Source organism: Sceloporus occidentalis, unplaced genomic scaffold (genome assembly GCF_023333645.1).
Source record: "Sceloporus occidentalis isolate IW3139 unplaced genomic scaffold, rSceOcc1.0.p SCAF_26, whole genome shotgun sequence".
Classification (NCBI taxonomy): Eukaryota; Metazoa; Chordata; class Lepidosauria; order Squamata; family Phrynosomatidae; genus Sceloporus; species Sceloporus occidentalis.
Window position 1 is genome coordinate 3692802 of NW_028317006.1, and position 144179 is coordinate 3836980.

The 144179-nt window shown below is 39.5% G+C and overlaps 4 protein-coding genes across 5 annotated transcripts; 3 read left to right on the forward strand and 1 right to left on the reverse strand.

Annotated features, from left to right (window-relative positions):
- The first annotated feature begins 33138 nt into the window (after positions 1 to 33138).
- Positions 33139 to 65121, forward strand: LOC149300024 (ATP-dependent chromatin remodeler CHD2-like). The gene is made up of 15 exons (XM_089485508.1): positions 33139 to 33317; positions 38844 to 38870; positions 45122 to 45253; positions 55675 to 55894; positions 57340 to 57426; positions 57506 to 57508; positions 58582 to 58640; positions 59569 to 59682; positions 61553 to 61711; positions 62022 to 62155; positions 62906 to 63131; positions 63211 to 63311; positions 63466 to 63510; positions 64335 to 64513; positions 64993 to 65121. Exons 1-15 carry the CDS (start codon positions 33139 to 33141, stop codon positions 65119 to 65121), a joined length of 1794 nt encoding a protein of 597 aa, XP_089341634.1.
- On the forward strand, positions 55685 to 84224 carry LOC149300025 (ATP-dependent chromatin remodeler CHD2-like). 2 transcript variants are annotated; one of them, XM_089485765.1, is made up of 39 exons: positions 55685 to 55894; positions 57340 to 57426; positions 57506 to 57508; positions 58582 to 58640; positions 59569 to 59682; positions 61553 to 61711; positions 62022 to 62155; positions 62906 to 63131; positions 63211 to 63311; positions 63466 to 63510; positions 64335 to 64513; positions 64993 to 65117; positions 65707 to 65923; positions 66033 to 66122; positions 68070 to 68260; positions 69262 to 69450; positions 69541 to 69703; positions 70004 to 70156; positions 72130 to 72201; positions 72336 to 72485; positions 73086 to 73234; positions 73328 to 73424; positions 73577 to 73669; positions 74241 to 74408; positions 74744 to 74919; positions 75276 to 75317; positions 75728 to 75867; positions 76337 to 76467; positions 76659 to 76666; positions 78617 to 78767; positions 79335 to 79451; positions 79682 to 79807; positions 79962 to 80090; positions 80625 to 80759; positions 81634 to 81812; positions 82278 to 82377; positions 82921 to 83125; positions 83342 to 83627; positions 83912 to 84224. In XM_089485765.1, the coding sequence occupies exons 31-39, from the start codon at positions 79401 to 79403 to the stop codon at positions 84222 to 84224; spliced, it is 1524 nt and encodes a 507-aa protein (XP_089341891.1). In that variant the 5' UTR covers positions 55685 to 55894; positions 57340 to 57426; positions 57506 to 57508; positions 58582 to 58640; positions 59569 to 59682; positions 61553 to 61711; positions 62022 to 62155; positions 62906 to 63131; positions 63211 to 63311; positions 63466 to 63510; positions 64335 to 64513; positions 64993 to 65117; positions 65707 to 65923; positions 66033 to 66122; positions 68070 to 68260; positions 69262 to 69450; positions 69541 to 69703; positions 70004 to 70156; positions 72130 to 72201; positions 72336 to 72485; positions 73086 to 73234; positions 73328 to 73424; positions 73577 to 73669; positions 74241 to 74408; positions 74744 to 74919; positions 75276 to 75317; positions 75728 to 75867; positions 76337 to 76467; positions 76659 to 76666; positions 78617 to 78767; positions 79335 to 79400. The 2 variants fall into 2 exon arrangements, with proteins under 2 accessions (XP_089341891.1, XP_089341892.1); XM_089485766.1 differs by lacking the exon at positions 57506 to 57508.
- On the forward strand, positions 65192 to 79401 carry LOC149300026 (ATP-dependent chromatin remodeler CHD2-like). Its single transcript, XM_089485509.1, has 19 exons — positions 65192 to 65262; positions 65707 to 65923; positions 66033 to 66122; positions 68070 to 68260; positions 69262 to 69450; positions 69541 to 69703; positions 70004 to 70156; positions 72130 to 72201; positions 72336 to 72485; positions 73086 to 73234; positions 73328 to 73424; positions 73577 to 73669; positions 74241 to 74408; positions 74744 to 74919; positions 75276 to 75317; positions 75728 to 75867; positions 76337 to 76463; positions 78617 to 78767; positions 79348 to 79401. Exons 1-19 carry the CDS (start codon positions 65192 to 65194, stop codon positions 79399 to 79401), a joined length of 2493 nt encoding a protein of 830 aa, XP_089341635.1.
- A 15531-nt stretch (positions 84225 to 99755) lies between the features above and the next one.
- Positions 99756 to 113825, reverse strand: LOC149300027 (repulsive guidance molecule A-like). The gene is made up of 3 exons (XM_089485688.1): positions 113744 to 113825; positions 102656 to 103170; positions 99756 to 100454 (listed from the first exon to the last, which is right to left on the reverse strand). The coding sequence occupies exons 1-3, from the start codon at positions 113823 to 113825 to the stop codon at positions 99756 to 99758; spliced, it is 1296 nt and encodes a 431-aa protein (XP_089341814.1).
- Positions 113826 to 144179: the final 30354 nt, after the last annotated feature.

Sequence of the window (144179 nt, forward strand, 5' to 3'; positions counted from 1 at the left end):
AAATATATAATATACTCTACCCTGACAAATGCCTGCCCATAATCACATACATACACAGAAGCATTCACACTTACCCCTACACATAAACATCATGGCTTACACCTGCCATTGCATCCACACATTTGCTTGCCGTTAGAATTCTTGCTCTTTCTAACATTTCTCATAATTTCTCCCCATCTCATTATTTATTTTCTCATTATTGCTACCCTTTCTGCTCATCACTCCCCTTTCTCACTACCCCCTTTATCCCTTCTTTGTTTTTCCCCTTCTCAACCTTTTTCTAATTTTCTCATTATATCTCCCACATTATAATGTTATGAAGGGCCAACCCCACTAAGATGTGCTTGGCTGGTCAAATATGAGGTATTGGTGAATCAGTAAAATTTATTGAGGGCTGGTGCAAGGATTTTTGCCACCTTAGGCAAAACCACATTTTGCTGACCCCTTGGCTCTGCCCCTTGTATCCTGCCTTTGGGGGCAGAGTTATGTGAGTCATCTTTTTTCCTTTTTCTCTCTCTCTCCTTTCTCTTTACTCCCTTTTCTCTTTATTTTTACTCCTCTTTCTATTTACCTTTTTTGTCCTCTATTTCTCTTTCTCCCTTTTTATTTATCGCTCTTGCTCTTTATCTTTCTTTCTTTCTCGGTGTCTCTCTCTTTACTCCTTTCTCATGTATCTGTCCCCTTTTCTTTAACCCCCTTTCTCATTCACTTTCCTTTTACTTTATCTCATTTCTCCCATTTCTCTTTATCTCGCCTCATATTTTACTTTCTCGCTCCTGTTGTTCTCTACCTCTCCCCTTTCTCATTATATTTCCACTTTCTTCTCATCTCTTCCTTTTCTCTGCTTATCTGCTTCCTCTCTTCTTTTTCTATCTCTCTTCTTTCTCTCTATCTCTCCCATTGCATTGTATTTCTCCCATTTGTCCCCACCTCTCCTTATCTTTATCTCTCCCCCTTATTCATTACATCTGCCCTTTCTTGTTATCTCTGCATTTTTCCCCTATGCTTTTCATTATCTCCCCCCTTTCTCTTTTTCTTATCTCTTTTTCTTTCTCTATTTCTCCCCTTATTTCTCCTCCTTATTATCTCCCCCATATATCTTTCTCTTTATCTCCCTTTCTCACTATCTTTCCAATTTTTCACTCTCTATATCTCCCTTTTCTCCACATTATTTACCTTACTGATAGTCTGTGGTGGGAGAGAAAGGCTTCTCTCTGAGTGCATGGCGTGCACGGCTTCACTCCTGAGCACAGGGATATGACATTATATTCTGGCGCTCAGCACCAATCGCCAGCATCAATCAACAGGTATTTCTTACATTTTCTTTAACTTTACATTTATTTTTGGATGTTCTTTAGAATTGCAGTTTTACCACATTGATTTTGGGTAAATAGCTGATAAATTGAACTCACTGCAATCCCAAAAAGGTTACTTAATACACGATGAAATCCTTAATCATTTTTGGTTCAGCTTTGACCTCCCTTGATTGTGTTTTCTTTGTAATTTTTAGCAGTTGGATAGAGGTCATCCCTGGAAATAAAGCCCTGCAGGAAATACGGAAATATTGTCGCTAAGGGAAGAGTTTAGCAATAAGAAGTTTTCTATTGGCAAGCGATGGCAATAGGCAGTGCTTTAAAACAGTGAAAGACTTGTTTATTGTGTTCTTGAAAATAGTGTTTTATTGTATTGTGAAATGCCTCTTTCCTGCACAAAAAGTAGTATGTATACGGAAACCGTATAGAGAGTGAGTGCTTCTGTGTGTTATCCACAGAAAAGATTAACAAAAGAACCATTAGTGAGGGTTACTGCTCTTTTCATTAGATCAACCTTCATGCAATCAGAAGCACTTATCACATTAATTTGGTCGCAAGTAGTCTCATGTATACATCTGTGTCAGAAATCCATTTATTATAAGTTGCCGTGGGAAAAAGACTATATCTGGAGTGCTTCCTGCATATTATCGCTATTTCTTAAGGTGCATTTGCTTTACCAAGAATGGTAGATAAATGGAACAGCCACCCATCAAAAGTGGTAGAGACTTCTGTGACAGAATATAAACATGCATGGTACAGGCACAAAGCTATCCTTAATCTAAGACAAGTCCAAGGACTGATTAAAGTCTGAGACTTTACATCTTGAAAATGGGCAGACTAGATGGGCCGAATAGTTTCTGTTTGATTTTGTGGGAGTCTCCAGGTGAGTTGATAATTTCTGCTCTCTAACTTCCCTATGTATTTTGAAGGACCGACGCACAAGCTTCACTTGCATGAAGGGCAGAGCTGGCCCTGCATAATAAATAATGGAGGAGAATGCTCAGCTTCGCCCTTCCTGCAGGCAGACTCTTTAGAATGTATAGCGATGTAAGGAACTTGAAATGTTTAAATGGACAGTTTACTGTCCCATACGGCCACACAAATTAAGAATGCATATTAAAGTACTTTGTTAGAGCCATTTTAAAGTCACACCATAGATTTTTGTTTCAACTTATTTTTCAAGTGGATTTGTGTTCAAGTAAGCCTCTTCTGAAATACAAAGATAATTTTGGTGTTAGAACTGTGAACACCAGAGTATATGTTATTATTCTTACAAATCTCTTACAATAAATGGGTTTAATTGCTTCAAACCATAAAGTGTTACTAAACTCTAATTTCAAACCGCATTTAAAAAAAAATACACTTAATTACCACCACAACTCAAACAAATAACAAAGCTTAAATCCCAAACCAGTGCAGTCTTAATTTTAATTGAGCCGCAATAACGTTGTCCATATTTTATACTCCCAAGTGATCTATCACACACGTAACCAATCTGTCCTGTATTTAAATTGCTGTATGAGTGCCTTAGTAGCACGTTGCATGGTTGAGACTAGAACAAAATATAATCAACGCTTCCTTTTTAGAATGTATGAAACATTAAATATTAAAAACACAATTATAAAAAATGACTCAGACACTATATTGTTGTAGCAGTATATAGCAACACAAAAATCAATAAAAATTAAACATGAGGTTCTGCCAGGATACAATATTAATTGCAAGCGCTAGCATGGTAATTAACCCCTTAAGAAACAGGCTGTGTTTTACCTTTTGTACCATTGGGACCGACGCTGTTTTAACACTTTTGCGGTGTTCATGTTTAGATGTAATTTTCTCCTCACTCATTTAGTGAACCCACACAAATTATATGTTGTTTTTTTCAGGACAAGAAGGGCTTTCTTCAGATACCATTGTTTTAATCATATTATCTAATTTCCCATAAAAAAAATAATAAAATATGATGAAAAATGTAAAAAAAAAACCCACATTTTCTGACTTTTACCCCAAAAATCTTTTACTCATCCAAAAAAGCTAATGAAAAAACCTACTAAATATATTCTACTATTTGTCCTGAGTTTAGAAATACCCAATGTTTTTATGTTTTTTTTTTGCTTTTTTCTGCACGTTATGGAGCATTAAGTACAAGTAGCGTTTTGCTATTTCAAAACCATTTTTTCCAAATCTGGTAATTCTTCCCCCCCCCATGTGCCATTTCGGGTATCTTTGAAGCCGGCCAATGCAATTTACCCCATCAAATCATATATTTTTGAAAACTAGACACCCCAAGGTATTTCAAATGCTAGAATTTTAACTCTTTCCATGCACTAATTCTACCACCAGTCTTTGTCAAACTTTGTGGTAGTAATTTATTTTGTGTTTTTTATCGCTAAAATTGCTCTTCAGGTATGGATTCACAGCTCCTGGTATACAACACTTTCAAACAACACCCCAATGTGTGTTCAGCAACATGCATGGGTTTGTCGGGTTGTTTGGGAGGTAAAACACCACATTTTTTAACTTGGAACTTTTACATCTGGTCATTCTGCCCCCATGTCCTAATAGGACCATCTTTGAAGCCGGCTAATTCAATTTACCCCATCAAACCATATATTTTTGAAAACTAGACACCTCAAGGTATTTCAAATGCTAGTATTTTAACCCTTTCCATGCATGAGATTCTACCACCAGCCTTTGCCACACTTTGGGGTAGTATTTTTTTTTTACACAAATTGTACTTTGGGTATACATTTATAGCTCCAGGTATACGTCACTATCAAACAACACCCTAATATGTGTTCAACAACATCTCTCGAGTACAGTGATACCACCCATGCATGGGTTTGACTGCTGTTTGGGGTTAAAAGGCCACATTTGGGAAGTGCGCTTTTTTCCCCCTATTTTGGTCAGTCTGTGCCTATGCCCTATCTTTGAGCCTATGCCCTATCTTTGAGCCTGGCCACTACAATTTACCCCATCAAACCATTAATTTTTTAAATTAGACACCCCTTGGGTATTTGAAATGCTTTTATTTAAATTTTTCCATGTCAGCGCTAATTTTAGCACTTGCTTATAATAATAAACTTTCTTTTTTTATTTTTTTTATTTATTTTACTCTTTTTGGACTTTTTTTTTACATTTTGCTGGAACTGGATAGTTCCTCTGATGCATAATAATTTTTAAATGTTACCATGTTTTTTTTAAGCTTTTTCTTTTCCTTTTAATTTTTTTTTTTTTTTTAAATATTTTACTAATCACATAGTGATTAGAAAGCTGGGCTCCATTGACTTGTATGGTTGAATGCAGTACCTGTATTCAACCTGCAAGTGGAGCCAGAGTTCTGTAGAGGGTCTGGAGACCGTCTAGCGAACTTTTTCAACTTTATTATTTTTTTTCGCGGGCCGCCGCCATCTTGCGGATGGTGAAGACTGCGTGCAGCTGCGACCGCTCTCCGGAGCGGTCACAGCCCGCCCTGGGGTAAGTATTTGGTGTCGCTGGATGCCTCCTGATCGAGGCATTCCAGCGTGTCACTATCCGGAAGTGAGCTGGTAAGCGAAAAGGTTCCTAATAGCAAAAAACTCCAATACACACAGGACAAAAATCCAGGTGAGGTACAATAGGGCACGAGCGGAGGCAGAGTCAAAAAACAAGCAGGGGGTCAAAGGCAGGCAGCAAATAGATAAAGGTCGGTAAGCGAGAATAGGGTCTGGTACACAAAGGGTCAAAACACAGCGAACGCTTCGGTATAGGAATCCAACTTCAACTGATACTTCAGCAAAGGATACTGGGACTAAAGCGTCTAAATACGTTCAAATTTTGGCGCCAAAATGACGTCAGTATTTGAAACGTGTTGCTATGGCAACGGTGGAGCGTGTCCTGCGTCTCACTGGATTCTGCCGGCAGCTAGAGAGAGACGCGTCTCCCTGGCAACGGAGCGAGCGCCCCCTCCCTCCTGTTAACCTCCGGCTGCAGCTGCGTGGGAGTGTAGCTGGAGAGGCCCTGCTTGCTGCTGTGTCAGTAAGCCGGGAAGGAGCAGAGATGTCAGCGTGGGAACGATGGCTGGGGTAAGTACTTGCTTTATGACACAGCGACACCATTGAAGTTTAGGCCCATCATGCCGATCTCGATGTTGCTGAATGCCTCGACACCGAGGCATTACAGCAACACCATTTAAGCTTAGAAAGTGATCGTTGATCACTTTCTAAGCTTGTTTAAGTCTCATGACGTGTCAGGCACGTCATAGGTCGTTAAGTGACCGTTTTGCATGACGTGCCTGACCCGGCAATTGACGTTAAGGGGTTAAATACACAGAAACAGAATTATCCTTTCTTCTGTAAGTCTTAAGTGAAAAATAAAGGTTTTTCAGTTACTAGATATAAAGATATGGCCTATTTATTATTTAAAATAGTAAGTATTTAATGTTTCAAATACTACTTTGAGGAAAAAAAATTGTTCTTGAAAACAAAGCATTACATTTTAAAACGCTTAATAAAGACACCTTAATAATTAACTAAATGGATTACAATAAAATAAAACATAGATAGAGCTAATAAACAGTAAAGAACTACCCATAAAAAGTAATTTTTTAATATTATGTAAAATTAAAAATATATAATAAAACAACAAAAGTAAAAGACATGAAAACATACAGTGGCGTATTGTGGCACTGGCTGACTAGGCCTAAAGTTGCAGCCGCTCTGCCACATAACATGGAGCCAAAGATCCCATTGGCTCCCTGCAGCACCACTGCTCAATGAACCAATTAAAGGGGGATCACTGATCTCACACACCGGCTCATTAACACTATGAAGAATTGTACTGGCACGGCCTCCATAGTTTTTCCATCCAGGGCTGCACTTTCTTAAAGCACTGGGATATTGAGTTATATACCAGCGCTCAGAAGAATGATGGGGGCATGAAGTGGCCAGCTGGTGGCACTGCCCTGGCTTTGCCCCAGGGTATCGATTAAAAATTAATATGCCACTAGAAATGTCAGTCTCCATCCAATCTAATACAATTATTCAATTATTTTACCTACAGCTAGCATAGATGTGAAAAAAATGGCAAAAATCTTAACTGATTTTAAAACCACCCTTTATTCCTATATCATTTTAATTTATTGTGTTTTCGAATTTGTTTAGGTTTTTATTATATTTTTTAACCCCCGTACATAACCCTAACCCTATCTAATTTCACCACCCAATATACATAATACAGTTACAAATATTAGACAAATTAACCCCGTAATGTCAGGTTAAAATAAAAATTGTCTTTGTCATCTGCCTCTAACCGTACAAGTGATTGGCTGTAGCAGTGATCATATGTGCGGAAGTGAAGGGAATCTGCTGTAGGCTGACCACCTTGGTCATGTAGTGGTCAGATACAGTGTTGACATTTTTTTACCCATGACGTACCAGGTACGTCATTGGTCCTCTAGGAACATATTTTCATAAGTTACCTTGTACATCAATGGCTGCAAAGAGGTTAATATTGCTGCTGTTATCATAATGCTTTATATAACTCCATTATATTACCATACAGCATAACTATTTGATCTTACATAAACAAAAGGTCATGTGGGTCTTGTTCAAAAGTGCTTACAATCTAGAAGCAAGTCTTCAAATGGGCATAATGAGTACCTCTGAGATCCACTGCCCGGCAAATACAAAAAGAGTTCCCTGCCTAGAGCAGTGACATATTCTGACCTAGGTTGACCACAATTTTTTCTGGGCCGGTCAGCAATATGTAAAAGTTATATGTGTCTTGGAAAACATGGCTGATATGGTCACCCTACGCCTAGGGCATCAGGTTCTGGGATGGCAGTCCTCCTGCTGCCAAATGGGGGCAGATTGCCCTCTTATGTGATTAGACTCCTGGTATCCCGCTGCTCAGTGAGCCGGTAACACCCATTTACACTATGCCGACTCAGTACAACCACCATGTGGACTGCACGAGAAGACGCTGTGCACCTTTAAAATGTAGAGCACTTGGATATGACATCAAATCTCAGAGCTCCGTATCTTAAAGGCACAGTGCCTTTTAATGTTGTGTAGACGAGGAGAGGGAGTCTGGAGGTGCTGCCTTTTGTCAGGCCTAGGGCAGCATGTTCCTTACATTTTGATTCTAGGCTGTATAGTCCTCCAAATTAAAATTGTTATATAAGAGAAAATAACTGGTAATTGATCAACGAGAAAAATCCCATCACCATACCTGGGAACTCTCTGGGTTTGACCCGGAGATTGCTAGGTGAAGCACCGCTTCTCCGGGTCAAGAGTGGGGTATTGACACGCCCCGCTCCTCGCCCATTTTCCCTTTAAAGGGGTGTTTCCCGCGGCCGTCAGCGGGAATGCCTCCAACATCAGCGGGACCCATCACAGGTTAGTATACAAGCATGTGTTCTAAACACAGAGACATATCAATCATCTCCCCACTTACAAACAGAGACAGAATCACAGCACCATATAAAAGAGAAAAGAATCTCATACAGGGGATGCAGTTTCTATGCTCTTGTTTTGACCCAATTTTGTTGACTGTACTTCCAAGCTCTTATTATAATCAGACAAAAAAATCTTTAGCAAATGATGTGGGGGTTTTTTCTTCAATGGCCTTAGATATAAAACAACACTTACACAGATTGGAAAGCATGAAAAGACAGGTCTGATTGTAAACAATTTAGTTAAATTATATCCTATGGGCTTGTTTTCTGGATCACTACTGCCATCTTGTGTTCAAAAACAATTTTGACATAAGTTACTTTGATATAATTCAAGTGAGGCTACATGTTGATAAATATAGAAAATAATTAAATGTAAATTGATTTGTTTCACTGCTGGCTCTTGACCAATACAGAATAATGTGTGTCTTTGTTTTGGTTCTGTTTGCAACTTGTTAAGCGTTTGATCCATATTTAGTTCCATATGTTATATGCAGCTAAAAATGAAGAATAGAAAATAAACACCCAGCTACATTTGGTCCTGTAGGTTTAACTATTGTCTAGACTTCCTGTCTTGTTGTTAAATGCATATGTATAAAAGCAGTTGTAGTACCTTGGAGGAAAGAAGAGAGAATTAAGTTATGATAGAAACATTTAAATACTTAAAGGGATATTTTAAGGGAAAAGTTTATTTCAGATGAGAAATGTTAGAACAAGAGGTCACAATCTAAAACTAGAGCGTCTTATTGTTTTATTTTACTGAGAGAAGGGTAGATAAATGGAGCAGCCTCCCTGCAGTTGTATAGGCTTAAATAGTGGATAGGCATAAAGCTATCCTGAATCTAAGACTGCTATCATCAGGAAAATGGGAAGACTAAGCAAAAGAAGGGTGTGCCAGGATCAGAGCTGGGTTTGGTATAAATGGGACCCGACAGTCCTTTTAAAGTGAGTGAGGTGGATGTTTGTAGAATTGTAAACCATTCTTAGAAATTAGCCGTATTTAAAACATATTTCCAGGAGCATTTAGGAAATAGACAGGGAGAGCTTTACGTAGCTTTAGTGTGTGAATATGAAACCATTGATATGTACACTATATGCCCAAGTATGTGGACACCTGACCATCACACTTAAATAAGCTTGATGGTCATTTCAAAACATGGGCATAATATGGACCCCCCCCCCCCTTGTGGCTATAACAGCCTCTACTCTTCTGGGAGGGCTTTCCACAATATTTTGGAGTGTGTCTGTGGGAATCTGAGCCCATTTAGCCAAACTTGGCATTTCTAAGGTCAGGCTCTGATGTTGGACAGGAGGGCCTGACTTGCAATTGTTATAACAATTCATCCCAGAGATGTTCAATTGTGTTGGGGTCGTGGCTCTGTGCAGGCAATTCGAGTCCCTCCACAACAAACTTGTCAAACCATGTCTTTATGGACCTTGCTTTGTGCACAGGGGTACAGTCATGCCTTCCCCAAACTGGTGCCACAAAGCTAGAAGCATATAAATGTATACAATGTCTTTGTATGCTGTTTGCATTAACATTACCCTTCACTGGGTAAACCTTAAAAACCATCCCAAGACTATTATCCCGAACATTACAGTCAGCACAATGCTTTCTGTTACGTAGCGCCCTCCTGGTATCCGCAAAACCCGAATTCGTCCATCAGACTTCCAGTTAGTACGGCTTGATTGATCACTCCAGAGAACACATTCCCACTGCTCCAGAGCCCAGTGGGGGTTCTTCACACCACTCCAGCTGATGGTTTGCATTGTGATCTTCAGCTTGTAGCTGCTTAGCCAAGGAAACCCATTTCATGAAGCTCCTGACACACGGTCCTTTTGCAGATGTTACTTCCAAAAGCAGTCTTGACTCTGTAGTAATACTACAGAGGTACAGGTGATTTTTAAGTGCTATGTACTTCAGCACTTGGCAGCTCAACTCTTGAGACTGTGCGCAGTCTACTGATTGTGGTCTACTGAGTTGTTAATCCTAGATGCTTTCACTTCACAATAAAGTGGACCTGGATAGATCTAGTGGGGTCAAAATTTAAACTTAAAGTCACTGAACTTTTCGGTATAACCCATTCTACTGCCAATGGTTGTCTATGGAGATGCTGCCTATGTGCCTGATTTGTTGGGTGAGGCTAAAACAACAAAGCTCAACAATTAGGGGTGTCCACACACTTTTGGTCATATAGTGTACTTTAAAGAATTGACACTGGGAGTTTGGACAGTAAATAATCTGCAATCAGATTTATAAGATATATACTGTATAGCCAATATTATGTGTGTTGTCAGATTATAATAGTATGGTATCTGATCACAGCAGTTCCTGCTTAAAAATCAGAGACTGAAACAAGATTCCAGGTTTCTAGCTAGTATTCATGTGATATAAAAAAACCAAAAACTTATTTATGAATCAGCAAGGAAGTGCAGTCTTGGACTAGCACGTGATGTAGCTTTATACGAGAAGGCAGTAGGTCATGCCAGAAAAATTACACTGAAGAAACTATGGAGAGGACGACAAGGAGACAGGATAAAAACAGTGAAAATAGAGAGGCAGCAGCAAAACGATCAGTCAGACTGAGAGCGAAAAGTAAAATAGATATCTGTTTAATGTTAGGCAGTGAAACATAACGCGACTCATTTTATTTAAACATCCTAGACATTTTCACAACCCTTTTTCATTGTATATTTCATACAACCTTCTGAGCCTTCTATGACCAAATAACTTACATTTTATGTTTTTTCTCTATTGTTTCTGATAATTTCTGTTGTTAGAGTATAGCAAGGTGGTCCTTACATTTTTTTTCTAATATTCAGCCATTTTACATACACACTCCTTTACGCACTCTTTTTCTTCCTTGGTCCTCGCAATAATTTTTTCAATTGTTTCAACCTATTTGTCCCTGTACACAACGATGCACATAGATACAAATGCTAATTCTTTGAAATTCACACACATTGTAACAGTATGGGAAAATGAAACGTGTTAAATATTTATTTTATATACTACTAATAAACAGAAGTGGTTGCCTTCACACAGCCCCTTTTGGGAAAGACCTGATAAAACAGTTGGAGTGCCTATTCATTATGAAGAGCCAATCCCAATGTGCTTCTGTTGCAGGAAAAACTTGGTTGAGCCTATATAGTGTCTCCTTAAACACTGAATTATGCATTATACAGCAGCAGTGCAGCTCTGTCAATGGAAAGACTTGCCAGTTTGATGCCTTCATAATAAACAGTGAAGTAAATTACAACCACTGCTCTCCTATATAGCCCAGAATGTGGTCGATATACCCCAGTATGTGGGCATGTGCGGTGTGCCGACCATAGGAGAGCCTATCTCTTCCCCTATTCCTGCGTGCACATTTCCCAATTGAGGCACAGTGAATATGAAGATTCTGTCAGTAAGCCAGTCCGTTCAAGGCCTGTGCAGCTCAGAGAAGAAGCATCTGTAGAAGATTTATGCAGCAGTCTGTCATGATATGAATAGCAAAACCGTACAAGCAGGTTCCCAGTGCCTGCACCAAAATAACGAGTGCACCAATATTTGGGACTGGAAAAAACAGTCTGGAAGGGACTGGACTAACTGGCAGGGGGACATATTCTGGGTACTGCTTCATACGACTATGTGGGAATTACAGTGTGAGATGTTCTTGTTTTACTAATTGTTCTTACTGCTTTAAAATATACAGTATTTAAATATAATTCATCAAGGAGTTCATAGCCCAATAAACCTATACTGCGTCAGTGGATTTAGGATACTAATCTCGCAAAGAACCGCAGTTTCAGGGTCTTTCTGTCTGCACCAGCATAGAGGTAACTTGTGACAAGACCAGTTTGTTGGCAGGACCATGACCAGAAGGGGATACAAATGGAGGCACTGCTGAGATGAATTAAGAAAAGTGCTAAATTTATAACTATAATTTCTTATCCTTCACTGAGTAATGGCTGTTTGTAAGTTATCAGAAAAAGACAGGTTAAACTTAATGAAAGCTGCTCTTAGATAAATATTTGCAACTAAGCATTTGCAGGTCATAGACACCAGAAGAGACCCTGCTATGCAAGTATACATTAAGGGAAAGGCCCTTTACATTTACTCTTATCTGAAGCTTCAATGGTTTGTCTATTAGTGTATGCTAGTACTGAAGGCTTCACTGAAGGTGTGGGTGTGATGATGGTGTGATAGAGTGTTGGCATTAGGATGAGTGTGTTTGTGTAAGTGTGTGTTAGCATGACTGCATATGTTGTATATGTTACTGCGGGGGTTCAAGGGGCTGGGCAGGGGGTGCCAGAAGGTGCCAGTCCTCCCCTGAAGTGTTCTTAAGATTATTAATTGTTCTTATTGATCTAAAATATGTTTAAAAATAATATGTTGTCTTAGCTAAGTGGAGACACAGCACTGAACCCGTTAGATACTTTCCCAATCTCTCAAAGAACCATGTGGGGCTATATTACATGACTGTTTTTTTAACTGAAAAAGAGCTGTGTTGGCAAGGATAGCATACAATTGGCATTGATGGGTGCCTACAGGGTTCGCTCCGGAATCCTGCTGCTTAAAAAGTGCATTGGGAGTATATGAATGTATGCCTCTTATGCCTATGCACAAATGCATAACATCATGGCCTTATGTGCAGCAGACCAGGTGAAGCTGACTCATCTGTCAAGGACAGGCAGCTGCCAACCACAAACAAGCAACATTCCCAGGTGAAAGTTAATTTAAAGAAAGTATGGTACATTAAACAGATACTGCATTTTCACAATTCTAATAGCAGGTCTCATTATATAGTCCACTGTTCACTGCGAGTGACATCATTACATGATTAGAAACCACCACACCCTATCTAATATTTCCTGTTTCTCAGTGAGCTAGTAGGTCTGAAACTATTCATTATTTAGTCTCAGCAATGAGGTTGTTACTACTAAGCCAGTATCACAACCTCATGCTGACGAGTCCCATTAAGGACAAAACAACTGTTCGTGAGTGGTGATCTTGCTATTGTACCTCTTCCCGAGTTTTGTCTAAAGGCTGTCTTGTACAGCGGGCAATTACTTTCAAGGGATCCATGTATAAAGTGGATATAGAGGCAAAAGGTGATAATTGTTAACCTTATTTGCATGTGCCTACCCAGAATCCCCTGTGGTTGTGGCAGCACCATGAGATTTCTAAGGAAAGCAAGCCTTCTGGCTTGTCTGGTGTCTGTAGATGAGTGTTTAATAATACTTCTACTACCCCTATAAGGCCAAAAACAGCAATGTTTTTTAAGTGAAAAAGCATTGCTTACATTCTATATTTTAACCACTAGAGGCCAACACATCCTCAGAACAAGAGAACATTGTGAACAGCATGAATGTCAGCACTGCAAAGATCTGGCTATTTACTGATTCATATCGCACCATCAAATTAAGCATCACGTAACATTTTGGACTTACAGAAACAAAAAATTAGGAGGGTCCTCCTCAAATGAGTTCAAATGGAGGTCCAAGTACTTTACACACTGACATCAGGAGTGAGGCTAGGAAAGATAGAGCACTGGTAGGGAGAAGGTGCGTTAATCTGTCAGTTCCCTAAGGAAATGGGTTTTATGGATTTTTCGAAGAACTGGAGACAAGGGGATAAGACTGGGTAGGTATCCATCTCCAAATGATATGGGAGTTCAGAATTCTTGTATACATGCAAAACAGGTAAAATCAAGTCAGGCAGAGATCATCACATTAGTGGAGGGAGTGAGCTGGGGTGTATTTGGAAATAAGTGAGGAAATGAAAGTAGGGGGACGACTATGAAGAGCTGTATAGGTCAGAGTCAAGATTTTAAGTTGAATCCTGAAACCTACAGGCAACCAGTCAAGAGATTTTACACGGTTATGAGGCTTTAGCAGGGTGGTGGGTACAGGTGTTATGCCTGGCAGCAGGGGCATATCTAGTGTATTTGGCACCCTGTGCGGTTCCTGTATTTGGCACACAAACTTACACATACATATTCATGCTCACACACATACATGCTCACGCACAAATACTTTGTTCACCCTTACCACTCCCTCCCTTACCCTCTCTAAAGCGCCTACCCTCCTGCACCCTCCTTACCTCACTAGGGGCAGCATTCTCTCTGGCATTTGCACACTGTGCGAGCAGCCTCATGTTCAACCACAGGGTCATGTACCCTCACCTTGCATTGCCCTGCTGTGTTGCTGCCTCCCTGGGCCGGTCCAAAATTGTTCACAAAGGGCGAGACTGAGTCAGACTGGCCGTTTGTGAAAGATTTTGGACTGGTTCATAGGGGTAGTTTTGGCACCCAGGCCTCACTTCCAGTACACCACTCCCTGGCAGTGGCATCCATGATGAATAATAAGGGAGCAAGATGGGTGTAAGAGAGACCAGCCAAGAATAAGTGGCATTAATCAACAGAAGATGAGTGCATGAACAAGAGCTTTAGTTGCATCTTGTGTTTGTCAGAGACAAATGCAGGCAAGTTTATCATGGAAGGGAGAATACAAAGTTCAGTTTTAGAGAGATTGAGTTTTAACAATTATGCACACTTCCATTTAGGTAAGGCAATTAGTGACAGAGAGCCTGCTAAATATTACTGTTTGTGGGTCTCTATCAACAATACTTTACATTATCATTTAAATACCCAGGCAACAATGTCTTCAGAAAAAGGAATTGAAGAAGAAGCCTTGGCTGTAACACAGAAGGTACCTTATTTTTTTTTATACATAGCTTTGATCTAACATATATATATATTATACCTACTCTCTGCAGATTTGCTGTAAATTCATTGCAGTACTGAAATGAAAAAAAAAAGTTCAGTGTATTACTCCTTTGTTAGTTTATGCATGATTTTTCACACTTTCGATTCAGATTATTAAAGGGCCAGAGAGTGCTTGTAACTGCTGCAAATTGCTTAATTGAAAATTTACCACACCCGCTACCCCAAAGCTCCGCCCAATCTGCCCAACCCACAAAATGAGTATAATTTGGTTTCGCCTAGTTATTACAGTACAGATTATAGCACCAAATTTCCAAACTGACTTGCCATTACACCCATAGGACTTGCCAAGAACTTAACATTTTTGTTTTAGGGGAGTTGGTAGCAAGGTTTCCAGGTTTACCCTGCAGGCACCTGTCCGTGCTCAGCACGCCAATGTGCCATCATATACATACACACACATATCTAGACACTATATAATACGTATATTAACAAATGCCAGAACATAAAAAAAATACATTCTAATAAGCCAGAAATAAGCCAGAAAACAAACATATATGTTGTCCTTTTATAATATATATAATACAATACATTGCCCTTACACACATATGCACTGCCCGTGTACACACGCCTGCACTCGCACACACATATACACTTCCCTTACTCACACCTACCTACACATATACACTGCCCTTACACATGCCTGCATATATATATATATATATATATATATATATATATATATATATATATATATATATATAACACTTTCAAAAAGATGGTCAGCACTCCAGGTCTTTAAATTGACAATTTCATTTAATTCAAAGTCAAGTCGACGTTTCAGTCATTACTGACTTTCATCAGGACAACAGGACAGGACAGTCAGTAATGACTGAAACGTCGACTTGACTTTGAATAAAATGACCTGGAGTGCTGACCATCTTTTTGAAAGTGTTTTGTATGGAAACTGCTGGTTACTAGCACCGGGCTTGGAATATTTGGAATGGTGTGCAATGGACTCTGTGAGTAAATATATATATATATATATATATATATATATATATATATATAACTATCCATGTGCACGCATATACACTGCCCTTATTATTAATATTTATTGTTTTATATAGTGCCATCAAATTCCGTAGTGCTGTACAATGGCCCTTACAAACATATACACTGCTTGTATAAACATACAGGCACATCCATGCACATATACATTGCCCTTAAACACGTCCGCCCACACACATATACACTGCACTTACACACCTGCCTATACACACACACATACACTGCCTTTACACGCACATACACTGCTCTTTTCCCAATGCTCCCCTGCTCCCTTTCTATTTCATTTCTTCCTCTGCTCCCCTTTTCACCATCTATTTTGATTCTCTCTCTGCCCCATACTTACCATCTCATTACTTTCTCACTCTGCTCTTTCTTCTCCCCATCTCTTTCATTTCTCCTTCTGCCCCTTTCTTCTCCCACTCTCTCTCATTTCTCCCTATCCCTTCTCCTCATCTTTAATTTCTCACTCTGCACCCCCCTTCTCCCAATCTTTTTCATTTCTCCCTCTGTCCCCCTCTTCTCCTCATCTTTCATTTCTCCATTTCGCCTCCTTTTTCGCCATCTCATTTATTTCTCTCTCTATTCCGTCCCTTCTCCCCGTCACCTTCATTTCTCTCTTTGCACCCTCCCTTCTCCTCAACTCTTTCATTCCTCTCTCTACATCCCCTTCTCCCCATTTCTCTCACTGCACCACGCTTCTCCCCATTTCTCTCACTGCACCACACTTCTCCCCATCCCTTTTATTTATCTCTCCATCTCCCCCTTCTCCCCATCCCTTTCTGTCTCTCTCTGCTTTCATCTTTTTCTCTGGTGGAAGAGCAAGGTCTGTTTCTGCTGACCTCTGCTTCAGACACCCACGCTGTGCTCGCAGCTTCCCTGCTGAGCGCTGGCATATGATGTCAGACCTTACTCTCCCTTAATTTAGGGCCAGTTAGTAGGAAACGCATGTCAGACTGGCTAATAATTACTAATCCCATTTTATTATGCAGGGCCTTCACTCAGCATTTTACCGATTCTGTATAAGGCAGACCAATAACTTTGATATTGGCATGGAGGTTCTGCCTAGGGCTTGGTTGCAGAGGGAGGTGTTGAATCCCGCAGTGACAGAGAAAGAAATCCAACTCCAAATTTTAACCCCTTAAGGACAGAACTGTTTTTATTTTTTGTAACCTTTGTAATCAGCTGTTCTCAAACTTTTTGGTGGTCATTTTTTGCATCTTTTTCACACGCATTGCACTTTTGGTATGGATTTACAACTCCTAGTATATGTCAAGCACCCCAAACAACGCATTTGTTAGTCTAGATGCTGAGGGCACCTTTAACGTGTGGCATGACCCCGTCTATTAAGGATCTGAAATCTTTATGCCAATCTGGTCACGAGGGTAGGGTCAATAGTTTGGATCTATATGAAACGGGATAAATCACAGGAGCCCAGAAGTTCCCAAGTATAGTCCTGGGAAGTGAAGATTTCTGCATTTTCAGATGACTCACTCCTTTTTGTGTGTAGCCTGGCAGTCCCCCTTCCTCTGATCTTTAGTCTGATTCAGTGGTGGTGTCACATTCTTTAAAATTTCAAATTTGTGGGCTTATTCTTGCATAGTATTAATGTGGATGGGTGCGTCCCTCACTTCTGTGTTACACCTCCCATATGCAGAACTTCCCAAGGAAATTATTGACAACCTATTGCGACAGTAAAAGCATGGAAGCAATTGAGATGCAATTTGGGCCTCAATTGGCAATGGACAGTCTTCCATTCATGGATAGGGCACACTCAATTAAGGCCTTGTATCCCCTACCTAGAAGTCAGGTAGATATTGATTTGTTACCCAATGAGATTGCTTTGTGGCCTAGATATATAAAAGGCATTGAATACTGAGACAGTGTTAAAGATAAATACCACGTATGTGGCCTCTTACCAATGGCGACATATAGGCATATGCACTTAAAGTTGGGCCACTATGCTTACTTTTCACCTCTCTGACAATTTTGGAGTGTTAAAAACTCAGCAGCCTGCCCAAAATGCGATGAGCCCAATGCAAACCTTTTCCATTGTATGTGGTCTTGTCCTGCGTTTGGGAGATTCTGGGGATGTGTACAGCAATTGGGAAGGACACCAAAGTGCCCAATGGACACTCTTCTGTGTGAGGCGGCCGTCCTGGGGGTGTTGACACGGGTGTTTTATTTAAATGGAAAAAGTTGGCAAATATTATATTGGCTGTGACACGGAAAAAGTGGATATGCGCCAAACCATTCAGTTATTGGATTGGTTTGAGGCTGCTAGCGCAAAGGAAAAGAAAACGTATTTCAAATCTGGCAACCATATATTGATACGTCCCTCCCAATTAGAATATTATGACTATCCTTGTTAACCCCTGATATTGACAAATGATGGTGACATTGCACTGTAGAGATATTTAGGTTACAGATGGGCATAAAAAGGGTGGTAAGTGTCACACCGGGGGGGGGGTGTTGAAATCTGATATTCCTATATCCGTGTGTGCCTTTGTCTTAAATTTTTGTATAATCAAGCTTTATACCAATAGATGATCAGGAAGGAAAACAAGGAGTTAAGACAACACATCTTAAACAGGCAAAACATTTTATTGATAGAAGGAAGCTTGTTGAATGTATCTTTTGCTGTGTATTAGACTGTCCATAACCTTTTTCCTTCCTTACAACTTTTCATCATTGGATAAATGCACACCTGTATTTTTGCTGATATTCTGTGTATTCCATGTTGTCCCTAAATAAAAAACCTGATTTAACACTTATGGGTAGGTAAGTGTCCGAGTGGGTAAGTGGGTATATTTGTGTCTGGGTGTGTAAGTGTCCCCCTATATGCCACTCTGTCCCATGATATGCCGTTTAACCCCCTATATGCCAGACTGGCATATAGGGGTATAAGGCATTTCTGGAGGCAGAGTGGCATATAGGAGGGTAAAAGGCATATCAGGGAGGCAGAGTGGCATATAGGGGGTATAAGACATTTCTGAGGGCAGAGTGGCAAGCCAAGCCTGGGGGCAGATGTGCATAACTGGGGGCAGGTTGGTAAATAAAAGGAAATAAAATAAAAAAAAATAGTTTACATGAATTAACATTTACTGGTAAAACTTTTTTCCTATAGGGTCGTCTTATATTCAGGCTTTTTCTTTTTTCCTAAATTAATATTCAGATTTTGGGGGGTTGTCTTATAATCGAGCAAATATGGTAAATCAGTTTGGAGACTTCAGAAAAAGTCTGATTTCCTCTCATAATAGAATATTGCTTTTGGTTTACTGATGATAGCTTGATTAGGGTGTTTAGACGTGCCTAGATAAAAGGGCCATCTGATCACCAGAGAGAAACAGTTTTACAATGTTGTATCCGAAGTCAAAAAGGATAATACATTTAATTACTGTTTGACTTTTAATGGTTTGTGCTGTTTACCAATTTGTCAAGTCTGTCCCTAATGTTTTTCCTGGAGAGAGAAGTGGCTTATTTGCTGCCCTTCTCGACCAAAAGTCTTCGCCTCACCGTGCGTGCAGATGCACTCACACCTGCCTGGTGCCATTCCTGAGCAAGCAGCTGTATTATCTTTAGGAGACGGTCCTGGCCCTTGCTGGACTTTCTTGGGCGCCCTGACGCATTCTTTACTACAACAACAACTCAACCTCTCTCCTTGAAGTTCTTGATGATCCGATAAATGTTAGATTTAGGTGCAATCTTACTAGCAGCAATATCCTTGCCTGAGAAGTCCTTTTTGTGCAAAGCATCGGTGACAGCACGTGTTTCCTTGCAGGTAACCATGGTTAACAGAGGAAGAACAATAATGTCAAACACCACCCTCCTTTTAAAGCTTCCAGTCTGTTATTCTAACTAAATCAGCATAATAGAGTGATCTCCAGCCTTGTCCATGTCAACACTCTCATCCGTGTTAACGAGAGAATCACTGACATGATGGTGCAGGGCTACAATGCAGTGGAAATGTTTTTTGGTATTAAGTTTATTTTCATGGCAAAGAGGGACTTTGCAATTCATTTGATCACTCTTCATAACATTCTACAGTATTTGCAAATTGCCATGATCTAAACTGAGGCAGCAGACTTTGTAAATTGAACACTGTAAATATTAATATTTGCGTCATTCTCAAAACTTTTGCCCGTGACTGTAGTACACGCATAGATTAGATTCCCTTCAAGCTTCCGCCCCTTTTTAACACACGCCCTGCAGTATTTTTCCACCAATGAGCAGCTTTTGCAACGTGGCAGGAATAAGCAATGGTGTCCTGGTGCATCATGGGAATTGGGCTTTGCACGTAAGCAGCCTGTAGTTGCTTAGTTACCACTTCTGGAATGCAGTCTGGAAGCTCTTTTGAATTGCATAGGAAACCCTGTAGAGACTTAACCCTGTGTTAGCCTGAGATGCATACAATTATTATTATTATTATCCTTTATTTATATAGCGCCAACAGTTTACGCAGCGCTTAATACAATACATAAATTCAAGGGATATGACAAGACAAGAATTGACAGACTAAGACAAACCGATACATTTGGTGGAGAGAGCCCTGCTCGCAAGCTTACAATCTAGAGGGAAATGGGGTGACAAACATAAGGCATAGAGAAAGGGTGAGAGGTATTGTGGGGGTTGTATCGATGACAAGGAAGTTCTAGCAGCTAAGATGGTATGCTTCTCTGAAGAAGTGGGTTTTTAGATGTTTCTTGAATGTTGGGAGGGAGGGAGAATGCTGAAGGTTCCTTGGGAGAAGATTCCAGAGATATGGGGCAGCTCGAGTGAATTATATCAACAACATTTTAATTAGAAATTTAATACATTTTATGTGAGGTGGCAAAAAGATCACACGCCACCTTTTATGGGGCAAGTTATGGCCCCAGGAGATGCAGGAGGATAACAATATACGAAACACTATCAGTCAATTGTGATATCGTTTTTTTATTACTTGCTGTTTAACAAAACTTTCATTATGTTCTACAAAGCATGATGACAATTTATTAATAAGCTAATATATGATTGTAAGCACTGTTTACTGTGGGTGTTAGGGATTGTTTAAAGGCTTTTCATTTGTAATAGGGAAGACTTTGTTAGTATCCACCTAAAATAAGGAATACACTGCAGCAGCTTTCTTACCCATGACATTTTCACTCAAAACAACAGAATAAGCTGTAAATTTTAAATGTTATAACCGCACACCATTATTGTAGAGTCAGCTACAGACAGTTGCTGCTACCCTCCTCTTAGTCCTGTGCAAGGCAAGCCTCAGACAGCAGAGCAGGACTTTCAGGATACCTAAATATCTCTAAGCTTGGGTGACAATTTTTAACCTACTAATGTCCAATATTTTGTTGTGGAAAACCCTACAGACATCCCATTATTACAAGATGGGAAATAACCACTTGCTAGCCTTGACAATAAACAATGTGGCAAATCCCATTATATGCACTGAAGGAATGTAATTATTGTGTTACAGATTTTTGTATATAATGGGAACCTACTGAATGACATATAGAGAAGTAATGGAGGCTGGCGCAGCATTCATTTTTTTGTAAGTGGATGGTCCAAAGGTCACATTGGAGGAAAAATTTGGCTACTGGAGGAAGAAAGGCTATGACCACATTTTCACAAAATTTGGAGATGACAGACCTGAGAGCGGTCATAATTGCATCCACTCGTGGCAAATGCTTAATTTCCACACCACACCTCTCTCTCCTCTGCGAGCCCTCTAGCTCGGTCTCGGTGCCGGCTTGTAATGCTGAGTGCCGCAAGATGACGTAATTTCCGGCGCTCAGCATTACAAGCCGGCACCAAGACCGAGCAGGGAGACTCGCCGCAGGACTGCTGAAAGGTAAGTACAAAGGGGGGGATAGGGTAGATAATAGGGAGGGAGAGTAAGGGTAGATAATAGGGGGGAGAGGAAGGGTAGATAATGGGGGGGTCGGCAGAGGAAGGGTAGATAATGGGGGGGCGGCATTTTAAACTTCGCCCCAGGCAGCATTATGTCTTGGGCCGGCCCTGTACGTAGGCTATACGACGTATAAGCCCTTTGAGGTCATGGATATTTTGAATAATACAAAAGAATAAGATTTTAATTTGAAGTAAACAAAATTAAAGGTCACATTTAAAAGCAGGGGATAGTTATTTGTAATCTTTTTTTTTTTTATGACAATAAAATTTTTAAATGTATATATTAGATATATACAGCTAGTTATGCTCTGGCATTATTTCTACACTGGAAAAAGTAGACAATCTTGTTCCTGTATGCAGTGTTCCCTCTAAGCTGTGCGCTTGTGCGCGCGCACATAGCTTTTTTAGAGAGCGCACACGTGCAAAAATTGTGCGCACAACAGTTTTTCCCAATAAAAAAAATAAATTAAAAAAAATATATATATGCGCGGATATTGTGCGCACAAAATTTTGGCTCTGAGAAAATGTTTGCACAAGAGAAATTTTCTGCGCACGCTACCTATGAAAAATTAGATGGAACATTGCCTGTTCTGCAGAATCCCCCATCCCCATATGCATTTACACCTTTGGACAAACACATCTCCTGCACGAAATATAGAAAACATTGTTCCTTACATGTGACTTACTTATTGTGAGTCAGCTCCAGCAATCGCGCTACAAACACTTTGAGCAGAGGTTTATGCTCATTGAGTTCAATGGGAGCACTTTCCTACCACTGATTGGTTGCTTCAAGCATCCAATCAATGTCAAGAACCACTGGGCACAGAAGAGGGGGCTGCTGCAGCTTCTACCTGGGGTGTTTTTTTATTTTTGTGGAATGCATATTAAGGACATTACAGAGTACTTTAATATGCATTCTTCTTTAGTGGGGCTGTCAGGGACAGTAAACTGATCGGATTGATATGCAAAAGACTACCCAAGGATTATTGGGAAGGTTATAACATTTATAATCTCTGAGTCATGTGTGTACCTTAATGTGCTTACACAGAAGTACTTACGAAAGTCAGACAAATGAATGAGAAGTAGTAGAGCGCGAAGTTAAACTTCATAGTGCTTCATTAGACAGCTAATCAAGGATAAACATAGAAACATAAAATTTTACGACAGATAGGGACCAATCGGCCCATCTAGTCTTACCATTTTTTCTGCTATAAAGACTCAATCCTTGATCAGTCTTCGGTATCGTCTTAGACTCAGGACAGCTCATATGCCTACCACTTTTTCAGTAAAGTAAAACATCCTTACATTACATTTAAGCCTCTGGCCTCCTAGTTTTAGATTATAACCTCGCGTTCTAACATTTATCTTCCTTTTGACGGAAACTTTCATGTAGTTTGTTAAATCCCTTTGTTTTGAAATGTTTGCCTTGACAGATAATAAAGTTATTAATGACATATTGTAGGAGGTTGGTCCGAATGATCCTCCCACTAAATTAATTATATTACAAAGCAGTACCAATAACATATATATAGTATATACACTTTCGTTCAAAAGTTGGGTGTCAAGGAAATTTTAGCTGTATAACATAATTGCAAAGGGGTTTTCTAATGATCCAATGATTTAAACTTAAACTTAGATTAGCGAACACAACGTGCCATCGGAACACAGGAGTGATGGCTGCTGATAAAGGGCCTCTGTACACCTCCACAGATATTCCTTCTTCTGTGTGTGTGAGAAACCAGGCGCAGAATCAATACCTGTGTATTTTACATGATTGTCCTTCAAGGCCAATGTTCTCCCCCTGCCCTCTGTATGGAGATTTATTATCCAGGGGTTCTTTAACCCCTTCGTGACAAAGGCTGATTTTACTTTTTGTACCCTTCGTGACAATGGGCGTTTTAACATTTCTGCGCTGCTCGTGTTTAGCTGTAATTTTCTTCTTTCCCGTTTACTGAACCCACACACATTAGATATTGTTTTTTTCAGGACAAGAAGGGCTTTCTTTAGATGACATTGTTTTGATTGTATCATATTATTTACTATTAAAAAAAGTATAAAATATGGTGAAAAATTTAGAAACAAATGACTGTTTCTAACTTTTAGTTGAAAAATCTTTTACTCATCTATAAAAGGTGTCGCTCGTGTATCACTAGAGGTACTCACCGCAGGAGTCATTCTGCCCAGAAAACTGCTGAATAGGGAGAAGCCCCAACAGTGGTAATCCAGGACTTAGATGATCCCAACAGTGAGACACTCTCCGTGAACACAGGTAGCAGGTAAGTACTGAGTATGGCAAACAGGTACAGGTGAGGATGTCAGACAAGCCAGGTCGGTACACAGGAGCAGGTGTGCAGACAAGCCGGGTCGGTACACAGGAGCAGGTTAGCAGACAAGCCGGGTCGGTACACAGGAGCAGGTTAGCAGACAAGCCGGGTCGGTACACAGGAGCAGGTTAGCAGACAAGCCGGGTCGGTACACAGGAGCAGGTTAGCAGACAAGCCGGGTCGGTACACAGGAGCAGGTTAGCAGACAAGCCGGGTCGGTACACAGGAGCAGGTTAGCAGACAAGCCGGGTCGGTACACAGGAGCAGGTAAGCAGAGGTACAAAATCACAAAGGCAAAAGGGTGGTCAAGCAGGCAAGGGTCCAAAAATAAAGATCAGCAGCAAAACTCAGAGTCACAGGCAAAGACCACAACAGGGTGCCTGTGAAAGGACAGCAAGGTTTTTAAATCTGGCGCCAAACAGAAGATCCCGCCCTGAGCAGAGTCAAGGCCACGCCTCCAGACGTCCACGGCACCAGCCAGAAGGAGTAGCTGTGCCCCTAGTGGACGGACCGGCGGCCGGGCAGCAGGTAAGGGAACCCCTCTGGGAACTCCTGCATAGACGGGCAGCCTTAGATCTGCTCGTCGAGGAGTTCCCGGATCCGACCCTCCTTCTCCCATGTCGGTGGTCGGTCTGTTCGCCGCCGGCACAGAGAGAACGTGTACGTCCTTCGGGTGCCCGTGCGCCGCGAGCGGTAGTCCGCTCGCCGACCACGGGTCCGGAGGGAGAAGTATCGGGTCCCCGTGATCTGCGAGCAGACCACCGCCCGCGGCTAACAGGACCCGAGGACGTGACAGTGACAAAAGGTAATAAAAAAACCTGCTAAATAGATTCTACTATTTGTCCTGAGTTTAGAAATACCCAATGTTTTTATGTTTTTTTGCTTTTTTCTGCACGTTATGGAGCAATAAGTACAGGTAGCGTTTTGCTATTTCAAAGCCATTTTTTCCAAATCTGGTAATTCTTCCCTCCATGTGTCATTTCGGGTATCTTTGAAGCCGGCCAATGCAATTTACCCCATCAAATCATATATTTTTGAAAACTAGACAGCCCAGGGTATTCCAAATGCTGGTATTTTAACCCTTTCCAAGCACTTATTCTACCATCAGCCTTTGTCAAACTTTATGGTAGTAATTTTTTTGCATTTGTTTTTTCACACACATTTTACTTTAGGTATGAATAAATAGGTTCTGGTATATGTCACTATCATAAAACACCCCAATATGTGTTTAGCAACATCTCCTGAGTACAGCGATACCTCACATGAATGATTTTGCCTGGCTGTTTGGGGGCAAAAGGGCCACATTTGGGGCATGCACATTTTTCAATGTTGAACTTTGGCATTTGGGGATCCACTGCCCATGCCCTATTTGGTACATCTTTGAGCCGGGCCATTTCAGTGTGCCCAATAAAGCTATATATTTTTGAAAACTAGACACCCCAGGGTATTTCAAATGCTAGTATTTTAACTCTTTCCATGCACCATATCTACCACCAGTCTTTGTCAAACTTTGTGGTAGTCATTTTTTTGCATTTCTTTTGTCACACACATTTTACTTCGGGTATGAATTAAAAAGTTCTCGTATATGTCACTATCACAAAACACCCCAATATGTGTTCAGCAACATCTCCCGTGGGCAGTGATACCCCGCATGAATGATTTTGCCTGGCTGTTTGGGGGCAAAAGGGCCACATTTGGGACATGCGCATTTTTCAATGTTGAACTTTGGCATTTGGGGATCCACTGCCCATGCCCTATTTGGTACATCTTTGAGCCGGGCCATTTCAGTGTGCCCAACAAAACCATATATTTTTGAAAACTAGACACCCCAGGGTATTTTAAATGCTGGTATTTTAACTCTTTGCATGCACACATTTTACCACCAGCATTTTTTTAAAGTTTGCAGTAGTATTTTTGTGTGTGTATTTTTCCCCCACACACCTACTTTATGTATGAATTTACAGCTCCTGGTATATGCCGCTGTCACACGACACCCCAATATGTGTTCAGCAACATCTCCTGAGTACAGTGATACCCCACATGCATGGGTTTGTCATTTTTGGGGGAACTAAAAGGCCACATTTGGTACGTGTGCATTTTTCTAATTGGAAATTAGATGTGTGGCCATCCTTCCCCCCGTGTTAATTGGGACCTTGTTGAACCCGGCCAATTCAATTTACCCCATCAAATCATACATTTTTTAAAAGTAGACACCCCATGGGCATTTAATATGCCAGTATTTTAACTCTTTCCATGCGAGAATTGTTTTAAGCTAATATGCTAATTTAAGGACTTTCTCACAAAAATATATTTTTTATATATATATATATATATTTTATTGCCTTTTTTTTTTATTTTTTTAACATTTTTTTTCAACTTGAAGGTTCCCCTGATAGTGACATCAGTGGGAAATTATTTTTACATTTTACTGGTTTTTTTATTATTAATTTTATTTTATTTTTAATTTATTTTTTCTAATCACACTGTGATTAGAAAGCTGAGCTCCATTGACTTGCATGGTTGAATGCAGTACCTATATTCAACCTGCAAGTGGAGCCAGAGTTCTCTAGAGGGTCAGGAGACCGTCTAGCGAACCTTTTCATCTTTATTATTTTTTTTCCCGGGCCGCCGCCATCTTGCTGATGGCGAAGATCACCGGCAGCTGCGGCTGTGACCGCTCTCCGGAGCGGTCACAGTCCATCCCCAGGTAAGTGTTTGGTGTCGCTGGATGCCTCCTGATCGAGGCATTCCAGCGACACCATTTAAGTTTACGCTTTTAAAACGGGCGTCCGCCGCCATACAAAGTATGGCGGATGTTGACGCCCCGGGGAGGGGCCAGAGATGGCCCCTTTGTGCCGATAATGGCGTTGCTGAATGCCTCGAGGTCGAGGCATTACAGCAACGCCGTTTCGGTGCAGAAAGCGAAAATAGATCGCTTTCTGCACCCGTTTCATTTGTCGTTATCGACTTGAATTTCCGTGACGTGCCCGGACCGGCAATTGTCATCAAGGGGTTAAAGGCTAATCATGGAATTTGGTGTATGAAATCCGTAGACTGGCGTCTATACCAAAGTGGTTTTGTTTTTAATGGAGTGAATTGTGTGCAAGGTGTATTGTAACTTATGTATTGAAAATGTTTACAAGGTGGTTACAGATGTGCAAGGATCATGTCCACATTCCAATAGATCTAGATTTTGTTTTTTAAGAGCTCAATCCTTGGACAATTGAAATGGATTCGACAGATGAAGTAAAAGATTGCTACTCTAGTGAGAAGTGTCACGAACACAGGATATTGGCCTGGCTGAGACAGTCACACTATGCTTTTCAGTATCAGGGGACATGGAACCAGAAGAGCCACTGCAGACTCCCTGTTCCTGTACCTCTGCCCCTCCAACGGCTAAACCACACCTATCCCCTAAAGCTTGCTTGCTAGGTGTGGGCCCTTGGTGCACATGCCCCTTCACCTCTTCGGGAGACAGGATCCTGGGTGCTGGTACAGACAAGCATACCTCTACCTTCTGGGCTCCTTCCCAGCTACCCACTACTCCCAAAGTTTCAGACAGTACCTTAGGTGGGGCAGGGCTGTCATTCAGCCCTTCCGGCTCGGAAGCAGTGTCCTCTGGAGCATAGTGACACAGCATCCGGCCCAAATCATTCCCCAACAGAACATTAACAGGGATATCCTCAGAAACACACACTTCCCGCAAACCTTTTCCCGTACCCCAATCCAGGTACACACGTGCCAGGGGCACAGCGGGGCACACACCCCCAATTCCTTTCATGGACATGGTTCTTCCAGGGATTATGTCCTCCGTATTCACCACTTCATGGTGCACCAAGGTGAATGAAGCTCCAGAACCTCTCAGTCCCATGGTCACCCGGTCACCCACACTTACACTCTGCAGGTTATCCTCCCTTTTTCCCACAGGCGCACCCACAAGCAAAACTGATGGTGCCTCTTCAGGGGAGCTTCCACCTACACGAGCAGGTTGTGGTGGATTTCTAGTGGGGCAATTAATTATCAGATGCCCAATCTGGTTGCATCGAAAACAACGGCGGGCATGCGACTCTCCAGACATAGCCCCTACCCCATTGGCAGTTGGTGGTGAAGTCCTCACTGCCGATCCAGGTTGAAGTACCAGCTGACACAACTCCACGCCTGGATGCACGAATGTCAGCGTAGTCATCTGCCAGCTCTGCAGCATCCCTAGCTGTTTTCGTCTTTCTTTCTAAAATCCATTCTCGTACATCAGGGCTCCGGATCTGTAAGTACTGTAAGTACTGTTCCAGGACCATTAAGTCCATTAACGGCTTCATAGATAGTAACTTGTACTCCAGTAATCCATTGCTTGTATGCAGTTTCCAGTTGTGTAACATATAGAATGCAGCTGGATGACACACTCTGCTGCATGCTCCTAAATGTTTTCCTGTAAGCCTCAGGAGTAACGTTAAAAGTTTTTTGCAAGGCAGATTTGATTGCCTCATAATCTTTATCAGTCTCTGAGGGAAGGGACACAAACCCCACAACTGAAAGGCTTTTCCTTTCAGTTGTGGGGTTAAATATCTCCCCCACTGGTATGAGGATAGTTGGTGCTGCCTGCACACTTTTTCAAAACTTTTCAAGAATACATGTAAATCAGTCTCTTCTTCCAGGGAGGGAAATTCATCCTTGCGGAGCATATGTGTGCTGGGATCTGATGCATTACTGTTCAGTGAGGACTAAACAGTGGACTGCAGCTTGGCCTTTTCCAGCTCATATCTCCTTTGTGCCTCTCTTTCTGCCAGCCTTTCCGCAGCTTCTCTTTCTGCCTGCCTTTCTTGCCTCTCTGCTTCTCTTTCTGCCAGCCTTTCTTGTTTCTCTGCTTCCTGCTGTTGAATCATCACCTGCGTCGCCTCCCAGAGGATTTGAAGCTATCAGTTGCCAAAATAAATCTATTGTGGAAATGTCCATAGCACTTTGAGGGGTACAACCACTAGGCATTCCAATAAGTAGCGCTCCTGCAGAAGTATGGTGCTCTGTAAGCCTTTCGGTGTCAGTCTCTGGCTGGACAGTGTGCCTGTCAGTCTCCATAAGGTCAGCAATAAGTTGTTCCTTGCTTTTGCCAAAAGTTTGCAAATCCCTTGCTTGGCACATCAATTCCAGGGCCTCTTTGGGTTGTTTACGATAGGCCTCCATATTCGGAAATGGTATAGAGAAAAAAAAACAAGAGTAGGAAGGGGGAACTGTTTTGCACTTTGTATGTCTTTTTAAATCAGCACCGAGCTCTGTCTTTGGAAATTACACAAAAAAGGTATGTCATTTCTTCTAGAGCTACAGGTGAATCCAGTCAGCACTAAAAATCTCTAAAAAAAAATATATATATATCCCAGCGCTATGCCACCAGTTTGTCACGAACACGGGCTATTGGCCCGACTGAGACAGTGGGGAGAGTGCAGCAGTGAAAGGGATCTCCTGGTTACCTGTTGCTAGTCCCAGCAACCACTAAATTAACCCCAGCAATCCCTCCTACACTATACCCCTAGTATACAATTTGCTGCCACCATCAAGACTTTATATCCGGGCATCTTAGGTTACCCCAAACAGAATTATAGTATACCAACCTTACTTTACTAATCAGACATATATAATTAACCCTTTGGTAACATATTCCGCAGAAGAGTGAGTTCATATTAATTTGGGAGCAAAAACATGAGTGCTTAACTTTTTTTTGACGATTATCAGAATATTTTAATAAAGGCAAATATTGACGTGCTTTTGTCTCATTTGTGATTTGTTTTCCCTCTTCACAATTTTGTAAAATATCCTATGCGTAAATGGGTACCAGGTATTGCTTATTTGAATCTAGTTTTGTATTCTCCCAGTAGATGCACAGAGGTTGCTGTGGAATAATATCAAAGCAGGTGCTTCAAATGGATAACTGTATAGTGTCTGTGGGCACGAGAATCCAGGTGGTTGGAAAAAATTTGATTTTCATCATGGGTGTTAAGCGATCAGAATTTGCTTTAACCTCTTAATGACAATTGACGGCCTGGGCATGTCACCCGAAAACGAAGGGTTAACGACAATTGACATGCCCGGACCATCATCTACACTCACTTTCTGCACCCAAAAAGTGTTGCTGTAATGCCTCGGCGTCGAAGCATTCAGCAACGCCGCGAGCGGCATCAGGGGCCGTGTCTGGCCATACACTGTTTCAAGAGTTTAGGGGGCAAGAACTCCCACCACAGGGCGTGCCGTGACTGCGCCTGAGAGTGGTCACAACCGCCACTGCAACTGATTTTGTCGCTCACACGATGGCGGCTCCCTTTAAAAAAAACAAAAAAACAATCGAGTTGAAAAGACTTCTCAGGAGTGTCTATCGAGGCCCTCCTGAGAATCTGGCTCCACTTGCAGGTTGAATACAGGTATTGTATTCAACCATGCAAGTCAATGGAGCCGAGCTTTCTAATCACAGTGTGATTGGTAAAAAATAAAAAAATAAAAAATTTGTTAAAATTGCAAAATGTCAAAATTATTTCCCACTGATGTCACCATCAGGGGAACCTTCAAGTTCCAAAAAAATGTAAAAAAAAAAATATATAAAAAGGCAAAAAAATAAAATACATACATATAAAAAAATATTTTTGTGAGCAAGTCCTAAAATTAGCGCTTTAGCTTAAGACAATTCTCGCATGGAAACAATCAAAATACTAGCATGCTAAATGCCGATTTATGATTTGATGGGGTAAATTGAATTGGCTGGGTTCAATTAACACAGGGGGAAGGATGACCACACATCTAATTTCCAATTAGCAAAATGCACATCCCAAATGTGGCCTTTTAGTTCCCACAAACCCATGCATGTAGGGTATCACTGTACTCAGGAGATGTTGCTGAACACATATTTGGGTGTTGTGTGACAGCGACATATACCAGGAGCTGTAAATTCATACCTAAATTAGGTGTGTGGGGAAAAATACACACAAAAAATATTACTGCAAACTTTGAAGAAATGCTGGTGGTAAAATGTATGCATGCAAAGAGTTAAAATACCAGCATTTGAAATACCCTGGTGTTTCTAGTTTTCACACTGGAAAATGCGCATGCCCCAAATGTGGCCCTTTTGCCCCCAAACAGCCAGGCAAACCCATTTATGTTAGGAGATATTGCTGAACAGTTTTATGACAGTGATATATACTAGAACCTGTTAGTTCATACCTGAAGTAAAATGTGCGTGAAAAAAATACAAAAAAATGACTACCACAAAGTTTGACAAAAACTGGTGGTAGAATTAGTGCATGGGGTAAATTGCATTGGCCGGCCTCAAAGATACACAAAATGGCACATGGGGGAAGAATTACCAGATTTGGAAAATCATGTGCTGAAAAAAGCAAAAAAACATAAAAATATTGGGTATTTCTAAACTCAGGACGAATAGTAGAATCTATTTAGCAGGTTTTTTTCATTACCCTTTATAGATGAGTAAAAGATTTTTCAAGTAAAAGTTAGAAAAAGTCATTTTTTTCAAAATTTTTCACCATATTTTACACTTTTTAAATAGTAAATAATATGACACAATCAAAACAATGTCATCTAAAGAAAGCCCTTCTTGTCCAACCCCCCCAATATATAACTTGTGTGGGTTCAGTAAATGGGAAAGAAGAAAATTACAGCTAAGCACGAGCAGCGCAGAAATGTTAAAACGGCCATGGTCACGAAGGGTACAAAAATTAAAATCAGCCTGTCACGAAGGGGTTAAAAGAACTCGTTTTGGGCTCATGTGCCAAATACATTGGGTCATGGATAATGTTTGAGTTCTGCACTGAACACCCCCAACAGTTACCGGTTTGACCATTTATAAAACACTTTACATTTTAATCCATACACTTTGAATTTATGTACCCTTAGATGGGAAAACATGGCAAACGATAAGAAATCATTGTGGGTCCCCATTGAGCTCTTCCAGGTCAGCAAGGCAGACCACCTAATTCTCTGTTAGGGGGAGGTCGAGCTCCTCTACTCTCTTCAACATCCAAATGTATCAGCACTCAACTAGCGCCAATTCTTTCATTCTAAAGGGAGAGCCTTTTGGGCTTCCATCTCAACAATAACACCAAAACAATGTTTTTGTTGGTCACCCTATATTTAGAATTTTGCCTTCCTAAAAGTAGTACATGATTTCAGTTTCGATATTTCAACACTAGGGAGGCGCTGTTGGGTCACCCTATGTACTCCAGCGCTTGTGGCTATGGGTTACATTTCCTGCTCTTGGAAAACCAGTTTACTTATTCTAATTTAAAGAAGTCTTCCTCCCCCCATTACCTCCAGGGGGTTGTGGGGGGTCAAATAAAACTCCATTTGCCCCACTATTACTCTACAGAGCATGGCTTTCCAATATCATGGTTGACCCAAGAAGGTTAATACCCAATCTCTTAAAACATGGCTTGCTCTTACACAACTTCCTGTCCAGAAAGGAAGTGATCTGTTCCAAGGACTACAGCATTTGCCAAAGATTTGAAGACAAAAGAATGGTTTTTCTTCGTTCTGCCTCTCAAAGGGTGTTTGCTCCTGGTGCTAGGGGGTAATATCCGAGGCACTATGGCTGCCCTGGCACCTTACATAAAGGGGGTTATCATTGCCTGATCCTTCCCCATTGCTCTTGGATAATGGTGGAAATGAAGGGGTGGGTCTTTCGTGCATCACCTGAGTTCTGGGGTAAATGTAGAGAGTGTCAATCACAAACCGAGCTCAGAGCTGGGAAGGAGCTACAGATGGCGGCTGTGCCTTAGAGAGCGCACTCAGCCCGCTGCCGTCTCCTGCGCTTCAATCAACTTTCTTTAACTTTGTTTCGCCCCCTGGGGGACCCCCACCCTTCCTCCTGTCGCCGCGAGTCTCGGGGGGCTCCGGAGCCCTGGATTTTGAGCCGTTTTTTGGTGTCCGGTCTCCGGCGGACAGAAGGAGCCGAGGAGTCTGGTTGTTGTTTTCCCAGCTCATGGCGCACCTCCATTTTCCCCCGGACTCTATCATTTTCATGTATTTCCCCCCCGTTTGTTTAAATACAAGGATTCCCATCCGGACCCGGTACATGGGCTGACCAGGTGAGCTTCCTACCGCTATCCATTTATCTTACTGTGTGTTTTTATTGCATTTTGCTTATTTTTCTTGTTTTTTAATCGTCTTTTCCGTGTGATGACGCAATAGTAAAAAAACGTGATTTACATCGGGGGTGAGGTGACATGATCAAACTTTGCTGCTGAAGGATGGCCTATCCGATCTCGGTAGACTGTCATTTTTTGGGGGGCACAATTTTGTTTTTTAACCATTTCTTCGGGCTGTGCCGCTTTCGTGTCCTGCTTTGTTCTCCATGTGATCGCAGCGTTCGGTGTGTCGGCTGCCCGTGCGGTAACATGGCTTTAGCTTGGGGGGATCTTACATTTCTCTCAACTTTTGACAGCAAATACCTGGGCATAGTACTTGAAAGGCCAGTCTGCCGCCTGCCTCCGGTACTCCGGGCATCCAAGATGATGAGGAATAAGGAGAAGCCCTTGGAGGACGAGGACGGCTCAGCCCATAGCAATGCATCGAGGTACGATTTGCAACTTTCCTGCCTGCTTTTCCCTGTCTCGATACATTGTTTACCTGGCAGACATGCTTCCAGCCTCACATTGGCATATTTGGATTTTTTTTAGACTTTTCTCCGTTTTCCTTACAGCTCTGACCTTGACTTTTTTCCTGCCAATAGTAAATTGGAAAAGTTGGATGGGGAATCCCAAATACCAGTGAAAATGTGACCATGTCTCCCAGGCACATCTCACCTCTCACCATTGCATTATTTTGTGCTTAAAACGTAGCGTTTATGTTCCCGGATATCTATGGGTTAACAGGCCAGGCGCCTAGTGCAGCCTACAATGATAAGGAGGTAGCAAACGGCTGAGGGGGAGCAGAAGGAGGAAGGCGAGTGAGGTTGCAGCAGCAAAATGGCGGAGGCAAGCGTCGTGAGGCAAGGCTACAGAAGAAGGGAAATTGGGTTAAAATGACCAGATATGTGTTTAGGGTGGGCGGACAGCGTACTGCTTTTGTCGCCCCCTCCCTTAAAGCTAGGCAGGTCGGGTTGAGTGGAGAGGAGTCGTTGCCTGGTTGGCAGACCGAGGCGAAGGCAAAATAAAATAACCAATAAAAGAGAGAACTGAGCCTTGTGTGCAGAAGAAACCCGCGCTAACCGCTGTTACCCTGACGTGTAGAGTATTGGGGTACCAGGTGCTTGTGGCCCCTGAAAGCCTCCTGCCAGATCCTCCCTGTAATGGCGCCCACAGGCTCGGTAAGTATGGCAGCTTCTTCTCCCTTTGTCCTTGGGTGGGGAAGAGAAAAACAAGCGAATGTCCTTGAAAACCTGTGACCCAAGAGAGTCGGGGAACTTCTCCCTCGTCTTCTATCCCCCCAACACCTCTTGGACATGGAGGCTGTTACCCAGAGTTCACTCACATACAGATATTTGGGTTTTTACACCATTTTTCTATAATTTAATGACTTTAGTCCCGGCTTCGTGCTTTTCAGCTCTCACCATCTTTATAACCCAGTCCCCTCACCCGAGTTACACATCAGGTGCTTCACATTTCTTCATAATATCCTGTAAAAAAAATAAAAAATAAAACCCAACATTTTGATGAACACTCAGTTGACTTTAATTCTAATGTCTGCAAAATGAGAACAATGTAATGTCTAAGCTGTGTGTGTATATATATGTATATATATTACACACATTGTTCTAATGGGTGTTGGCTTTTAACCCTATCTAAGCCGTGTCAAATTTTATACTGCATTATGCTGCAGTTCTCATTTACATTTTTTATTTATTTCTTGCCATTTTTTTAGTGTCCGGTCTATGTGCTAGTGTTGTCGTAAAACGGAAACATTTTTTGTATTTTTGCTTATAAAACGTCTAAAAATGTAACATTGAAAGCCGTTCTTTTTTTTATCGAGTTCATAACAACTGTAGCATGTTAGTAATTTAAGAATTATGCGATTAAAAAAATTCCAATTTCTATGGGTGAAGCATTGTTAATAAACTAAATTAGAAATGTTTGTTTAAAATCCTGTAAATGTTTTACCAGAATACATGAATTAGTATTATATTTGCAATAATTTGAGTACCGCAGATATATTTTAAGCTTCTATAATTTACTGTGATGTTCCTACTAAAAACAAAATTGGGTACTTTTTATATTCTAAATTAGAAATCTGTCAGCAATGAGTGTGAATGCATAATTTGTTTTTTGACCACCTTTACCTTTTTTCCTTGATGAGTTAAATATCTTAGGGAATTGTGTATATGTGTAATATATATATATATATATATATATATATATATATATATATATATATATATATATATATACACACACACACACAAATGGGTATGTATTTTTGATAATGAATGAGCGTAACTTTATATTTCTTTCCTCACAGATAAAATGTCAACTTGTACATTCTTTCCTCCTTAAAAGGTTTCTTTATGTTCAAAAGGTATGTAGCGTAGTTTATACGCTCCCATTTTTTTCTGAAGTGTTTTTCCGTGCATAACCGATATACCTGCAGTTTACATTACGTTCTACTTTGCATTGGCACACATGTAAATCTTTTCTTTCTGTTTTTTATATGTTTTAGATGCTATTATTTGCTTCTGTGAATTATCAAGCTGATTTTTTTTCTTAACAAGTAAGTATTCTGTTCCAGTAACACAACTGTTCGTGTACGTTACATTCTAAAAATCTCATAATCTTGGCTCAAAGAAATAGAAATCCTAAATTCAAGCTTTTCACTGGTTTAATACATTTAAAAAAAAAACACAAAAAAACTATCTGTTATGAGTTCAGATATTTGTTGTAATATCTTCTAAATCAATTATAAAATAAAATGCAATGTTTAAGGGGGTTATATTTTAGTGTGCATCATTATTGAATAATCGGTCTTAAGTGTATAATTTTTGTGAGAAACCAAGCGTGGAATCAATACCTGTGTATTTTATGCAAATATTTACTTCATAGAAGGGGACGTTTTTTTCCTTTCCCTTTGTTAGCTGAAACTTAAAATGTATGTGTGTTTTGGATGAACAAATGGTCTACCAGAAAGATAATGCACTAGAATAATATATTTTAAGGCAGTATGCTTATCATGAAGTTAGTGGCACTTTTTTTCATATTTATGAAAACTTTATAGTTACATAAGCAACTATTTCTAGAATCTTGTGCAGTTCACACGCAATAATCGGACGTTTCCACAGCATGTAACCCTTTCATTTAATAAAGAATTATCTTAACTTATCTGTCACAATAATAATGTAAATTCAGAAATGGTCAACGGGGTTAAGGGAAAAAACAGTACAGTCAATGTACCGTCTTTCTATATACATGTATGTTCATCTGCAGCCCGTGTGAGTCGTCAATGGTAATTCTGTCTTAAAGTCTATTCCATAAAATGTCCTGTAACGCCTGTCACAATCAAAGACCTCCCTTTAAATGTTAATTGGAGAAGATTGAAAACATTTGTTAAAGCTGCTGGACAAAATTCCAATATTTAGCTCTAAAAGGACACATCCGTTGGATAGAATTACAGCACTGTATTCATTAATGTAGGTTGTTCCAATCAGTTTCCCTTATCTATAGGTCATGCGTTATTTTGGCTGCTCAAACTCCACCCTAAACTGATTATTTAATGAAGTCTGTTCCTCTATATACTTTCATTTGTCCGTGTCCTGCTGGGTAATTCGGACCAAGCCATTCTACTGTCAACTATGCAGAGGCCTAAAAATGTTATGCAAAAACTGTTTACAAAGTTTAACAAAACAAATATTTTGAAAACTAGTTTTTAATTTTATATTGGTGATGGTCACCTTCATGCACATTCACTGACAAATCTGTTCTTTCCTATAAAATTGTAAGATCATAAAAACTGCAGAGACTTTAAAGATCTACTTTTCTTAATTTCTATCGCCGCAATTTATCTGTGCCTGCGCATGTATCCCATGACGATGATACAAGCAAAATAATTAACTGCTGGTAGAGAGCATCAGCGTTAGAGCCCTGCGCGGGACTGTTTTTTTAGTCCCCCGCCCGCCACGTGTGTCTAATCCCGCCCGCCACGTGTGTCTAATCCCGCCCGCCACGTGTGTCTAATCCCGCCCGCCCCTTACCTGATCTGCAGATTTCCCGCAAGGCTGCCTTCGCACTGCACCCTCACAGCCTCTCTTCTTTCTCCGCCTAGGAGCCCAGCGGAGTCACATGATGTGACGTGGCATCATGTGACTCCGCTGGGCTCCTGGGCGGAGAAAGAGAAGAAACGCTGTGAGGGAGCAGTGCATGTCTGAAATGGGTACAGTTGGCCCGTTGCCATCTAGTGACTTGGTCAAAGTGGTTAAGCTATCTTGGGCACACTGAGAACTGTGTCCTTGAATGCTAATAAGCAAAGGGCCATCTAGTATAATCTACAATACAAACACTGCATGCGGTAGTAAAACCATCTACTAGTTAGTATGGTGTTATGTCGGCTCAAACCCCTTCTGGGGCATTTCAAGGACCTTTCTGACAAAATTTAATCTGTGTCCCACTGTCTGCATCGGCAGGAAGTTGCATCACTTCCTGCACTGTGCGACTGTGCAGCAAATGGGGGAATCTGGTATCTAAAGTGTGCAGTAGGCATATGGACAGCATAGACAGACTTGAATACTTAATAAAAAAAAAAAAAAAAAAAAGTGCTTTTGCGTGTATAGGTGTGCAAAATAGAAGCAGAGAATAGCTGGAACTGTGATTTGACACCCCCCTTCAATCTAGGGCATATATATGCTAATCTGCAGTACTAAGTGAAATGCTGTCTCCCCCATTTCATTTCCATAGTGCATTCTATTAGACTAAAAGCTGTTCTATTTAAACACCAGTTTTGGGTTTGTCTAAGCAAATATAACTTGGCATTGCCAGAGCTCTAATAATCATGAATGAGGTGACGTTTAGGGTATTTATGGTACAAAATATCACACTAGCTTTTTTTTTTTTTTTCTCCTTTCTGGCAAGTCTGTTACATAAAATGTTTTGAAACACCTGGCACAATGGAATAGACAAATGTTTCATGTCACACTTATTAAGGTCGGGGGGGGCGGTCATTTGCTTAAGCAGTGTTGTAAGTCGGTGAGGTGCAACCAAAACCTTAGAAGTACCTGCAATGGCTAATATTACATATGGAAAAAGTCTGCTTTGGAACTACATACATACTGTATACAACACTAAAAGACTCCCGCTTTTTTAAAAACTATTTAGCTTGTGGCATTGTGTTTAGCATTTCCACATCAGGATTCCAAACAAGTCTAAGCATGACGGGATGAATTAAGAGTTGAACAAAAAGCCTGTCACAATGCACACATTTGGTTATTGTGCACAACAACCTTCAACAACCCTGTAGCCTTTTAGGATACCCTAGATTACACAACTGTGGCTTCAACATAAACACTTGCATTCGGTTTTATAGTTTTCCTATTGACCTCGAGGCCACAAACGGTTTCTGCATTTTTTTTTTTTTTTTTTTTTTTTTTTTTCTTCTCTGCAACTCCCCCCTCCATTTTTTGTATTTTTTTTTTTTCTAACATGTCCTATAACCAATGCAGCCTTATGTGTTGATTTGCTTCATTTATACAACCATTGCAAGGGTGGGGGTTCCCAATGGAAATAATATCCTGAGATGTGGTTACCCACTCCATGAGGTAAACAATTATACACAAAGTCTCTTTAAAAACAATCATACTGACAAAGTAAAACTGCAAACTATAAATAAAGCTTAAAACTACGCTGGCAGCATTTCCCTTTCAAATAACGTGTGCTATGTCTGTCAGGCGTTGCAGGACCAAACGTGTAGTGAGATTTCTTCATTATAATTTTCTTAGCAGACTGTGGTCTATTAAAATCTTTGTCATCGTGTCTATCACGTGACTGATAAGACATCAATAATTTCATAACTAAACTAAATGGCAATGAATGTATATATTAGCGAGACTGAAATGCTAACACAATTGTTGTGACCTACAAGTTGCAGTTTCCTGTTTCTAATGTGTGAATTTTTTCTATTCCAGCTATTACAGTCCTATAAAAAGTGAATGGTAAGTTCAGTTTATTTCTTATTTCAGTCAATGTGTTTGTACGCCTCTACTGTATTGTTGGCCGCTACATTTTCGTAATACTCAGTGTCGTTTTGTTTTCAAGAACTTGTAAGACTTAAAGGTGCTGTGCTGAAGTTGGGCTAACTAAATGCAGTAACATTGATAGTATTAAATGCCCCAATACATCCCAAAAATAACTCTTCAATTGTGTAAATGCCTCATTGGCAAAAAATGTGGTCACTGGTTTACTGTGATATATATTTTTTATATCTATTTTTCCACAAAATGTTTAATCCCACAATTATGTTAAATTATTAACATTAAGGCAAAGCTATTGTTTAAGTGGAGCAGCAGCTTTAAGAGCTGTAAGAATAAAGCTAGTTCCTAAAAACTACTTTCAGACAAAGCATTAACTTGGTGCGTTTAGGTTTTCGAACTATATAAACCTTAGTCGCGGGGCTCTGCTTTCTGACGCAGCTAATTGCAAGTAGAGGTGCGGTACAAATATTAAATGACTTCCTAATGTCTTAATAGAAGTTTAATTGTCATTTAGAAACAAAACTCTGACATGATGGCTTATGCTACTCTATACTACGTCATTTGCAGTATGCACAAATTATACCCGTGTGAGTTTAGTAGATTCGCTCCCAGGATTTGCACAGTTTGTTCCCCTCTTGAAACCGATTAGCCGTATCAGCCTTTGTGACAATATATTGAAGGGAGTGGAAGCTAGAACAGAAAACTTTGATCTGCTGGTTTTGCTGCTGACCGCGGCTTCCCTGCCAATATAATGCCAACTTTACCACAAAATGTCTCCAAAGCAGTATGCTGACCAACAGACAAGCACAACTGATGCCCTTTTTACGGTTGAGTAGGAGGTATTCATCCAGTTGTACACGCCAAGCTACAAATAGGTCCCGGAATATGTACAGCTTAAAATAGACATTTGTTGTCACAGTAATCTCCATATATTGTGCTGTCGGTAATTCACACCCAGGCAGTCTTTTGCACATTTTCATATGTTTGGCTGGCTGGTATCCCCCAAGCTACTTTATTTTCCTTCAGTTGGATCTGAGAATCTGTTGATCAGTGATTGTCGTAACGATCGCGTTTCTTGTATGCGTATCATCTCTTGACATAGTATTGATGGTGCTGGTTGAGGAGTATAGTTGGCTTTGCTATGAAATGTTATAGAACACCATTGGGCTTGAAGTGAACTAAATTTCACCAAAGCAATTGACGCTTGCTTTAGGTAGTTTAAATAAATGACTCTTAGTTTTGATAAAATGCATTATATTGGCTTTTTTAAGGGAAATGCTGGGAGCCATAAATGTTACCTTTTTGTATGTACAAGAAATCAAAGTTTTCTAACTTGGATAACAAAATGATATCCTAACAATGATACTGCCAAAGTTCAAATTCCTGGGAGAAATTCCTAAAGTATGCTTAGTGTTTGTGTGGACTTTGTAGGGTTTTTCTTTTTTTGCCTTTCAGCACCTATATAATGGAATGGATGTGTGGACACAGTGATGTGATGTGTGCCAAACATCCCTGGGTGTAGGTTTCCCTGCTAAAGGGGAAACATTAGGAGGTAGTGATGGCTGGAATTACTAGAAGTGGGGGTGCATCTGTCTGGAGCAGCCCATGCTATAAGACATCTGTCTGGAGCAGCCCATGCTATAAGACATCTGACTGGAGCAGCCCATGCTATAAGACATCTGACTGGAGCAGCCCATGCTATAAGACATCTGACTGGAGCAGCCCATGCTATAAGACATCTGTCTGGAGCAGCCCATGCTATAAGACATCTGACTGTTGATGGATTGGTGCTCTGCTTCAGTCGATGGGCATCACGTGACTGCATGTTTCTATAGTCTTTGACCGGAGAAATTCTCAAGTCTTCTACTGCTTCTATTTTGGGAGACGGATGTGGTAGTTCATATGGAAGGGCCTTTCATTTAAAACCTTTTGAAGGGAATACCGCATTGTGTTGCAAAGATGTCCTGTTAATGTGGAATTATAACATTACATGTATTGTAGATTAAAATAAACCAGTGTTGTGAGGTTTGATCTGCAGTTGGAGTGTATATATATATTTTCATTTTTGCCTATAGCGTTTCTAATCTTTATTGCTGCTTTCTCTTGTATTATGCTTTCTGTAAGTCTCCATTGGTTCTCAGGCATAATAGGGTGCAGCTACTCTTAAAATATATGTTCTTATTTAGTCTGTAAGACAAAAATGCCTTTGTGAATTTGATCATGGTACCTCTAAACCTTTTTTTGGCTGAGATGCTGTTTATCATTGGAATGGAGTAAATTTGACCAAAGGGAAGTGAAGATCTGTGGCAAATCTGTTACAGCAGTTACCTGATTTTAATTCCCGCCATTTGCCTGACCTCACCCGTACAAATGCTGACAGAGCATATCAACATCCAAAAAGAAAAGGGACACTCCTTCACTAATGTCATTCATTCATCAAGCAGGATTCCCAGTATGGTCCTCGCAGGTAGAACTTCCATGTCTGCTGTGCATGCGCTGGCAGCGTTGGGCACGTGTGCATGGCAGCACTGTTCAGGAATCAGTCTGGCATACTAACTTATAGCAGATAAACGCTGTCAAATTGAGATGGCAAGAGGGTCGTAGACCAAAGCCAGAGTCCCATGCAATGCAGTATACACAGATATACCCTGACACTGAAGAGTGGGGGTTTATCTTTATGTTAAACATCCTTTATCTGTAGGCTGCCAATGTACGCTTTTTATATTCTCAACTACTTTCTGTACACAAATACCACCCTGTGCTGACTGTTTACAGCCATGCTAGTAAAGTCCTTTCCCGCATAGGCTTTAATGTCACAGATGACTCTTTCTTGACTACTTTTGTGTGGTTTGTGATACAGAATTGGTGTCTGCCCAGTAGATTGTAATGGCTACAATGCATACAAATGACTAATAACGGACACGTTAATGACTGGCACTTCGTTCCAATAGTGGGGAGAAATAATAATGCAGAAACTGTTGCCAAAGTAATCCATAATCAGAATCACAAAGGTGTTAAATGAAGGCAGATACTTTGTCACTTGTGGCTGCATTTTATTTTTGTGGTGCTGGGAGCATCTGGGTTCAATAAGCTTTTGGGTGCCAGTGTGGGGAAGGTGAAGAGGTTTATACTGTCTTTAAAATGGTTTTGTATAAACACCCGGTGGGCATGTAGAGCCTGGGGGGCCTTAATCTCGGTTATATAGCGATAAATATTTGTTGCTCTCTTGCAATGTCTGCATGCTGGCTGCCATTATATATATGAAATGTTTCCATTAACATTGGACAGCTCTTTTCTAATCATACAAACAAAAAGGAGTTAATTATTGGCAAGTGTCAGTAACCTTTTGTAGATCGACCATCATGTATGAAAAGCCATGACAATAAAATGGCTTCCCTAAAGGAAAGTTGTGTGTCCCGAAGGATACAGAAACAGTATGCATCTAAATACCCCAATGTACTTAAAAAGCAGATGCCCCAAATTACATTCTGCATTTCTTCATGTGCATTTGATTTAAATACTTACACAAAAAACCCAACTGGTGTTTGTGTGATTCTTCTTAACTATACTTTGAGGCAGCCATTGCACTGTGTATTCCAGGATGGACCTGTGAGAATAGGAACTTGAGCAAAGTTTAAGGCCAGCTAAGAACCAAGGAGATGCAAAATTACATGATTGTCCTTCAAGGCCAATGTTCTCCCCCTGCCCTCTGTATGGAGATTTATTATCCAGGGGTTGTTTAAAGGCTAATCAAGGAATTCTGTGTATGAAATCCGTAGACTGGCGTCTATACCAAAGTGATTTTTGTTTTTAATGGAGTGAATTGTGTGCAAGGTGTATGTATTGAAAATGTTTACGAGCTGGTTACTGATGTGCAAGGATCATGTCCACATTCCAATAGGTCTTTTTAATTTTGTTTTTTAAGAGCTCAATCCTTGGACAATTGAAAAGGATTCGACAGATGAAGTCAAAGATTGCTACTCTAGTGAGACGCGTAATGGATTGGACTAAAATATTATTCGTTCAAGAATGATCATTTCAAAAATGGACTCTTTACGAAACAATTGGGTTTACTATTGATTTGTGAACTGCTTTTACAATGTTTTACTACATTTTGTGCGTAACTTTTTTTGACGATTATCAGAATATTTTAATAAAGGCAAATATCGACCTGCTTTTGTCTCATTTGTGTTTTATTTTCCCTCTTCACGATTTTGTAAAATATCCTATGTGTAAATGGGCACCAAGTATTGCTTATTTAAGTTTAGTTTTGTATTCTCCCAGTAGATGCACAGAGGTTGCTGTGGAATAATATCAAAGCAGGTGCTTCAAATGGATAACTATATAGTGTCTGTGGGCACGAGAATCCAGGTGGCTGGGGAAAATTTTGATTTTTCATCATCATAGGTGTTAAGTGATCAGAATTTGCTTTAAAAGAACTCATTTTGGGCTCATGTGCCAAATACATTGGGTTATGGATAATGTTCGAGTTCCGTGCTGAACACCCCCAACAGTTACAAGTTTGACCATTTATAAAACATTTTACCTTTTAATCCGTATACTTTGAATTTATGTACCCTTAGATATGTGATCTGCATGGGAAACGATAAATCATTATGGGTCCCCATTGAGCTCTTCCAGATCAGCAAGGCTGACCACCTAATTCTCTAAGTTAGGGGAAGGTCGAGCGCCTCTACTCTCTTCGACATCCAAATGTATCAGTAGCCTGTTGGGCTTCCATCTCAACAATAACACCAAAACAATGTTTTTGTTAGTCACCCAATATTTATAATTTTGCCTTCCTAATAGTAGTACATGATTTCAGTTTCAATATTTCAACACTAGGGAGGCGCTGTTGGGTCACCCTATGTACTCCAGCGCTTGTGGCTATGGGTTACATTTCCTGCTCTTGGAAAACCAGTTTACTTATTCTAATTTAAAGAAGTCTTCCTCCCCCCATTACCTCCAGGGGGTTGTGGGGTTCAAATAAAACTCCATTTGCCCCACTATTACTCTACAGAGCATGGCTTTCCAATATCATGGTTGACCCAAGAAGGTTAATACCCAATCTCTTAAAACATGGCTTGCTCTTACACAACTTCCTGTCCAGAAAGGAAGTGATCTGTTCCAAGGACTACAACATTTGCCAAAGCTTTGAGGACAAAAGAATCGTTTTTCTTCGTTCAGGCTCTCAAAGGGTGTTTGCTCCTGGTGCTAGGGGGTAATATCCGAGGCACTATGGCTGCCCTGGCACCTTACATAAAGGGGGTTATCATTGCCTGACCCTTCCCCATTGCTCTTGGATAATGGTGGAAATGAAGGGGTGGGTCTTTCGTGCATCACCTGAGTTCTGGGGTAAATGTAGAGAGTGTCAATCACAAACCGAGCTCAGAGCTGGGAAGGAGCTACAGATGGCGGCTGTGCCTTAGAGAGCGCACTCAGCCCGCTGCCGTCTCCTGCGCTTCAATCAACTTTCTTTAACTTTGTTTCGCCCCCTGGGGGACCCCCACCCTTCCTCCTGTCCCCATGAGTCTCGGGGGGCTCCGGAGCCTTGGATTTTGAGCCGTTTTAAGCCGTTTTTTGGTGTCCGGTCTCCGGCGGACAGAAGGAGCCGAGGAGTCTGCTCGTTGTTTTCCCAGCTCATGGCGCACCTCCATTTTTGTGCGCTCTGAGCAGCCCTTCCTCCCGTCCTCCCTACCAAGACACCTCTGCCCCCCCAGACCCCTGCCCCCCAATATTTACTCTCATTTCCCCGGAATCTATCATTTTTACCCAAATTCTATACATTTTTATGTTTTTTCCCCCGTTTGTTTAAATACAAGGATTCCCATCCGGACCCGGTACATGGGCTGACCAGGTGAGCTTCCTACCGCTATCCATTTATCTTACTGTGTGTTTTTATTGCATTTTGCTTATTTTTCTTGTTTTTTAATCGTCTTTTCCGTGTGATGACGCAATAGTAAAAAACGTGATTTACATCGGGGGTGAGGTGACATGATCAAACTTTGCTGCTGAAGGATGGCCTATCCGATCTCGGTAGACTGTCATTTTTTGGGGGGCACAATTTTGTTTTTTAACCATTTCTTCGGGCTGTGCCGCTTTCGTGTCCTGCTTTGTTCTCCATGTGATCGCAGCGTTCGGTGTGTCGGCTGCCCGTGCGGTAACATGGCTTTAGCTTGGGGGGATCTTACATTTCTCTCAACTTTTGACAGCAAATACCTGGGCATAGTACTTGAAAGGCCAGTCTGCCGCCTGCCTCCGGTACTCCGGGCATCCAAGATGATGAGGAATAAGGAGAAGCCCTTGGAGGACGAGGACGGCTCAGCCCATAGCAATGCATCGAGGTACGATTTGCAACTTTCCTGCCTGCTTTTCCCTGTCTCGATACATTGTTTACCTGGCAGACATGCTTCCAGCCTCACATTGGCATATTTGGATTTTTTTTAGACTTTTCTCCGTTTTCCTTACAGCTCTGACCTTGACTTTTTTCTCCCCATTGCCACACCCTAAGTTTTGATTGTAAATTGGAAAAGTTGGATGGGGAATCCAAGGAACCCCCCATATACCAGTGAGAAATGTGACCATGTCTCCCAGGCACATCTCACCTCTCACCATTGCCTTATTTTGTGCTTAAAATTCATGTTTTTTAGCAATTTAATGCCGGAAGGAAAATGACCTTGTGTGTTTAGTATCTGCTGCATTGCACCATTTTCATTACATACAATTTCTCTGAATTTTCTTTCGTTTTATTTCACACAAGGCCACACCAAAGCCTCGGTGTAAATTTATAGCAGTTTGCAAACTTTTAATGAGCGATGGATATAGATGTCATATCAAAGCCTTTTTTGGAAAGTACCCCCTTTCTTTTTTTAATTTAAGAAGCAAGGTTTGCGTTGCTTATGGGTTATTTCAAACACTGTTTTAACTATTTTAATAAACTTTATTTCTCTAATAATTTTCTTCTCTGTATTTTCTCAACCCCCAAAGTTTTCTTAAATCTATTTATTTGCTTTTGAATATATTTTATAATTTTTATTTGTATTTGCTTGAAGCATATTTGCTGTGATTATCTATTTTGGTTTCCACATATTAATAATTTCAGTGGCAAAGCAATTTCTATTAATACCTATATTTATATGGTATCTCACGCAACACATTACTGTAAATTAAGTGAATGCATGTACATTATATAGAAAAAAAAAATATATATATATATATATATACATTGGTTCTTTTGTGGTATTTTTTTATCTTATGACACCGTCTGGGTGGTTGGATCATAATGTTTCTTAGCATTTAATTATTTTGCAAATTTTAAGTTATGAATAAAATGTTTAAATTTGAGATTTCTTTAAATTGCCAGTGACATTTGGTTAGAATGTGCTTGGAATTTGCCCTATTTTGGCAATTTTTAATGTAAATGTTGTAAATATAGACACTTATGGGTCTTGTTTACATTCATCGCTGTATATTTTGCAATTCTTGGAAAGAATCAAACGATTCGCGAGGTTTATTTCCTGCTGTCTTGTGGCAAAAATAGTCTCTGAAGTTCTCCATTCCCCGAGTCTTTAACGTTTGCAATATTGTCTGTTTGATATTGGTATTTTTTAACCCCTACCTCCATGTTTTAACGCTGCTTTAAATGTGCTTGAAACCAAAGTTATTAAATTAATTGTAACATTTTCCCCAGTATATATTATATTTCACTTTTTGCTGGCCGGCAGCTTTATTTACATAACTGCGGGGCTTTTGTAAAACAGGCATCTTCAAATAAAACAATTCTAAATGTGTGGTACATTGTCATAATTGTGTGGAAAATCTGGTGTTGCTTCTATAGGTAAATATTAAACATTATTATGCTTTTGCATTACTATTTATTCGTATTACAGCTGTAGCTAGAATAATAAATAGTATTCTTTTCTTTATAGCAGGGTCACTCGAAGCCGGGCGATCACCGACTCTAGCAATAGGGTTGTTTTTTTTAATATGCTGGAATACGGCAGCCATTTTAGGGAAAAGCTTCAGATAAGAGCTGCAGTGTAGAAAAGGCTGTCGGGTTGGTGTAAAGTATGGGTTAAATCGAACAGATTAACAAAAAAAAGTCATATTTTGCAGAGGTTGGACAGTCATCCACACAAACGCTGTATGCGGATTTTAAAGTGTAAACAGTCGCTTAAAACACTGCGACTTTCTGCCTCGGTCACAAAATGGCTTTTCTTTGTGCTGCAAAGCCAGGCTGACATTCTGTGAGGCACTGTGCGCTCCACACAAGCAGGAGGAGGAAGTACTTTCCAAGAGTTCAAAGGCCACCTTGTTGTTACTCTGCAGCCCATTGGCTAGCAGCTCCCTTGGTAACAGGGGGTGTCAGGAGAGCCCAGCCCACTTCTGATGTCGGCGTGAGTGTCATTTGCAAGTCCCTCCCTCTTGGCAATTGGCCGCAGCTTGCTCAACCAGCTGGAAGCAGCTCTTGTGTTCACTTTTTCCTCCTCCTCCTTCTGGCTGTTGCTGACAGCGAGTGGGGGAGAGATCGTATTACAAGATTTGCTTGTTAGTATGTATCCTGCACACACAAAAAAACCCATGGGTATATGTATCCATGGCGATATATATATTATATATATTATATCACACTATGGCTGATTTCATGTATTGTTTTTATACAAGAAATCTCTCCTTGCAATGATGCTTTTTCATGAATATCCCTTTTTTTGGCAATTGTCTAATCTCACCCTCTAGCAGCTAAACGGGGGTTATTTTCATCCAGGAATCGTTCCTATAGGCTGCTCTCTTAGCTGGGCATTTATAGATTTTGAATCATAGGGACTATAGATTAAATTACGGGGGTGGTGAATGTGTGTGTAATTAGTTGGTAACAGATAGTAATCTGTTACAATCTTTGTTACAATGCGTGTCCCCTGAATCTATTGCAGTATTCCAGCCATCAGCGTTTGTGTACAGGAAACATCGCCCTGCGTGCTTTAAAAATGATTCAGTGGGTCTCATTCTGACTGAGGATCATAGGAGTTGTAGTTTCTGCTATGTTTCCTTCTTGCAGTGTTTAAAAATCTGCCCGATAACCAAGTTGTTTTGTTCTTGCATATAAATAATTGTTCGAAGTAGTTTTGCATATTTCGTAACACGGACATATTTCCGTAGATATTCGCATAGCTGTCTCTTGGCTCATAATGGATGTCGCTAGCCTTGATTGTCTGACTGCCCCCTCTGTGCTTGCGCAATGGATTTCTCCTCCTTGTGCTGTGTTTTGATGAAGGAGCAGCGAGGCAGTTATGAGCGCACTGTCACTTACCCTTGATACACGAGGGAGGCAGACACCAATCATTTCTCAAGGACCCAGCGCCTAACCATAACTTGTACCGTTACACACATGAATGGTTCTTCCGGTGTTAGCAGGAGCAGCCGTGCCCACACGATTGTTACAGGCAGGATGAACATCACGGGAAAGTACATAAGATGTTTTTACTAAAGCGAAGTGAATTGCACATTTAACGCACTGACTTTGCATCATGGAGCTTCTCGTGTGACATCAGCTGATCTGGCCCTGGATAGTACAAAGTTAATATGTGGCGTGTTTAGTCTAGGGATGCACCGAAATGAAAATTCTGGACCGAAACTGAAAATTCAGGGTTCACTTGGCCGAAACCAAACTGAAAATGACCCCCCCTCCTTAAAAAAAAAAAAAAAAATAGCCACACTTTTATTAAAAGTAACACACCAAAATGGGACATAAAATACAATAACAATATTAATATACATATATATGATTACAGGTTCCCTATGCGCCCCCCCTCATATACTCATTTATTTACAGATACTCATTAATTCCCTTAATTGCTCATAAATGCCCTCCCCCACCCCCTTACCTGAACTGCAGATCTCTCACTCGCATCCTACTGCAGGAGCCCTGCTGCTTCCTCAACAACTTCTCTGGCCCCGCCCCCAGGGGAAGAAGGAACGGAGCAGAGTCACGTGATGTGCATTCACATGACTCCGCTGGTTCCTGCTTTTCCTGGCCGGGATGCTGCTTGCACACTGTGCAACCAACGCACAGGCAAGCAGCCTGATTATTTTCAGGCGTTTTCTTTTATTTCGGCGTTTTTCCGATAATGCCCTTCTCGGCCGATATATTTCGGCCACTGAAATATCGGTGCATCCCTTGTTTAGTCCTCCATGATATATAATTGTATTGTAGAGGAACAATGTGTTGTGATGCCGTTTTGTAAACAGGGCTTCATGGATGAAAGAGAGCCTTTGGGGTCTCATTCAAATAATTCCTGGTGTTGTTGTGTACTAACGTGAACTCTGGGTTCATCCATCCTTGCCCAGGATATATGGAAGGAATGAAGCTAAGAGACTGAACCCCTTCCCCGCAGTTTGACCCGGCATTCCCTGTTATCACTCTACCCCTAATGTATAGATTTCCACTGTTTTGAAACTGAAGGAAATAAAAATAAACATTTCCATTAAATAAAGCATTCTTTGCCTTCAGTATACTTGCTTTATAGAAGTTTAAATATCTGGTCTCAGTCTGCTTGATGAACGCATCAAGGGTTTATTTTACTGCATTTAGGTAACTATGCAGTTCTTCATTTCAGTGGAGAACGTTTTTATTATATAAGGCCTGTGGGTTCTGGAGGGAACAAACTTCACCAAAGTGGGGGTTTGCAGGGGAGGTAAACATTTTAACTCCTAAATCACATTGCATTTTTTTAAGGGTCTCCTGAAGAAATATGTGTTTTCTCTGTATCATGTATGATTAAGTTCTAGAAGAGGTGGCCAGCGCCAACAGAAGAGAATCAAAGACTTGATAAAAGTGCTGGCTCTGATTTCTTCTCTTGTCGAATAGTTCATGAGGTCAACAAAACTCTGTGTTAATCGCACATTGTTTCCCTTTTGGAGGAAACTTCACAGAGGTTGGCCTTCCACAACGCATAGTGATACCAGTGAGTCAAAATGTTCCACTCGCCTCCAAACTCCTGCTTTAGGCAATAAACACCCCAATTGTGCTTTGTCAGCAGAAAATGGCACTCAAATACACCAGGACACATAAGGATAAAGAGCAGCAGTTCCCCCCCCCCACAAAGACTAAATTTATATTGTAGTGTTATGGGTAAAGTTCGGAGGAGGACATGTTTACTCAGTAACTCCTTTGTAAACTATGCTTAGGTGACATACAAAGAGTTTAAAAGCGCTTGTCAAACATTAAGCAGCCCAAAAAACATGTTTAGTAGAATGTAATGTGTTTAATTTTAAAGTATACAGATGGGAAAAATGCTTTAAAGGAAAACCTCCTCTATTAAAGGTTGTTAACATTGGTTAAGAAAAACATTCCTCCAGATGGAAGATACTACAAGCAAAAGTCTCAGACCAAGTAAAGGGGAACTGTCAGGTTATCCCAGATTCTTATACCCACAAAAACAATGATTTATTTTTTCCTCACTTAATCTTTCAGCCAGAGGAACTGCCAGTGTATTTTGTTTTTTTTGTACTCAAGTACTAGACGATCATGCACAGTCTGCTAAAACAATGCACACGTCACCTGAGAGCATTCTTTTGAGTGATCAGGGAAGATGAAAGAATGTTTTATGGAGAACCGCAATTTCAACATCATTTGCAACTAACAGCCTGCACTCTTCTGGGTAGGCTTTCCTGAAGACTTCTGAGCATGTCTGATGGAATTATATAAGGTCAGGCACTGATGTTGGACAAGAAGGCCTGCCTCGCAGTTGGCATTCCAATTCATTCCAAAGGTGTTAAATGGGGTTAAGGTTATGGCTCTGTGTAGGCCACTCAAGATCCTCCACACCAAGCTTGCCAACTGTGTCTTTATGGACCTTGCTTTGTGCACAACAAACATTATAGTAGGCAGTATGTACAGTCCTTGTGCTGCTGTAACTTCCAGAGACTGGAACTCTGTAGTAAGTAATGCTACAAAGGACAGAAGCTTTTTATGTGCTTCAGCACTCGGCAGCCCTGCTCTGTGAGTGTGCGTGGTCTACAGCTTCATGGCTGAGCTGTTGTCCTAGACTCTTCCCCTTAATAATAATAATAATAATAACAACACAGTGGGCAGGGGCAGATCTAGCAGAAATTTAATGAACTGACTTGTGGAAAGGTCATCCTATAACAGTGCCACGTTTAAAGTTGTTGAACTTTTCAGTACTACCTATTGTACTGCCAGTGTTTGTCTTGATTGTACACCCGTTATTGATGGGTGTGTCTGAACCACCTAAACTCAATAAAAGGGGTTGCCCGCATACTTTTGGTCATATAGTGTAAATCTGATTACATTCAAAGTAGACTGTTAGTGTCTTTTCACACTATATGCTGTTATGGTTTTATCTTTGATGGGACAGTTCCCTTGAATTGTTTCTCAAAAAAAAATACATGCAACTTGTACTTGCTGTAAACACCTGGATTCTGTTCCCATTCAGACTTATTCTGTTTAATCAAAAACCTGTGAGCTAAGCGTATGACATTAAAATTCACATGGTACATACTGTGCACCACATACAGTGTTGTTTTTCAGCGAAAGAATGGTGAAATAAACGGATAACGCCATACATATGGCATAACGCAATAAATGGTGCAATAGTTTGTCTAACATGGGCGGAAAAAAAAATATGGCTTCATATTTCAAAACACTTAAATCTTTGGGTTTTGATTTTTGTTAATATATACTAGCACACACTCAACTCAGTCATCTTAAACTACACCTCCACAAGGGCGGTATTTAACAGTATCTGTAAGATTGAGAGAGGGGGAAGGGGTGGGTCAAGTGTTCTCAGATCTTATTTTAAGAAATGTGTAATCCATTGGTGGGTTTTGGTCAACAAAATTATAATGTCTCTAAAATATAAGGAGTTCCCATTACTGTGTAATAGTGAATCCACTTCCCTCGATGGTTTCATGGAAAATCACTGGTCCAAGATGTCCATTTTGCGATGTTCTACCTTTTAATCATGAGACTTCTAGATGAAATGTCTATTCAGTGCTGGAGGAGGAAAGCATGCTAATGGGTCTTATACTGTTAAGAGAGAATTGTGGTTTTAGCTCTTTTGCTTCACTATTCATTATTAAGGGCCAACAATCTCCCTGATTTATTTATGCATTACACAGGGCCAGCCAAGCTCTCCCTGAAGCAGAAGGTCACTGAGGTTGGTTCTTCATAAAGTTTGGTGACGTCAAGGAACGGAGCAGTGGCTCTGCCAAGTCTCTCTAGTGAATAAATCTTTGTGATCTCATCAGCTTAACAAGCAAGTTTCTCTTGCAAGTAACAAGGTGGCCCTGCATGCATAGGTAAAACTGTGCACTAATTTTCACTTGTGTGTGTGCACAAAAATATACTTTTAATGGGAATACCTGGGTAAGGGAGATGGAGCTTTTCTTGGTCTTGTTCCCTGGTAACCTCAAAGAGGAGCAATTTTATGTACCTACATGAGGTGATTTAAGTTAAGCGCTGTGTGGTTTTCTGCCAGTCTAAATAACCAAGTTTGCAACAGATCCACTTTCTGATTGTAACCATATACAGAGATGAATTTCATGCTGCCCCAATCTAGAAAAACACATGCTTCCAATGTCCATCTGCCTCCTTCTCTGTCCTGATATCGCTCTCCCGGAATTCCAGAACGCTTAGTCTTGCCTTCCTAGTGACTTTCTTTAGGTGGAACCATCCCCGTTTATGCCCAAATCTACATATTCCTCTATTCTCCCTCATGTCTCTCCAAACATTTGCCGGATATGAGTATGTCACTCTGTTTTACAGCACTGAAATTTACTATAATGTATATAGAAAAAAACAAAAAAGTAGAGTCATTCTACATTTTATTAACATTATTTTAATGACTTACTCAGAAACCTAAATCCTACCAATGGATCACAAGGTCACAAAGTCTCGGTAAAGCCCATTCTTCTATCTCTACATCTCTAACCATGCTAAAACAACAGTGTCCCTCTTTGGCCCTTTGAAATGTTTTCCAAATCATCCAAACGTATGACAAACACAACAATTAATAAAAGTATTTTATTGTGCGTGATTCCAGCAATTCTGTGCCTCCTCATTTTGTAGCCATTTTTCATAATGGGTTTACAGGACAATTAAGTCAATTAGAAATTATTAATGACTTATGTGTGAACAATTGTCAGCTTTCGATGCCATAATTTGAATTCCAGAATTTTGTTAAGGCCAACCACCTGTTTACAATCAATGACAGGATAAGAGCTGTTCTTATGTTTGAGACTCCATTTTGTGAGTGAATGGCAGTGACTTCCATAGAAAATGGCGGTCATGTTATTTTCTTACTCTCCCCCGTTTCCAAGCTCATTTCAAATGAGCACTTGCTGCCCTCTGCTGGTTGTTGTTACTAACAACAGTCAATACTTCATGGAACAGAGAGAGGAAGTTCATATGTGGAGGTTTTTTTTATTTGTGAAATGCTAAAGTCTTGAAAAGATGAAATGTCACATTTTGGTTTAGTTTTGAAATGAACTTGTCGTACCACATTACATTGAAAGCTTATTGTAAATGCAATGTGCATTTCCTTTGTTGCTTAAGTTCTAGATAACATATCCATGCCATTGAATAAGTACACTTAACTGTTAAAAATGGTAAATAAACTATATATATATATATATATATATATGTACCGTATTTGCTCGATTATAAGACGACCCCCCAAAATCTGAATATTAACTTAGGAAAAAAAGAAAAAGCCTGAATATAAGACGACCCTAAAGGAAAAAAGTTTTACCAGTAAATTCATGTAAACTATTTTTTTTTAATAAAAGCTATGATTGAGAAAAAAAATTTTTTTGTTTTTATTTCCTTGTATTTTCCAACCTGTCCCCCAGTTACGCACATCTGCTCCCAGGCTTGCCACACCAATATGCCACTGTGCCCCATGATATGCCTTTTAACCCTCTATATGCCACTGTGCCCCATGGAATGCCTTTTGACCCCCTATGTGCCACTCTGCCTCCAGAAATGCCTTATACCCCTATATCCCATTCTGGCATTTAGGGGGTTAAAATGCATATTATGGGGCAGAGTGGCATATAGGGAGATATAAGGCATTCCAGGAGGCAGAGTGGCATTAAGGGAGTTAAAAGGCATTGTATAGAGCACTCTGCCTCCAGAAATGCCTTATACCCCTATATGTCACTCTGGAATTTAGGGGGTTAAAAGGCATATTATGGGGCAGAGTGGCATATAGGGAGGTATAAGGCATTTCAGGAGGCAGAGTGCTCTATTAAATGCCCCCTTAATGCCACTCTGCCTCCTGAAATGCCTTATACCTCCCTATATGCCACTCTGCCCCATAAAATGCCTTTTAACCCCCCTAAGTGCCAGAGTGGCATATAGGGGTATAAGGCATTCCAGAAATGCCCTATGGCCCCATTTAACACACACACGCACACACTTACCGGTGCTTCCAATTTCCTGCTGTATTGCCGGGGCAGCGGGTTGACGTCTCCTTCCGCTGCAGCCGGAAGGAGGTGGAGTTGGCAGCGGGGGTTTGTCTGCGTCCGTCGCGGATACCTTCCCCGGCTGTTAGAGATCAGAGTTCCCCGCACCGGTGCGTGAAACTCTGATCTCTGACAGTCGGGAAAGGTATGCGCGACGGACGCAGACAACCCACGCTGCTAGCCACGCCTCCTTCCGGCTGCAGCGGGCGTTGTCTACGCGGATCGCGTAGACGTCAACCCGCTGCCCCGGCAATACAGCAGGAAGCACCGGTAAGTGTGTGTGGTGGGGGAGGGGGGGAGACAGGAGGATCCAGGTCCTCTGCAGCGGTGCGGGGGATCTGGATCTTAGTCTCATAATCAGACCTAGTAAAGAAAGCAGCATATACTTTTAGAAAGCATGCAACCCATTGTTTATATAGTTATATGCATAAAGTGCTACTAACAATATATGAAATATTAGCGATCTAATTTCACAATGTACTGTGACAGAGCGCTGGAATACGAATAGGATACTAAGAAAACTGTGCTTTTATACTCCGTAAATGTGTATTTTCATTATATATATGGAAGTTAGTGAATTGTGCTTAAGTTTCAGTTTACCTGCAAACCCCTGGTTTGGTAAATAGCCCCCCTCCCAATATACTATAGGCTACGCAGGCATGAAATTCTCAGTACTGCTCAAGTTCACGTGTCTCAGGTAATAATTGTTGACTGAGTTATTCAGACATAAGCTTGTGTGGAAAGCCGGCTTCTTGTACTGCCTCTTTCCAGGTTTCTCTGATGCACGGGTACATATTCCCAAGTCTGTATAATGGAGATGTCGGCATAAGCTGCGATTTCAGTTGCAATGTGTAATAGCCAACCGTTCAAGCCTAGATGTCTGCTATGTACACTGACTCTGTGGCAGATGTTTCAGTTAAATACCTCATCTGCACCAGTCACTTCCACAAGCTGTCACAGACACTGGTGTCCAGGGGCTGACACCGGCTCTATGCCTGGTATTCCATCAATTGGAGGAAAAGAAAATTTTTCTTTTTTTTCCAAATAAAAATCTTTTACTTTATGATGTTTGACAGATCCTTTTACGTAAATTTAAATGTATAATTCACATTGACCAAAACAGAAGAATTAATAGAATTTTTTTTTTTTTTTTTGGAAATGTAGATACGATTCTTAAGAATACCTACACTTGATGAATGTACAGTACACCAAATATTCACAATTCTCCTTCTCTCTCTCCATCTTTTTTTCCCCCCCTGTTTATGTTGGTATTGCTAAAAAGCCGGTCTGCCTCGGAGGAGTTCAATCACTCTGCCTCTGGTTCCGACTCTGGCAGCCAATCGGAAAGCGAGCACGGCAGTGAATCCAACAGCACCTCTGGATCTTCGGCAAGCCAGTCGGAATCAGATTATGAATCAACAGGATCCAAAGCACAAGAAGCACAATCTGAAACCAAAGGAAAAACTCTGCCCAGAAAAGAGAGACTGGCCGACGTGAAAAAGGCAAGCGGTGCTTGTTGTAAATAGAGCCAATGCGGTAGTTGGATAGAAAAGAAACACACGTGCGTTTTTTCAGTTTTACATATTAGAATAGAGAGTAAATCTCTTTCAGGACATGAGAAGCTTGAGTATTCTACCATTAATACAGGGCTGACAATAGACACTGGACCAGGGCCAAAGTGTCACTTTAAACGGCATGCGTAGCTGAACTGACCATAAGGTCAGCAAATTGCTTGCATGGTTTTTCACTTTTTGCTTTTTATTAGAACACTCCATCCCCAATTCTGTTACATGCATGTTGGTGTCCATTTTGCTTAGTGTCCAATGTATTTTGCAACGTGCAAACCTGTGTACGCTTTCCTGTTAGAGTTAGAATACGAAACATCGGCATTGGTTGGTTTCTCCCCTGCTTGCTTCTAACCGATGCAGGCAGAAAACTTAAGTATACATGTAGGTTGAGCTCCCATTAAAGTCAGTAATGCTTGTGAGCTCAGTGCCAGCCACTAAGAAAGTTGATCTATATAATGGCACTACTGCGCATGCATTGATTAGCGTGTGTAAAAATGGACTCCAGTGTGTATGAAAAAAAAAAAATATTGTAAAGATCAATCATCAAGTTAAGTATGCTTTGAGACCCATTTATGTACTTTAAAACATACGCAAGATGTACAAAGTACAACTTTTTATGGTCCACAGCAGAGTGGATTTCATGGTAGTGCTCTGTGGGGTCTATTTACTAAATGGAGAGTTGTGTTTCAACTCCTCGTCTTCACTGTACACCATACAAAGTCCATCTGTAGTGAACATCTGCTGTAGGAAATGCTTGGCTGACTGAATAATGAATAAAACTGGCCCTTCTGCGGCCCTTCTTGCAGCCCCTCTTGCAGCCTTTCTTAAACCACAACTCTCCCTTTAGTGGATAAACCTCAATGACAGGTGAGTCACAAGTTTGTGTGTTTAGTCGATATTGTTAGCTCTTGCTACCGCCATCAGACATAATAGTTTAGTATAAACATAATTATTTTATGCCCTGAATAGGAATACAGACTTGTAATATTAATAATATGAAAAAAAGTAAAAGAAAAATAAACTGGAAAAAAAGTAGAATTATTTCACAGGCTTCTCAGAATAAAATGCTGGTAGTTCGTTTTTTTCCATTAATAAAAAACAAAAAACAAAAAAAAAACCCAAGATAGAAATATTTTTTATACTTTTCTGAATTTTATTTAGTGTTAGGAACAATTAAAATAGAAGCATGCACCACACAATGAAAGATAAATAAGCTTAAAAGATGAGTGTAGCATGAGCAGGGCTGGTTAAATCTTTAGTTTTTATTTGCTATTCATGGGGGAGGGGTGAGAATTCAGGGGGTACTCACAGTCAAGGTTTACTGTATATTATATGGGGGGGGGGTGAAGCAGGCCCCTGATGGTCTGTTTATTTTTCAGATGTGGGAAGAATATCCTGATGTTTATGGGGTTAGGCGGTCAAACCGAAGCAGACAAGAACCATGTCGATTTAATATTAAAGTTGAGGTAAGACCAAAAGAAAAAAAAAAATATATATATATAGGAGGTTCTTATCAAACTTTCATAAAAGTTGAGAGCAGGTTAGGCAGTCAGAGTAGGACATTTAATTAGTGGAAGAAGCTATATTAATTGTAATCAAAAGGGGACAGACCTAAATTGTGCTACTTTCTCAAATGCTTTAAAGCTCCTGAGATAATGCCTTAACTGAAGCTAGGTGAAATCGGAGTAATCTCACAATAAATACAATTTCCCATTTCAAAATAAAACTACAAACGTCATCTAACACAATTTGAGTTAGTATGATATCCTACAAGGACTTGTCCATGCCACCAGTTGCTTGGAAGCTCCTTGATTAAATGTTTTTTTTTTTTTTTTTTTTTATATGTTTTTATAAAGATTACTCTGTGTTCTACAGTATAAAAAGTTTAGTTGTATTTTATGTTCAGAAGTGCTTTTACATAGTGAACAGTATAGAAGTGGTAGCTGTTTTAGCACATTCTTCTTTTATGACCCTGATCCTCTTATCCTGTTTTCTGATGTCTGTCACTGGACGGGCAGTCTTTAAAATAGCCCACCTCTTCTTTTAGATGGTCAGGGATGGGTGGATGGTCACAGGAATCATATAATCAAGGTTAGATTAAGTCTCTGTAGAGTAATGCAAGTAAGAGTGCCGATAGTGACCATTTTCCGGGCGCTGCAACGTACCGGGACCCTCTTCAAGGTCCCATGAAACGAAACGGAAAACAAATAGGAAAATCGTTAGCCTGGTCCTGCTAGGTTACATTTGTTGCTCTTGTTTCCATGGTCCAAGGCCTAGAATAAAGGCTTTTTGTTTTTACACGGACATTGTATCCTTTTCGTTCCGGAGATCAAGCTGGCGTTTTGTTTTAGTTTACCGTTGAATGTTAAATCACTTGACCCTGCGGATAAAATATTAACATATGTTGTCCTGGATGACATGAGCCGTTACTGTGGTCTCACCCACCCTGCTGCATGTAGGATTTTTTTCTGTGTGGGTTAGGGAAACCTTTCAGAATTAATAGGAATGTGTGTGTATATAGCTGAATGTGCTAATTTTTGCTTAGACTTTAGACTCTTAAGTTTTACACCATAACCAAAGGCTGAGGTGAATTCCAGTAATTCTCTCTTTCTTACTTATAGAGTAGTGAGTCTGAAAGCGGAAGCCCAAAAAGACGACCCCGGAGAACAACAAGGAAACCGTAAGTACCAATGGAGACAAGTTTTCCCCTTACCTTTTTTTCGTATGTCTTCATACCTGTAGGGCCTTGGGTTAACGGTGGCAAGTTCCAGGGTGTCCTCTTCCAGAATGAATCTCTTCTAAAGATTACTGAAACCTGTTAGGAAATTCTCATGGGTTGGGATGAACCTGTATGGGTGATGGGGAGTAATGGACCTTACTGAGGAAAGTTTCTTAAGCTTTATGTGACATTTGGTCCACAATTCTGTACCTTCCTAAATGATAGAGGGTAAAAAGGACATCCGTAGTACGATACACCATGTCTTTAAAGGGCTCCTATAATACAAGGCGTCTCTTTGGACACCTTGATCACCAGTTTTATTTTCCTCACACAAATGTTTTCTACTTTGGTGACTATTTTGACTGTGTCTCTTCTTTGGAGGACAGTACTAGTTTTGTTTGTTAACAAAGACATAGTTGAGCCATTTACCCAGCTTTGTTTACCTGTTAAACTTCATGACCAGACTGTGTTTATTTTCAACTTTATCTGGAAATGTCCTGTCAGTATTTGTGTCTGCAGGGAGAGTAAGGTAGTTATACCATGTCATGCTCCGATAAGGAATACTTTGGGCCGTATAAAAGTGCTGACACCTAAAGAGAAAGTATGCAACTTTGAATGTAGGTGCTGTACACACCCAATTTTTTTACTAGCCATCAAAACTTCGTATGTATATGTGTATATACATATACACACCAACTTGGTTATGCAATTAGAAATGTAGCGTTCTTGTAGTGAGCAGCTGGTAAGAGCAGTGGCAGCTGTGAGTTTTCCTTAATTTAGTGAAACCTAGTAAAATTGACCCCATTTCACTACTTTCAGGTCCTGCAGGCCGATTAGTGAAAATGTCAGAGCCAACAAATTGATTACATTTTCAAATCTGCTTTTGTAGAGAAAAGAAAAAGGATTCTGATGAAGATGTCGAGGAGGAAGAGGAGGAGGCCAGCAGTGCAGAAAGCGACACTGAACAAACTAAAGTCAGATCCCGACGTCTGCAGCCCAAACGGTAGGGATACATGTCATTTCTTTTTATCGGCTCAAAAAGTATTATCACTGGAGAAACCAGTGGTACGATATATATTCTCGCCCATTAATCCGCCCTCTTGGTTGCTGTGGTGATAAGTCTTCTTACCGGATCTTGATTCTCTGGCCTGGATCATCTGTGGTTTACACTGGCTGAGGTTACATTGCAGGAGCCCCTGTGAAGATTTCTTGCTCTCCCTTGACTCCTTAAATATGTACCGTATTTGCTCGATTATAAGACGACCCTGATTATAAGACGACCCCCCAAAATCTGAATATTAACTTAGGAAAAAAAGAAAAAGCCTGAATATAAGACGACCCTAAAGGAAAAAAGTTTTACCAGTAAATGTTAATTCATGTAAACTATTTTTTTAAATAAAAGCTATGATTGAGAAAAATATTTTTTTTGTTTTTATTTCCTTGTATTTTCCAACCTGTTACGCACATCTGCCCCCAGGCTTGCCACACCAATATGGCACTGTGGCCCATGATATGCCTTTTAACCCTCTATATGCCACTGTGCCCCATGGTATGCCTTTTGACCCCCTATGTGCCACTCTGCCTCCAGAAATGCCTTATACCCCTATATCCCATTCTGGCATTTAGGGGGTTAAAATGCATATTATGGGGCAGAGTGGCATATAGGGAGGTATAAGGCATTCCAGGAGGCAGAGTGGCATTAAGGGAGTTAAAAGGCATTGTATAGAGCACTCTGCCTCCAGAAATGCCTTATACCCCTATATGCCACTCTGGCATTTAGGGGGTTAAAAGGCATATTATGGGGCAGAGTGGCATATAGGGAGGTATAAGGCATTTCAGGAGGCAGAGTGCTCTATTAAATGCCCCCTTAACGCCACTCCAGAAATGCCCTATGCCCCCATTTAACACACACACACACACCCCCTATACCCCCATTTAACTAACACACACACACACACTCTCCCCCCCCACTCTCACCCCTCTCTTCCCTCTCTCCCCTCTCAGCCCTCTCTTACCGGTGCTTCCAGCCGGGGCAGCAGGTTGACGTCGCCTTCCGCTGCAGCCGGAAGGAGGTGGAGTTGGCAGGGGGGGTTTGTATGCGTCCGTCGCGTATACTTTCCCCGGCTGTCAGAGATCAGAGTTCCCCGCACCGGTGCGGTTCCGGTGCGGGGAACTCTGATCTCTGACAGTCGGGGAAGGTCTACGCGACGGACGCAGACAACCCCCGCTGCTAGCCACACCTCCTTCCGGCTGCAGCGGACGTTGTCTACGCGAATCGCGTAGACGTCAACCCGCTGCCCCGGCAGTACAGCAGGAAGCACCGGTAAGTGTGTGTATGATGGGGGGGGGGGTGAGACAGGAGGATCCAGGTCCCCTGCAGCGGTGCGGGGGATCTGGATCTTAGTCTCCTAATCAGACCTCTATTTGAGGTCTGATTAGAAGACGACCCCGATTAGAAGACGAGGGGTATTTTTCAGAGCATTTGCTCTGAAAAAAACCTCGTCTTATAATCGAGCAAATACGGTAATTTACAATTTAACCTCCATGTGTAGCCTTGAGCAAACATGGCCGGAAGGTCTGTGGCAATGAGAGGATGTACGTCTAAGCTCTTTTTGTTTTACCTTTTTATGGCACTGTACAGAGTGGCACAGTGACACGCATCTCATTGAGAACGTGCTTTAAGCGGGAAAAACAGCCCTGTTGTCTGCTGTCAAATTCTATGTTTTCTAAGATGTCTTAGCGCTCCATCTGGGGTAAATAGAAGTCACTTGGTATCTTCATTCTTCTCTCAGGGAATCTTTTTAAGGTTGAGGTTACTTTTCATTTTCAGTAATCTGATTGTTCAATAATTGCTTGTAATAACCTTTTTTTAGAACAGCATCCAAGGCTGCAGGACGAAAACAGATGCCTCAACGGGGAAAGAAGAGAAAACAAGACTCTTCAGAGGATGATGACGACGATGATGATGACGACGACGACGACGATGAAACCCCTAAAAGGCAAACTAGGCGTCGAGCGGCTAAGAATGTCAGGTAAGTTCCTGTGTTTACTTGCCAAAATGTCAAACTACAAGATTCTTTGAGAAACCAAGTAGTATTGAAAGGTTGCAATCTAATTCCAACAAAGGTATTATCTAATGTGCACCAAATAATTTTTGCAGTTAGTGGATATAGTCTTGATGTTTACATTATAGGGGCAGCATTTCTGTTTTAGGCCTGTTGGGCTTTTTGTATGTCTTAGTCTGTCCTCTTCCAAGCAGAGATTTTTTTTTTTTTGTGTGAAGTTTTAATAGTATTTATACAGCCTACCAGCACCCACAATTGTGTCATTTCTTGGTAACAGCTACAAGGAGGATGATGACTTTGAGACAGATTCAGATGACTTGATTGAAATGGCAGCAGAGGAAGCAGAAGAACCGGAGGACAATAGTGAAACTATAGAGAAAGTATTAGACTCCAGAATTGGAAAGAAAGGAGGTGAGAACAGGGATTTTATTGTGTTAAATATGAAGCAATTGATTTAGTATTGATTTAGGAACATTTAATTAGTATTCATAGTGATTGATCTACCTAATGGCCATGTGTGCTGAAGTTGTGTACAGATTATGGTATCATTATTAGAAGGTTGAAATACCTTATCATGACAACAAGACTACTTTACAACTGATACACAAGCAAATGCCATAGTTCTGTAACCTGTCGTGTTTCTCTTATGTAAAAGAAAAGCCATGTATAAATGTTTATCTTGCAAAAGCTTCAAATGACCCATTGTGGGATTTCAGTTTCTCTAAGTCTTAGGGTTTTCAGTTGTGTAAAAATGCAGGTAATGCAGAGTTTTGTGTGACACAGGGTTAAATGAACCCTATATGCCACTCTGCCTCCAGAAATGCCTTATACCCCTATATGCCACTCTGGCATATAGGGGGTTAAAAGGCATATCATGGGACAGAGTGGCATATAGGAGGTTAAAAGGCATTTCTAGGACCAGAGTGGCATAAAGGGGGTTAAAAGGAATATCATGGGGCACTCTGCCTCCAGAAAAGCCTTATGCCCCCCATATAACCCCCCCTGACTTACCACTGCTTCTGACTTCTAATCTTAAATATTAGTAGTCCTGCAGCTGCACTTCCCCATCATATAGATACCTCTATGCCAAAATATTGTAGACCTTTTGGTCTTCCTTATTATTATTATTATTATTATTATTATTCATTTTTGTTCTTACAGCTACTGGCGCCTCAACAACGGTGTATGCTGTAGAAGATAATGGGGACCCTAATGCAGATTTTAATCCTGAAACCGATGAAGGGGAGCAACAGTATCTCATCAAATGGAAAGGATGGTCTTACATACACAGCACCTGGGAAAGTGAAGAGTCTTTACAGCAGCAGAAAGTGAAAGGCTTCAAAAAGTTTGAGAACTTCAAAAAGAAGGATGATGAAATCAAACAATGGTATGGTTTGCACCACTGTACAAGTTGTTTTGCAATACCACAGAATCTTGTAGATGCTAATCATAATCTTTTTTTGTAGGTTATCAAAAATTTCACCTGAAGACCTAGAGTATTATAACTGTCAGCAGGAACTGGCATCAGAACTGAACAAGCAGTATCAGATCGTCGAGAGGGTCATAGGTAAGTGTGTTCTTATTAGGGCTCAAGTGTAAAATACTTCTTCGCTTTCACGTCTTTAACCCACAACGAGTTTTAAGTCTAGTTTAAAGTTGATTAAAAATTCCTGTTCCGTTTAAAAATGTCTAAAGTGTACTTCTTTTTCTTTAATATTCAGCGATGAAGGCTAGCAGGTCTGCTTCTGGGCAATCTGACTTCCCAGGTAATATTCAGATATTGGGACCAATGTGTACATTTTGTGCTCTTTATTGCATGTGCATGAATGTATTTGGGGTGAAATCAGCTGCGAGTGGAGTTATTTTTATTTTCAGGGTCTCTTGTATATGCCAATCAGGTCTGACTCATCAGATAAGAGTAGGGCATGCCCAGTGTGACCTTGTGCATAAACATAAATGGCTAGTAAATTCTCATGCTAATAGCCATTTGGTTTGTAGCTGTTTAGTTACCTTTTAAAATGAAGACAGACTTAATACTGATTGCATAAAAGAAATTTAAACAAGTTTGGAACTCACAAGCATCATGAAAGTGATACTCCCACAACACAGCTTCTATGTGGCACACTTTAGTGTAGCATCGGGTGATTGTGTTCCCAAACCCTCAAGGTCTTTTTATGTTTAAAGGTGACACCAACTTTATAATGTGGCAGAGGAACAGCCCTTTTTAATTATACTATGTAGCCACATTATCATTACTCACATTATCTTACTAGTTATATGATATAAAGAAATACAATATTGGTTTATAAAATGCTTAATGCACTCTACATCCCCGTGTTTGCTATCTGATTGTCAAAGTGACAAGCTTACACCTTTTTATGGAACTAGAGCCCCTGTGACCCTTGGTAGTGAATGATCATGGGGGAGCTACTCTTCAGTTAGCCATAGAGCTGCAGTATGCTCAATGCTATTGAGATACTTCATGTGACATTCATCTTTTTTACTTCATTAAAATACATGAGCATTATAAAAAAAAAAAAAATACATGTGTGGCAGCTAAAATGTATTTTTTGTTGTTACTTTGCTTTAGCCCAAGTCAAGAAAGTCTCCTCTTCCAATGAGCCTGAATACCTGTGCAAGTGGATGGGTCTCTCGTATGCAGATTGCAGCTGGGAAGACGGAGCTCTGATCAACAAGAAGTTCCAGCACTGTATTGACGGCTTTAATGCCCGAAATAACTCCAAAACCACTCCTGTAAAAGACTACAAGGTGTGAATATCCCTTCTCTCGTTAATCATGCCCAAAACTTAGACGGCACTGAATTTCTTTCCTCTTTTTATTTTCTTACTCTCTAGATTGTAAGCTTATTTGAGCAGGGCCCTCCTCACCTGTTGTTTCTGTATGTCATCTTGCTATGTTATATACTACTTGTTATGTCCTTTCTACCCTTTGTACAGCGCTGCGGAATCTGATAGCGCTATATAAAACAATAAATAATACTAAAAGAACAGCATGCATGTTATTCCAACACAGCGTAGTCTCCTGGAGAATTCTTAAATTCAGAGTTTAACAGCGCTCCCGCCATTATTACCAGTTTGAGACGAGAGAAAGATGCTAACGTAATGTCATAGTAAGATAGTTGCCAAAAAAAATATTTTTCAGTGGGTCCGCAGGCGATAACTAATCTTTATTAACATTTACATCCCTGTATATTTTCCTTTTCTTACTGTGTATTTTTGTACTTTTAGGTTCTAAGACAGAGACCCAGGTTTGTCACCTTAAAGAAACAGCCTGCTTACATTGGGAATGAGATTCTGGAGCTGCGAGACTATCAGCTGGAGGGTCTGAACTGGCTAGCTCACTCATGGTGCAAGTAAGTATCTGCAATCCACTCTTGGACACCAAATCCTACACGTAACAGTTCTTTATACTAAGTAGACCCGTGTGATGGTACTTACAGATCATAATAAGCAGTATAATCTGCATATACCACGGGAGCGGCAGCTTTCTTTGTTTAAGTAACTATTCTTTTAGGAGTTGTGTGAGGATAAACCATGAATGAACTCTCTTGTACTGTATATTATTTCCCCACTTCGGTAAAATAGTGTATTTATAAGACCAGATACATCTGAAATGTTTACCGGGATCAAAAACCTAGTTGGGAGAGCTATAGACGGTCATAATAAATTCAGTTATACTTACAGTTGTGTACATGAGATTAATACAAGCACTGGAGGGTGATCCACTAAACAATGTACTCTCACCACATTAACTGTGTTTACAGAGGTTAAATAATGCAAGAATGGCTAGTTGGTCCTGCTTAATGTATAGTTACTGCGGTGAGTTAAAATTCTTCATCTCACACCCACTTACATCATGCTTTTTAATAACAAACCTCATGGTCTTCTTTTTAAGTGTGTTCTAGTTTCTGAACAATTTCTCTTTTTGTCTTTTGATTGTAGGAATAACAGTGTAATACTGGCTGATGAGATGGGCCTCGGAAAAACTATACAGACTATTTCCTTCCTCTCGTATCTGTTCCACCAGCACCTTCTTTATGGTCCTTTTCTGTTAGTGGTGCCTTTGTCGACTCTGACATCTTGGCAGAGGGAATTTGAGATATGGGCACCCGATATTAATGTGGTGGTTTACATCGGAGACATGGGGAGCAGGAATACGGTGAGTATCCAAAATCCAGATAAGCTGGTGCCGAGAGCCACCAATATTTCTGCGTTCATATATTGGACCATTGACCAGCTTCAGCTGACCCTTATTTTGTTTCTTTCAGATACGAGAATATGAGTGGGTTCATCAGCAGAGCAAAAAGATGAAATTTAACGCCGTTCTTACAACCTATGAGATTTTGCTAAAGGACAAAGTAAGTTTTTGGATCAATAGACTGTTTTGTGTATAACATTGCAGTCACCAGTGCTCTATAGCTGTAGGGAATCTGTTTTGTGGTATACTGGCAGTATTAAATTCACATTCAGTTGGAACACTGAACAAGCTTTAGTATTAACTTGGTCGTTTTCATGGCTATTCCTGAACATCTGGTAGCCTCACTAGCTAGACTTGGTGGCGGAGGGTCAGGGCCGCGGCGAGGCAGGTGCACCCCCAGGCGTCGGAGCAGAGGAGAGAGGTGCTGAGCGGTCTCTGAAACCTTTTCCCAACCGCTATGGAGTGCCTCTAATTGCTGTGGTGGCAGAGCGAGGTTTCTGCCTCAGTGCCGGCGCTTGATGACAAACTGGGACACGGCTGGTATTGTGGGCATTGAATGACATTTTACATGGTGAAGTTTGGGGGCCCAAAGAGGTAAAGTGGTTGCCATAGAAAGTGGATGTGTTTAGAGGGGGTTATGTTTAAGGGGAAGAGTTAGCAATATTCCCACACCCACCTGGAGGGCGCCAATAATTTTTTTATGCCATGCGGATGGTTCACCTCCAAAAATATGTTGTCGTATCTTTGAAAATATCTCAAGAGAAATTTCCCAAGTTTTTCCATGTATATGCCGCCTGTTACATTGTGCACACAAGGGGCCAGCACCTGAGTATCTTTGAAGTATAAGTTCTTTGGGTTGATATAATGGTGGTCCTGGGTCAGAGTGGGGAAATCTGATGGGCTGGTAGGAATTTAATATCAGCTGGTATGGTGACTGCATTGGTTTTACTAATTGTTGCTAGGTATTATGTATAATGTATTGCAGGGCTCGACAAATCCCAGGTCGCCATGGCGACAGAGAATTTTGTCCTGGCGCCTAGGTTTTGTCAGCCTCTTACATCCATAAAAAAATGTGGATGTAAGAGGCTGAGTAACCACACGGGGGCGCTTCTGCTGCTGTCTGCCCAGGAGTCTGGGCAGACAGCACAGCCACTCAGAGCCCGCCCCCGAGCCTGAGATCCCTCCCACGGCGTGATCCTGTAGGCTGAAACCGCGGTTGCTGCAAAACCAGCAATCGTGTTATCAGCTGCCACAGGCAGCTTCAGGGAAGGGGGTTGTGTGTTGATTGGTTCAACCTGACCCAACACCCCCCTGCTGCCTGATCGCTCCATGAGAGCGACAGTGCAGCGTTAACCCCTTCAATGCCGCGATCGCGGCATTTAGGGGTTAATTCCCGTTTTGTACGGGGCTCTGCTGCTGGTGGTCTGCCTGGAAGCAGACCAGCAACAGCAAAAACGAGCCCCCACAAGCCCTTTGATGATTCCTGTAGGCATGGAAGCCTACAGCAGTCATCAAAGACTCCCCTCCCTGCAATGGCAGCTTCAGGGACAGGGGAGAGGGTTCTTTGGTCTCCACATGAGTGTGGACACCAGCCCCAACACCCCCCTGCTGCCTGATCGCTCCATGAGAGCGTATACTTGTGTATGACACATTCGTGGCATTGCAGGGGTTAACATTTTTCCCCACAAGCTTGTGGGGACTAAATATCAGTCAATGCTGTGCTCCAATGGAACATCAGCATCGAAAGTAAAAAAAAAAAAACAAAATTAATAATAAAAAAAAAAACAGCACTGACCTGAAAGTCCAGGGTGCTTCCAGGTCAAACGCTGTGAGTTTAGTAAGTGGGCTGATGATGATCCGATCACTCCTAACCAACTGTTAGTTTAAAAAAATCCTGGCTCCTAACTTTTTTACCTGGCGCCTAGATTCACTTCAAATTTGTCAAGCCCTGATGTATTGCTTCATTAATTCATTTGTATGATAGAGAGTGAGGAAATTTCATAGATTGGGTTTACCCAACTACCTGTATAACTCGGCAATGTTAAAATGTTGTTTGCATTTGTATTTTGAAAGGTGGCATGAAAGCATATGTTTCTTCCTATTGTAGGCTGTTTTGAGCAGTATCAACTGGGCTTTCCTTGGGGTGGATGAAGCACATCGATTGAAAAATGATGATTCCTTGCTGTACAAAACACTCATAGACTTCAAGTCCAACCACAGACTTCTGATTACTGGGACTCCTCTACAGAACTCTCTGAAGGAGCTATGGTCACTCCTGCACTTTATTATGCCAGAAAAGTAAGAACCTGGCTTTTCTTCATATTTTGTTCCAATATAAATTGTGGTCAGTTGTGATATTTTGGGTATTTTATTCTTCCAGCTCAAACACCATAGCAAGCTGATACTATGACAATGCTAATGACGTCCATTCCTGCACAGACTTTACTAAGAGTATCTGGGTGTCTTAAGACTGAGCTATTCTATGGTTTACTGCAGGCAGTATGCTGTCTGTTTAGTGGATTGGGCCAACGTACCAAAGCCAGAATAGGTTAAAGATATGTTTTCAAACATAATACTTTTAATAAAGAAAAATATTGGTGGAAGGGCTAATCTAGTCTGCACAATGTATATGTTATGTTAGAGATTTGCTGATTTTACCTGCATGCAGGTTGGAAAGGTTTACCGTTCATAATGCTTAGTATAGTCATGATGTTGGAACTACAGCTCTAATGTAACTTCCCACTTCAATTAATATACCCTAAAACAGTGAAATATACTCTTATAATATATCGGGTATTGCAAAAATGAATTCCGCAAGCTTGCATACTCCATGTAGCAGATGATACTATTTTTACAGATTAAAATAAACAGTAGCACTGTATTAATATCATATTTTTATGTGTATACCGTAAAAATAAGAAGCCATCTTCCTTCTCTCCGCTGTGCATCCCCCCACCCAAAATAAGTTTTCTCTCCCCTATCTTCATAAGAGCTTAAGAGGAAAAAGGAGATAGAAACTTGGGGTCCACTAGGTGAACTGAAACTAAGTACCAAAAATAATACTGATAGCAAACAAAAAGCATAATCTGAAGGTAGTTCCAATAAATGAACTTGGATATGCTGGTGTGATCATGAGTATTGTCTAAATTGTCAGACATTGCAAGGACTATCTCATATCTTCTTTCATCCTATAATTTTCTAATCCATATATTTATTTATTTTTTTTATTTGTTGTGCCATTTCATAGTTGTACACGTTAAGACCATAACCACAGTTTAACGTTCGTCATACCATTTTAGATTTGAGTATTGGGAAGACTTTGAAGACGACCATGGCAAAGGAAGAGAAAATGGCTACCAAAGCCTTCACAAAGTCTTAGAACCTTTCCTTCTGCGACGAGTCAAGAAAGACGTTGAGAAGTCTCTTCCAGCCAAAGTCGAGCAGATCCTTCGTGTAGAGATGTGTGCTCTGCAGAAGCAGTATTACAAGTGAGTCTGCCTCCTGTCGGAAACGTGGAGTCCGCGTTCCCCAGAAGTGCAACTGCAAATTCACGCAAACGTATCCCGTTTATTTTGCAGATGGATTTTAACAAGGAACTACAAGGCGTTGTCCAAGGGAACACGAGGTAGCACATCTGGCTTTCTTAACATTGTCATGGAACTGAAAAAGTGCTGCAACCACTGTTTTCTCATCAAATACCCAGAAGATACAGAGAAGGAGACCAGACAGGAAGGACTGCAGGTCAGATAATTGATTAAGGGATTCTCTTCGAATATTATTTGCGGCCTAGTGAGGATTTAACTACCTCCTGTAAAATTTGATAAACACTAAGCTAAAGGTAGTAGTTTCATAGATTTCGCAAACGTTGAGAAATAAAATAAATGAAGCCATAAAAGCAACAGTGCTACAAAATTTGATACTTCCCTATCAAAATCCATGTAAACAATTTGTGGAGGTGGGGAGATCCGGTTCACCATTCACTGTTATATTGGCAGTTGTTTTTTCTTGTACATGTACCAGTAAGGGAAATTTCTTCTCCAGTCATTGATTAGGAGCAGTGGGAAACTAATTCTGCTGGACAAGTTGCTGACACGGTTACGTGAGCGAGGAAACAGAGTGCTCATCTTCTCTCAGATGGTGCGCATGTTGGACATCTTGGCTGAGTACCTGGCCATCAAACACTACCCTTTCCAGGTAAACCATGGTTGAAATGCACATTGAACTGCATATTAAAATGGGTCTAGTGGCAAAGTGCTTTGTATCAAGGAAAAGGGTTGGCTGTGAAAAATATATTTCCCTTTTTTTTTTTTTTTTTTTTTTTTTCCCCTCGCCATTTTCTGTATGGGTAATGCTATTCTGTACATACAGTATGCATCCACTAAGCGTTCTAAAGAGAAAATGTGAGTACTTAATATTCTGAAATTTGTTCTTGCACATGTAACACAGTACACAGAGGGGCATCTGACAGAACAAAGTATTCAATAAAAAAGAATGTAGAATCTTCCTAGATCTCCCACCCCCCCCCCCCTAAAATCAGGGCAGCAAAAATTACTAATGGTCAACTGGCAGGCAGGTTGGCCTGCTTTAAAAACAAATGTGTTTGCAGTGCTAAGTATGCATGCATGTGTATTGGGAGCTTGCAGTCACATTCTCCCAATGAATTTCCCTTAAAGGCAGGGTTCAGGGTCTGTTTGGTCCGTCAGCATTCTAGCCTGCTATAGGTATAGGGCTCAGGCTGTCTTGTCAAAACATAACATTAGTTTTAGAGTGATAATAGAAGAAGGAAAAAAGAAATATAGTTTGTCACGGTCAGGACTACTTGCCAAGCCGTGACTGTGTGGAGGGCGTGGGCATGAAGGGGTTAATAGCACCAGGCCTCTGGATTTACTAACTTGACCCCTTAACAAGGCATAAGCTATACCAAATTAACCCCCAAATCCTGCCTGTATCCCCCCAGGTAGTCTGCCACCACTCACGATTTTGATACCGGATTCGTGAGAAATCCGAATTAGAACCTTTATCTCTATATATATATCAACCCACCCCGGGCAACTAACATATATATATATATATCCTGTAAAACTTAATAACAATATGGTAACGTGTTATCCTCTCTTAGGGTTTGTGGATATCGATACTAGAGCCCAAAGACATACTTGGATTATGAATATTTTAATAACAAAAAGACAAAGATTACACAGTGCCAGAATTACAAAAAACAAGACATACAAAATAAAAATAAAACAGCAAACAGTTCTTAAAAACAAAGGGACTTAAACACAGGACCCTCACTCACGAGTTTCTCCAATAAGTAGGCCTGTGGGAACTCCTTAAGTCCAGATGGTTTCTTACGATGTTGTTCCGATCAGAGTATATCATGGAGTTCTGCTTTGAGGTCGCTGCTTTGTCCCTAAATCAGACTTTTGCAAGCAAACGCCCCTCTGACCACATGACCAATTATATGACACCATCCCCAAGAATCGGGTCCCATCTTTGATGTGCCAATAAGTTATGGTGGGGTAAAGGTGATGGAAACCCCCCACTTAAGATAGGAATGGAATTCCTATAACTCAGGGTCCTTATCTGTTAGGCCATGAATCACTACAGGGGTCCTTTGGGAAGATGACACCTCTAGCCAGAACAGATACAGAGGGCATTCACAAAGAAACACATTAAATCAACCTCAGATTAACTCATTGAATGCTTAAACAAAGAAACTAACCACCTCTGCTGGGTTACCCTTCCATGCTTCCACTACGTTATATGAGTTAATCATGACATATATATATATATATATATATATATATATATATATATATATATATATATATATATATATACCCCTACAGGCTCCGCAGCTCCCAAAATAACACTCCTCATTAGTTTTAGAGTGTATGTTTGGTTTGACTTTAATAAATGCTCACACCTATGCTATGCTATTACAGCTCTGATTTCGAAGATCCTACTCCGATAACCAAAGAGTTAATTACCAAACATGTAAGCAGATCTGCCCTGTCACAGGATATCTATTTGAAGGGGACATGCACGAGGTGCACAGAAGTTATTTTTAATCTGTGGTTAAGCAGGACAAGATCCGTTAATACAAATTTCTCATTTCGATCTTCTGCAAAGAGCATTTCCTTACCATATGCTATGTTTTCTTTTAGAGATTGGATGGCTCAATAAAAGGGGAACTTCGAAAGCAAGCATTAGACCATTTCAATGCTGAAGGTTCGGAGGTAAATCTACCTTAGAAATATACTCTCGTTTTTGTGAAGTACAAATTTTTCTGCCTAAATAACATTGAATTTCAGAATATTCTAGATGAATAATGTGAAGCCCATTTCTCCAACTTGATATTTCTGTCATTTAGGATTTCTGTTTCTTGCTCTCCACACGCGCTGGTGGTCTGGGAATTAACTTGGCATCTGCCGACACCGTCGTCATCTTCGATTCAGATTGGAATCCGCAGAATGACTTGCAGGCACAAGCAAGAGCTCATCGAATTGGCCAGAAGAAACAGGTTTGATAAATATTGTTTATGCATTTTTTCAATTCTATAACAGGCCAGAATTCATAATAACTCAAAATATGTGGCTAACAGCAACCTAGCCTAAAAGTTTAGGATAAATTCAATTTCTGACATCACTTTTTGTCCGTGTCAATATTCTGTACTGCAAGAGTAACATTTTAATCGCTTACAGTAAAATTGTTAAAATTGTTGTTTTTTTTTATAAAGAGCCGTTTAAAACATTAACGGGCACAGGGGGCAACAGGAAAACTCGCAAAATCTTTCAAAGCAGTCAATAACAATAGAGAGTAAAGCAGCAGCAAACTGCAACAACGAGCTTCTGCAGTAATAGAATATTTTTAATAATAAAGATTTGGTTGCGCGATACTCGAAATTAGTAATCTGAGGCTTTCACACCCACAAAAAATATTTAGTATTAAGCAATTGGTAGGTTATCGGTTGTGTATTATTTTAGCATCACGCTTTCCCTAGTAACTAACTTTTATGCCCATGGTCCCAATTACTGGTTGCTCTGTGGTGGTTTGAGAAAAGAATGCATTCGATTGCCGGTATCTTGTTATACCGTATGAAAATAATTCAGGTTTTCTGCAGGTGAACATTTATCGCCTCGTCACGAAGAACACTGTGGAAGAGGAAATCATAGAACGTGCTAAAAAGAAAATGGTTCTTGATCATCTTGTAATCCAGCGCATGGACACCACTGGCAGGACTGTGTTAGACAACAGTTCTGGAAGTTCAAAGTAAGCAGAAGGCCACATTGTAGATGTAGCATTGATTCACGTCAAGTCTTTTTTTTTGTGTGTAAATAACTGCTTATTTTTCATTCTTTCCAGCTCCAATCCGTTTAACAAAGAAGAGCTTGCTGCTATTCTGAAGTTTGGGGCTGTAGATCTTTTCAAGGAACCTGAAGGAGAGGAATCAGAGCCTCAGGTTAGACACATCTTTTTTTGAAGTATAACTTTGAATTTAAAAAAATGAAAATGTTTTTGTTCCGCATTACGGTTTCTTAATGGTGCTGCTAGCATATGTCCATTTGTCTTTTCATTTACAATAATTCTTGAGAAATGTTTCCTTTCTTCCAGGAAATGGACATTGATGAGATTTTACGCCTGGCTGAAACAAGGGAGAACGAGCCAAGTTCCAGTGCTACTGATGAGCTTTTATCTCAGTTTAAGGTAGGAGTGAAGGCTTAATATTTTTCTATTACAAGACCTAATAAAATGTTTATATTTAAAAAAAAAAAAAAAAAAAGAGAAAACCGAAATCAACTGATATATTGGTTACATTCAAACATGGAAGGCATCCAACAGTTGGCCTAAAATAGAGTGGAAATAAGACAACAAATTAGTTCTCAAAAGTTTGACACATTTGTCCAGTCATCGTGTAATAACTGCACCATACAAAGTAAGAAAACACAAAAAAAGGTAGTCAAGAATACAACCAGATTTAAGTCCCCTTTACAACAGGGTACTTCCACTTTAGCTTTCATGACTAAAACAAATCTGTTGATGGAATTTTGTTTTTATTAGTTTGTGTCATTAATGCTAAGATATAAGTAGTCTACTGCAATGCATTATGTGCATTACTAATATATATATGTATATGTATATATGTTAGAAATAATGTGTGTGTGTGTAAACCCGTAGCTGATATGTGCACACTATTTTATTTTATAGAAATAAACATCACAAGAATCAGTAACAAAGAAGTTCTCCCGAAGCAACTCACATTGTCTCTGTTTTTCAGGTGGCCAACTTTTCAACCATGGAAGATGTAGAGCCGGAGCTGGAGGGTCAGTCTCAGAAAGATTGGGATGACATTATTCCAGAAGATCAGAGGAAGAAAATTGAGGACGAGGTTCGACAAAAAGAGCTGCAGGAGATTTACATGCTTCCTAGGATTAGAAATAGAAAGGTGGGACTTCTTTCAGAATCAAAAAGTTTTTATGTATTTATTTCTTATCCAAATATTCCACAGCTCCACTGGATTTGATGAGAAAACCAATTATATATTTTTTTATATTTAGGCCGTGCACAGACCCTCATCATCTGGACATAAACATTTACTTATGTTTAATTTGTTAAGTCCAAGAACAATTGTAGTCTGAGAACAGTCTTGGTTTATGTTCAATCTATACAATGGATTTTGTGATCCTTTTACAGGATTTATTCTGCAAAGTAAAGCTGTGCATGAAATCTGTTTTGTAGAATGAATTCATTTATTAAAGTGCAGATATATAACTTTTGCAGACACAAGCAAATGACAGCGAGTCTGATTTGGAGTCCAAGCAGAAGGCTCAGCGCTCGTCTGGGTCAGAGAGTGAAACTGATGATTCTGACGATGAGAAAAAACCTAAGCGCCGGGGACGTCCCCGCAGTGTGAGGAAGGACAATGTAGAGGGGTTTACGGATGCAGAAATAAGAAGGTCAGTGACCAGGAATGCCGAGCAGTGGTAGCTGGGTTTTGCATTTTGCTTATTTGCCAAGCAGACTCTTGCATGGTTATGTGTAGACATAAGTTACCAAGCTTTAGGTTTAAATGTTTTCATGGGAGGGAAGCTGTTAGGACAAACCGCTGGGCATCTAGTAAAAGTAATTCCGGTCCCAGACATATATTACCAATTTCAAATATAGTAAAAATATTATATATTTGGATGTATTTTTTAACTGTTATTTTAATATTTTACCACGTTCATTTTAAATATTATAGATCTATTTATTTATTTTTTGTTTTTTTTTACTTCGTTACTAAATGTAACCTCAATGTCTTTTTTCCCCCTAGGTTTATCAAAGCATACAAGAAGTTTGCTGCACCTCTTGAAAGGTATGTTTCTAATATCTTTCTTTTCCATGCATTAAATGACATTGTTACAAAACAAAGAGCTTTCTGGAAATCTCCGTGCATATATAGATAAGTTGATTTTGACAGACTCTGTTATCGTAATATATGCAAATCTTTTGCACCCCATAATCACTTCTGTGTATCTATTTGACTTGTCCATCTCCTGAATTTCAGTGTAAAGTGTTGTACACCTGGCAACAATGTAATGTAAAAATGTAATAAGTACATTTAACATAGATAGTGTTGATCCTGGGAAAAACGTGACAGTCTTTGGAATTGATCAAGGATAGAATTAGAAATTGACCTTTTCTTCTGGAAAATGACTTACAAATGCATAGCACACAGATGGATTAATATGTTGGTAACCCTTGGGATTCTAATTTGTTTGCTAGATTGGAGTGCATAGCTCGGGATGCAGAACTTGTGGAAAAATCTGTAGCGGATCTCAAGAGACTGGGTGACCTTCTGCACAGCAGTTGTGCTTCTGCCATGCAGGAATACGAGGAACAGCAAAAGGAAAATCCCATCGAGGGTAGGTTTGCAAATAGTCCTCTGTAAGGAACACATATATAATGCATGGGTGGGGAATTATTTAACGTAACTGATTTTCATACCAAATGGACATAATGTTTTATATGTAATAAAAAGCGGTACTGGAAAAGCTTGAATAATAAGATATTTTAACTCTTGTGTACACAGTACCTTTGTAGTCCAAGCAGTATTAGTATGTATTCTACCTCTAAGTGTTAGGATAGTGGTGGTCTTTTTTTAATTTAGAAGGTGCAAGTGTGCCTTCTGTTCACATATCATGAGTTCCTGAACACCTACTTTTTATTTATTAATAAAATACAAATATGATTGCTGAACCATTAACAAAAACCAAAACACATTTTTTTTTTTTACACTTCATGCCTACTTCGCTTAATAGTAGAGGCTTTTTCAGCTGACCTGTCAGATTTAAGAACTATAATCGCACCGTCATAGACTCTATTCTGTGTTAGGAAAAGGTCCTGGCAAGAGGAGGGGCCCTACCATCAAAATCTCTGGTGTCCAGGTGAACGTAAAAGCCATTGTCCAGCATGAGGAAGACTTTGAAATTCTCAGGAGAGCCATCCCAACAAATGAAAAGTGAGTGGGTGTACGTTCACCTCTCTGGCAAGGTTCACATTATTTATGGTGCGATCTGTTATTAGGTGAAATCTAGAGTATTATGGGTTATTGAAACAAAAGGAGGGGTAAAAAGAGGTAGTAACTCTCTTGTAGCTGTAATTAGTGCTGAGTGGTTTCAGAATGTAAAATAGGGCGTATAAATAAAACAAACAGAGGAGTAGGTTAGTGCTTGGTTTGCAGATGGCTTAGAATGTGTGAGAGAAAAAAAAAAAGTACTTGCTGCACTGACTCAGGAGGAAGCTGTCAGAGTTTTGTGCAGTCTTCTCACCTCCTGAACATAGCATGACTCCGCGTGAAAAGTTCCCCACACCACATGCACAGGGGAGGAACACGATACTATGCCGATTGCATAGCAAATGAATGGTTCGGGTCCTACAAGGGACCCTTTGTGCCATCCTTCACTCTGACACACCTCTTTTCTCTCATGTAGTTCAAGTATAAATCAAATAAACAATAGGGAAACATAGCATTGTAGGTATAGATCAACTGAATAAGACATAGAAACCCTGTATTTGCAGGTATAGAGTAATAGATAATACATGGAAACATAGCATTGCAGCTATAGAGCAATTGAATAACACACAAACTCAGCCTTGCAAGTATAGAGCAACTGAAAATAACATGTAAACTCGGCATTGAAGGTATAGATCAAATAAATAATGCATGGAAACCCTAAATGGCATAGATCACAGGTTGCTCACCCCAAAGGCCAACCCTGGCATCCAGATTGCGCACACAGGATTTGCCATGGAACCCAGACTGCACACATGGGACTTGCCCCAGCACCCACTTGCATCCACAGGACCTGCCCAGGATCCAGATTGGGCGCATAGAACTTGCCCTTGTTGCCCCAAACAGCCTGCCTGTGCCATCTATGCCTCCCAAGTAGCCTTTCTCTACCATCTTTGCCCCAAGCAGCCTGCCTGTGCGATCTTTGCCCCCCTCAACAGATATACATCCATGCTAACACACACTTAGTCACACATACTTAATTCTACTACCACCTGCACCCCCTACCTTACCTGCAGCTCTCTCTGTGGTGCTCGGACACTGTGCTAGCAACTACTTTTTTATTCCCCAAGGGAAGCAGGGACACAGCAGATACATGTAACGTTCCCTGCTTCCCCCAGGGGCAGTAAAAGAGAGGCAGCTCACACAGTGTGCAAGCAACACAGAGGTACGCTGCGGGCCAGCTGGGAAGTGGTCGCAGGGGTTGCCGTTGTTGCGACCTCTGCAACCGTGGTTGTTGTGGGCTCAACGGCCAGCTTCTATGGCCCCCCAGGAATGACTGGGCAAGTGCTCCTTTTACCCCACATCAAAGACAGCCCTGAGAGGGGGGGGGGATCAAGACAAAGAAATGTACTTTCCCAAGATAAACAACAATATCCCCAAAATACATATTTGGTACATATACAGAAAAAAACATGCATAATCATGTAAAAAAATAACGAAAAAGGCCACAGGTTTTGAATGGTTGCATTGTTTTTGTTTTTACGTAATTTCCCACAAACTCACACTTTTTGGCACAGGTGTCTTATTGGTGCCACAGTTTGTGGGTTTAATACATACATGTCAAGGGCAGCAATGTCCCACAGTTTACAGTAAATTTGTAATATCAGAACGTAATGTGTTTTTTAGTTTGAACAGTCTTAAATGCGTTCTTCCGGTTTTTGCCCATAATGGCTTTAGATTCTCTCCTATTGAATAGGACAGTTTAAGGGATATTGCTTCCTTCTGTAAACTGCCTTATTTAGATCTGCGCTGATCTATATTCTTTTAATACATATATATAATTATTTTATAATATATGTATATTTTTGAATCTATAGGTATACATATCATGCATAAATACAATTTGAATGACAGTCTTTTATGCACAATTCTTCTCTGAACTAATAGAAGGAATACATGGTCCATGTAGGCAGGAACGGTTAAGAGTGCCATAGTTTAGGTTTCATCTTATTTGGGAAATACCCCACCCCACATATTCATTATTTAGTGAATGTTATCCAGGTGTATTAGGATAGGGTAATTAGATTTCCCCTTTCAACCTCATAAGATATTTGTATCTCTGTGATTTCCCCTAACCTGTATTTTTCGGCATGTTGCAGATTCCGATTGGCCAGTCGGGTTAAAGCTGCCCATTTTGATGTCGACTGGGAAATTGAAGATGATTCAAATTTACTACTGGGAATTTGTGCACATGGTTATGGGAATTGGGATCAAATTAAAAGTGACCCTGAACTTAATTTAACTGACAAGGTAGAGTATGCTTTGCCGTGTTTTTGTTTTTTGTTTACGTTTTTAAAGGGGAAATCCCACAGTTTTTTCACTAGTATTAGTTTAAAAAATAAGTTTTAAAAAATGTTTCTAGTTTAACGCTTTTTTCAGCTGTTATTTTGTCTAATCTATACACATATGGTCAACAGTAGCCAGACACTTACTTATGCCATAAATAATCCGCTCAGTGTTGTGTTTGGACAGAGAAAGTCATCCACAATACTGTATTACGATTGACAACAAATGTAGATTAAATAAGACCCCATTTTTGTCAATGCTAACCTGCATTGCTGTATACAACACTGTATTTTATGCTCAGAAAAATATATTTTTCCCCCTGTAACAGCAACTATGCATTATGTAGGGCAGACTTCAGTGAATTTACCTCGTTAGCAGGGCCCAATGCAAATTGGTGAAATAAATGGTTTTTAGGCGCTTTGGCATTGCACGCTTGCAAGCTACACAAATGCACTGTGAAATTTCAATAGTAAGGAAATGGAATGTTGGGGAAAGGTTATAACCTATTTTGATGTCTAAATTCACTTTTAGATATTGCTTGCAGAATCTGAGAAGAAGCCTCAAGCCAAGCATTTACAATCCAGGGCAGACTACTTGATGAAACTGCTGAAGAAGGAAATGGAGCAGAAAGATGGTCAGGGAGATGCGGTATGAAGAACATTTTTATTAGATGGTTACTGGTAGCAAGTTTTACCATCTGCAGTACAATCTGGATTGGTCTACATTAGGATACATCTTTTAGTGGACCTTTCATCAGCATCGCTTTTAGTTAAATTCAATGCATTTGTCCAAAACACAGGTCCACTTTCATCTAGCCTTATGTTTAATTTATATCCATTAATGGACCTTTTATAAGTACAGTCTTCTTCTACTTGTAGACTAAGTTAAAGAGAAGAAAGCCACGTGCAAAAAAAGATAGTACAGGCAAGCTGAAAGATGAGCATGGCAATGATCTCTCTTCTCCCAAACACTCTGACAACCCATCGGAAGAGGGAGAAGTGAAGGTGAGCCCGGCCTAGCTATCTTACTGTAGACATGAACGCAGATTCATTTGTAACTTAGTAGAGGTCACAGTGTGCACAGTTCATACCATTTTGTGTCTGCCTCAATGAATTGTGTGCCAGAGAAATATATTTCATGTTTTTTATGTCTTTAAAGGAGGATGGTTCAGAGAAGAGTCCTAGCAAGAAGAGGCAGAAGAAAAAAGACAACAAGGAAAATAAAGATAAGCAAAACCAAAAGAAGGATGGAACCAAAGACAAAAGGAGGACTAAGAATAAGGACAAGGTATGAACACGTGAGGGTTGATGTGCTTATGTGTGTGTTTTTTTTTCTGCGTGTATACGTAAGCAGCCATAAATCCACATAAATTAAGGAATTTTGAAATGGAGTGAGCAAAGTACCACAAACTATGTCAGTAAATGTTTGTGGATAGGAGAGAAATATTATAGTTCCTCTTATTTTGATTAGCGTCTGTTGATCATATCCGGTTTACACCATTTGAAATGTATTATTGATCTACAAGATGAGGCATCTCCTGTTTCCCGTCCATTTTTCTGTGTCTAGGGTGACCGCATCAGCCATGTTTTCCAGGATACTTGTAGTTTTCGCATGTTGCTGACTAGCATGGGTAAAAAGCTGCCCTGCAGCGTGAGTAATGAGTTCCTTTATACGAGTTGATACGTTCCACATTATGCAGGGCAGCATGATGCCTGTTCTGGTCATCATTTTGTGAATCTTATGTGTGTCCTGGAAAACAAAGTATCTTCTTGGAATCTTTATGCTAACCCTTGCTTTTTGTTTTCCATTTCCCTTTTAAAGCCCAAAAGAGGGGATGCCAAGGGTGGCCCTAAAAGCCGGAAGAACCAGGGTCCTGTCCATATTACAGCTGGCAGTGATCCGGTGCCCATTGGAGATGATGAGGAAGATGACCTGGACCAGGAAACATTCAGTATTGTAAGCACTGCAGTGTTAAGTTGAATATATTTTTAAGATTTTTGAAAAACAAATTCAGAGCACCAGACAGAGCTTGCACCTGACAGCAGTACAACACGTGGTGCCTTGAAGGGGAGAAAAGAAGTGGAAGAGCATTATAGTACTTCTATAGAGTGCCAAATGCACAACTGTGAGAAAAACTATATATAAAAATGATAGGTGCACTCTGAGGAGTGGAATGAACAGATATGACGAAGGTCAAGTTGGGAATATAAATGTTGTTTAGAGATTTTTTTAGACATGAAGGATGAGGTGTGTATATGGAAGAAGCATTGCTTCTTAAAGTGCTGTGGTAATTGATGGAGAGATGAAGAAAGAGACAAATAATTAGCTGGAATGTGTAGGTGATATGAGAGTTGAATGGTGTTGGGAGACACAAAACAAAGCCTTGTTTTGAATGGATGAAAAATAGGGCAATTGTATGTGAGCCAAGAATGTGATGGCCAAGAGGTTACTGGTCATCTGAGGAAATGAAATAAGTGAGGTTTTTGAAACTGATATGTCAGCTGCCCTGAGAGTTTTTTAAAAGGCGTTTCCTGAGACAAGCGGTGCAGATTGGGAAGTAGCAGATGCAGCGTTCCACTAAGAATATAATAACACCACAGAGTATCTCGTTCCCAGGGCTTTGAAACATTGTAGGGTTTCCAATGCAGACCCATTACTTTGTACTTTTGAAGTCATGCATGGATGTAGATCTGATATACATCTTTACATTGCACCTTGGCTAGCTTCCAGTTTCATCTCATCCACAATCTACAGGTGAAAGGGGCATCTGTGTTTTTAGTTAACATATTAAAAGCTTTGAGGGGTAAGCAGTGCCTTATCTATCTTTCAGTGCAAGGAAAGAATGCGACCAGTGAAAAAAGCTCTGAAACAGCTGGATAAACCTGACAAGGGTCTCAGTATTCAGGATCAGTTGGAGCACACGCGTACCTGCCTACTAAAAATTGGAGACCGCATTTCTGAGTGCCTTAAATCCTACACTGACCAGGAGCATGTGAAGATATGGAGGAGGTTAGTACTTTATCATGTTATTAACGCATAGAAAATGATTCTCAAACCTTTTTTTACGATTCACAAAAAATGACCTATATATCTACATGTTCCTATTGGAGGAATCAGAGATAACCCAGAACACTGAACAGTTCTGCTCCAGTACAAATTAAGTACTGGTTGGCACAGTATTTAATTCTTCCTTATTCAGATTTGTTTTGATGATGTGAATTCTAGATATTTTCTACTTTTTTGTCTCTGGGCTACTTCTTGAACATAACAACCTTTCTGTTAAGTGGACGTTTTATTTGCCCATCCCAGGCTCGAAAACATGCCTTGCTGTCCAGGAGCTGTAGTTGCCCAGCTCTTGATCATGTAACATGCTGTACCATCAATTCTAGTTATCTACTATCTTGCATTCTCATAGCACTTTGAACAGCAAAAGTAGTATCCCGGGTTCAATTATTGATTTTTCTTCTGTTCTAGAAATCTCTGGATTTTTGTATCAAAATTTACAGAATTTGATGCCAGAAAGCTTCATAAACTTTACAAGATGGCACATAAGAAGCGATCACAGGAAGAGGAGGTAATATGACACACAACATATTTTTTTTTTGTATGGCAAGGTTGGTCTCTTTAGGAAAGTGATCTGTATACCATAATTCCATAAATGTTTTCATTTAATATAATTCCTGTCTATGTTGATGTTTTTTAATCAATATATCAATCCTATTTCAGTTTTAATACTAAAAACCCACAAAATTAGACCAATTAACAATAATTAGTAGCTTGATGATGTGTAAGGCCCAGTGGTTGTATTGCATCAATTATAGAGGGGCGCACATGGCAAAAATCTTCATTCCAACTGGGTGATACCACTGGAAAGACAGGATAGAATATACTTCAATCTGGATTTACTAAACTTAACCTATTTCCGCAAACTGCTGTTCTACGCCATTGTATTTTGACAGCATAGGATTACACATGTAGAACTTTCTGTGCATGGTAGTTTCCGCCAGGTCCCGCTACAGAGGGCTGTCGTGCAACCAAGGCATAATGTGCACTGTATCCATGAGTTTTCCTGTTTAGGTATTTACTATTAAATATTAACTATCATCACCATTATCAGGAGAAGAAGAAGGATGTGACCATCAAGAAGTCTTTTAGACCAGAGCCATCTGGATCTAGCAGGGACTCTTTTGCATCACAAACTGCTGGTCATGGGCAACACATTCAGCAGAAATCTCACATTATCCCACAGCATCCACAGCAAATGCATGGACACCAGAGAGAAAACTACATTAGTCCAAATAAAAGACCCTTCAACAACGCCGGTGAGTAATATGCTTATCAAAATGAATGTAGCAGATCAGCGATGACACTAGCTAAACATAATAATGTAAAGTCATCGGTCTTTTCGTGTTCAGTCACAATTGTTTTTATTAACACATTTTGAAGTATCCAGTGGTTTTGTTGTGTACATAGACTCTATTTTTTTCTGAATGTGCTTTATTCATGAATCTTTTTTAATGTAACTTTTCTTACTGCAGATCGAGGTGAGTGGAGAGATCGGAAGTTCAGCTATGGAAGCGGCGGCAGCAACAACAACAACAACAGTAGCAGTAGCAGCAGCAGCAACCAGCCTTGGGGAGGAGACCGCCACCACCAATATGACCAGCACAGATATAAGGATCATCACTATTCCGATCGGAGACCTCATGGAGATCCCAGACGGAACTCTGCAAACTACAGGCCAAACAATTTATCCCGCAAGAGGCCATATGACCAGTACAACAATGATCGGGATCACAGAGGACACAGAGAATATTATGACAGGTTAATATTTATTATTAGTTATGTATAAAACATATTAGTACTTTTGTCATTAGGTTGAATTAAGTACTATAATGTAGTAGATATATAGGCGTCATGATTCTAATCAACCATTTGATGCATTCTTACCCTTCAGCGCTTTTATTTGTAGTAATGGAATGGTTTGGTTCATGAATCAATGATTTGTCATTGTATAGTTCAGAATATTTTTGCACTCCTTTTCTTCAAGGCTCTGAAAGGCTTGAAATGGTATTGTTTAAATAATGCATTTTTCTTTTGGTCTTTAGGCATCACCATGATAATAAAAGGAGGAGATCTGATGAGTTCCGACCTCAAGGCTATCACCAACAGGACTTCAGAAGAATGGGTTCAGATCACCGACCACCTATGGGATACCATGGTCAAGGTCCTTCTGATCACTACCGGTCATTCCATCAAGAAAAGTCTGGGGAGTATAAGAGTACATCCCAGCAATCGTCTTCACTTTCAGATCCTCGGTCTCCCCCAACTCAAAAATCCCCACACGAATCCAAATCTCCACTGGACAGGTCTTTAGAGCAGAAAAGCACTGACTACAACTGGAATGCTCGTAAAACATAAAAACGTGGAAGGGCATGATGGGCTGACTTAATAGATTTTTAGTACTAATGAAACTTCACAGTTGGTCACTTGTTGCAACTGGGACTTTGCTGCTAAAAACTTGTTTATCAATTCTTAAGGGAGTTATGGTTTTGGAAAACCGTTCTGATGCATATAGCTGCTTTTTTTGGGAACATTTCCAACACCTGTGCCAAGATCATCGATTTGACCTGAACATTTTTACCACTCATAAAATTCTTTAGCATTTTTATAATATTTCAAAATGAGCCAATAATAGATTCCCCTCTCACCACAATTCATTTCATATGGGGTTGGAATCTACAACTCTAAATAAAGTGAAAATGCAACTAGAAGGATTAAAGTGGGGGTCTTATTTTGAACTTCTCATGGCTTTGCAGGTTAACGGGTCTTCTGCTATTAGTATGACTCAGAAGCACTCGGCATTTAGTGTGCTTACTCCACTTTTTTGATGCAATGTCTGTCCATGAAGCAGAGCTTTCACTTCCAGACTTGTGTGTTAATGCACTAGGGGCATAAGAACCTGCTAATAGAAGGTTTATACAGCTGATGACTTTTCATAGGAAGTCAAAGGCAGCAATACAGAGCTTGGGAAATTGATACAATGGAGAGTACCTTATAAGACATTTCTGAATGTTCCTTTCCTCTGTCATTTCTGGCTGTCATTGGACCGCAGCACAATGTAAAACAATATGTTTGAAGGCTGTAAATATTTGAACCCCTTTTGCATTTCATTGTACATATGGAAAAATGTTTGGTAACAAAATGCTTGAGGGCATATTTGCTATATCCCATCTGTGGGCCATTGATACGTGGCCAATGTTCCTTGTCCTTCCATTACCATTATATCTTGTTTTTCCCCCAAAAAATTTACCACACTGCATTTAAGGGTGCAATATACATTGTCGCATACCAGAGACCGGTATTTATTATAGCTGAGCAAGTGTTGCTTTAGTGGGTAAAAAAACTGTATGGTATTGAGTTTGCCCTGCAGATTCTGAGTTTTAATAATTTCGGAATGATGTGTCCCTGACACTGGAAAGTCCAGGTGGCACCTTCCACTCCCTGCTTACTTAGAGCCCTCCGAGATGAATTAGAGGAGCACTCCATCCCTATTTTCAAGCTACGTGCATATTGGACTCTGGTGCATTTTACTGCATGCAAAAGGAGTCCGTTCACTATGAAATCCAATATGCATTAATAAAAAATGCATTTTTGGGACTTGACCCACCATTGTTCCCAGGAATTAGTATGTAGAAAGGAACGATGGTACAATTTTATTTAGAGAGTGATGTTATCTATACATGACTGAGCACAGGCTACTTATTATTTTATTTGAGAAGCCATTTATACTTTAAAAGAAAACCCAAAAGAAATAAAGGACACTTGATCAGCGCGCTGAAGATCAGTATGAAATGTTTTATGAAATGCCAGTGATTCTGAATGGGCTCAAGCACTTTAAACAAAAACCAGATAACAAGTTTAAAAGAAATTACATATGGTGGTGTCAGACCTACAGTATTAGGACATTTTTGAACTCTGCACCTTTTTTGTTTTTCTTTGCCTTTTAAAGTATACGTAGTTCTGTATCACAAAGTAAAACCATCACTAAAAGGTCCTGTCACTTCTAGAAAATTCTATTTCTCCAATTCTTCCACTTCTACCACGGTAAGAGGGTACATCACACTAATTAACATTTATAATACTATAAATTTATTTTTCAGGTTAGCTTTATGTATTTAAATAGATTTTTTTCCATTGGAACCAAAATAGTTTTTTTAAAAATTAAGAAAGGTCCTACAAAAAAGAAAATGAATATTCCTTTAAAAAAAAAAAGTGTTAAGTGGCTGAGCTGTTAAAAGGGTAAAGGTTTTTCGCGTCTGTCACAGAAATGAACTAATCGGTTCTGTATAATCATTGGATACATTGGTGGAAGGGTTGCCCCAGGGTTCACAATGTGGGTCTCTTGAAGCATCTTCCTTAAATGAGTTGCCAGCTACTAGTATTATTGATGCATAACGTTCTCAAATATCCTCTTCACATAAGGTATTACTGATTTTGAATGCTTTAGCCTGCTATTAACACATCGTGTTTGTCTTACGACACAGAAACCCTATGAGTGCCTTAGTAGATATATGTAATTGTATAATAATTAAGCCATGGATAATCACCTACAATTTGAAATGCTTGTCATGTGACCATGTGAATCATTTAAAGGATTTAGAAAGTATTGCTGGCAGATGAGGATGTATTTTTTTTTATTATTTATTGTAAACTAAAAATAAAGATCGCGAAGTGTCATGGCTTTGTGTTGACATAAACCATACAGATGTACAATGTTTGGCTGTGGCATTATGGGTGGCTATTAGTTTGTCGCATTTTCAGACTGTATCATGTACTTTACAAAAGACTTTAACAAAATCAAAAATACGGTACTATATTTAGAATTGAACCAGAGTTCCAGTTTTTTCAGTTCTCTCGTAGACAATGTCATACGTTCCCTTTTTTTTCTTTAGTGATAAAAGGGGTTCATTCTGTTCTTGCCGTAGTTCATACTGCATTCATTTCATATGTACAACAATTTCCCAAACTAAATATTTTTCTTTTTGTGGTAGATACTTTGAAAAAAAAATAAGTAAGATTGCAGATGGGAGGAAACTGGTGGAACTCTGTGGTTTTTCCGATCATAGTGTAAATGTTAGATGGCCGCTCTCTTGCTGATGTAGTACCACAACTCTAGTGATCTTCAGACCAATGCAGTCCTACAGTAACTGAGTTTGGCCACCACAGGTTAAGGGTTTCTAAAACTTACCCTAACGTAAATAATACTTCATACCTATACACTGTTAGAAGAATTCTGTGCAACTGCACAGATCAAAAGAATATGGATGTATTAAGTCTGGTTAATTTATCAATTTGTATTGTCACTGTGTCACTTTGTGTAAAATGCTCATTCTCCAATTTTTGTGTCGTGGTGATGTCATAATTTGGGAATTGTGTCCACAAATTAAAAACATTTACCTCAATCTATTCTCCCCATTCCCAAACAAATATTTCCAGAATCCTTTTAATATCTGTATACCTGTACAGAGGTTAAGCTGGAAAATGTATCATTGTCCTTAAATCAGTAGTGAAACGAATGAAATCTCAGTTAAGCAATAAAAATGTGTAGTAGAAAATTCTTCATTCATTTTGTTTCCTCGGCATGGTATGAATTAGAGAGAACACGAGGAAGATATGTTTTAGTGGGTTTTTTTTTTAGATAATCCAGGCAATTAAAAATTATCCCTGAACTGGCACTGTTACACCACTTTACAACACATCATATTTATGGGAAAACATTGTCCTTATACTACATTATACTTTCTTCTGCTGTGACTGATGAAGGTTCTGATTAAGGTGATTGAAAGGATAATTATCACTGCAGTGATCACCCATATAGCCCTCAAATAATTAATGTTTTATGATTATGATTCACCATGGATAATAAGCGTTTCATTATAAGGAGAAAACCGCTTGAATGCCAGCAATACTTAGGTTACCCCTAGTACTAGCACACGTACAGTACTAATTAATCTGGAGGTTCAGAGTTTATTTTGTAGCGATTCATTCTTGTGTCTGCATTCAGTCGTGAATGAGAAGGTGTGGAAGTCTAAGCCTGTAATTATTAATTTATATTTGTGAAAAGGCCATTGTCCTAGTGTTTTTCCTGTGTAAATAGGTTGTTTATATAGTATGTATTACATTTTCCTACATTGTAAAACTGCTGTACTTTTCATTCTTGTATAATAAAACGTGGCAGAAACTTTTCAGGAGTTCTGGTCTGTTACTTGTCTTGTTTTTCATGCATGTGATGTCCTCCTACAATTAAAGTGGACCCATAACCAAACAGATTTTATCATAAACTATACATGATATATGATGTATATGATCTTTTTGCTTTTCATTTAATGGAACTGCTTTGTAAATACCGTATTTGCTCGATTATAAGACCACCCTGATTATAAGACGACCCCCCCAAATCTGAATATTAATTTAGGAAAAAAAGAAAAAGCCTGAATATAAGACGACCCTATAGGAAAAAAGTTTTACCAGTAAATGTTAATTCATCAAAACTATTTTTCTATGATTGAGAAAAATATTTTGGTTTTATTTCCTTCTATTTTCCAACCTGCCCCCCAGTTATGCACATCTGCCCCAGAAATGCCTTATACTCCCTATATGCCACTGTGCCCCATGATATGCCTTTTAACCCTCTAAATGCCACTGTGCCCCATGATATGCCTTTTAACCCTCTAAATGCCACTGTGCCCCATGATATGCCTTTTGACCACCTATGTGCCACTCTGCCTCCAGAAATGCCTTATACCCCTATATGCCACTCTGGCATTTAGAGGGTTAAAAGGCATATTATGGGGAAGAGTGGCATATAGGGAGGTTGAAGGCATTCAGGAGGCAGAGTGGCGTATAGAGGGTTAAAAAGACATTTCTGGAGGCAGTGGCATTAAGGGGGTTAAAAGGCATTTCACAGAGCACTTTGCCTCCAGAAATGCCTTATGCCCCCATTTAACACTCCCCCCCCCCCCCCCCAACTTACCCGTGCTTCTGACTTCCCTGTCATGTAGCCGGGGCAGCGTGTAGATCCCACGCACTTACGCTGCAGCCGGAAGGAGGCGTGGCTAGCAGCGGGGGTTGTCTGATCCCTGACAAACGGGGAAGGTCTGCGCGATGGACACAGACAACCCCCACTGCTAGCCACGCCTCCTTCGTGCTGCAGCGGAAGTTCTCTACGCGAATCGCGTAGACATCTACACGCTGCCCTAGCTACACACCGGGGACTCAGAAGTACCGGTAAGTTGGGGGGGGGGGGAAGACAGGAGGATCCTATTTGAGGTCTGATTATAAGACGACCCCGATTACAAGACGAGGGGTATTTTTCAGAGCATTTGCTCTGAAAAAAACCTTGACTTATAATCGAGCAAATACGGTATGTGGTTTAAATGGAAGGGACTATTTTATCCCTGACTTCTCTGACTTCTCTTCCTTCTCCTTAGTCCTCCTCTTAAAAGCCAACCTGCTTGCAGCACACGTGATCCATTTTAATTCCGTGGATGTTAAAATACTGCACATTGTCATTAAAGGTACAAGCCAGTCATCACGTGCAATTTACTGCATCAAACACCTTATTGTTTACCTTTTTTCACCCAAATGCATAGAGGAATTAATCTGGATCCTCTATATGTTTGGTCTGATTCCCTGCCATGCCACCTCCAGCTATTTCAAGTACATCACCTGCTCAGCAAAATGCACCAGAGGCAGATCAAGAGCAGTTGGTCCCTCCTTCGGAACATTATATATAAATATATACAGTGCATTAACAAGCCATTGGCTGCAAAGTATACTACATAAAATTTCCATAATTCTGGTACTTATTGTATTCACCATTGGACAGTCATGGCACAATTCAGTCTTGGATTGAAAAGCTCCATATAGTCATTTTTTATTTGACCAGACGGGAGCCATAGACAAAGCTGCAGGAGGAGCATCATTCATTCACAAATTTATGGGCCCACAAAACTGCACAGAAGTTATCGGCTAACAGACTGTCCACAGATAACCACTTCCCCATCTGATTGGGCAGAATAAAAATCATAACATAAGACCTGTCGGTTGCTTTTGTCTTCGTGTTGCTGCACTGACATAGACACTTGGGCCTCCTGCACATGCCTGCATGCACACATTTATTGTATTGCATTTTCCTTTATTATCGTAGTAGGTGATGTTCCAAAGGTCATTGTGTTTATTATGCGGAAACTGCCTGGTTTGTGTCACATCTATAAACTTGGCAAATATGTCATGACCCGTGTATTGCCCACTACTGCAGGTTTATTACCCTCACTAACCATTATGCATCATAATAATACATAAATAAATGTGACACGAATATTAACTCACACATGAGACTGGGTTGGATTAAGAAAATAACATGTAATTTAACCATAAACCAACATCTAACCTTTTCCTCTCTGTATGGAGGGTCCCTCCCACAACCACTTCAACTTCAAACACCATGTAGCACCAGTGGTATAAAATAACACGGTGGGTCAGTTTTAATCGTGTTATTCAATAACCTCTTATTCTTACAGGGGCATTCTCTAACCTCTACCATCTATAATTTAACAGCTCGCTTTCACCTTAGAACTCCAACTAAGCCCCTCACAGGGATTCCTCCCTAACAGGGAAGATGCTTGAACCATACTCTACAATTGTTCAACTTGGAACATCTTGGAAGCTGGCCAATTCAATTTACTCCATCAATATTTTTGAAAACTAGACACCCCAAGGTATTTCAAATGCTTGTATTTTAACCCTTTCCATGCATGAATTCTACCACCAGCCTTTGACAAAGTTTGTGGCAGTATTTTTTGGGGGGGGGGGTTCCACAAAAATACAGCGCTAATTTTAGCACTTGCTCATAAAAAGAAACTACTTTTTAATTTTTTACAAATATTTTTGGACTTTTTTTTACATTTTGTTGGAACTGGATGGTTCCCCTGGTGGTGACATCACTGCATAATTATTTTTAAATGTTACCACATTTTATTTTTTAATATTTTTTTTTTATTTTACCAATCATATTAGATTAAAAATCTGCAGAGAGCCTCTTGGAAACTTGTAGCTGATGCCATAAAAATTCTCTATGCCTATGGTCTATGGTAACTTGAAACATCAAATTTGAGAGTGAGTTTCCTAAAAGCAGCACAAGGGATTACGAGTCTGGTCCCGGCTGCTTTGTACTTAGACATGACCCTAACAAGTGCTCATGGAGCCTACTGGTCCCCTAAACTGCAAGCGCATATGGGCCTAAGACCTGATCCCAAGTGTCGAGAGCAGGAGAATCTATGACGTGCCCACAAATCTAAACTTTTTGTAAAGGGATGAAGCATCACCTGGCATCACACACACATTGGGTCTTTCGCTCTACAGTCACAAGTATGCCTTCTTGGAAAAGTCAAAGGACAGACAGCTCTTGTAACCTGTTACAGTTGGTGTTATCTGCAGCCTGGAAGACAATTCTACTCGTTGTGCAATTAAATTCAATAGATGGGCTACTTGATTTTTAGACAAGAAGAACATTCAGGGATATGATTGGCTATAAGCACAGGATTAGTTAAACTCATGAAAATAATGAAAAAGTACATATGCATGCTTGCAGAGATAGTATAGAAATATGTACATTAAGTATATATACGTTGAAACCTGCTGAGAAGTCTTGTAAAGTTGCTTCTGCCGGTCTAGCTGGTCTAATTTGGAGAATTAGGACTGGCCCGTCCGATACTGAACTCCAGCACCGGCTTGTGTGAGATTTCCAGTGGGGGCTAACAAGACCCCACATGGTTCTTAGCAGAGAGAATGGTGGCTATGGTGGTAAATGGTGAGCACCATCCAGGAACAGCCTTGAGTCATGCCCAACGCAGAGCTCAACTAAAATGCACAATTGCGTTAAAATTAGCAATAACCCCTTCACAGCAAAGCCCTTACATGTACGGGCGCACAATGCATTGTCATTAATGGGTTTAAGGACAATCAGTTGAAAAAATTCTAGTAATCAAGTGATATAGGCAAGTGGTCCAAGCTATTGCAGCTTTATTTTGGTCATAACATTATGTGGGCTGTACTGATATACAGAGAGGTTGTACAGGAATAAATGACACCATTGTTTTACATTTGTCACCTGAAATGTGACAAATCTTAGGCGGGTAAGAACTGTGCTGGGTGCCTCAAGTGTTGTGAAGGTTGCGCCTGCTCCACACCTACACAGAAACCACCACACGGGGGAAGCATATCCTCAAAATAAAACACTTTTCAGCTGCAAAAAAGAAAATGATATTGCTCCTGTTACATAGTGAAATGGCCAGACCTTCTGGTATTTGCTACATGGCTGAGTGTGATGGGTGGTGTAAATTGCAGGAATTAATGGGATGTTAAGTGCTTCTGTAGATGATGCCTTAGAATTGTATTTTAAAGTAACAGATACTTAAATAATATTTAAATAATCAATCTCAGCATGCTTGTATGGGAGAACAATCTCATGCATACATGTATTTTTGAAACATGAAGAGGTTATGAATAGTCTGACAATGTTATTAATGAAATGACTTGTATTTATGTAATAGTAATAAAATAATGACTTTTTCAGGGCTATCATCAGGGGAACTCAATGGAGTTCATCTCCTGAGGGAACCTGGGGTCTTTAGAGTCCCACACATCCCATCATTAAATACACCGTCTTTAAGGTAGGGACTCGTAACACGTGGGCCGTGGGGCTGTACTTCCTTAACTTGCAGTGTAATGGGGGAAGAGGGCTGACGTGAGCTTTTCTAACCATAAGTGGGAAAACATGTGTAGACCCTTTTAAACATGAGGTAGGCCATTTTGGAGGACACATTGTGGGACTAACATGATGGTAGATGACCTGCTGGGGTCCAGGTCCTAAATTGATATCGGGCCTAGAAATTTCTGATAGTGGCCCAGCTTTTTTCTAGCTTTAATCTGAAAACCACAAAGACCAATAAAACAGGCACTGGGCGTTTACTTAGAGCCAGTTGAACATTGGTTGGGTCAGAAAGCCAGAGGGATAGTTGGCAACTATGCTTATTAGTTGAGAAGTTTTAAGAAATACATATTGTTTTTTACCCTGTCTTATCCCATGTAATAAGCCATTAGAGGACCACAGAATCCTCACAACCGAGCTGTCCCCAAAGCAAAAGTATTAAAAAAATAAAAACCTGTGGTAGATAAGGGAGTACCTTGTCCTTTTAAAATATAAAAACTACATGCATGGGGTATCATACCTGTTCGGAGTAGGGCAGTCGTGATTTTTGGGCACTGTTGCTCTCTCCTGCTGGATCTTGGGTCGTTTAGGAAGATCAGAGAAGCAGAGAGCCTCAATATAGTGTCATGTACCAGTGTTCTGTTTCAATACATTGCAAGGTGCTAAGGTAAGTTGATGTTCCTGCCTCTAACCATGCACCCCAAACATAGGTGTCCCACTTTGGGTGCCTGAAATGTTGGGGCTATGGAGTATTACTATACTGAGAATTCTTTTTTTGCTAAAGTATGTGAGCAATTTCAGAATGTTATGTAGCCCCTTCCTATATGTGCCTACCCTGCACTATATTGTGTACTGTGACCTTCATTGGTTGCGTGTGCTATCTGCATATGTACAATAAGTTTATCAACGGGGTAGGGACTAAGAAAATATATTCAGTTTAATATACTTTTACTATTTAGTTTGAAACTTATAGGGAAATAGTGTGGGGGGTGCCATTGTTGGTTTTTACCCATATTTTTACCCATGGTCAATGTCTAGCTGTGTATAGGATTGTCACCTAAATGTAACTATAGCAAAACTGTGCAAATTGGCTTGGCTACTGGCACCCAGAAAGCACCCAAAATATGACCCATTTAAAGAGAAAACATAATCTGAAGCAAAGACCTTTGAGGTTGTGAAAATGTGTGACTACATTTTTACTTTTTTCCATCCACTCTCGGACCAGTACAGCTTACGTACGTGTTCTTTATTACAATTAAAGAAAAACAGAAACGTGAAAGAATCAGCTCATTTATATATAAAAAAGGTCCCCAGGTATGTGAATTGTGTCCCACATGAAAACACAAAATAGAGCAAGGTAGGATGGTGAGACAATAATATTTTGAAGAATGACATTTAATATAAAAAATGGTTTAATTGTGCTTTCAGAATACCTCCATCCCCAAACCATGCCTTTTATTAATTCCTGAATTAAAGACTGCCCACACAAGACTTGTGAGATAAACCTCAAGTGCTCCAGAGAGTGAACAGAGAGCTGAGGAAAACTGAAGAAGGGAGATAAGAAGACCCTACTTCTCTTGTTTGTCAAAAGCTTGTTGATGTGGGTCTAAGTACAACAGAGTGAAAAGATATAGCTGGAGAACAGATAAGCTGCTTAATGCCAGAGGCTCCGGGAAGAAATGACAGGAACAAATTATCACCTGAACACATACACTAATGGTGCTATACAGTTTAATCACATATGATCACTTTGAATACCCACTGCTTTTGTATTCTCTGTAGGGTACCCCGCAACTTGTGCTAAGTAGGTTTTTGTTACTTGAAGCAGAAGAGCAAGAAAACTGACAGTTTTGTATAGGTGTTCCTTAGCTCTTGTTTTTCCCAGCGTAAGTTACATGCAGCATATCATTTTTTCGCTAATGCTGAAAGTCTCCATTCCTAGTTGGATTTCTGATACTAATGGCCATTGCTAGCCTTAGCTGACATCAGATGAGCTGTATGTGACAGTACATTGCTTGTGTAAAGAAATGATACCATTTTTCCAGTGGCATCACTTGGGGGTCATGCCCCCCCCAACTGAAACGCCATCAACAACTGTGCGCAGTTGCTGCTGGAGGAGCAGGGTGGGTTGAGGAGAACATGGATCTCCCTCTATTTGGCCCAAAATAAAAAGAGCGAAAGGCTCTCTGTGCCCCTGATCCCTCAGGGAGCACACCAGCTATTAATGCTGATCGCCGGGATGTGATAGAAGTTGAATGGCGTACACAGAGTCCTGACCTCAACCCCATCAAACACCCTTGGAATGAACTGGAACAGAGATTGCGAGCCAGGCCTTCTTGTCCAACATCAGTGCCTGACCTCACAAATACTGTACTGGATGAATGGGCAAAAATTCACACAAAATCTTGTGGAAAGCCCTTTCAGAATAATGGAAGCTGTTATAGCTGCAACGGGGGCCAACTACATGTTAATGTCTGTATTTGGAATGGGATGTCCCTGTTGGTGTAATGGTCAGATGTCCCAAAGAGCTGTGTCCACTACTGCTTTGTGGCTGATCCGTAGCTACTACTAGACATTTCCACTTCACAATAATAGCACTTACAGTGGACCGGGGCAGATCTAGCAGGGCAGAAACTTCACAAACTGACTTGTGGCAAAGGGGCATCCTATGGCACTGCCATGTTTAGAGTCACTGAGTTCTTACGTATGACCCATTCTACTACCAACGTTTCTCTACAGGAGGTGGCATGCCTATGTGGTTAATTTTATACAACAGTTAGCAACAGGTGTGGCTGAAATATCTAAATTCAATAATTAAACAAAAGTCCCAATACTTTTGTCATATACTTTTGTCACATATATTGTGCGTGTGTGTGTATATATATATATATATATATACCCCACTAACCTTAAAGTAAGAAAAGAAAACAAATGTTGATTTGGGGTCCTGTAGAAAACCATGATAAACTCAAATCTAACAAACATTTTGCTCGACAGATTATTTTGGGGATTATATGGGGAAAGGACCTAGTTGACCTGTCTATAATAATTAAATTACAATATTTGCACATTTTTCATGGTTATAGTGTGAGAAGGTAAATTTTTTGGCCTTTAAATCTATTGACCAACCAAGTGCAATAATCTGGAGACCTAATAAAATAATTATTATAATGTGAATTTTACAGATTATTTTGGGGGACAGAATGTATGGAATTGTATATTTTTTTCTCAAAACCATCTCAAACCATGGAATCTCACAGGAATCTCTTGCCTTCTGTTTTGTTCCCCATTAACTTTCTAATACAATTGAGTGGGTCATCTTCTCCTTCTTTGCGAGTATGTATTTAAGTGTGTTAATGTTAAAATTGTATATTGCCAATTTCAATGTTATTTAAAATTTTCACTTTCCCCTATTGTAATAGCACTTCAAAATCTTCTTGCGTTCTATAAATGAGATGTAATAGAATTCCCCATCCAAACCATCCCTAATTCCCATACCTGGGAACTCTCCGGGTTTGACCTGTAGAACTCAGGGAGATGGACCACTTCTCAGAGTCAACACCCAAATCCTCTGGGTCGCAGGGTCTTGACACGCCCCAGTGTTTCCCACAATGTCAGCGGACGGCCACCAACCTCTGCGGAAAATGCCCACTGGGCAGTGCTGGAATGCAAGGGTAGCCAAGAAGTTCACCGGTATGCTAATTCCCCTACTAACCTGTAACTAACTTGCTATCACAATAAGACGGGGACACAGGAAGATTGGCAAGTGAACCGGCAGGCCACTGCTTACTTACAAAGAATGAAGTTCCATGCCTAACGTTTCCCCAAAATCACAATGGCGTGGAAAGCTCCAATGGATTATGTAGAGGCTTTTTAAGTTTGTCAACTGGTATACAAAAATAATAAGTTTAATAGGAGGCGTATTGGCCACTAATGAGAAAGTGAAAATTAAGGGCAAAGCAAACTGGGAAACTAGGTACCCTTTCTTTGGGAAAACGTGTCTGTATGATACATTAACCCCCCCAAAAAAAACCCAAAACAAAGACACACACTTTTAATAGATTTTACCAGCTATTTAACTCATTATTTAGTGTGCTTCCTGGGCACTAAAATTAACCCTTCGCACGTCTTGTTTTCTGTTCCAATTAAAATATATATTTAGAAAAGTTCATGATAACTGTCTTACTAAACTCATCATACATAGTACGTCTTTTCAAAATAAATAATTATAATAATTCAAACCGTATGCTAAATGGCCATAGTCCCATATCCTAGCAAATTCTGTAAACTACATAAGATCAACACATCCTAGAGGCACAAAAGTAACAAAAAGCTATAAGTTTTGATATACATTTTTAATATGAAACAGTAATATATTGCTTCCCCAAAATATTACTTTTACTAAACCATGTTTGGTGAAGAAAACAGACACAAACAATAACCAGTGCACAAGAAGGAATGTTAAAAACCTTTACTTTTTCAATAAATAATTTATTATCTACATGAGGCAATGTATATGAGCATGTTTAAGAACACAAAGTTTGTTTTCCCTTTTTTTCCCTTGTGCGGTATTTGTACACCTTTTGGGTCTGTCTCGGCATAATTTTATCAGACAACTTGTTTGAACACAACCAAAATAAAGTGCTTCACTTTTCATTTCTAAACAGGGATTTCCAGCAATAAATGCAAATGATTTCTCGCCCAAAGCAACCATTCTGTCTCCTGTTTATTGGTACTACATAGGGCAGGAGTAACCATTTGGAAAACTTGTGGGATGGCGGGGAGCTATGGGAGTTGTAATTCGACAACGGCTGGAGGGTTATATGCTGACTACTCCCGACATTGGGGGTCTGCCACATGAAACATGAAATTCTATGTATTGGAAGCTTCATCGTCAGACGTAGATGACTCGCGGAAGATTTTAACAGCGGGAACTTATGTTTTACTGACAAGGATTTGCTAGCTAATTAATTCCACCCAATGGACACGAACCCACAGGACTGGAAGCATTCACCGATGAGAGAAAGACAGCATTAAGAGGAGGGTCACAAAAGATTTAAAGGTGTTCAATAAACTCGGTGTATTTAAATTCTTAAATGTTCTGCAAAACAAGGTATTTGGGTGAGATATAGCAAATGTTGCCTGGCCATGGTATCTGTTACTCCGTACCAAGGGGTGTATGTATGCCCCCTTTTTTAAATATTTTTTGAACAAATGCCCACTTTTTTATTGGGGTGGTTTCAGTGATGAAAATATCCTTTGTATAGGCAATAAAATGGACAATATTTGAACAGCCGCCATATGATCTGGTCTCTATTTTTCAATAATGGCTTGTTAAGAAAACTCTTACAAAAGAGACACTTGTAGAATCGAATGTGTGAGTTTAAAAATAAAAATCGTAAAGTATTTGAGGTGGAATATAAGCCAAAAACAAATATTCTGACTTTTGTTCTATAAAGCAGTAACCTGCATCATAGGCTACGAAAACATTTGCTATAATGGTATAAGGGATATGAAGATCTAACTATTGCAGATGTGGAAACCATCTGACTTGTGTTAGTGTTGATAGACAGCGATTCCCATCATGCAGGCAGAGTATAATGGGAATCACAGTCTAATGTCACAATGCACTAAAAAAAACACCTACGGTGTAGGAGGAGTTAATACAAATTTCAAGGGAGAAAAGTAGTGAACACAAGTAAATTGGGGTTTCTTTTATACACTGAAACAAATTACATCTTGTTATATATATATACACAGTGACACTAAAAACCACAAGAGCTCCATATATTAGAGAAAACATAAATTACATCCAACACATTGCATTTGTCTGCTTTACATGGGATATATACACTATACAATTGCTCCAGTATTTCATGTCATACCAGTAAACGCTGTGTAGTATGTTCTCAAATGTTCACTATGCCGTTTAGATATTTATCTTACAATAACCTGGACTTTTTTCCGCTAAACCACACAGAGATCACATCTCTACGAGCAAGAGGCCTCGTTTAATATAGTCCCTGCTGTTGACGCTCACTTCTCTTTGCACCATCTCATTTTGAGTGATTACGTTGCCTCATGAAGGTAGCAGGACAATTAATTTACTCCCTTTTTTTTTTTTTTAGGAACCGCATATTCCCACCCGCAGTTTGTAAACGAAGTACTGTAATGGGCTGATATCTCCAGTAATAACTATTGGGACCCGGTGCAGGTGCCTCTGTTTGTTCAGAAAGGAAAAAGTGATTTCCAGTCATTATTACTGGTTAAAATTCCTACAGCAGAAAAGGGGGACATCATACAATGTTCCTTCCCGTATATTCCGCTGGATACACTGGTCATTCCCGATCTGGCATCTCATACTGTGTGAGCACCGCTAGCTGTTCATGCATTTACAGCTTATTAAAAAACATCAAGCCACGGTCACAAATGCACATTTCACAGCCACCATGATGCTTTCAGTACCACAAATAATGACAGGGAGATGGATCTCCCCTGTAAGTATTTTAAAGTCTTAATTCTGTAAATGAGGTATCGGTGCACGTAACCTGGCCCACAAAAGGTGGCAGCTATGAAGCACCTAAATAACAATGACTATTTCATGTGGAATGGAAACACAAGCTAGATGACCACACTTTTCAGCTTTCCTTGTGTACATATCCTATCTCAAGCTGCACTATAACAAAGGGCAAAACCACGTAAGCTAATGTTAAAGATGCAGATCTACAGATATGTACATATTTTGACTTTGGCAATCAGGGGTTCCGATGTTTCTCTAGTACAAGCACTCATGGAGCAAGCAAATATACCAAGGAAATCTTCTTATCTAGTGGTAAATTTATACAGCGCCAGGCTTCAGTGCATGATTGCGCTAGTCACCACTGCCTGTATGTAATTTAACACTGAAATACATCGTTTCCTTGCCTTCGGTTCTGTGTACCAGCTGCATTCATTCCACCTCTGCATATACAGCATCTGGAGTTAAAGAATTGTTTTCTTTAAAATTTTAAAATTTAGAACTCTATTAAATATAGAAAATAATTTATGAATCTCACATAGATGATATTAAATTGAGTGCTTTCACCTTCATGAATGCCTCTTGAAAGATAGGACTGCACCTTAACTCTAGTCATAATCTCATATCTTGTCTCTCCATGATTTACACAGTAAACATAAAATCACAGCAACACTCCACAGCACTGAAACAAACAAATTAAAGCCACTAGGATCTTAGTAAAATCCAGGGCTGTATGTGTGGCTGCATTTCCAGGCCCTAAGTCAGTGGTCCTTTCATACAAATGGATTTTGTCCTTATTGGAGTGTAATAATTTCACATCCTCAAAGGCATAGTAAGCAGCTAAGGTGAAATTCACGTCTCCTGTGGTCAAAAGGTCAAACACACAGGATTGGAAGTAAAGGTCCTCTACTGGTAGCTTCTCTTTGCACTTGGCGCCTGCCATTTGTGGGGTGAAGGAAGGTGTATTGGATCCAGCCCCATGCTTCCTAAGGCCAGTCTCTGGGGTTTGGGAGTGGAATGTTCTAAAGTCAATCTGTTGGTTCTGAGGGCAACCCTGAAGGCAGAGGTAAAGACCCTGGTTATCCTTGTCCTCCACAGCATTCACCACTTCTTCTGGCATCCGTACTGCAAAGGTCAGGTAGCGGCCAACCTGTCGTACCACAATGGTGGTACCGATGTACTTGGCTTGTATCTCAATATGCTGACCTGCTACTTTCTCAATGATTTTTAAGCTGTTGGCTCCACTCTTGTCCCCACCATTCCGTGATCCATCAATGAAGGCTGCAGGAAGCTCATCCATTTCAGCTTGGTATACTTTTTGGTCCACGCAATCTTGAAAGCTCTTGAAAATTATTGTGAGCTAAGAAAAAAAACCAGACATACAGTCATATAATATATACCAAACTGCATTTTACAAAGACATCATTTTGTTGAAGATACAATATTACCTACAGGAGGAAGGGGAAATGTATGAAATTTGGGGGGTTTAGTGCATTTTACTTACATAAAAACCCCTCAAAAAAGCCTAAATTACAATGCTCTAAGGCTGTATGTACTCTGGACTTGTTTTAGAGAGGTAAAAAAATACAGCACAAAATATAAAACTCTTTGGTGATAAACCAAAATATTATATTATTGTTATTATTATTATTATTAACAAAATAATTGGTCACTAAAGGGTTCCTTTAAATTGTATCATTTGTTGGAAAGAAAAAAAAAATATCAATATTTTGAAGATTAAATTCAGCACACCAACTTTTCCAAAGCGTGACTATGTTATATACAAAATGTCTGTTAAATAAACATGAACTACTACTGCATGAGTTTAATAATTTTGTATGCGCAGAACATAATGCGTAAGGAGTCCAAGGTACATTAAATTGAGCTGTGCCTTCTTGTCTTTTCTCAGAGTGACTGGAAACTACTGCAAACCAAAACTTGGCTTAATGAAATCAGATCCAAAATGGCATGTTGATTTATGACAAAATGCATTTTGCTGCATGCAACCACATGCTTCCACCCATCAGCACAAATCTTGAAATGTCTAAATAGCTCAACAACATCCTGAATAATTAGTACAGGATTCACAGTAACCTGATGTAACAGGCAGAGACGTGGCCAGGAGGCTAACCTTCTCTACATCATTTCTCAATCACTGCTCCACACAAATATTTGGATTAACTATTTAATACTATGAAGACTAATAATAAGAACATAACATTTTTCACTTGCTAATAATGAACACTACACAAATTGCCATGGCAGTTTATTTGGTAAGCTTGTTAGAGCATGGCATGCCTCACTTGTCAAGTCCAAATTCTAGATGTTTGAGATCATATCAGTTTATTTCTCTGCATGAATCCTGCTGATGGGCATTATACTCTGAAAACTCTAAACCTTATTTCAACTGTGAATTATTAAACCTACCGCTTACCAAGTTCCTTACCTATACACCTGAAACCTAAAATAATGAGATTACTAGCTCTCCTACTTCTCTACTGGCTCCCACCTTAAAATGTTAACCTATACATATGGGGTCCACCTATCGATTTACTAAAAACCCTCCTCTTCCCACTTCCACTTTGGAGTAATGCCATGTTCCAACCTGAAGGACTAGTCCCTCATCTCTCTGCTTCCACCAAAGGAAATAAAAGAGCCCTTCATTTTTTTCACCTTACGCTTTCCACTTAAGGGAAAGTATTGAAAAGAATATATATTATTTTATGACTCCACTGCAGTGTAAGACTGACAACGTACTCTTTTTTACTGACTTGCTCCAAAGGCAGACAGACAAATTGCCTACATGTGCAGAGCTCACACAACCAATCTACTAATTGTAGCTATTCAGAAACAATGAAAGAAATTGTTCCCTGTCGGAGCCTGAAGGATATAGTTCTAGTTATTACAGCTTAGTTTTAATTTAAAAACCTAATTAAAACATCACACACTTACTTCTGTATGTAATACAGAGCGTGGAAACTACTGAAATGAGAATCCCAATGGGAAAAGACATGCTGTACACATGGAGTGTACTGGAAATTAAAATGGGTCCTTGCGCTTTAAGGCCAGCAGCCAATAAATGACGTATGTGCAGTGACCGGCTGGATACTCACAGCCACATGTTATTTTGTATCCTGCATGCGACCACATGTTAAAGCTCTAGTAAATGTACGAGAAGCACCAGTGGGCATTTGTCCTGTTTACCCGATGGCCTGTTGGGGCCTAAACATTAATCCAAAAACTATCCAGTTCTTTGCAAAAGAACTTTGTTTCAGTTATATTTAGTTACAAACTTTATATAGCAAAACACAGCCAGGGTTTATTGGACCACTGGTCACAGTTTCAACAGACTATTAAAAATGTTTAGTACACAGCAAACAAAGAATTATGTGGATTTTTTTTCTTCTTCAGAGAGACGAACCGAGCATATATTACACAGTTGAAAAAATGTCTGCTATTGCTGCCTATGGAGATTTCCTTCAATGCCAACTACTCTCCACAGACAGGGAAAAGGAGAACAGGTGACCTTCTGATTTTACCAACCACACTAAAATGACTTACCTTGGTTGTAGCAGTTGCAGATGAACCTGGATGCACTGGAGTGTTGGTGACTTGCACATTCAAGTAATTATTGTCTACGAGAGGCCAGGCTCCTTGTATTTTGCAGGTTTGGAAAGTGTCTGTAAATGTCCTAAGATGAGGGTCGCCAAACAGACCACAATGGGTGTAGTTTGGGGGAGCTGAGTGCCGGTGGAAATTTTTTTCATAATGGCAAAATTCGGGACTATCCGACCTTTCCTGGCTGTCCCATGGAGGTGGGGTGCGAACACGAGGTTGCGAGGTTGGGCCATCTTTGGAGCAGTTGTGCTGGCTCATGAGGTCATCGATGCCATGGACGGCTGAATGGTAAGCCAGGTCTCCCCTACAGGTGCGGGCAGTGCGACGGGTGCAATGAGCGTAGGTCCGCAGTGCCGTGCAGAACTCCACGGGGTCCTCAGCTCCTGTCTGATGGTGGGAGCTGGAAGTGGCTGTCCAGAAGTCCGAATTACACTTCAGAATTCTACACGAGGAACTCACTAGAGGGGAGGACAATGAATAACAGATTGAATTATAATATTCCACTGAATATTACCATGTTACACGCATGCCAATATAATTGTGTGAATACACGCCAATAAATACACGATAGAACATTAATAGACCAAAGTACAAGTGAACGTTATAAACCAAGTCAGCTATCAGCTGTTTCACGTACGAGGCAGTTAAACCACTATGCTGGCTGGAACTGCTTTGTTAACGCCGATACCAGCCCCCACACCCGCACAGCAACCACAGTTTATTTGATTTTTATGAGATGCAGATGTTTATGAGGTATGTACTTGTGAAAGGAAAGGAAGTGGAGAGAGGAGAGGTCAGTGTTTCTCACATCGTCATGACCACTGCTGAGCACATGTTTACGGGTACATAGACAGCACACTATTTGGTGGTTTTCATATAGTATAAACCTATCCGGCCTCTTATACGAGAAATCACATTCAAGATAAGTTGACGTGACTACATTTCAGATGTATATGGGGATATGCTCCAGGGATGCAACCTCGCCAAAGGGTTTTGTGTGTCATGAAGGTTGTATAGGAGATTTCTACTCAATATGTGCCTCATGGGGTATTTTGATCTGTACATAGGTTATCTACATACCTCATGTTAGTTCATTAGCTAACTGTTTTTGGTAGGACATACTAAAGCCAGGGGACCTGAAAACTAAATCATCCATAGTGTTTCATACTTGGTTGGCTTTAGGCTTATCAAAAATGTTCTAGAACCATTCTGAACTGCGCAGGGTCTATAACCATTAGAGGAATTGCACAGCACACTTCAAAATGAAGCTTTCAATTTTCTCATAAAAGCGTTTCTAATTAATTGTGCCAATACCCAGGAGAATTTGCACGATACATTAATACCTAGTATTTTCTGCTTGTAAAGTATTAGATTACACTTTGTCTTCAGGATCTTAATTAAAAATCACAAAAAAAGGAGAGATCAGCATTATTCATTTACTTTACTACATACAACGTTCTTCAAACACAGCAACTATGGTGTCCCTTATTAATAAAACATGTGGTTACCACAACCAATTATCAAATGTTGGGGTGACCCTTATGTTACCCCCCAGCCAGAGGTGTACCAATGCAGAGATGGAACGACACTATATAGAGCATGGCAAAATTAACTCTTCATCGGTCCCAAAGGAACAGGTTAAACCAAGATAATAGAAACCAATCTATGCAGGTGTTGGCAAGATGAAGACTGGAGGTTTTATGAGTTGCTCCCTGAACTGTAGGACGACGCTCTGATACAATGTTAGATCAATCAAGTCTCTCCACCATTTAGATAGAATGCCTCGTGTTCACGTCAGGATCAATGCCCTGTTCTACTGGGACGGGGCGAGGAATGAGAAATTACCAAATATCCATAGTAGAGTTTTACCAAGAAAATATTAAATACAATAACGTATAAAAACATCCCATATTTACAAACCCATGACAATGGATTGCTCTTTCTAATCACTAGGTTGTTATAGTCTTTTAAACCTTTGTACATTTTAAGTTACATACACACATTATACCATAGTGCATGTGCAACAATGTAGGCATATAATTATGCGTTTCTTACTATGGTAAGATTAAAACAAATGATCACAAATATGCTGCGACACAGAAGGTAAGTAACCTTAAGTATTAGCTTCGACTTCATCCATATAGGATGGCTTAATCTGCAGAACCAACAGGGAAGTGCATTACTTTAGGTGATAAAGAGTATTATTCTGAGCTTGAGCTGTAAAATTTAACCCCAGGGCAATGAGGACAGCTGCGTTCCCAGGTGAGGCTCATAGAATGAAAAGAAAAGAATGAAAAAAACAGACCTATTTCCTTCCACCTCCCATCCCAAGCATTCACACTATTTAACAGCACATACTGGCTGCAGGCATTAAAAGCGTAGGTCTAAATTCAAACGGGACATATGCCTGGGTGTCTGGCATCTGCTGTTCGTGGCGCGATATGTTTTCAATGAGATGTAAACTATAGTAAACAGAATCATCACTTCTGACATTATACTATTTATCTAGTCCTTGTTGGAAAGGCTTCCATCTCTAGATTGTAAGCTCGTTTGAGCAGGGCTCTCCTCACCTGTTGTTTCCGTAAGTCAAATTGTTATGTTAGATACTACTCGTTATGTCCTATCTACCCATTGTACACCGCTACGGAATTTGATAGCGCTATAAAAAACAATAAATAATTATTATAATAATTTCCAGGACCCAGTTTAGTTAAGTGAGATGTTGCCATTATGCCTGAATGGAGCACCAGGGCCAAAAGGACTACCACAATCAGTGGTGTATTGTGGCGAATGTCTCTTTGTGGTCCACAGTCTTCTACAGCATTAAAAGTTTACACTAAATTGTGAAAACATACATTACACAAGCCAGCTACATAACTTTCAAAGCTGGATAGTAAGTCTCAGTAAAGTGATGCTATATCCCTGGCAGTAAACGCTTTAAGCACGCCATCTACCCCTGACCTTACAAATACCGGTGTTTCAAACCCATAGCGCTGTGTGAAGATACAGCATCAAAACATTGTCATGTAAATATATGTTCCGATAAACGAACGCAAATTACAGAGCTCACTGAGCTACCTATTTAGCGCACGGAAGATGTAGTGTTTCGTATTAGGCACTCGCTCAATAGGGTGGTTGTTTGAAACCTGGATGGATCACAAAACCTTCTTGTGTGACTCATGCCTGGCGGTACACATTGGTATTGTTGGCATTCTCCATTCCAGAACTTTGTTTACTTGGTTTTGACACAGAGGGAAAGAAAACTCAAGTGCCAACATATCTTGGCTTTCGGCACCTACATCTTTCAACAAGGAGACCAGAAGATTGAAAAATTAGCTGACAGAAATGTCAACCCCCTCCCTCCGACTGAAAGGTGCAGCCCTATTGAACAGAGCTAAAATCTTTCTACTTCACAGTTACATAAACACTACTGTATCACCTTTACACCCGTTGCCATACATTGGAATTATTAATATACTTACAAAGTACTTTAATATGCATTCTATACTGGTCAGGCTCCACGGGACACATTACTGTCCCTTTAACTTAAACGAGGTTAATAAAGATTTATAGTAATCATTACAGAAAATCAGAAGGGTGGTGCTTGTGAGAAAGCGTAGAGATAAATAAATGTGAAACTTTTTTTATTTTACTAAAATAACATTTTTAAATCAACAAAAAAAAGAGCGTATTTTTGAATTTCCTTTAAGGGTTAACGGAAGGTTCTGCCTTAACCAAGAACCTTATCCACGCACCATAGCTGAACATTGTTGAAGGTGCTCTTCGGTTTACTTTGGTTTGAAGTATCAATGTCTGACCTGTGGTTTCAAATTCTAATCTCCCAAAGGCCCCGTCTACTTTTCATCTGCCGAGTGTGATAAGAAAGCACCCATTGTAAGTGTATTAATCACAGTTATTACATTGTAAAACACTACACAAGAGGTGCAACCAGATTACTTTTACTAGTTTGACAGACATGGAAAATCTTTCTTACCTGACTTTACCGAAAGAGTTACTAGAAGGTTTAATTTGGTTATTTGCATCTATGTATTGGGGATATCCACCCCCCCATTTTTATTCTTATATGAGCATTTATATGGAAATGTGTAATTGGTATGTGATCAGTTTAAAAAAAAATGCAAATAGGGTAAAACTTCCTTTTTTGTGTGTTTGTGTGTGTGTGTGTGTGTGCATTTACAAAATAGCCACTGACCCCAATCCATCCATGACGTAATACAATGGAGTCAATGCTTTGGGCTAAACAAATACCAATTGGTGTTTTTTCCACTTAGACAAAACATTTTGTTGCACTCCCGTGTATGCTACACAAATAAAACTTAGCAAATAAGTAATTTTCTTCTTTCCTCTGATGGTCCTTATCACATGAAAATAACACAGAAACAGGTTTTCTGCTTTTGTGTCACGTGATAGGCACTCCTGACAAAAATTATGGATAAGGCAAAGTTTTTGCATGATTAAAGATTTATCACCGGGAAGGTTTTGGGCGATGAACAGTATTAGAGATGACGTTTCTATTGCTTCATTTCGGTACAAAAACAGTAAAATTCTGCAGAGGAGGAAGAACAGCACCTCTAAACCCCCTTTGGTAGTTAATGGATATCTAAGATAACCAGGTCATCTGGAAAAATTAAAACAAAAACCGTCTCTTCACAGCCATATACCAAGCAGGGTGTCTGACATCATAGTGGAGATGAACTATGATGTACCGCATGGAACTATTGGTCTTGGTGTCCCAAACATTTTACACCAAACAGGGCCCATTTACAATACATGTTGAAAATGTAGCAAGTATCCCTTGAAAAGCCAGAATAATTCTAATAAAATTTAGAGGTATTTAAATAAGTGTTCATTAAACAACAAAGCACCTGGTTAATTAGTAATCTTGATAATTAACATCTTAATGTGTAGAAGAGATTTGCATCAGAATGTTCTAACAATGGTACTTCCAAACAATTCATTCTCAAAGGACAAACTTGAAAAGTAGTCAATATTAGGATATTAATTCAATAAAGGAAGAGTTGCTGTTGGGTTGAAGAGCCAACATTGACACTTTCTCTTGCAAGATAGGCTATATAATGTATACATTCAACAGATTAGAAGACTGAAGAGCTCTTCCTGCAGCAGAAATTAATTGGGGTAAGCCCTAATATAGTGAAGTCAAGGAGCTCAAGCACAACCTTTCTGATAACTCCCCCTTTACTGAATAAACTCCATAGACGCGAGTAGACCCCATTGCTATAAATGAATCGTCACATTTGTAGATTTCGATTTTCATCTTATAATTTAAATAAAAAAAAAAAAGTTATCCAAAAGGAAAGCAAAATCCTTCCAAGCGTAAATTGGGAAAGGGGTCCTTCTGTGACCTCTTTTGAACTGCTAATCAAGCAATCTTGCGGAATAATGAGCTGCTTATTATAGCCTTGTTTGCATAACAAAGCTGCCCAATAAAACCTATTTGACTGTACTCAGAGGGGTGTGAAAGAGCAGCTCAGAACAGAGCCCATGGAATGTAGTAAACCTCACCAAAGCTTGGACTCTGGAATAAAGACAATACAATTTGCCATCAAGAAAAGCCCAACAGGCTAATAAATTAACCCATGTGCAAAGGATTAGATCGGGTTTCAGTTGCACTGGAGAGGGGGTTGGGATTGTAAAAAAAAGTCTTTTGCCTTCTTAAAGACACCGAGCTTCTTTCATTCAATGTCTTCACAACAGGAATCCTTCAAGACTTATGGTCTGACTCTTATTATACTCTTGCAGTGAATAAAGATATAGCATAGCGTTGCATGATTCCTATAGACCGTATCCTCCTCGCATTTTCTTTTAGAAACTCGCAAATAGATAATCTGACGTCACATATTTGCTGCTAACAAAGCATTTCACTCATGAAAAAAAAAGGAAATTGCAACTTTGGTGCTCACAGGATAAGGTTATAATCACATTCCTTCTGTTATTTAATTTATACCGTAGAGTGAAAAAGGTAGACATCTTTCTAGAAAAAATAATGTTTCCCATTAAATCAGAAACTAAATGTAGGTTTCACGTAGCAAGAGCAGAAAAAAAAACTCCAGGGAAAAAAAATAAATACAAAAAATAAGAAGATGTCCCCAGGTTCGGAGGTGGAAGCTGGAGAAGGAAGCACAGTGGAGCTTGGAAGAAGCTCTGGTTGTGTAAGAGGAGACTGTGCTATCCTCAGTCAGCTTCCCAGTTTGGGGATATCATCTTACTCGGTGTCCTGCCCCAGAATCCTTTGCAGGGACATCAGTAACAGAAGTTTAATCACTTTTACTCTTCGAAGTCTTCACTGCTAACAATAACTTGTTCATATTGAAAAGATGAAATCGCCTGATATAGGTTAGGATGGCCTGATCAGGAAGTCACTCGTTATTCAACACTTAAAAAGACACACAAATATCATAAAAAAATAACTTGTATATTGCTCTTACAATACCCCAGTGATATCAGATATTAAAGCAAAATCACTGGTCGCAAAAATGAGAAACAAAAATATAGAAAATTGTTTGGGGAGAATTATTTTACAAAAAATATATTTCTAATATCACTACAATAAAGTGCTTAATAAACCTCTGTGGTCATGTGTAATTTGTTTTATATACTTTAATGCGATTTAAAAAAGCACGGTGCTGCAGAATATGATGGGTCTATATTAATCAATAAATAATAAAGTCACAGGGTTACAATAAAACAGCCGAGTCCTATATATGTCACTGATGCACTCGGTGGTCATTCTGGCAAATTCAGCAAAACATATGTCAGCCCCCGATACAGCCCACCCTTGTAACGAGACCCTCACGGAAACACGCTCTATGAAGTCCCATGCTACACAAATTGGCCGGTGCTACTCTCCTTTCAACCGCAACAAGTGTGTTTCAGAGACTGTGTTGGTCTTACGACAGCCTGTTGTTCACACCCTATAAAATGTGAACAAACGTTCACAATAAGTCAGCAAATCCCCCATAACTGTTATCTGCGAGATAAGGAGACACATCCCAAGCTGTCACCAAATTCTTCATCTTTGGCCTTACCAAAGGCATTGCACAACCATATTCAACGCAACCCTATCTGCACACACTTACACAAACGGCTCTTTCCCGTTTTAAGGGATAAGAACATTAGAGGAGAACCATATGTAATGTACTTTATAAACAGTAGAGTTTGGCTGTTAATTCCACTAGGGGTTATCGACCATGTGTGCGGCTGATTCTGTATAGTGTTATTCTTTCATCTTACAGCTTTTCACAGTATGATGTCACCCAAGCAAATTCCGCAGTGTTACAATCTACCCCCATCTGGTTTGTCTGCACAGCTCACGGCCTATTTCAATTCACCGAAATAATTACCCGTTAATGGGAACAATTATTTGACCAGGTGCACACGCCAGCCTTATGATTTAACATGAAGAGAATTGACTCTTTAGTGTGATTTTGCGCAGTATAAACAGGTTTTTAAACCCAGGAACCAAACTTTAGCTGGACGCCAATGACCCATTCTTCCCCCATTCCCTCCCATTACTGGGCCGTGCCGGTATTTCTGCATATGATGGTCAATTTTGTCTATTGTGGAGCAACAACATAACATATTTACAAACGTGACATTTGTGAACACAGATCTTTCTTTTTAGCATGACTGCATTTCGAATGAAATATATTCTGTAACAAACAAACAAATTAACAAACGCTAGCCATAGTTTTCAAATTGAGGATATAAACATTAGGGCAGTAAAAATATAATGTGTAATATAATATTACACTAGAAATCTGCTTACTACATAATTAAATATGAGGGCACGTCTAAGAGGGCTAATGAGGTTCAAATTATAGTTATCTATAGTTAACTGCTTTGTATTCCTGCCTGAAGACAAGTATTTTAATGAATGTTCAATTGAGATGCCTATGCTCAAGTTGGGATATCCAAAAATTGTTCACTCTGCCTAAAAAGATCAAATTGGGGTCCTTCTTGCCTCTTATAGGCATTCATTTATTTGAGGAGCATTTAAGTTTTATCTTACTGTCCCTTTCCCGTATTGTGTAATGCAATCAACAGACAGTCTTCTTTTATTATATTGTATTATTATGAAAAAGCACATTTTATGTTTGTTTTTTAGCAGCTTTCAGTATGACCTCTACAGCAGTATATCTGAATTGCGAGTTGTGTCAGATAACCAAGACTGATTGATTTGTCCTTGCTGTGTATATTTATTTTTACAACCTAATCCGCTGTTCTGGTCAGCAGAGATTTAAAGAAACGCATAGGTGTACAAGAAGGTTATTATACCTTGCAGGCACACAAAGTTTCAGGGACGAATGGGCAAGCCAGGTGTATTCAAATACCAAGAATGGATTATTATTTAATAATTAAAAATCACACACACACGCACACATTCATACACACACCAGCTGCCAAACACTGTTATTAATCAACCAGCGATTTAGTTTAATTTTAATCAAAGAATGAAAACCTCAGTGCCTACTAAATTATAACTCCTATTACACTATTTTAAAATCACTAATTATTATAAAAAATTTCTATTTTTGAACAAATATTCGAGAAGCTATTTAAATTGAAGATTATTCAACATGAATACAATGTTGTGTTGTTTCAGGGGCTACTTAAAATGACTGGAACCCCGCAAACCAAATGTGGCATGTAAAGAGTGTAGGAAGAGGTTTCAATCTAGCGTGTACTGCTCAACAATGAAGGATTCAGGATTAAGATCTAGATGTTGTTTTCAGTAGTCAAACATTCACCTTTGAAATGTTATTTATTTTTATTTTTTTTAACAGAACAGCCTATTTGTTTACAACAGAGATTCTAATACAATGAGTCTTACAATAAAGATTTCATGGGTCCCGCGAGGTAGATGACCTTCTTAGAGAAAAAGAAAATATTTTCACATCTGTATTTCATCGGGAAATCTATGAGACATGCTGTCACTTTAAGGATTTGGAAGGTGCTGTTTTCACAGCTTGGAGTCACTCACTTCTCAGTTTCATGTAGAGCCTTGGGTGCATTTTTCCTCCCCCTCCCATACCACAGAGTAAGAACACAAAGGTGATTTATCAGCCTATCCCGATAAACTTCCAATAAGCCTGATCTTTATCTTGAACAAACCACACAGACTGGCTTTGAGGTGTGTGCACCTACTTCTAAAAAGGCACTTAAATCAATTACTATATCATCTTTTAACCACATGGCCAAAGGGGTCAGGTACAGGGTGCAAACTACACTTAAATTTAACACATAAGATTCATGTTTTATTTTTATGAGTGTTTTTGTTTTGTTTTTGTTGTTGCTTTGTTTTAACCTATTTTCTAGAGGCAGTCTTGGATTACACAAGGGATTTGCTGAAATTAGTGGTATTATTCTTTCACCTAGGGCTATGTTCGGATATTATGGGGAAATCCATTATGAAAGGGCCAACACTGAGGATAATTAAGGGTAATCAGAGTTGTGCCACATCTTTGTTTTTTTTGGGTTTTGTTTTTTTTAAACTGCTTGGTTGTGGTCAAAGAAACAGTCAGATTGTGCGGAGTAATATTTTGGAACAGGCTAAACATGATTTTACTTTTCAAGCCACTAATTCATATTCTCGCTAGCGGAGCTGCTCTGGGTTCCACCGTATTTCAGCTCTAAAATCCAAATTATTATGGTTATGATGTGCATACATTGCCACATGTTTTCAAAGCATCTTTATTAGCTGGTTTCTAACAGCAGGAGTTTCATGAAAATGACCTACAGAATTACTATTCAATACTTTATCATAGATTTAAAAAATTGATATGATCAGTATTGATAGAATGATTAGATACACAAAAAACACTACCAGTACAAATACAGGAAAAATAAATAAATTTATTTTTCCTGTATTTAAATTCCACTCACGTAGTGGTGTGATATGTGCATTTATGTACATATAGCCTAAGTATCTTATCATTCTATCAGTACTGCTGTATATATAATTAAAGGGGTATATCCTGCACAGATGAATAGTAAAAGCAATACATTTGGGATTTATCGCCAATGCATTTCCAGGTGACTTAAACCTGAATCCAGCAGAAACTCGAGATCTTTGGAAAGAACAAAACCCCCAGTGTGGAGTCTGTCTTCCACCCCCCCCCAACAAAAACAAGGCTTGCAGGAATTTGTAGGCAAGGATGAAGCCAGAAAAACACTGGGATTCATTGGAAACAGATGGCTACTTCTGCTCTCATTCTAGAGTTCGCCTAGTCCTACCTTGAAAAATAATAAACAGGACAGCCCTACAGCTAATAGACCGAAACTTGGGGGCCCAGGCCCTCCATTCACATACACCTCGACAGAGCAGCCAGATGGCAGGGAAAAGCATTAAAACCCTTGACTTCATATCAACATTCATAAATTCTAGAGATAACTGAAGAGTTCTGTGAATGGAAGGCAATAGTAAAACATATGAATGTGTGCTAAACAAAGAATAATGAACATTCACCCTGTGAGCGTTGGAGGTTGAGTTCTGTATTGACATAGTTACATGCACACACACCACTGGTAATTTTAAAATATATAATTATATATTTCAGAATAATGGGCTATATTATGCAAATGACAGTGAAACATCAATTCATATACACACACAACATTTCCATGTTACTTATTTCACTTATTTAGGAGTTTGTTTGGTCTGATCAATGACACCACACGTCTACCAGCGAGAATATGAAAAATATGACTATATCTATGTATCATATATATATATATATATATATATATTTATATATTTATTCATAAACAGTCTCATTACCTTCTCAAAGTTTAGCTAGGGAAATTAATAGTGGCAATAATGTGTCCAATACAAATAGATACAAGGTATCTAATGCAATGTCAGATAGTAGCAATTCTAAGAAGGATGCTTAAGTTGGTATCCCCGTGTAAGTTAAGCGAAGTGGACCCTGATAAGGGACACCATCCTTGCTATAAGACAATTACAAGATAAATGTTGAAATACTTCCTTACCTGTATGGAACGTGCAGAAGAAGACAGCGAGGATTGTGAAGAATCCCAGGGCTTTGGGTCCTGCCCCTCTCCCCATACCCATCCATCCAGCTTGGGCTTTATCCACAACCCTTGCCCTGGACAGTCAGAAAAAAATAAAAGGAGAAGAAAAAAAGAGAAAAAATAGATCACACTCCAGCAATGTAAACTTGTGTGAAGCGCTTTAGCCAATACTGCAATGAAAGATTAGACACTCTTCTTTCCCTCCTCCTTCTCCTTCTCCTCCTCCTCCTCTCCCTCCTCCTCCTCCTCCTCTGCACAACAGCAAAGCCATCAATCAACCTAGTTCCCTTCCAATGCCTACACTGTTCCTCCTTTCTTCCCTGCCCCCACAGATGATCTCAAACCGTTCCACCCACAGGCTCCTATTACAACTCCATGGGCCTACGGAGAGGAGGGCAGATTCCTTCTCACACATCCAGCAACTGAGAAAACACAATCTGCACACAGCCAAATAAGAAAAGCCCTTAGAGGAAAAATAAACACACACATCGACTATCAAGAGACGTTTGTCACCAGATGTCACATATTGGTGTTGTGTGAGAAGAAAGTTCTGCCTTGTACTCATCAAATTAAATACTCTTAACTTTGGTTTTTGGACCTTTGTATGCGCTGCTGTGTCCCGTATCTCAGTGTTACAGAAATATTCTTTAGAATCATTTTATTTGTAGACAACTATTTTGTTTCCACCAGGCATTTGCCTACCTGTCACTAATAAACAAAGTGAAATATCTCCAGACATAAGTAGAATAACTAGATGTAGGGAGAGTGTCTTAATCAATGCCTTCGGTCCTTCCTCAAATCACTCATGACCCACTTCTGTAAGGATGCCTACGGACTTACGCGTTAACGGCCTTCTTCTTTTAGCTCACTTTTCCTGGTCCCTCTCCTTCAATACTTATACTGCTGTGGCTAGTCCATCCCTAACAGTGGCACTTTTACCTCTTGTGTAATGCACCTTAACTCCCTCTAGATTGTAAGCTCCTTTGACCAGGGCCCTCTTCACCTGTTGTTTCTGTAAGCTAGATTGTTTAACCATTGTACAGCGCTGTGGAATATGATGGTTCTATATATAAACAATAATAATCTGTCCCCAGAAATATATTCGGAATCTGTCTAAGTGAAATACATTGTGCTTTAAAATAAATATTTGAATTACACGTAAAATTGCAAGGGTTATGGTTTTGAACTGACCATATTATGGCAAACATTCAAAGGAGAAGAACCAGAGGCCATAAAAAAGCTTTAGATGTAAGGAGGGTCTCAGTACAGGATTACATCAGGAAAAATGGGCAGACTAGATGGCCCGAATCGTTCTTAATGTTTCATGTTGTACTCAGAACCATTTGATCTAATTGGCCCAAGTGCAACAGAGCAACGAGAAAAAAAGGTCTAAAATTATACCAAGGCCCAAGACAAATGTGACGCAGTCCATCTGTTTCCGAGAGTACATCTACGCAAACTTCAGTGGAAACCAATCCCCCGGTTCCGAATGAGCAGGATATACATCATCATCTCTGCCAGTCGATTAAGTAAGATTAGCACAGTAAAATCCTATGTGCTGAGCTACAGTATAATAAACCAGCTGAGCACCATATGGGTTTGAACCAAAACATATAAAGAGTTAACATAATTCTCCGTGCGCTCAAATAAATATTTGCTTTTTAGAAATTGTCAAATAAAAAATAGGTTGCACAAGTTTAGTATGGTAGATGCAAGCCTCGCTATTCTGGTGCTTCAAGTCTTGCTTGATACATTAATGGCAAGACTGACGTTACAAATGAATAGCCTGCAATCTAAATTTGCATAATCTGTTTTAGTAGCGGAAATAACACAACATTTGTGCTACTTTGAAGTGATATTAATTTCATATAGTAGTCTCGTGTGTGGAGGTTGTATTGCTACTTTACTGGTAAGTGATTTTATTAAGAAGCCTAGCGATATCCTTCCATTATACAGGGCTGCAGAATATGTCTGCAATCAATGAAACAATGACCGCTTAGGGGGTCTATTCAATTTACTGAATTTACAAATGAAGTTGGGGGTCTCCTAACGTTTTAGTTTGCTAACCTCAATGGGCATGATGGACCTTCACTTTTCAGCAACCCCTCCAACAAGGACCTGTATAGTCAACAAATCAGTGAGGTGACATTCACAAAATATTGCACATTTAGTAATGCAATATTTTCGGGCAACTTTGTAGGAAAAGCTCACCAGGGTTAGCTCTCTTTTTAACGCACTATTGAAGATGGTGAGATGAAATCTATCAATCTTCTGCAGCTCAGAACGAGTTACCCCAGACGGGGGGGCCGCGTGCTACACTCTCACTTACATTTAGTGCCACTCAGTGTGCCCACCAGATGGGCAGTCCATTGCTCAGTTGCCCAAAACCACTTTATTTATATCAACATTACAGATTATCCCTTGAAAGGGCAAATTATCAGCCAACTGCTCTCAGATCTGGTTCTTTACATCTTTTCTGTCTTGCCATAAGTAACAGATACCTCATGTAATCCTTACATGGCTCATCTCTACCTCAGTAGCGCAAAGGGTTAACACACAGAAATGTCAAATCAAGGTAAGATGAAGCATTTTTTCTGGGCTCTATGTATAAACATTTATAAAAGTGCTACACAGAGAGCTGATAAAAGCTTGTATGTGGTGAGGAAAGATAAGCACAACGTCATACCATTCCATTAACAAGTATGCTGATGATTAATCGGAGAACACTGCTTCCAGAACCAGATATGTGGATTCCGTTTCCCAAATTTCCAATATTCCGAAAAACTTCCACTTGTATACGAGTCCTAGTAACTTATCTTTAAATGCGCAATCATGCTTTTGCAAACAATCTAGCATTGCTGGCGGATAAGAACATCAGCGTACAACGGTAAAGCGGGCAAGATAAGTCTCCTTGTATAGCAATTGAGACAAATGTCATAAGTATAAATAATCTGCAAAAACTAAATACACCGCTTGAAGCTTCTTGCTAAACTGTAAGTACAAAGAAATGATATAAACTAACTTTTGAAAATAATTAGAGAATCATTTGATGTAGTAACTAGCGAGCCCTTATAAATATTGTTTATTTTCTGATAATAACCATGACTTGACTCGGTACCTCTAACAATGCAATTATCTAGAGAAGACATTACCTGTGTCAGTATTACAGAGAGTGGGACCCCCCTTATTGCTGGCACTCTCCCCCAGCAGGCTCACACTCCCTCCGCAGGACCACCCTCCCCCTTTTCTTCTTCACTTTGCTCAAGATGCTCTTTTCATCCCTTCCAGTCTCTCCATGGCACGCAGTAAATGAGACAAAGAGAGCTATGGAATGGGGAAAACCTGCCGCATTGCACAATTGATCTCTGTTGTGTGGACCAGGGCCCCAAAGTGTCCTGACGTATTGGGACAGTTGGGAGGTATGGGAGTGGGCATGACATACATATGGCTATCCTGAATATAAGACGAGACCAATGACCGAATACAGTTTAGGGTCTTTTCAGCAATAAAGCAGTGATTTGATTCCAACACGTTTTTCTTAGCAGCTGAACATTTGAGAGATGGTCCAACAACAGGTACAACTATGTATCTCACAATACCTGTCTAAAAATAATTCTGTCAAAACCTGGCCCCAAGGATCATATGTACTCAGGGAAATTCACTTAGGGCTGTCAAACGGACGCTTATTTCAGGAGCAATTCAATTACTTGCATATTCATTAGAGCCAATAAAGCATCAATCGCCAAGCCAATTCTAATGCTAATTCTGGTAGGTAATCTCGGCCACCTAATTAGAATAGAAGAAAGACAGGTAAATGCAAAGTTAATCATATAGAGATTATGGCCCTTAAATTGAAACTTCTATGTTGAACTCACTATTGAATTTCTAAAATTCCATTCAATAAATAAGGGATTTGACAGCCTTTTACTTCCTTAATAAAAATATTAAAGCTCTTAAGGCAACCTGGAGCATAGATGGAAATCCAGATACATTTCATCACTTTCTATAGGAAGGTCCAGCGATGGCTACAAATTCAGTATTCAGTACTCAGTTCATTTAATAAATGGAAATTCATTATTTTTTTCCAATAAAGACAGAAATGTAGAATTTCACTGCTGATATGACCCATTCGGTGCCTGATTTTTTCCTGCTTTAAAGACTCAATCCTTAATCAGTCCTTGGTCTCATCTTGGATTCAGGAGAGCCATATGCCTATGGCATTTTTGATTTCCCTTAATATGTTAACCTCTCCCATTTATGCTGGAGGGCTGCTCCACTTACCTAACACCCTCTCAGTAAAGTAAAATAAAATGGTACAATAATAATAAAAGAAAACTGTAAAGAAAAGCAACCCTGGCACTTTAAGGCCAGCTGCTGCTAAATGGCATACATGTGGCCCTCGGCTCGACACACCACGCTGTTACACTTGCACAGCATACAGCCCACATCAAAGTGACCCATGCCATCTGGCACCATCCTGCCAGTTATTTGCCCAGTTTGCCAGATCGCCAGTTCAGACCGATTATGACGTACTCATCATTTCAGACACTCAAAGGCTTAAGCAAAGACACAGGTCTAAAATTTAGATTAAGTTAAAAACAAAATTTAGTAATTGAAAAAAGGATCTCAAAGTGAATTCCAAGCGGGTTAAGGGATAGTATGTTGCATTGCTAAGTAAATCTCTGCTTCTGCTCAGCTGTCACATTTATTTGCTCTGTTATTATGATTGTAAAACCTGTATGGATTGGGCTATCCTTAACCCTTTTGGTACCAGAATAGCACCCAGCCTAGTCCTTTAGAAATCTCTTATGAGAATGTTTTATTTATTTTTTTGGACCAGCATTCTTAACGAAATCCTAAAAAGTATTTTAAACTGGATCTCTCATAGTGGAAAAAATAGAAGCAGTCCCCCTGTACCCCATAAAGCCTGGCTGATAAGAAACATATTGATGTTTTCCGTACTGTCAGCGCCCTGAACCACCAACTACAGTAAGGGCATCTTCAGCCCTCCATACTTATGTCGCAACGTAAGCCGTCAACAAAGATGGAAGCCTTCTTCAAGGAAACTAAGATTAAATGCGGCTCGTTGTGCAGCTCAATTTCACTAATTGATTATGTGGTTTCTGTAGCTTATCCAAGAGGCTCCCCAAGCGTAAAAGCCTTAAATATCAGATCTGAAAGTTGCAATGACATCACCACATTATTTATTGATTTATATAGTGCCAACATATTCCGCAGCGCTGTACAAGGGGACCACATTTGCATCAGTCAATATGTTACATTTACATTGTTTATTTGTAAAACAGGACTATTGAAATTAAAAAGAAAAAAAACATATAAAGTATAAGAAAAATACTCAAAAGATAAATCGGAATTTACAGACACCTTACTGCGTATTATCAGCGTCTCGTAAAAACAGAATATAAATGAAACATACCACCTGGATGCATGACGGGAACCATCTTCTCATAAAACCAAGGTGAGGTTTATGAGTCTTGTAAAAATATGTTGCATTCTCATATTAACGGAGGTGGGGGAAGGGGCTTCATATATATGAAAAGTAAGACAGGGAATAGAATTAAGACTACAAATGATTTTATATACTAATAATGGTTTACTGGTTTACGTGAATTTCTTAAATAATCTTGAATATATTAGTAATAATGAAGCTGTGATCTGTGGCAAGAGGTGGCAAATTGTTTACCACAAGGGGGTGCAGTAACTTTAACAAAAAAATTACTTTAATGGAGACAAATAAAAATGCCAATACTAAGTGGAATATACATCAAGTTAGATTTATATACATATACATTCTGTAAACACTATTAAATTGAATGCTGAATTGCAAAATGTGACATTTGAGAAAAGCTATAGGTTTGTGTTAATTTCCGATTAGAAAACAAAATCCTTTTTTAAATAAATCCCTCTGCAGCTGGGAATACCCTGGTACCTACTTATATCCAACTTATTTATCCGTGATTGATAAAAGGATTCAAAGTTCAGTCACTGAAAGACAGCCAAGTTCTAGATAGAGCTCAGGCTCTCTAATTTCCCAGGCTAATTTGTGAGCTCTGCTGAGATAGTTTTATGGACCGTAAACTGTTTGATGTATTTACAAGTTACTGACATACCTGATAAGTCAGACTTATAAGCACACATTAGAAGGATAAGATTTTCACACATGAGAAACAGGCAGGTTTACAAGGAAGTACGATCTGCACCAGGACTATGAGAAGAAGTAGTAAAAAAAGAGGAAAAAAGTATAATTCCTGTTCTATATACTCCCTCTTTACAGGTGCTTAATCTGCAAAAAGTAACACCTTTTCAACTAAATGCAACAATAGAAATGTCCTTCCTAGTGCAGTTCAAGTTCCTAACCTTTCTTCTTGCACATGCTCACTAGCCCTTGAACGCATAGGAGCAGCAGCCAATCACGTGTATGGTAGCAAAACATTAGTATTCAGATAGCATACACATGATTTGCTGCTGGTACTCCCCTTAACTAGAATGAGAGTTCTGTTGAGTATTTGCAAAAAGCATACTGTGGTATGCTTCCTGCTTTCAGTAGAGTCATCTGTGGGAGGAGTTAAATGAGAGAGAAGAACTCCAATAGCTAGAATGGCTTCATATATATCTGTTGGCAGCAAAAGGCACCAGAGTTCGTGCAAAATGGACTCCAATATGGATTTAACATTAAAATCAGGACTGGAGTTCTCCTTTAACATACGTGGAACTGCATCTTTAATGCCTTGCTCTATCAAGTGCACAATGTAAAGATCTGTTATGATATTGCTATCAATCGCTGCCACTTGCCATCTGTGAACATCATCTAAAATCCCATACTGTTTGTCGGTGTTGTTAAATAACTCATGATACTGATCTATGTTATAAAACCAGGCTATGTACTTTGCACCATGTTTCCAAGTTCACATTAACAAGTTAGAGGGATTAAAACAGTAAGCTTTTCAATTTAGTAATGATCCATTTCCTGTAATAATCAAGGCTCTCACTTGACTTGCAAAGAATGTAGTTCCACCCAACAGACCGCTATAAAGTGCTGGATTCAACTGTATGTTGACCAAACTGGGGTCAACGTATGGGACCAGGTCACGTACAGCTGAAGAATTAATGTTCCCACAAATAAGGATGTAAAGGGAAGAAAATAATATATGTTTAGATTTCTTCGTCAGGCTTTAGATTTCGCATTCAGAATGTAGTAGCTGAGTATGGTCAACCTCTGCAGGCACTGTTACAAACTACAATTCCCATCATACATTAACAGTGCAAGGTGGGAACTGAACTTTAGGACAGACCAGCAGAAATAGAAAGTCTATAAGCTGTACACATGTTTTATGAGTACAGAAAAAAAATTAAATATGTTCCACCTGGCTTCGCACTCCTGCTGCTGACAGAATTATTTGGTCATCATTGATGCCAAAAATCGCTGATTTCACCCTTATAAGAGCATGGAAATGTGGCCAAGCCTTATCAAAAGGTCCGGGGTGCAGGAGTCTCCAAAGAACAATATTTTCTTGCCAGAAACTGAAAAGGATCTTTACACTAGATGGAGCAGTTGTTGTACAGACGCAAATACACAAATATGCTATACAGTATTTTGATCTGAATAGTAAGGCAGATCAGGAGTTGCAGATTTAACTCTTTTCTTACCAAAACCACTTACCAAAACCTTACCACTAACATCAATACTAAATGTAGACCATGGCTACTGTATACACTCCTCCTGTCTACCAAAATATCACACAACAGTAGGCAAAATCCTAGGGTTCAGTTATAGAATCTTTTCTATAGGGAGTAAGATCTAGTGCCCTATCTAGGGTGCAGAATTTTCTTTTCTATCTAGGGTGCAGAATTTTCTTTTCTTCATGAGTGTAAGAGAAAGAGGTCCTCATCTGTTCTACACGTAACTGATTCTTTTTGACCTGAAGGGCTGATGGCAATTGGGGTGGACAACTGACGGCCACACCTAAAGGGACAGAGACTGCCTTTCTTAGCTAAACTATGAAGAAAATGCCTCACCGAGCGTTTCTCGCCAGTTTTAATGTAATTACTGTTTCATATTGAATTTTTGTTTACCTTGTAATTGGGAAAAACTGCAAAACACACAGTACAGGATTCTGCTACCTGCCAGACCATGGTTGAGAATAAGCCAGAGAACATAGTCTGCCAATAATTATTACTCAGGAAGGAAAACAAAACCTCTCCTGCCTTAGCTTAGCAGGCAAGTGCAATCAAGGAATATGGAGTGCAAAAAAAATACACATCCTAAAATGTTACAGCTTCACTTTGGTGAGTGCCAGGAGAGCTCTGAGCAACACTTAAAGGGACTCAATTTACGTTTTTAACTCTGTCCCCAAAGTGTATGTTTTTGATGGCTGTTTTTTTTCTTAATATGTTAAAACTTGCAATAATTATTTCCCAAACAAGCATAAAATATGAGATTATTCACAAAGACACACACATTCGTCAGCACATATATGTTACAACAAGGGTCCCTTGCACTGAATGTGAATGTTGTGTTTTTGTGTGATGTTCTACCAATGATACTGCCTGGAGAAGGCTATAACATTATTATAATGATGTTGACTATAGTAGATATATATATTAATGGAATTTAATAAAAAACTGCCTATTTATAGATGATAAGTTAGCTTTAGGCTTCACATGGCTTCAGTGGATATCTTCAGGGGATATCTGGTCAACCTACTCTAGTTATCTATCTCTACCTTGGTGCATTGAGACTCAACTGAACAAAGGATAATCTCCACTTACCGTGACCAGCACGATTCTTACACAGAGAAAATGGCTAGAGCCTTGCAAGACTATTCAGACGATTAAAAGATTATTTAACTGAATATAAAGGGATACAGGGGACATATATAACAGGTTGAAAGGAGAGAAGTTCTGACAGACGCCTGCCAAGGTCGGATAAAAAATAGACCTTTTCTAGCCTTCAAGTATTCTTATTTGGAGAAATTGAGCTGGCTGACCACATTCCCTGATATAGGAATTAAGCCAACAGACGCAGTATGGGATCGGGATCGGTCTGGGTGTTTCCAGAAGGTGGCACTGTTCATCCTACTCATCCTGCAAATTATCGAAAATATTTCTAGCTAGAATTCCAGGATGGCACACACAGCTTGCTCAGTCTAACTAAAATGTTAATATTGGGAACCTTGTGTCTTTCCTGGCAGTGTAATTAATTTGATGCGCAAAATCCAATTTATCACTTATACCATCTGCCTCTGGCTCCTGAATATTGCTTTAATTCATTTAAAAAATTACATGATTTAAAAAAAAAAAGAAGAAAAAAAATGATTTTTTTAAAATGCTGTTTCACAGCTTGTTTATTAGGTCATTTTGTTTTAATGAATGATGAATAACAAAACATACCAAGATTGTAAACTGATATAGGGTAAGCTATGATGCTTTCTTTCCAGGAAGTCGAATGGACTTCACCATCCCACACTGGAGAGGTTTTCATTAAATGCAAATAATGGAAAATGTGCACAGTTAATGGAAATTAAAAAAAAGTTCTCTTCTGGTGAAATCATTATAGTGAAATTAGGTTAAATGTTTGCTGAGCCAGTAAGAACCCATTACACCTGTTAACTCTTTGAAGGACGCCTCTTAAATAGTTGTTTTTAATCTGATTTGGTTGCCTTGGAAAAATTGAACCGCCTGTTTATGTTCCGAATTTGCTGTTTACAGTCAATTAATTGATAAATCAATAGACTGTCCTTATATTTAAGGTGAATTTAATGATCACATTGATTAGAAAGGTCAGCACATTGTACCTTCAAACATTTGTCAACGTAGTCCAGCACACCTTTAAAACATTGACGAAGTGATCTTTATTAGCAATTTCACACATTTTTATTCAAAAATCCATTGTGTAAAAAAACAAGACTTAAATGCACGCTACCCAAAAGTATTGTTCCTTGCTAGAATTTTAATAATATAGCCATTTTACTTTCTGAGCCATTACATAGCTACTTCATAATTTCACCTGTGTGGACATTGCATAAATTACCAAATCTGTAATTAAAATTAGATTTTGTTTCTTTCACAATGAAACGCTGAACAGTTGGGATCGCAAAAAGATAGGATTGCCAACAAAGCAACCGCATTCCACACTCGCTCGCTGCTATTCCTACCTGCAAGTACTTAATGCCTTATTTCCATTTCCGAAAACCCCCTCCAGGTATAATATTTGGTCAGTAAATGTTTCGTAAAATATGGAAGGTGTAGAGGGCAGAAGGCTAGAGGATGTCAGGAATATCATTTTCACAGCTATACTGCGGACTTAACATTAATATCATTGCTAGCCCTTGTGCTCTGTTTTCTGCACCCTTACCAAATGTGCCACAGATGGTCTGAAGACACAGCTGACTGATGTCACTCAAAGTGAGCAAACTGTGTTCTCTTACATGCGCATAATAAATCGGGGTGTTAAAAGAGATGATAGGGTGTGTTTCCCATCCCCACTTCAAAAAAAGTACATTTGCTTAACAGAATTATTTATATATATAATAAACCAAGGAATCAGCGCACACAGAGCAAATACTATTTATAAGCACCTATCTGAAAAATAAATATGGGGGATTCCATCAGACACTATATGGCCATATATTACTTAGACCTGTTACTATGTTAAAGTACCCCAATTTTGGCGAGTCCTATTTTATGCTGAATTATTTATACGTTTCCTCCAACATTTTTTATGGAGACCTTCACTGTGCAGGGAGGATATTTTTCTCTCCTCTATTTTTAAAATGTTTTTTTAATAGAAATCCTAAATTACATATTGCCCCTAAAATTGGGAAAAAAAATATTTTATGAGGTTGAACAGTGAACTAGAGGAGTAAAAATGCGCTCTACCATATTACCATGTTTAAAGTGACAGTCAAACATTTTTTACTGTCGTAATATGCACATAATTAATGATATATGGTTATGTTTTAAGCCTACAAATGATATATATATATATATATATATATATATATATATATATATATATATATATATATATATATATATAGTTTAGGTACGATAATTCATTTGCATGCATCACATTTAATACACTTATGGTCAGCGTGGATAGCAGTGAGTTTCTGACCGATGGAGTGCGTGTTTATATAAACATACATAAGCAGACAAAACAATCATCGACATATAACACAAACAAAATCTGTAACAAAGAAGTGTCTATTTAAAAATTAAGATAGACAAAGCGATTATAAATATTTATAATACATTATTATATTAAAAACATTGGAGTCTGTTCATATATATATATCTGTATTCCAAGGATCGCATACCCCGGCTGTCACCCCCTATGCATCTATATCTTAAACACCACACATAAATAAAAGAAAACAAAATACTTATATTTTATATACTGAACACATACTATAGAGAGAGCTACGTATGGTAAAAATGTATTAAAATGTAGCAGGTCTTCCACTCATTCATACTTCAAAATAATAATTATACACTTAAAAAAATGAAATGAGTACAAAATTAAAGTTGGAAATTGTGTTTTTTGTTAACAGAGTGGTCAAGAATAAGAGTATTATATATGGGACCAACATAACATAATCAATGTACCTTATTTCATGATGACTACAATCAGATGGTATAAATCCCTTTTCACCTGTTACATGACCAGGACAAAGCAATGAAGCCTCAAATGTTCCCTTAAACGAGTGAAGCCCAGCAGTCACCCCATTTCAGGCTGGGATATATTGGGACTATGGGACATGTGGGTGCAATCAGTGCGAAGTCAATGGTAACATTATTTGGGATGATGATGAAAGTCTCTGCCTCGGTAATGGGATGGGGGATACTCCGCATTACCATCTGGTCCTATGGTTTGTATGCACTAGCAGTTAAGAGATCACGATAAATCCATACATGTAACATAATATATCAGGGACCAAGCTGAAGCTATGAACTAGTCTATAAGACCCACTGAGGAGGTGACTATTATACACACTACAGGTTACCGATGTGCAGGGCTTCTTTCTACATGTGTTCATGCAGCGATCGGCACAGCGGAGTATAGATTTCTGTGTAAGAGAATGTCCCACTCACCTTGTCTGCTGCATGAGCCTGCCCGAGCTGGGGGTCACCCTCCCATAGGATTTCCAGCGCTCACATGGGGGGTATTAGCCCTCTCCCCCGCATGCTGCAGCACACAGCCCGGAGACAGACACTCTCTGACCGACACAGCCACAGACACAGCCCGGCCCTCCCTCGGCTCCTCCTCCCTACACACACATATACACACACACATATACACACACACTCTGATACACTGCTTATAACACACACACACACTGATACACTACTTATAACACACACATAACACACTCAGTGACACACTGCTTACAACACACTGACACACTATAACATAAACTCATACACTCATATACACTCACTGATACACTGCTTATAACACACACACACACTGATACACTGCTTATAACACACATAACACACTCAGTGACACACTGCTTACAACACACTGACACACTATAACATAAACTCATACACTCATATACACTCACTGATACACTGCTTATAACACACACACACACTGATACACTGCTTATAACACACATAACACACTCAGTGACACACTGCTTACAACACACTGACACACTATAACATAAACTCATACACTCATATACACTCACTGATACACTGCTTATAACACACACACACACACTGATACACTGCTTATAACACACACATAACACACTCAGTGACACACTGCTTATAACACCCTGACACACTATAACATAAACTCATACACTCATATACACTCACTGATACACTGCTTATAACACACTGACACACTATAACATACACTCATATACACTCACTGATACACTGCTTACAACACACTGACACACTATAACATAAACTCATACACTCATATACACTCACTGATACACTGCTTATAACACCCTGACACTATAACATACACTCATATACACTCACTGATACACTGCTTACAACACACTGACACACTATAACATAAACTCATACACTCATATACACTCACTGATACACTGCTTATAACACCCTGACACTATAACATACACTCATATACACTCACTGATACACTGCTTACAACACACTGACACACTATAACATAAACTCATACACTCATATACACTCACTGATACACTGCTTATAACGCTCACTGATACACTGCTTATAACACTCACTGACACACTACTTATGTTTACAACACACTTCACTGATACAGACTCTCTCCTCCCTCATGGAGAAGCTCACACTTCACTGACACAGAGACACTCTGTCATATTATATATCATTGCATATACTCTGCATTTACCGTATTTCCCCATCTATAAGACGCACCTTAATTTTGGGGCCCGAAATGTATTTATCATAAAATTCATACTCATCATCCTCATCACTCCCATCCATTAACTGCCCCTAAATTAAACCTAAAGACCCCATCAACCATAACTGCCCCTAAATTAACCCTAAAGGCCCCATTAACCACAACTGCCCCTAAATGAACCCCCACCTCCCCTAACTTTCAGCAGCCCAAATATTACCGTATTGGCCCGAATATAGGCCACACTTTTTCCCCCCACTTTAAGTCTTTAAAGTGGGGGTGCGGCCTATATTCGGGGTCTAGCGCCCGACGCCCGGGACATGCAGTTCTGGGCGCTGGGTAGGCAGCAGGGTTAGGATACAGATCCCCCGCAGCGGTGCAGGGGAGCTGCATCCTACTCTCGGATACGCTCAGACAGCCTCCCCTGCCAGCACCACGGTTTGTCTAAGCGCATCGTGCAGATGTTCACCGGCAGCGGCGATGCGCGTAAACAGCCTCCGCTGCCGGCACGTCTGCACGATGTGATTTAACAAAGCACATCTTGCAGACGTGCTGGCAGCAGAGGTTGTTTATGCTCGCATCGCTGCTGCCGGTGAACACCTGCGGGAACAATCTTCCTTGCCGGTACTAACCACGGCGGAAGTGCCGGCACCGGAAGTTGAATACGCGTTATGTGTAGATGTCCCCCGCCGGTCCCCCAAGCCCCCGTGGAGTCTGCACTGGTAAGTCTGGTAGGGGGGGGGACATCTTGGGGACAGTGTGGCAGCATATCTCGGGGGGGGTAGAGTGGCAGCATATCTCGGGGGGGTAGAGTGGCAGCATATCTCGGAGGGGGGATAGAGTGGCAGCATATCTCGGAGGGGGGATAGAGTCGCAGCATATCTCGGGGGGGTACATCTTCGGGACAGAGTGGCAGCATATCTTGGGGGGGCAGAAACTTTTTTCTTTAAAAAAGCACCTTACTTTTAGGGTGCGCCCTATATTTGGGTGCGGCCCATATCCGAGCCAATACGGTAATTTTATACTTACTGTTAGATGAGTTGCTGAGCAGTGTGGACGCTATAAGGAAAGGGGGGGGCAATCGTCAGTGAGTCAGAAAGGGGCGGGGCCAATCATCAGTGTGACTGCAGGGAGGTACTGGTAAGCAGTAATCTACAATCTACAACCACTGTATAAGACGCACCCAGTTTTTAGACCCCACATTTTTTGAAAGAAGGTGCGTCTTATACATGGGGAAATACGGTAATTCACATAAACTGTCCATAATTTAAATGTGATCTCTAAACCCAAGTTTCATGTGTGTGTAACTCTGGATGCTTGGCAAATACATTACTAGATGCAACTTCTAGCTCCTTGATTTTAAACGGACTAAACTCAGTGACACCACCTGTTACGCGCTTGAGGCACATTTCATATCCTCTGTGGTGAGCTCATGTACATGGCATCATCATACCTGGGATGGTGCTATCCATGCACAAGGGCGGTACTATCCACACCTTGAGTGGGGTAGCCCTAACAGCCCAGAGTAAAAAGAAATTGGGGAAGCAGAGCTTCACCTAGAGACTCCAGGTCAAACCTGAAGAGCTCCCAGGTATAGACATCATATCTCATCACTCAGCCTCAGAAGGGGAAAGAGATTCTAAGGAGCCTATGCTGACTAGTCACAGACCATTGTAGTGTAAATGGTCAGGTAACACCAACCGGTTAGAAATTCCAACTGGGATCAGAACATTATAAATACATACAATGGTAAACCAAATCAACAGTTCATAGATTACCGGTAGTATACAAATCACACAAATTCTTAAATTACATAAATATCTTTATCAGGGACACAAATATATTATGGTACAAACAAATGCATCATAGTAGAAATACTTAATAGGTAGACTCTTGTCTAACCCTACACAGAGACTAAGAACAATTTCTTAGTAGAAAAGTGAAGCCTAATTTCAGTGTTAACGCAGTGTTCTCAGAATTCTTGCGTATTAGTACGAATTGACATTGGAGTTATAGAGCTATTGGGCCAACAGTTTTACAGCCTTGGTTGATTGAACAACTTGAATAATCCTCTGCTTGAAACATTTCCACCATGACTGATTTCATTGTCTGACATTTCTATTAAGCTTCTCTGTGTCATATTTAATTCTCAGGCTTTTCTAATTTATGTTATTTAATCCTAATTGCATAATGTAATCTAATGTATGCATGACATACTATACATTTTACTTATAGTCCGCCAGCAGATTACATAGCACTTTTTCAATGGAAAGAGTGAAAATGTATAATACTGTTAAAGCTGCCAATATACATATTGGCAATAACATACTCATAACGTTAAGACATACTGCTACAAGAGGAGAAGGTGGCCCTGCTCTTGCAAGTTTAACATCTATTAGGCTAGTAAATTAATTGTTTCTTACCAGATTTGTTGTATATAAGCACTGCTTGTTGTAATGGTTATTAATTATAATAACCATCATTTATACAATTATCATGTAAATAAATTGTCATAATATAGTTATGGTGCCAATACCATAATCTAATTATGGGCTTTAGGATTTAATGGGGATCATTAAAATACTTTAAGATTATTAAAAGATACTTAAAATAGCAATTTAAATTAAAAGGACAATTAATGGCCTCCAGGTTTACAAAGTATAATTTGAATTATAATAGTTATATATATATATATATATATATATATATATATCTCACAAAAGTGAGTACACCCCTCACATTTTTGTAAATATTTTATTATACTTTTCATGAGACAACACTGAAGAAATGACACTCTGCCACAATGTAAAGTAGTGAGTGTACAGCCTGTATAACAGTGTACATTTGCTGTCCCCTAAAAATAACTCAACACACAGCCATAAATGTCTAAATCTTGGCAAGAAAAGTGAGTACACCCCTAAGTGGAAATGTCCTAACTGGGCCCAATTAGCCATTTCCCCTCCTCGGTGTCATGTGACTTGTTAATGTTACAATGTCTCAGGTGTGAATGGGGAGCAGGTGTGTTAAATTTGGTGTTATCGCTCTCACACTCTCTCAAACTGGTCACTGGAAGTTCAATATGGCACCTCATGGCAAATAACTCTCTGAGGGTCTGAAAAAATGAATTGTTGTTCTACATAAAGATGGCCATAAGAAGATTGCCAAGACCCTGAAACTGAGCTGCAGCATGGTGGTTAAGACTATACAGCGGTTTCACAGGACAGGTTCCACTGAGAACAGGACTCTCAATGGTCGACCAAACATGAGTGCACATGCTCAGCGTCATATCCAGAGGTTGTGTTTGGGAAATAGACGTATGAGTGCTGCCAGCATTGCTGCAGAGGTTGAAGGGGTGGGGGGTCAGCCTGTCAGTGCTCAGACCATACGCCGCACACTGCATCAAATTGGTCTGCATGGCTGTCGCAAGCCTCTTCTAAAGATGATGCACAAGAAAGCCCACAAACAGTTTGCTGAAGACAAGCAGACTAAGGACATGGACCGATGAGAACAAGATAAACTTATTTGGTTCAGATGGTGTCAAGCATATGTGGCGGTAACCAGGGGAGGAGTACAAAGACAAGTGTGTCTTGCCTACAGTCAAGCACGGTGATGGGAGTGTCATGGTCTGGGCCTGTATAAGTGCTGCTGGCACTGGGGAGCTCCAGTTCATTGAGGGAACCATAACTGCCAACATGTACTGTGACTGAAGCAGAGCATGATCCTCTCCCTTCGGAGACTGGGCCGCAGGGCAGTATTCCAACATGATAACAACCCCAAACATACTTCCAAGATGACAACTACCTTGCTAATGAAGCTGAGGGTAAAGGTGATGGACTGGCCACGCATGTCTCCAGACTTAAACCCTATTGAGCATCTGTGGGGCATCCTCAAACGGAAGGTGGGGCAGCGCAAGGTCTCAAACATCCACCAGCTCCGTGATGCCTTCATGGAGGAGTGGAAGAGGACTCCAGTGGCAACCTGTAAAGGTCTGTGAAATGTGAAATGATTTGGCCAGTAGAGTAAGGTGAAAGAATTGGACCATCTCCAAAAAACGGGCTCTCAGGTTTACAGCTGCACGCCAATATGTGATGTCACAACATATGCAACATTTCTGCAAAACTACTGCCAACTTTCACTCTTGTCAGTGCTGTTACATTGACATCACCTTTCCTGGCTAGTATCTATTACATTTCTGCTGTAGTCTATGAGGACATCTAAGGGATCAGATATGTTTGACTATAAACCCTTGATAAAAACCCCTGAGCGGGTAGAAACGTCGCCACACGTTTGCAGTGAAACTACACTAATTTATTCCATTAAATTTGTTTAACCATATGTTTGACTTTATTGACTCTATTTATCTTGTCATTCCCCCTTGAATATATGTATTGTAAGAAGCTCTGCGTAAACTATTGGCGCTACATAAAAAAAAGATAATAGGACTTATCAAGAGACAGTAAATAATCTGAAAGCATATGACATTGTGATTATTATTCTTGTTGCAGATTTTGTCTGTGAGTCTAAAATGTGTTTTTTCCCCAAACCTTACATTTCATAGGAGACTGTGAAATAATTAGTAGTGAAATAAGCACTTGCTTGGACAGAGTGTTATATGTCTGCAGTCTCTTTCTAAATCCAAATGATGCATTAAATAAGCATCTGCTATTTTTACCAGGTCATTTAACACCAAATGAAATAAATATCCATACAGCAGAAACAGGCAGTTGTAGCCAGGGAATCCATTCAGTGTGACTGCAGTAGCGGATGATAGACGTGACACAGTTTAATCAAACGGGTCCTCCTTTGATGTGTTGAATCATAATTAGATACTTATTTATTTTTAAACTGCATATCACTTTGTATTTATTCACGGGGAGCGTAATTATGTTTGAGATATTTAGTTTAAAAGTTAGGCATGCGTAACAAAACCTGAAAAGCTAATTACCGTTTTCTTCCCCCAAATTAAATTTTCTTCTCCTTATTCCTTGTTGCTATCAAATGGGGAAAAAAATAATCCAAATGTTGTGACAAGTCTTCCATTGTTAACAGATAAGGTTGATATGTAATACACAGTAAATGTATATATAAAGATATTTGCAAAGAATATGTGTCTGGAGGCATGATGAAGCTTTTTTGGGGTGCTTTGATGATCTCTTGGTTGCTATGTATGTAACTGACTACGAAAGTTAGAGCTTCTATTTGATTTACACAAACTATTTTTTTTACAGAACCATAACTGAGTTATATTGTGGGTCATGACTACGATATACTCAAATGCACCTAGAAAAAGAGGGTCATCAGGGGAGCAAAATGAGAGTGGCTGACAATGAATGGCCATTGGCACAGTGAGTGGCCAGATGCATAGTGAATCAGTTCCCAATGACTCCTCTCATCTACCTTTAAGGGGAAGGTTTGGTAATATGCAGCCAGCTTCTGGATACACATGACTGTAAGCTACATTTCTTCAAAAATGTAGTGTGCGGATATCACGCCCAAAGAGCTACCGCGTCAGCAGGGATTTTACAGCTCCCATGCTCTCTTCTTCCCCAAGTATTCCTTTTATATGTTCACACAATTACAATATCAAAGGCTTAGCAACGATCCATATATAATGATCTAGAATAACCATTTATAGAATTCTTTAAAAAGCTAGTCTCTGTTAGATCCATTTTGAAAAGCTTAGATTCCTCTACAAATTGTTTGTGAATAACCAAAAACCTCTCTTTTTCGGAAGGTGTCTGCTATTAGCATGTTTATTGGAGTAAAAACATTCTACTTCAACTCTGAGATGCATGGCTTACATAATGAATTTACCAATAGTCCTTTTCTTACACCACATTACAATACCCTAACCCTACTAAGGGATAGTTATGAGGTTTTTTTTTAAAAAGAAAGATATATTTAGTCTTTGGAAAAAAAATGTATTTAGGGTAGATTAAAGTATATATCAGACTCACTGGTGCACAATGCAAAAAAAAAGGAACAGTTCCCCAGTTCCTTATATTAATATACATTAAAGGTGCTGTTCTACCTACTTTGCTGAATTTAGCACTTTTATGATCAATTGCAGAAATAGAGACATGATTCTTTTTAATTTTCAAACCCTTCTCGGATATAATTCTTAAATATGCAAAATTGTACCTCGTAATTTTAAGGGAATACCTAAAAAATGTGTGACTTAAAATTAGGTACTGAAATGAAATGAAAAAGAGGTTATGTGTATGTGTATATATATATATATATATATATATATATATATATATATATATATATATATAATTGTAGAATAAAATGACAGATTGCTTGGTATAAAATATTGTGAGTTATTTTCATTATACACTGGCTAAAAAAATGTGTACATTTCATTTGCTTTTCAAATGTCTAAGCTGTGCCAGGGCTATTTTAAGTCTGCATAGATTAACAGGTTCCCCATATATGCCACATATGTAGACGAGACAAATGAGCTATTTACAACTCTTTTCATGTATTATTTTAGATAAATTTGAAAATATTTGAGTATATTTTAAAGGTAAAGACTAAATAAAATAATTCATGGGCATAATAGGCAGGAAATTAACACAAGGACATTTTTAAATATGGTCCATTAAGTTGAAAGACTCCTGTTAGCTCAAACAATATTATCTGCCCACAATTTCATCTAATTAAACATTACGATATATCGTAAAAGTCTTTATAATACAATGCTGGGAAACACTAAAAACACTGGATAAAACATTAGTATCGACATTGCATAAATGTTAAACCTAAACGAATGATTTAGGACTTATAGAATGCTACTGAACAGGTCTTATAAATGTACATGTATACCCTGCTCTCTCCGAGTGGGGTCAACTGTAGTGAAAGGCCCATACAGTGAGTTATTGGGGGTCATCCTCTGTGTCAGGGATCCTAGCTTTCTTCTTTTCACTGCTATTCTCTGTTGATTCTTTCTGTGAACAAAGGATGATGGCAGGAAATGGAGGAGGGCTTTTAAGCTAAATCTTGAACTGGGGCCCCCTCTTGAAAGCATATCATTCTAAATTATGCAGTGACTTCTGAGATGCAGGGAAATGGACGTGAGAGTATTTTGGAAGCAGCCATTTTGCAGCCACAGGTTGCTTGGCAGACATTTTACATGCATGTTGATACAACATTCGAGTGCATTCATCTGTTGTCTTAACTTGGCAAACCATTCAAGCTACAGAGAGTGATGCAAGTCTTGATGTGATACCATAACTGCCAACTGTACTGAAAAAAACCCCCCATATATTATTGGTGGGTAACCTAAATGTGAAAAAAGGGAATTATAGTTGAACAAAGAAAATTGTAAGTGTCCTAAAGTGTAAAACGACATGATAGCATTCGTCTTTAAGGGTTAAATTTGTCACTGTATTACTGCTGAATGATATATCTAAAGTAGGATGGGAATGAAGATAGGCACATACTATTATCAGCATGAGATAAAGACCACTTTAGAATGCCCTAGACACTTGCACTGCTAAACCTGCTGAAAACCCTGCAGCCCTGGTCTGGAATAAGATTATTGTCTAGATATGTCCACATGCAGTAGGACCACCAGGGCATCCAAGCTGTAAAGAGCAGATTATCCCTTGGGTTTGCTAGCCCAGTTGTTATTGATCTTCAACTCCACAAAGTCTAAGTGAGGCTGATGGGAACTGTAGCCCAAAAACAGCTGAAAAGCAGAAGTTACCTAACCGTGGGGTTCTGAACAGCTCTGTATCCAAATGATTAATATTTTCTTGGAAATCCTTATTTCATCAGGGGGTTACACTGTATTTGGCTGTTGTTCAAAATTCCTATCTTTGTCAAACCCCTTATTCTAATGAACCTTTTCTCCTCAGAAAAAAAGCAGTAGAAAGACGGATTGTCATTCTGCCAGGTGTCAGCATCTCTCCAGAGCAGATGTACACGTATCATTTACATGAATTTAGACTATTTACACTACAAATGGCCCATTTGCATAGGTTTATAATCTGTTTGACAATTGTATTTTTTTGACTCGTGTGAAGGAATGACAAGGAAGAATATTACTTTTTCTACAATAAGCCCAGACCTGCTGAACGGCATAGAACAGTCAGTGACTGGCTGTCAGAGATAGAGAAGGAATGACAAGGATAGTAAGTCTTTCTTACTGAACACAAGTAAATCCATATTTCTTGCATTCATAAATGCCAATACTTAAGGTCGCCTTCTCAGAAACTGGGATATGTTTGACTCAGAGTTAACCATTGGCTCATTAACATAAAACATTTGGCCCATTAAGTGTGCCTAATGCAAAGACTCTTAGACGAAGGATATCCTTTTGCATGCCCCATACTTTTGAAATCCCCTCACTATATCAACCTATATCTCTTCTTCTAGGAGGCCATTTATCTACCACCATCTCATTTAACCCTAGTGAATGAAGCCTCCTGCTGTGTCATGGTCTTACCCAGGGCTGCACTGTGGATAATGAGGAGGCCCTGGCACTTTAAGGCCGGTGGCGACCTAATGACAGCTGGATATGTCAGGCCACATATTAAATTTTATTTTGCCTGATCACTGGCCATTTGCCTGGTGTGCCAGTTGGCCAGTCCAGAAACCAAGTCTTACATTTTCCTTCTCTGACCCTGTTGTGACTACAAAAGATAATTCTGGGAAATATAATATCCAAGTGATAATAATGTTTACTAACCAATCTTATATTTGGGGAAATGTATATCATTGCTGACTAACTGAACTGAATTTAGAGCCACTCAGAATGCAAGAACCCGAAACAGGTCTCCCAGAGTGAGTGAACATTTGAAACATTGTTTTTAGTTTAGTTTATAGGTTCTTGTAACTATGTAAATCTTGGGGTAGTGTAAAACTCAACATGGTTCTGCAAGAGTTAAATGGATGGATAGAGAGCTCAGTGGAACAACTGACAATCACAGCTGCAGTGGAAGTTCTGGCAAGGAATTCTCAAACACAGCTGGACAATACTCAACAGAGGGGGAGGAAGCAGGTCCCAGCAATTAGCTTTAAGGGTGGTGTAGGCACTGAGATGCTGGTGAGGAAGAATTGTTTATAATCGCCAATCATCAGTAGCCTCATAAAACACTTCAAAGTACAAAGACATGATTAGTTTTTAGCCACCTGACAGACAGCAGGAGGTCAGTGTGGGCTGTATTTTTAAAACTGGGTGGTATGGAACAGGTCAGAACAAGAGAAAAAGCTCCATGCGATCCAGCTGGAGAACTCTTAACAAGAGATGTCCTTGGACCTCTGCCACAGACAAAATATCTCAAGTTTGCGGAATTCCTTCAATAACGTAACTAGAAATTGGTCAGAGCAAAAGTTTGCAGGGCAATTTTATCCCTAGCGTCGTTAGCTATTCGAAGCACATTTTTTAAAAGCCAATAGAAAAAAATATTTTAAAAAAATATTTCATCGAGGATATACACTCAATTTACAGTTAACTTAAGTCAAATTATTTTAGTGCCATGCATAGCTGGTTACTATGTTTTGACATATTTAAGTCTTTTAGTCATGTTTCTACAATAATATAATTACTATTGTATTATTTTATTAAAATCAACTTTCCCAAACATCACATTGCACAGACTTTTCTCTAGATTGTAAGCTTTAATATCATGTGTAGAATTAGAATTCGATACTGTATGATCCTCATGTATAGTGTCTGGTGGTTACTACGCCTAAAATTATTTTTAAAGAGAATTTTGTTCATTATTGTGATAGTCTGCTGGCTATTTCCTTGAAATGGAAATTTTTGGTGATGATGAAACAGAAATTCTTTCAACCAAATTTTATATATTTTTCTCAGTCCTCATGGTTTTGTTGAAGCTTTGCGAATGGTTGAATAATATCTCGGATGTTAACCTCTAACTTTCAGATTTTCTGGGGAGACCTGGGTCTATGCATATAGTCAAACAAACAAACAATATTGCATGCCCCCTAAAGGCATGCCAAAAACCCATCAGAAGCAATGACATATCTCTTGGTAAAATACTCTGGATGAAAGAAATTCAGTGGCCTCTCAGATATCATCAATGAGTCTAATGAATAAGTGCCCAAAATGTTTTCTTTTTATTGAATGCATTCTATAACCAGATACATTTTTTGGATAATACTATAATGGTGACACAAAATGTCACCGTGTTTTCTTATACTATTCCATGCCTCCTACATTGAATCCTTAAACATATATAGTTATATGATTTGGCAAGGATGCTGCTTTGTAAGACAAATACTGTCAGTCACCAGAGGATGGTAGAAAAATGGAACAGCCCCTATCAGAAGAGGTAGAGACTAATACAATGAGGGAATTTAAACGTACATGAGATAGGCACATGGCTATACTGAATTAAAAACAAGACCAAGGACTGATTAAGGTCTGAGTCTTTGCCTCAGGGCAGACCAGATGGGCCGAATTATTCTTATCTGCCATGAAATTCAATGTTTCTGTCTTGGAGATGTATAGTCTTTATTCATAGTTTATTGTTGTGTTTTACATGTTAAATGTTTGCTTGCCAGGTTGTAACACAGTTGTGAAACATACTAGTAATTATTAGAAAAATAAAAAAAATTATAACCTTATTCTAATGATTGCAATCCTAATATTTCTAGTGTTATTTTAATATGACCTTCCCTTATTAAGCGATTACAAAAATCTTGGAAAACATATTTTGCAATTTAACAATGTATTAGATTTTATTTGAATACTGCCAGCAAATTCTTTAGGGTTAAAGGAGAGAATACAAAATCACAAATGACATTAAAAATTACAATAATTATAACATAAGTTAAGACATACTGGTACAGAAGGAGAACAGACCCCTGTCCTTGTGAGCTTACAGTCTATTAGGAGGTTGAGGGGGGTACAGCCCAGGCAAGAAAGACAAACCCAATGTTAAAAAGTCAAGACATGTATTTTGGGTATTTTCTGCAATTGTCCAAATCAGTCAACCCATTCCTTTGAATTTATTATAATTTGCCCTCTTTCAATACCCATTGTCCTGTTTTCATTTACACATCTATGCACGTGTGATTTGCTTGCAAATCAGTGGATCACCTCAGCAAATAAAGCAATTTCGCTGGACAAAACCCGGACAGTCTGAAGACTTAATTATGCTGTCTGGGAACACATTCTCTCGTTTTATTATTTATTTATGTAAATATGATATTGTTTTATAATATTATTATATGAAATACCTACAAATGTCCACACAGTAAAAAAAAGAAAGAAAAATTATAATAAAGACAACAATAATACATTCTGCGCACGCTGTATGCATGAAATGAACCCTTTAATCCTAACTGATTGTAGTAAACTCTGACTCTCTCTCATCGGGCATCTACTGTAGAGCTGCCACCCACAGCCAGAATGAAAGGTAAATCCGCACACTGCTGCTTTTCATCTTACTTTAGGACTGTGAAATCACATAAACAAGAAATGGATTTTGCTGTACTGGCTCTTAATGCAGGCCAGCAACAGCAACCATTATTATAAAAAGGATTGGAGGCCACCAACTGCCTTCAAATAAAGTTTCTTCAAATAAAGTTTACAGAGAGGGTCTTATTACTAATAGTGATAAATTATAGCCTAGAGGTAGTTAGTGTACTCAGAATTATTAATTTTAGAAAATGTTAGCAGCAGAACACTGTATTAAACTTGTCAGTAAGTATCTGGTCAGATCGCACCTAGAGTATTGTGTACAATTCTGGAGACCCCTTGTCCACATGTATATTGATATATTGGAAACAGTTCAGACTACTAAAATTAGAGCATAGTCAGGGGCTTAGATGTAATGTAAGGAAGTTTTACTTCACTGAGATGAGAGGGTGGTAGATAAATGGAACAGCCTCCCATCAGAAGTTGAAGAGGCTAATATAGTAAGGGAATTTAAACATGTATTGGGTAGGCATAAAGCTATCATGAATCAATGACAAGACCAAGGACAGGTCGAGTAAATCTGTATGACTAGATATGCACTAATAGTAGCTGGCAACATGGGCTTCAGGCATTGTACACAGTATACATACACTAATACAGCAAGGGAGCATGCATGGTATAGGCATAAAGCAATCCTGAATTTAAGACAAACCATGCACTGGTAAAGGTCTGGGTCTTGACATCAGAAACAAATGTCAGATTAGATGGGCAGAATAGTTCTAATCTACCATCAAATTATGTAAAACCTAACTCTGCTAAAAAAAAAGAATCTTTTGGCAGTATATCTGCTGAGTATGTTGGGAACTGCTTCCTTAACAGCTCCACTGCCAGTCCACAGAATAGAAGCCTGGGGTAGCATAGTACAGCTCTTAGAGGCTAAGGAAGGTAGTTTACAGTTACTTCATTTGATTGAAGTGATGCTTTTGAAATGCTTCTTGGGCTGGCTGAAAATAATGAGGGGTGAATGGAGATGTTGGTTAATCCTGATTTCTATTTTTTTGTAGCCATGTTTTATCATTTCTGATCTTATTGTGTATAAAAGTAGCCATCTAAAGAGCAGTTTTTGTATATGTTATAATACAGCCACATACGGAGCAATTTAATTTATTTAAGATAAGGGATTTATCCAGTGGGGTAACAAGTGAAAATTGGCTCAGGGCCCCCCAACTTCACCAAGCAACATGTCCTACAGTGCCCCCATGCAACTTCTCAGTGCCCCCAAACATTCTGTCTGTGCCATTTTTGTACCAGCTTCTCAGTGCCCACAAACAGCTTATCTGTGTCATCTTTGCCCGCAGCTTGTCTGTGCCATCATTGCACCCCCCCCAACATACATTCTGGCACACATATGTTAACACACTTACACAAATTTACACTTGATAACACACGTACTCATACTAACGCACACTCACACTCATTCTAAAACACACACTCCCTCTCATACCACTCATGCTAACACACACTCTATCTCACACCATTTACACATACATACTCACACACTTACACATACATTCTCTCACTGACTTCTATATACACAAATCCATGCTCACACACATTTATACATAGACATCCATACTCACACACACTTATGCATAGGCATCAATGCTCACATACACTTATAGACATCCATGATCACATAAACTTAATTATATAAATCCATGTTCGGATAAACTTACAAAACGTCCATGCTCACATACACTTACACATAGACATCCATGATCATATAGACATCCATACTCAGATAAACTTACACAGACAACCATGATCACATCCATTTATAGATAAATATCCATGATCCCATACACTTATACATAGACATGCATTCCCTTCCGGTAGGCGTTACTGATGAGGCCAACCAGAAGGTCAACAAAATACAGGAGAGTGCCAGTAAGGTCTGTGCATAAGTAATACTAAGCAAAATTGCACACAAAAAATAAATAAAATATTTTTGAGATACAAGCACTCACAATTGTTATTTTCTCAAAAAAAAGCCCAATTTTTTTCTGAAAAACCAATGAATAATTTGTAAGGGTACATCAAAAAAAGGAAAAGGGCAATCTTTATTAAAACCTCATATGGTAAAAATTTTTAAAAAATCTAATGGTACCTGGGGTACAAAAAAAACTTGTTAAGGAAAGGGTTAAGAGTTAGTTTTTAAAGAATAAATATTAAAGAAATCATAAAATACTTTAAAATGCGTTCTTTGTTAGTGGGACTGTCAGAGATTAAATTGTCCCTTTAATTGCATATAGCTTCAGGTTCACTTTATCTCACCCCTGTAGCTGAAGCACAAGATGAGTAATATGATAACTAGAAAGAAGAAGAAAGTGGAGTGTATATAAGTAGTCAGTGCATTTAAGATGATATTGATTGGTTTCCAAACTGATGACCATGTGTGTGTGTGTGTTTGTGTGCAAACATTGTATGCTCATTTTGCTTTAGATCCCTATGAAATAATCCTGAACACTCTGCAGCCAATACAGCCAACATTACCATCTTATATAAGAATGAGGCTCCAAAAAAAATCCATTTTGGAATTTGCCTTTATTGAAACGGGCACTTTTTATTCCAGTCTGTGTTTGCAACACCTGTCAGTATCATCTCTTCCTGTTGCTATGTAACTTGATATTCCAGTATCTTTTGGTGGGGATTCTGTTTGCTATAAAAACATTTTTAATAATTGCAAATATAAACCATGTCAAATGCTATGTAACAGTGTCTCTGTAAACTGTCTGCGATGATGGTCCAGCTGGGACCATTACACCTTTTTCTGTTTTGAAAAGACCGTCTTAAGGTTCTGAAAGGTCTTGTGACTGTCAGATTGTGTTTTTGAGAAATGCAATGAACAATAGGGGTATAGCGCAGACATGCTAATAGCTCTTGAAATTTCTAGCTATTGATATTGAGGTTTTTTCGTGCAGGATGCAGATATCCTTTTATTACGGAGCCAGGTATCAGGTTGGGTTTGCATATGGAAATGAAAGCTTGTTTCATGATTTATTAATTTAGATACATTTTATGGCTTTTCAGATCACCACAACCTGTAAGCTTCCGTTATTGTGGACTCAGAAAAGAAGATTGCAGTATAAATTTCTATGTAAAAGCATATTTCCGGATTATTATATATCATTTTTGGTCCAGCTGACCAGGGGTACAGGACAAGCTGGAAGTTAGGTGACTTGGTCCTTGCCGGTGACCAACTGGTTTTGTTTAAGTAGTAAAATATTGTAATTAGTTGATACTTATTATTAAGGATATATATATTAGTTAACAGTGAAATTAATCCATTTTAATCCGTTTGTGAAATCATTTGTAAGAATATGCTTTTCACAAGCTATTTCCTTATACATTTTAAAAACTCTTGTGACGTTATATATTTTATTCTAAGGGTAGCATCCCAGCACGTAGGTAAGCTGTATTTTTCTTTTAACAATAAACACCTGTTATCAATTCTATTAGCATGGTCCTGCTAGTGTGCCTTCTAGTGCTCCTGCAAGTCCTCCTGTTATGGCTGTTGAAGAAGGACCTATGTTGTAATCATGTCATAGGATGTTAGAAAGTAATTTGAATTGTTCTCCCAAGTGCTGAAAAACTTTCCTAGTTTTGCAGATACGTTTAATATATCTAAGAACAATAAAGAGAAATTGCACAGTGCTACAAAGTGACAAACACCACTGTGAAAATTTAAAAATTGGGGAAAACCATGTACTAATTCATATCAAAATAGTGAAAAAAGCAGCATATCGTTAAGTTAAGCGTCCAGCATAAAAACCAGGGAGTAAAATGTGATATACTGATATGTAAAATATAACCTGGACACTAAAGGAAAGAAAACAGAAATATCAACAAAGAGAGCGCTAAATAAATATATATATACACACACACACACACACATATATATATATATATATGTGTGTGTGTGAAGAAACAATAATATGAATTAAAAAATACAAACACTGAATTAAGAAAGAATGTGTAATTTATTGATTAAACAAGGAAATACTAAAAAGACAAACAACATACGGTATATGTTAGGCATAGAAGAACATGAGTCCTGACCTCAAATCCATCGAACACCTTTGGGATGAACTGGAATGGAGATTGCAAGGCAGGCCTTCTTATCCAACATCAGTTCCTGACCTCACAAATGCTCTACTGGATGAATGGGCTAAAATTCCCACAGAAACTCTTCAAAATCTTGTGGAAAGCCTTCCCAGAAGAGTGGAAGCTGTTATAGCTGTAAAGGGGGGACCAACTACATATTAATGTCTATGTGTCCCAATACTTTTGTTCACATGTATATCTGCCTATACCTGAGCCTACACACTGTTGGGATCATCAATGTCCCTGTCTTCTTATCTTGGGGCTCAACCCCTTGCTAGGTGTTTCACAGGGAACACTCTTTCGGTGTGCTCCCAGGTCAAGACAGTTGTGACAGTAATAAGAAACATATTTTTAATTTTTTGTTAGTGGTATTTTTTTATGAGAAATAACCTAAAATTACTTTTACATTTTTGTAATCAATACCTAGTGATCATTTTTGCAATCCCTTCATGTAACAAAATAGCATTAGGGTTTTGCCCCTGTATAGCGGCCATGGCCATTGATCACATTACAGAACATTTGTCCCTCCTCTGGTCTAACCATGATCTGCTTTCCAGAATGTATTTATTCAGAAAAGTATTTATTTATTCAGTCAGAGGTGGAATCGACAGTAATAAATATCAGCGCCGAGCAGGTTAAATGTCTGCACTGCTTCAGATGGATCTGTGACATGCTTTCATCTCCTTTTCAATTTATGAAAGTCTACTCATCCTCGTACCCCATTATAGTTACTTTCCTATAAATAATTGATCTATGCGTCCAAGCTATACTCTGATGTTTTTCATTTTCTAACAAATCTTTCTACTTTCCAGAGTGTCCTTTGAAGAAACATGTTACTACCCCATGGCAAGTATTGGTTTGAAAGCTCTACAGTTTGTGTATTTCATAAATAACTACAGATGATGAAAGGCAGCATTCTGTTATCTGGCCAAATGCACAAACAATAACATGACTGGTTCTAGCAAGATGGGGAAAATGTAGGTTGAGATTAAAGAGTTCAATTTACTCACATAATTATGTGTATTAGGCATCTCTATGTTATTTGTAGGGAGTTATATTATTTTTGACATCAATATCCCTTTTAGAAGGGTAGCCGTCTTAACTTTTTTTCTATGATTTTTAAAGGAACTAAGTACCAGAGTAAACACAAAAGAAATAGTGAAAACAAGAAGAGGTGAGATTTCTTCTATGTTCTAAGAGATAAATGACACGAATAAAGGTGAACAGGATATGGAAAGTAAATTATGTTTCTTGAGATGAAGGAAAAACCACTCCAATTTTGAGGCAATGAATCAGAAGACCTTGGACACGCCACTGATTTGCAACAAGAAGAACCCTTGGACAATACCTTCAAGCAAATGTTAATTTAATGGTAATTGGAGAATTACAGATGCAATGGTACTGATACTCTATACTTTTGTAAGGATGTTCTTTAAAGC

Bases quoted from the DNA above. Each gene is read 5' to 3' on its own strand.
- LOC149300024 (XM_089485508.1), top strand. From the start codon at position 33,139: ATGGCTTTAGCTTGGGGGGATCTTACATTTCTCTCAACTTTTGACAGC. The intron at 38,871-45,121 runs GTAAGTTCAGTT...AACTTTTGACAG, and splicing joins AGTCCTATAAAAAGTGAATG to CAAATACCTGGGCATAGTAC. The intron at 64,514-64,992 runs GTGTGAATATCC...TTGTACTTTTAG, and splicing joins CTCCTGTAAAAGACTACAAG to GTTCTAAGACAGAGACCCAG.
- LOC149300026 (XM_089485509.1), top strand. From the start codon at position 65,192: ATGGTACTTACAGATCATAATAAGCAGTATAATCTGCATATACCACGG. The intron at 66,123-68,069 runs GTAAGTTTTTGG...TTCCTATTGTAG, and splicing joins AGATTTTGCTAAAGGACAAA to GCTGTTTTGAGCAGTATCAA. The intron at 69,451-69,540 runs GTGAGTCTGCCT...TTTATTTTGCAG, and splicing joins CTGCAGAAGCAGTATTACAA to ATGGATTTTAACAAGGAACT.
- LOC149300025 (XM_089485765.1), top strand. From the start codon at position 79,401: ATGAAACTGCTGAAGAAGGAAATGGAGCAGAAAGATGGTCAGGGAGAT. The intron at 80,091-80,624 runs GTATGAACACGT...TCCCTTTTAAAG, and splicing joins GGACTAAGAATAAGGACAAG to CCCAAAAGAGGGGATGCCAA. The intron at 83,126-83,341 runs GTGAGTAATATG...TTCTTACTGCAG, and splicing joins AAGACCCTTCAACAACGCCG to ATCGAGGTGAGTGGAGAGAT.
- LOC149300027 (XM_089485688.1), bottom strand. From the start codon at position 113,825: ATGGGTATGGGGAGAGGGGCAGGACCCAAAGCCCTGGGATTCTTCACA. The intron at 103,171-113,743 runs GTAAGGAAGTAT...CCTCCCCTCTAG, and splicing joins CTTCTGCACGTTCCATACAG to TGAGTTCCTCGTGTAGAATT. The intron at 100,455-102,655 runs GTAAGTCATTTT...TTTTTTTCTTAG, and splicing joins CTGCAACTGCTACAACCAAG to CTCACAATAATTTTCAAGAG.